Source organism: Heteronotia binoei, chromosome 3, assembly GCF_032191835.1.
Source record: "Heteronotia binoei isolate CCM8104 ecotype False Entrance Well chromosome 3, APGP_CSIRO_Hbin_v1, whole genome shotgun sequence".
In the NCBI taxonomy this organism is placed as follows: domain Eukaryota; kingdom Metazoa; phylum Chordata; class Lepidosauria; order Squamata; family Gekkonidae; genus Heteronotia; species Heteronotia binoei.
Genome location: NC_083225.1, coordinates 132,806,437 through 132,928,332, shown reverse-complemented (window position 1 = coordinate 132,928,332; position 121,896 = coordinate 132,806,437). Strand labels below are relative to the sequence as shown.

The window sequence follows — 121,896 nt, the reverse complement described above, 5'->3', positions numbered from 1 at the left end:
AAAACCACTAAAAACGTGGCTCTTCGCGGCTCTGCGGAGCAGTTGGTGCGAAATCCACGCAGACTCTGCGCGGTGAAGAGGGACGTCGCTCCGGGGTAAGCTCTGTGCGAAAACGCCCCAAGTGATTATTGGCTGGGATGGGGGGGGTAGGGAGGGGTGGCACTTCTCATACGAGAGGCTTACTCCTTTAGGGCTCTTCCGGCTCCAGAGATCCCAGGCATTGAATGTGTTGGCCTGATGTGGGATGTTGGGGAGGGGTTGGCGATCTGGCTGGTGTACCGACCACCTAACGCACCGGCCGGTGCCTTACCATCCCTGGTGGAGGCCGCAGCGGGCTGGGCGTTGGAGCACCCGAGGCTCTTGGTCTTGGGTGACTTCAATGTCCATGCCGACGACGCGACCTCCAGCCAGGCGATGGACCTGGTGTCATCCATGGCGACACTAGGACTCTCCCAGGTTGTTACAACACCCACTCATCAGGCGAGACACATGTTAGACCTGGTCTTTGTGGCCGGAATATCAGTGACTGATATTGCAATGGAAGCAGTGCCATGGTCAGATCACTTTGCCCTTAAGGCAAGTATGGAGGTGTCACCCAAAACCTGTTTAGGCGGAGAGCATATTTTAGCTCACCCGCGGAGCCTGATGGACCCGGAACGGTTCCTAACGGCTCTACGGGACACCTGGCCCACTGGCGATTCCCTGGATGATCTGGTAGAGTCCTGGAACAATGGGCTCTCCAGGACCATCGAGGAGATCGCACCCAGGCGCCCTCTGCGTCCCCGCTCGAAGCCGTCGCCTTGGTTTAACCGGGAGCTGCGGCAACAAAAGCGGGGACTCAGACGACTGGAGAGGCAAAGGCGACGTACTCGAGACGAAGTGACCCGAACATCTTATAGAGAGAGTTTGAAGGCCTATGAGATGGCAATCAAATCCGCAAAGAATGCTTGCGTCCGCAACTTCGTCCGCAACTTCACGCCTGGCACAACTGTTCGACATAATTAGAGGACTTACAACGCTGCCGCAAGGCAGACCAAATTCTACTGAATTGGAAATAGGCTGTGAGGCTTTTGCGTAATTTTTTGCGGATAAAATCGCGTCACTCCGCCCAGACCCCCCTGCCAGTTTTGAGACAGTTAGCGAAACCGAGGCCCCGAGCCTGTCTTCAGACTATACTCTGGATGGCTTTAGCCCTCTCAGCCTGGAGGAAGTTGACAGGATTCTCTTATCTGCTCGCCCAACAACTTGTAAATTGGACCCATTCCCTTCCTGGCTTATTAAATCTTGCCAGAGGGATCTTAGATATCCTGTATGGGATATCATAAATAATCCCTGACGGAAGGGCATTTTCCAACACCGCTCAAAGAGGCTGTGGTCCGTCCCCTCCTAAAAAAACCATCTTTAGATCCGGCCCAATTGGCACACTATCGGCCGGTCTCAAATATGCCCTTTTGGGGCAAACTTATTGAGAGGGCAGTGGTGATGCAGTTACAGACTTTCCTGGAGAACGCTTCCGTCCTTGATCCATTTCAGTCCGGCTTTCGCCCGGGACATGGGACGGAGACGGTGTTGGTTGCCCTAGTGAATGACCTTCAACGGCATCTGGACCGGGGTGGCTCGGTGGTGCTGATGTTGTTAGACCTGTCAGCTGCGTTCGACACCGTCGACCATCGGCTACTGACGTGCCGCCTCGCCGATGTGGGGATTCAGGGGTTGGCCTTACAGTGGCTTTCCTCTTTCCTGGAAGGTCGGGGACAAAGGGTCGCAATTGGGGGGGAGCTATCCTGGAGGTGCACACTCGATTGTGGTGTGCCCCAAGGGGCGGTTCTCTCCCCAATGTTATTCAACATCTACATGCGGCCTCTTGCCCAGATTGCCCGAAGGTATGGGCTAGGGTGTCACCAGTGCGCTGATGACACCCAGCTCTGTCTACTGATGGACGGCCAGCCGGTCTGCGCCCCGGAAAATCTTGATCGGACACTACAGGCCATGGCTGAGTGGCTCAGACTGAGTGGGCTGAAGCTAAATCCTGTGAAGACAGGTCCTTTGCTTGGTTTGCCACAGCTCGGGAGGGGGAATCTCCCTACCAGTTTTTGATGGTGCGCCGCTGACAGCGGCGGACAGGGTCAGGAGCTTGGGGGTGCTATTGGAGCCTTCCCTGAAGATGGAGGCTCAGATAGCAGCCGCTGCCAAGTCCGCGTTTTTTCATCTTAGGCGGGCAAGGCAGCTGGCCCCCTTCTTGGAGCGCGACGACCTAGCAACAGTGATCCATGCTACGGTCACCTCGAGGTTGGACTACTGCAATGCCCTCTACATGGGGCTGCCCCTGTCCCGAACTCGGAAATTGCAGCTGGTGCAGAATGCCGCGGCCCGGCTGTTACTGGGTCTCCCAAAGTGGGGACACATCTGGCCGGGTCTTCGGACCCTGCACTGGCTTCCAGTGATATACCGAGTCCGGTACAAGGTGCTGGTTATTACCTTTAAAGCCCTATATGGCCTGGGACCTGCCTACCTGAAGGACCGTCTCTCCCCACATGTTCCCCAGAGAGTACTGAGGTCGGGAACACAAAATCTCCTCACTATCCCTGGGCCGAAAGTAGCCCGCTTGAAATCCACCAGAGAAAGGGCTTTCTCCGTTATGGCCCCTACATGGTGGAATCAGCTGCCGGAGGAGGTGAGGGCCCTGCGGGACCTTGTTCAGTTCCGCAGGGCCTGTAAGACGACCCTCTTCTGGCTAGCTTACACCTAGCTAAGATGAGAACTCAAGGTAGCTTGCTAGACGTCTGTTTTATATGTATTGGAATGCCTACTGGTTTTTAAGGTTTTAGCTGTTTAAATGTTTAATTATTTATATATTTAAAATTGTTTAATTTTTATGTTTGACCAATTTTTGGAAGCCGCCCTGAGCCACTTGTGGGAAGGGCAGGATATAAATCCTAAATAAATAAATACATAAAATAAAAAAGAAGGCATTGTGGAAAGTCTTGAGAAGCTGTGGAAGATGTTTACAGTCACAAGAATGTTTCAAGATGAAATTCCAAATCACTTAAATTCTCAGAGGCTAAGTTGCTCCAATGGAGCTTCCATGTTCATAAGTTCCATTAAAATTAAATAGAAGTCCAATGGCACTTCAATGGAACAACATTTATTCCAGCATTAAAGTGGCATTTGATGTGACCTCTGAGTCATGGACACTTATCTATAAGATACCACTTGTTTAATTTTTCTGTCATTTTAGTTTTCATACCATGTTGAGGCAGTTACAAAAGCTGATTTTTTGCAAGAACAATGAATTGAGAACAGACTGCACTTCCCTCCGTTCTTCTTCCGTTCTGCTTTATTAGTATTTTAGTTCTCTCACACATTCATTGCCTAGGCTAAGTTTCTCCTCATAACTCCATCAATAAACATCCAAAAATCTGGTGTTTCTGTTGTGCATAAAACATGAGTCTGCTTAGCTCATGTTTCTAATTAAATAGAGAGCATTTATGTTACAATCACACAAAAAATATGCACATTTTTTTAAAAAATACACAGGCCCGTTTCACATTACTGTTCTAAACCTGATATTATCCATTGTTGGCCCAGGTTTTTTTTGTTGAAAACAATTTTTATTATTCTGCAACATATTGTAATAATACTCATCCATTATTTAAAGCTTAGTACCAGTACATTACATTTCCACCTCTCTCCCCCCCCTTTTTGCGACTTCCACCGGTGCAGTTTAATTAAAATTCTAAAAAGAAATAAAAGGTAATTTTAACATTTTAAGAATCTTCATAAAAATCTTATAATTATATTAAAATAAAAATAAAGAAAAAACCATTTACTATGATTATCATCCATCTTCATTGTAATTCTTTAGTCCTTATAAAAATAAGATTGAAGAGATATATATTCCCATAGTCTCATTTTAAACTACAATCCTTATCGAAATAAGTTGAGAAGAAAAAAGGAAACTAAAGTCCATTTACTCTTCCCCTAGCATTCAACTATTGTCAAAAATCACCAAATGTCCTTTAACCTTCCATTGTTTTTCAACACATTTCTGAAATTTTCTCCATTCATTTTTAAATTTCTCTACATCATATACTTTTAAGATTCTTGTAAACTTGTCCATTTCACTCCAATGCATAACTTTTATAATCCAGTCCCATTTTTCCGGTACTTTATCTTGCTTCCACATCTGCGCATATAATGTCCTTGAGGCTGAAAGCATATACCAGATTATCGTTCTATCTTGTTTCGGAACTTTTTCCATTTGTAATCCCAACAAAAAGATTTCTGGTGCCTTCTTAATGTTATAGCCCAACATTTTTGAAATCTCTTGCCGAATCATTTGCCAAAATTCCTTTGCCATTTCACAAGTCCACCACATATGGTAGAAAGATCCTTCATGTTTTTTACATTTCCAACATCTGTCTGACACCTGATTGTTCATTTTCGACAGTTTCTTAGGTGTCATGTACCACCTATAAAGCATTTTAAAACAGTTTTCTTTAATATTATTACATGTCGATATCTTCATAGAGTTCTTCTATAAGTACTCCCATTGCTCCATCTGTATTTCTTTATTTATATTAATCGCCCATTTTATCATTTGAGATTTAACTACTTCATCTTCTGTAGACCATTTCAATAATAATTTATAAATTCTTGAAATCAATTTTTCATTATTGCCAAACTGCATTCTCTCCAGTTCTGTTTGTTCTTGTCTTACTCCATCATTTTTAATATCCTGTTCAAGCAAACTCTTAATTTGTTGCAATTGAAACCAATTATACTTATATTCTAGTTCTTCCACCGATTCTAATTCCACCTTGCCTCCATGTATTTTTAACAATTGTTTATATAATAACCATTTCTTTTCACTAATAACTGAATATAACTTTATTACTTCTGTTGGCACAATCCAAAGTGGTTTCCTCTCGTCCCCATATTTTTTTTGTATTTCAACCAGGTATTCAGCAAATTACTTCTTATATAATGATGTGAGAAGAAGCCATCCATCTTACTTTTCCCATAACACAGATAAGCATGCCAACCAAAAACATTACCATGACCTTCTAATGCTAATAATTTTCTATTTAGTAACATCATCCATTCCTTGATCCACACCGAACAAACTGCATCATGATACAACTTTAAATCTGGCAATTGGAAGCCTTCCCTTTCTGTTGCATCCGTCAAAATTTTCGTTTTAATTCTTGGTTTCTTGCCTGCCCATACAAATTCTGAAAGTTTCCTTTGCCATTTCTTAAATTGTTTATTGTCCTTCACTATTGGAATTGTTTGAAACAAGAACATAATTCTTGGCAAAACATTCATTTTAATTGCAGGAATTCTCCCTGATATAGAAAGGTTTAACTTATTCCATTTTAATAAATCTCCATCGATTTTCCACCAAAGCTTCTCATAGTTATTTTTATACAAGTCAATGTTTTTTGTTATAATTTCTACACCTAGATATTTCACTTTGGAGATCACTTCACACTCTGTTAAACTCTGTAGTTCTTCCTGTTTATTCTTTGACATATTTTTGCACAGAATTTTTGACTTCTCTTTGTTTATATAAAAACCTGCTAATTCTCCATATTATTGTATCTTACGAAGCAACAACGGTGTAACTTGAGTGGGATTTTCATTTATAAACATTACATCATCTGCAAATGCTCTGTATTTATAGGAAAAACCTTTCAATTTCAGTCCCTCTATCTCTTTATCTTCTTGGATTTGCATAAGCAATACCTCTAAAGTCATTATAAATATCAATGGAGATAGAGGGCAACCTTGTCTTGTTCCTTTACTAATTACCATTTTTTCTGTCAAATCTGCATTTATACAATGTCTTGCGTGTTGTTCAGTATATATCACCTTCACCATTCTTACAAAATCTTCTCCCAATCTCAATTTCTCCATCACTGCAAACATGAAATCCCAACGCACATTATCAAATGCTTTCTCTGCATCTGCAAAAAATAATGCTACTTCTTTTTCAGGAAGTTTCTCATAATATTCAATAATGTCTATAACTGTTCTGATGTTATCTCTTATTTGCCTCCTGGGAAGAAATCCTGCTTGTTCTTCTTTAATAAAATTATTCAAATGCTGTTTAAGGCGTCCTGCTAATATTCTAGCAAATATTTTATAGTCATTATTAAGTAATGAAATTGGTCTGTAATTTTTTTACGTTCGTGGTGTCTCTATCTTCTTTCGGTATCAACAAAATTACTGCTTCTTTCCAAGTATTAGGTATTTTCCCATCTATTCTTATAGTATTCATCAACTTCTGAAGTAGGGCCTCCATGAGGACTTTATAAAATTTTGCTGTAAAACCATTTGGACTGGGTGCCTTTCCCAATTTCATTAAATTAATTACCGCCTCTATTTCTTCCTTTTCAATTGGTTCATTTAATACCTTCTCCATATTTTCAGTTAAGGGATTTACATTGATCCTCTGTAAATATGCGTCAATCTTTTTCTTGTCCACTTCTCTTTTGATTCCTTCCTGGTCGACAATTTCCTTGCCTCCTGATATAATTCTATTAATAACTTTATTCTCCCTTTTTTTTTCATTTGCCAGGCCAAGTATTTTCCAGGTTTATTCGCTCCTTCAAAAGATTTCTGTTGAAATTTTTTTAGATTCCATTCCACTTCTTTATTTAACAATGTCTCAATTGACTTTGTAGTATTGTAATCACCCTTATAATTTTCTTTTTCCCAGGCCTCTTTTTAAGCCCTTTCTCCTTCTTTCCAGTCTCTTTTTGTAAGTCCATCATTTGTTTGTTCTTGGCTTTTTTATCTTTATTATTCAATGTAATTAGGATGCCCCTCATTACTGCTTTATATGCATCCCACACCATTTGAAATTGAATGTCCTCATTTTCATTTATTTGAAAGAAAAATTTAGTCTTTTTTTCCAGAGACTCTACTACTTCCTTTTTCTGCAGCAAATCTTCATTTATCTGCCATCTTAAAGTCTTTTTAATAGGTTTTGCAAACCACATTAATGGATTATGGTCTGCCCCTATTTTCGGAAGAATCTCTATTTTTTTCCTTATAAATCCTAGATTTTTTGTAAAGAAAGAATTATGTCTTGCTGAAAGAAAGTGTAGTCATGTTCTTTGGGGTTAAATTCCCTCCATACATCTTCCAGATTTTCTTGTTTAACTAATTAAAAAAATGACTTTGGTAACTTTCCTTCATTATTTTTCCCCCCAGATCTGTCCAAATTATTTTTAACCGTTCCATTAAAATTTCCCATTAATATAATTTGCTCATATGTCACTTGATCTAATTGTTACATAATGTCCTTTAAAAAAGAGTATTTTGCTTCATTTGGGGCATACAATCCCAATAACAAAGTTCTTTTATGATTCAACATCACTTCCACCGCTATAAATCTACCATCATCGTCTTTAAAAATCAATGTTGGGTTTAATTCTTGCTTCACATAAAAAACCACACCCCTTTTTTCCCCTTGGCCAATGAGCAAAATTTCACACCAAGTTATTTATTGAATAAAATTTGTAATCCATATCTTTGATGTGTACTTCTTGTAGGGAAATTATATTACATTTTTGTTTCCCAATCCAATGAAAAGTTGCCCTTCTTTTTTGTGGCGACTTAAGTCCATTTACATTCCATGATATTAATTTGTAATCCATCATGGTTTTCTGTTTTTAATCTGTACCCCCAAATTTTTTATTTTCTTCCAAAAACTTCGTCATGTCCTGAGTGCTTATAATGGTAAATCTCTTTCCTTTATATTAGAAACTTAGACTCTCTGGAAGTATCCATCTGTATCACATTTCACTTTCTCTCAGCTTATCAGTCAGTTTTTTATACAATCTTCTGTCATTTATAACTTTCCTTGGCAATTCTTTCATGATTCTTACACTATTGCCATCCACCTCCAATGTATTTTCAAATTGTTTACTTAGAATCCTTCCCACAAATCTCACTACCACATCCCTTGGTAGTTTATTTTTCCTTGAGTAGTCTGAATTAACCCTGTAGATATAGTCATAAAAATAACTGGTCTCTTCAGAGTCATCTCCCAAAAATTCAGCAATGATTCTTATTATATATGTCCTTAAATCAGTCCCATCAGATTCAGGCATCCCTCTCAAACGTATCTGATTTTCCATTAATTTACAATCTCGGAGTACTGCTTTCTCCTGTATTTTTTCTAATAGTGGAATCCACTGTGTCTATTCCTACATCATGGTCTTTAACCTTTTCTTCAACCTCCCGCACTTTCTTTAACACTGCTTCGGAATCTCTTCTGAGAACTTCTATATCTTTTTTAAATTCTTTCTTACATTCAGTTATAGAGTCTTTTATCACTTTAGCCAATCTTGCCTCCATGGCTTCCATTTGTTCCTGCAGTTTAGACATTTTTGCTTCCTCAAGTGACCTAGCCCTAGTACGGATCTCTTTTGCTCCTGATTTGTGGATAGACATCACTGCCTATCCATCATAAAAATAAGCTTCAAGGTTGACCTCACCAAATCAGTTTTTAAATATACAGTCTTATAGATTGGGACATGCCCTTTCAGATGAGCCCAAAATCGCCATTCCCAGAAACTCCTAAGTTGAAATATTAATTTTAAAAAAATTTTATTCTCTTCAAAATGGCATCTGCGGCTTTTCTACCCCCCTTTTAAAAAGTTTTTCTTTTTCTTCTAGAGTGCTCCAAAATTAGTTCAAATCATATAATCCAATAAATTTATTCTTCTAATGATGATATTAGCCGGCTCTGCTAATTTTTAAAGTCCCGTTGTCTTTTTAAAATTTTTTAAACCTTTGACCTTCTTTCAATGGCTGCCGATGTTTCTCTATGATTATAGTCCTAGAGAGGGCTAAAAGGCTTGCAGTTTTCCCTTCTCTTAATGGCCACTTCCTTCCTTTCTTGCCACCAAGTCTTGTTTTCTATGTTGAGAAGTCTCGCGTTATTTCTATGATGCCACTTCCTTTGACATCTTCCTGATCAGCAGTTCTGTTTCGGAGGGGTTATCGCCCGACCACAGGTATGCATAACAATATTTGTTCTTCCTCTTTTAACCTTATTTCTCTAATTTTCTTAGTCCCAAATTTAACCCCTCCTTTGTCTTCTTTACTGTAAAATTATATAGATGGATCCAGACCTTTGTTTTTACTTCAAATAAGTCTTATTTTAGTCCCGAAGTGATTGATAAAGATCTTTACCTTTAAAAATCGTGATCCTTTCAAGCACCTTTCTCTTCCAGAATAGATGTTAATTAGTCCCAAAGAAGCTTTGGATCAGGATGAATTTAAGTCAATTTAACGACCCCAGAAGTCCTCTATAGACGTTGGAATGCAATTCTTCTCCAGGGACTCTTCAAAGCTGAAAAGGAACTCCACTGGGATACCTCGTCAGTCAAAGTAAATCCCCTCAGAATTAAATAAGCATGTCTTGGCCATCTCCCTACCTGGAAGATGTAGGCAGCAGGCATTGAAATCACCTTCTCTGCCCAGAACAGAAGCTCTGGTCTGCTCCTCTATTGAGAAGCACCTCAATCCTCCATGACTCAAAACCGGAAGTCCCATTGTTGGCCCAGTTTTGAGTAAAGCGATACAGGAATGGGGTTTTCATACAGTGAATTTCCTTCTGCTAATGAGCCATCTCAGAAACTCTATGGTAATTTAAAACAGTGCCACTTCTCCCCCTCCGCCCTTTTTCGTTGCATGATCTTACTTAGACTTTTTCTTTTTTTCTAGTGTGAGCGCTATAGCACTAAACTGCTATAGCACCTCAGTGCTTTAGCAGCACCATTGAGATATATTGACTTGATTGACTCACTACATCTCAATGGTGCCACTATAGCACTCACATTAGAATGCTTTTAAAATAAGAAAAGTCCAAGGAAGATTGTGCAGCAAAAAAAGGGGGGGGAAGCATTGTAGGAAGCGCTATGGACAGAGATCGGTGTTGCTGAGATCAGAGGATTTGATGAGGAACTTCCTCACCATCACCTCTTCCAAATCCTCCACCATCACACACCTGGCATCCCCAACACTGCCAGCCTCCCAGTTCTTGAAGGGATGGCTTGCCTCAGGCTAGCTGTGTGGGTGAAGAACACACCATAGTAATTCAGAAGCACAGCAAAAGGGTTGAAAAAGGGGGGGGGGGGAAGCAGTTTCACTTGAAAGTGACTCAACCATGTTTTGCTAACCCAATGCAAGCAGGTTTGTATGAACAGGTAAATAAATTCTGCTAGCAGCCGGTTACTAAAATGGGTCTATCTGAGATTACAGGGAAAAAATCCATTAGCAATCATTTACTAAAATGAAATACAAAGGCATTTTGAAAAGGACCATACAGTCTTTGCAGAGGGTACAGTAGTCTAAGGAGACAATAGAGTAAAGGAAATAAATGTTGGAGTTTCCTTGCACTTTTCTGTCATACATACTAACTCCAGGCTCTCTCTCCTAAATCCCCTAATATTCAACATACTGGATTATATTAGGGCTGGAGTTTATGAACCACAAGGATGCAGATCTTTCCCCACCTTCACCAAGAAGCCCAAATAACCTGTGAAAAAGCTTGGCCATGGCTCAGGGGACCCTTGAGAACCAGAAGCTTCAATGAGCAGGAGAGAGCTGGGTGAGATAGTCCTCCTCCTTTGCCAGCAAGACTAATACAAGAGGCTCAGCTGGTGAAAGCAGGAGAAGGGACCAGTTTTGCCTAATTCTCTACAGACACACAAACTGCAGCTCCCTGTGCTTCTGATCTGTGAGGATGGCCTTTTCTGTGTAGATAACAGAGAATGCTCATGGGGAGGGCTGACCAAATCCATTTTAACAGGATCCAGCCTATTTAATCTAGATGTCATTGAGTTGAAACCCATGGATTGGTTCTGCTGGTTGAAGTCTTTTCTCTGGTGGACAGAGCCTTCCTTTAATACAAAATGCCCTTCTCAGGATCTCTGTGTTGGGGGGAGGTCTCATTCCACCCGAGGAATGTGGAGTACAACCACAGCATCCAAGCCATTAGCTGTGATTGTTGTTTAGTGTGTAGATTTTTGAGAACACTGAGTCATCCCTGAAAGCAGTGATAAACTAAATGGAGCTTTCATTTTCAGAGGAAGTCTGTCTCTGAAAACCAAAAAATGGGGACAAACAATAAGGGGAGGCCCTCAGTGTCATGCCCTGCCTGCAAGTTTCCAGAGCCATCCAGCAACTTTGGAAGCCCAGTGCTGGACCAGCTGGGCCCCAGGCTTCTCAGTGCTCTCATGATTAAATCAGAACATAGACAGCAGATGCAAAATGAGTTTTCAAGGTGTGCTGTGTGTTGTTTTGCATGTTTCTGAGAAATGTTGTTCATTATGTCTTTCCGGTGCAATAAGGAAATTATAGGAAGTCATAGACAACTTCTCCACAGCTATTTAAAGAAAGTTTGCTGCTGCTACTGCTCAGTGAGAGATTGTTTTGTCTCTTTGCAGAGGAAGAAAGTGGGTTTCCGTTGTTAATGGGTTCCATTCGGGGTTTGACAGCTGTGCTCCTCCTCCTGCTTGGTGAGTTCTGATAAATGTGTTTAAGCCTTCTAAGACTGTATGACCTGTCCTGGTGTTGTTATTCTGCCATCAACTGTGGCCAAACTGATGCAAATTATGGCATGCAAAGTTATGGCTTTTCCATGTTAATTGCCCCCAGCATCTGATATTCAGAGGTACGGTGCTTCTGTCCATGAACGTTCAGTGGCTAGAAAGCATTGGTTAGGCCTTTTCATATCAGCTTCTAATTCCTTCAGCAACTTTGGGATGGTATTTGCATAACACCATCCAAACTGGCTTTCTGCATTACTTCTCCAGTCTATTATTAGCTGCTGAGTATATGGTGAATATCAAGATCAGAATGTTCTTGTCATCTTTGTGGATGGATTCTTTTCTGCCTCTACTCTGTCCTTAACTATTCTGGAGAGAATTCCAAGTATGTTTTTTCCCCTTTTCTGAAATGGCTTTGATTTTATTCTCTTGTACAAAAGAAGTGCATACATTGTACTAAGGACAAAGAATGGTGTATTTTCCATCCTGCTAAAGGGGCAATGATATTTAAAGAGAATTGTTCCCTCCCTGTCAGTTTAACTATGTAGAAGTCTGTGCACAAAATGGTGTGGAAAGCTTTTTTGTCTTTGTTTGGATTCAAAGGTGCTATTTGACTTCAATTGCTGGTTGATGACACACACATTCAGAAATATTGGAAACTTTATACCAGATCAGTACATAAATGAAGATGTGTGTGTCAGTGCAGCTATCATGTGAAGAGATCCATGGCCTGCTTTGAAGGTTTAGAACATACCACACAACATACAGTATGTGTAACAACACCTGGTCAGGATTGATATATAGTAATTTCTGGATGTGTGTGTGTTTTAAAAGTATGTATTATTGACCACTGAGGAAGGCCTTTGAGGCCAAAATGTGTAGAGTCCTGCGTTGGTCATTTGACATGTTCATCAACTTTATATGAGGAATTATTACAGTTTATGTACTTGTTCTGATTCTAATTCAGCCTGATATTCAGGCCCAATATTTTTAATTTTTACTATTGTGTCCACCATATAATAAATATTTATCTGCTGTAGTTTGATCCTTGAAGCATTATATTTCAGGTTGAATTGTTTCCTCCTTTCCTTTTGTTTGTGGATTTCTTTACTGTGTCATTTGATGTCTCTAGAAATTTGTTCTTCCTTGTGTGCAGACAAGAAATGTTGATATTAATAAAGAAATTCAGTCAACATTAATATTGGGAGGTTGCTGCTCTTGTTGCCCAGTGTTACATGGGCCCTCTGTGCCAAATGATATACCTCATTTTCATTCAAAGTTGACAATTCCTTTATAAATCCTGGCTGCACAAATCTATCAGTATACATGTGAGCTTGGCTAATTTTTTTGGTGGGGGACTTAGAATTCTTAGTGATGGTGGAAAGTGCCATGTAGCCACAGGCTGACTTATGGTGAACCTGTTTTCCATTGCTGGCCTCTGCATAACAACTCTAATATTCCTTGGTGGTCTCCCATCCAAATACTGACCTTGCTTAGCTTCCAAGATCTGACGAGATCAGCTAGCCTGGGTCACCCAGGTCTGATTCTCAGTATTTGTTTAGTTATGAGAAGTGTGGGGCCACCAATAAGTACCATCATGGATCCCCATCTCCTCTAGGCACTTCCTCTCAGCATCCAATGCATCACAGGAAAACAGATCACAGAACATGTTATTAATTTATTGAAAAAACCATTAACTCTCTTTTCTCCCAGATAACTGGAACCCAAAGCAGGTAACATCAACGCAAAATGATATAAAGCTTAGCTTGTGAAATGAAATGAAATTAAATTAAATTAAAGAGGCTGCAGTACAAAAACTTTGAAACTCACAGGGCATTCACCATTTTAGGGGGGGGGGGGGTTGTATCTCAATGTGTACCTTACTTTCTTCCCCTCCCCACTTTCCATTCCTTATATTTATATCTTCTGCCTCCAAGGAACTCATGAAAATATACATTTATTTTATCCTTACAACAGCTCTGTCAGGTTGGGCAAAAAATGGTGATTGGCCCAAGATCACACATTCCTTTCCCCAGAATTTTGTCCCTCTAATTTCTCCTGTCTCAACAGCCTTCCAGGAATCTCATGTATCCAGGGGGTTGTTAAAGACTCAAGTGATGGTTTTAAAATAAGCTGCTGCAGATAAAGAATTATATTTAGTAAAAATAAATGTGTTAGTCATTCTACTAGCAGCAGTACATTAAAATGCTGACCACACTTTATCAGCTTCATTTGCATGAACATGAAGGGAAGTCTGAAAACCTGAAACAGGGAATGAAGAATTAAAAGAATCAACTAGCTGAGCACAGATCTCCTGCTGTTTTTAAACTGCTAGTAGCTATGGAAGGTCCCCAATTCAGGACTGTGATGCTGAATGAAGGTCTTCAACCCTTTTTTCCTCCATGCTGTCCTTATAATCTGTATTATTCCTCCTCAGTGATCTGTGCAGTGATACACAGGTTACTAGGTAACCTTGGGTCAATCTGTCTCTGTCAGTATAACATAGTTACAAGGTGGTTGTAGTGAGGATAAAATGGAGGATAGGAGAATGAGGCTGTAAATTACATTGGGTCCTCAGTGTAAAAAAAAGTGGGGTACAAATATAAATATCTGGATAGATGTGATATGCATCAAGTAAGAATACAATAAAATATTGGAGCAAATAGCAAATGGAGGTTGAGATATGGAAGTAGTATGGGAAGGGGGGGGATTAATGGCACGGCAGTGATCCAATCTGAAAGGAACTGCAGATGCTATTTGTAACTTTTAAACAGTGCAAGATCTAGTCATGTATCATCATTAACTTGTCTAGTTAAGTCCTCTAAAGCCAAATAGCAAGGTTAAAAGACGATAAATTTAAAGCAATGAGAAGTGCATGTAAACAGGGATGTGCACCAGAAAAAAAAAATCACTATTTTTTGTATCTGGATATCAGGGCTGGTATAATTATCAGTATTCTTGATTATTCACATCTCCAGTATGGGATCAGTGTTAGGATTTAGGGTTTTTCCGGTATTTTGAAATTACTTGGGTCCATCTGGAGAGCTACCATTGGCCACCCCTGCTATAGGGGACAAAATTCTTTGTTTTCTCCAGGGGGGAAAATATGTGAACACACAAGAGCAAGCAACCGCTGGCCAAAAGCCTTCCAATACGAACAGAACCAATAATCAAACCAGACAATCCTACTAGAACCATAGGCCAGTGTGGCAAACCCACTATATGCCAAACCAGCCAATCCAAGGCAAATGAACTGAAGCAAGGGAAGGGACACTATTTCCAGCCCAACAGACCCAGTGTCAAACCACAGAAGCCAAGCAGAACCTAGGGCCAATGTGGCAGCAGAAGCCCAACAGAACCATAGTCAAACTTGGTAGTGGAGAAAATAAGGAGCAGTACAGATTATTGAAACAGTACACATTTAAAGTGACTGATTAAACACAGGGTACTATTAGAGAGTCATTTCTGGTGTAGGCATTAGATATTAATGTCAGCCAGAGTAATTTGGTTTACCTGACAACTCTTTAGACGCCTACAGAAGTGAACTAGGAGAAACACAAATGTTCATGAGTGGAAACAGAAAGGGTAGGAATCACACAAGCAAATTTATACACAAAGAGAACTGCAGACTTTCAGACACATACTCTGAATATACAGTAAATATGGCTGTTTCTACACTCAGGGTTGATTCTGATTTTATGAGCATTGAATCTGCCTGCAGAAAACTTTTGTTCAAAAGTACTCTTGTAAAATGAGGAGCAACACTGGGGTGAAACCACTTTCAGTGCCAATTCAAGAAAATGAGTGTAGATGACTTAAGATAATACAAAGCAAGACAGAAGTGACAGCAGTATGCAATGTAGATAAACATTTTAAATGTGCACTGAGAGAGGATCTTCTGCCAAGTGTAGAAACAGCCATAGTCTTTCAATTACAAAATTATGTTGCTGAATGTAAGAGGGTTAAATAACCCAATTAAATGAAAGAATTATGACCCAAATACTAAAATCTTGCCTAGATATTGGTTTAGGTTTAGGATTGGTTTAGGAATCTCTTCTTAGAACAATGGCATACCCAGTATTAAAAACTTCCTGGTACAATTTACAATACCAAGCTCCTGGGAAATCAAAAGCCAAATTTAGACAGGTCCAATTTTAAAAGGCCTATAGGTAAAGAAGCAAAACCTAAAAATTGCATGATATCTTTATTACCTACTTGGCGATATTTGGAGGCAAATGAATGAAATGGGGAAAGATTATACTTATTATTCCTCTAAAAGTTCAAACAAAAATAGATTTTACTTTACTTTCACATATGCTGGTGGATAATGTAATTAATGCTGACATAGGTACAACCTTGTGGACAGATCACTGTTCAGTACATTGTACACTGACTGAACAAAAATACAGGGCAACACAGTGGATTTTAAATAAATCAATTTTATTAACACAGGGAAGAAATTGCACAAGAGAGAAAAAATTATTGTGGAATTATGGAACCGATTGTGAGGGAGGCATTTAAAGTGCTTATGACAATGATGCTTATGACAGCTGATGACAATGGCATCCTACCTTAAAAATAAGAATAAACACAACAAAAAGAAATGTTACTAGCAAATATTAGGTTCCTATATAATTTAGCAAAAGGATAGGGCATAAAAAAGCATATAAGGAATTACTAAAAAATATAAGAAATTACAGGAAGATATTGAAACTGCTCACATTCAAAGGCAATTGATATCTCTGAAACAACAATTTTGGCAGAAAACTCCAAGAGCTTTGAAAATACTCTCATGGAGAGTAAATGATAAGAAGGTCAAAGGACAAATTCGCACCTTGAGGGACAGGGCAGGTAATTTATATCTCAAACCCACAGAAATAGTAAAAATAATGTCAGACTTTTATGAAAACCTGTATATATCTGACAATCCTAATAATGACCAAATCAAGAATTATCTAGAAATGAATAACAATTTTGAGATATTGACTAACTTCCATAAAGACATTTTAGAACAACCTACATAAACTCAGGCAATAAAAGACTCGATAAAAGACCAAAAGCCCAATAAAGCCACAGGGAATGATGGATTCCCTTCTGAGTTCTATAAAATGTTTAAGGAAGAAATTCTAGTACTATTTTCCAAAGTCTGTAACCATATTTTGAATTGTAGGGAAATGCCATCTTCATGGTCTGAGACCAACATCATTATCTTACCAAAGGAACTAAAGGACTTAACGGATCCTTCTGATTATAGGCCAATATCATTACTCAAAAGTGACATAAAAATATTTGCAAAAATCATTGTGAATAGGTTAAGAAAAATAATTCCTTACTACATAAATACAGACCAGACAAGTTTCATTCCTAGAAAGTTTCTAGCAGATAATATTTGCACAACTATGAATATTATTAATTCTGTAAGAAAGAAAAATTGAAAACTGTTTTATTATCACTGGATATACATAAAACCTTTGATAGTATTGAAATAACATTTCTTTAAAACTTTACTGGAATATATGGGATTTAGGAACAAATTTTTAAACACTATGTATGTCATTTATAAAAATCCATCAGCAAAACCCAGTGATATCACATAAAAAAAAATTAAGTTCAAAGGGGGCACTAGATAGGGGTGCCCACTCTCACCCCAATTATTTGCCCTGGCTGTTGAGACTTTGGCTGAGGCTATTCGAAAAAGAAAAAAAAAACAGATCACAGTGGTAACAGTAGGAACATTAGCTCATAAATTATTTCTTTATGCAGATGATATGGTTATATACTTGACCAACTCATCATCTATAATAGCTTTACACGACATGATTCATGAGTATAGTAAAGTTTCAGGACTAACAGTTAAAAGAAATCTGATCTCTTCTTTATTTATGTTTCCCCAGAGAGTGAAAAGAAAATGAAGGCTAAATACAAGTACAAATGGACAGAAACAATGTAGAGACACTTAGGAGTATATATTCAAGTTGAAATATCAAATATTTTAAAAAATTGAAAAATATATTTAGGGACTTCATCTTGACTAAAAAATGGAATTAACTAATATTAACGTGGGCAGATAGAATAAGTTTGGTGAAAAGTTTCATACCTTTGAAATATTTATTTTTGTTCAGCATGGTCCAATTGATATCCCAAAGAAAAATCTACAAAGGTGGCAACAATCAATTAGCAATTTTTTCTGGGCAAATAAACCTCCAAGGCTGAGCTTTGAAACAAATCGTAGACCAACAGTAAGAGTACGGCTAGGAATACCAGTTAACAAAATACTACTAAAATACTAGGAGAGCCAGTTTGGTGTAGTGGTTAAGTGTTTGGACTCTTATCTGGGAGAACCGGGTTTGATTCCCCACTCCTCCACTTGCACCTGCTAGCATGGCTTTGGGTCAGCCATAGCTCTGGCAGAGGTTGTCCTTGAAAGGGCAGCTGCTGTGAGAGCCCTCTCTAGCCCCACCCACCTCACAGGGGGTCTGTTGTGAGGGAGGAAGGTAAAGGAGATTGTGAGCCGCTCTGAGACTCTTCGGAGTGGAGGGCGGGATATAAATCCAATATCTTCTTCTTCTTCTTCCATTCTAGCAAATTTTATAAGATCATGCACAGGGAATGTAGAGGGAAACTGGCTGCAAATTAAAAGTTTATGCATTAAAGATCATAGAATCATAGAGTTGGAAGGGACTCCCAAGGAAATCCACAAATACCTCCCCCTAAATCCACAGGATCAGCATTGCTGTCAGATGGCAATCTAGCCTCTGATAATTATCCTTTAGATACAACCTGCAAAATCTGGGATAAATGGAGGCAGATCTTAGCTCCAGAGAACTCACAGCTGAAGCCTTTTTAAAATCAAGAGTGGCTCCCCCCGGGGAAAGAACAAAAAGCTTTCTTGAAATGGCATCAGGCAGGGATAACCAGATTAATAGATTTATATGATAAAGGCAAGATCTTAGAAAAGACCCAGTTGGAAGGTGGAACAAACAATCCCCTGGTATATATATTTTATTTTATTTACCTTAAATTTCTATACCGCCCTCTCCACAAGCAGACTCAGGGTGGCTAACAGTCAGATACTTGCAAATTACACACATGTTAATAAAAATACAAACAACATATCCTTAACAGATTTTGAAAAGCTATTGAAAGAAAATGATGGCTCTTCGAAAGGTGTTATGTCTAAAATATATCAGATACTACTTTCGATTGATGGCAGCAAGACTTTGAATAGTCAAAAACAGTGGAACGTACATTGCCAAAATAGATTAACTGATGATGACTGAAAGAAGGTATGGACTTCTCCTAGTTTAAAATCAAATATATTTAATGTCGGATTTTAAATGTTTAAAATGGCAACTAGAAGGTACATAACACCAACATGTTTAGATAGAATAAAAGCAACAAATGTTGGAAAGAAAGTGGCCAAACAGGGGACTTCATGCACTGTTGATGGGTGGGTGTGAAGACTTTTTGGATGCCTGTTTTGCAGGAAATACGTATTATAACAGGCTGTAACCTACTGTTGATACTGGAAACTGTTCTCTTAGGAATACGGGAGGATTCTCTTTAATAAAGTGAGAAAAGAACTGATAGCAATCTTATTAGCGGTGGCAGGGATCTTACTAGCAGCATACTGAAGATGCATACAAATCCCTTCCATATCAACATGGAGGGGAGAAATGTGGGAATATTTTATATTAGGAGAAATAACACAACACAATACCTTAAACACACAGGAATATACATCTTCAAAATTTATGGAGATCTGTTATCCAATGATTCAATATTTGACAGAAAATAGCATCTTGCCCAGTAATCCATACTATAGGGAGATTATGTATTTTTGAACATTAAACAAAGCTCAATTGATATTGCTCCTTAATGTTATATTATTGTAAATTTTACTTGTTAATTTTTTTTTTTAAAGTAAAACCAGAGAATATCAGCAGAACCAATGTGACAATCTCTCCCTAACATGTGATTCCATTTGCTTATGAGAACTGCTTCCCTCCCCTCCTGTTGCTTGGGAAATCTGCAGAAAAGACAAAAGAAGAAAAAGGAAGAAAATCGTTCAAAGCTTTAAAATGCCGGCTCTGGATATTCCCCATAATATTTAGAATTAGAATACTGGTATTGATGATATTGCCAAATATTGATTCTGAATATATCCAAAAGGTACCAATAATGTATTCTTCAGGTGTATATTTGGATTGCATATATCTGAGTCCACATCCCTACATTGTTTTATAAGACAGTTATAGCACTTGTGAAATTTAGCTCATGACTTTCAAACTCTGGGGATTTGCATATTTTGAATGTTTTGAGTGCTTTATAATTATTCTCTTGGGTTTAGGTCATAAACTTTTGCAAGGCTTTTTCTTCTTCTTCTCAGAACAAGATTTTTGGGGGGGGGGGCAAATCCTGTCCATATTTCAAAAATGGTTTTATGCTCATGTTTTATGGTTTGCATGCAGGTCTTTGTACTGGACAGAGGATTGTAACTGTTCAGAAGGGCCATCTTTATCGAGCAAAAGGCTACCATATCACCATCGGGTGCAATGTCAGTGGCTATAGGGGGCCATTGGAGCAGACATTCCAGTGGTCTGTGTATCGGCCATCTGCCCCAAAGACAGAAATGCAACTCATCAGCACTAGTGATTCCAGTTTCCCTTATGCTGTCTATGTCCAACGTGTCAAGGCAGGAGAAATCTATATAGAGAGGATCCAAGGAGATTCTGTCCTGCTGCACATCACCAAGCTTCAGACTGAGGATGCTGGCGAGTATGAATGTCATACACCCAACACTGATGGAAGGTACTTTGGGAATTACAGTGCCAAAACAAGGCTGTCAGGTAAGCTCAAGAACATGTTGCCTATGGAAATAATTGGCATAGAGCCTGAATACCTCAAGGGCTGCTAAAGTGAATGCAGCCCCAACTACCATGACTTCCAGTAGGGCTACCATTCTCTAGTTAGGGGGCAAGAATCCCCTGCTTTTGCAGGCTCTTGCCCACAAACTCCCCCACCCCAACAGGAACATAGCCAGAAAGAAATGTGGTGTGCCCACATCACCTAGAATTGACATGGGCATGTTGGTGGCACTGGAGGAACAATGCTCTGATTTTGGGGCAAAGCTCTATGGTTTGAGGCTGATTTTACCATGGAATTTTGTTCAAAAACTAGAACATCGCCCCCAACATGACCATCTTCTGAATGATGCAGACATATCAAATGACATCACTTCTAGTGATGCAGGGATGTTGTTGTGAGGATGTTTCTTGCTCCTGGAACATCCCCCCATTACCTCACCATCGTCTTCAAGGGACTTGGCAACCCTACTTCTGGGTGCTGGATTTGCTCACTTGTGAACTTTGAGGCAGGCAGCAAAACCAGAAAGTCAACTGAGCTCCTAGTGGAACAATATGCACAGTTGTTGAGTTGTGTTCAGCTTGATAGGTCACTGCTTGTCCAGGTGTGGACTAAATATGCATAAACCTGTACTGAACTCCTATTTGTTTCTCTGTCCCCCTTTGTTTCCTTTTGGCTCATGGCAGCTGCAAGATTGTACTTATTTTATTTACCTGCTCTGGTACTGTGTCAGTTTAATCCATGTGGGTTGTTTTATATGTAGGGGAAGTATGGCCAAATAAAATTGTTCTTTTGAACCACTAGATGATGCATCCTACAGCACTAGTTCCCTGTTGGAGACCCAACTAGTACAGTTGGCACTCTGTGAAAGAGGTGAATTCTTCTTTCTCAGCAGTGATAGTTCCTTCAGCTGTGCTTTCCTTTGTTTTCTTGTCCTTCTAGTGATCCCAGACACACTGTCTGCTACCATGAAACCACAGGATTCCACCCAAGATGAAGGAGATTCATTAGAACTCATCTGTGAAGTGTCAGCAGCAACAGTCCAGCACACCCACCTTTCTGTTGCCTGGTACCTTATTCAAGGAAATGGAGAAGGCCAGGAAATTCTTTCCCTGTCCAGAGATTTTGTCTTGATTGCAGGGTCTTCCTACGGTCAAAGGGTTTCCTCTGGAGACATAAGGCTAGACAAAATTGGGGACAAAAAGTATAAATTGTCCATCATTAAGATACTGCCCTCAGACCAGGGGAAAATGTATTGTGAAGCAGTTGAGTGGATTCAAGATCCTGACGGAACTTGGAAAGATATTGCCCGAAAATGGACAAACAAGACTTCTCTGACTGTCAGGAGCCTTGGTAAGATGCATGTGGTCCGTCAATCATATATACTGCCATTTTAAAAGACAGTAGCAGCTGCTTAATTATCCCCAGTCACCTTGATTTTTTGTTTCATTTAGAATGTTTTATACAATTTTGACAAGCTTAGTCAAAATGTGAGTAAATTAGTTTATAGTCCAAGGCCTTTTTAGACTTAGCTGCAGTGGTATAAACTACCTTCATGAGTAAATGAGCCATTTGCTAGGTCATTAACTTTCCCTCTACATGATCACCCATTCTCTGAAAAGACATTAAAACTAGTGAAGATTCCGATGTTTCCAAGGCCCTGTAATGAGAGATTTCACAAGAACAAAAACAGAACAGCCCATCTGTATGACCAAAGAGAAAGGAATCAGCTTCTCTGCCAAATGCAGATGTATTAAAACTCCATGCATGAAGGGCCTTCCTTCCATTATTGTCCATGACGGCTGGTTCTGTTTTGCTCAGGTGCTTGTTTGGATCATGAAAAGTGGACAGTATGTCATACGAGAGGGTAGGCAGAGACACCTCTCCCCCCAACTCAATTGTTGCCAATGCAGTATATGGGCTCTTCTATTGTACAGCTGTGCATTGCAGGCAGATGGAAGAGAAATACCAATACAGCAGTGACAATGCCTGGGTTGGAATCTAGATCTAGCATAATTATATGCCCCACTCCTTCTGCCAAATACTATCCACCGCTGCCTCAGTAAAGTGGCTAACATGTGAGAACAAGACATTCAGTCACTCCGACACTTAATTTTAGCTCTTTAGTGGATTAAATCCATGTTTCTTTCTATCTATCACTTATTAAAGGTCTCAGACAATGTATTTCATTTCTCTTCAGTGAGCCTCAGTTTGCTAAATTATCTATAGAACTCTGCTGCAGTGACTGGCATTGCAATAGCACTGAGGAAGGAGAAACGGTACTCCCTCAAGGGAGCTTCAGCCTAAATTAAGTAGCACCATTTAGAAAGCTTTATGCACATCTCTTCAAAAGGAGAGGAGGCTTTTAAACCCATTTCTAGATTGGAACTGCATGGTGTGAAATTTCCACATCCTTCATATAATGTGTTTAGCAAATATTTGTGAATGGCCAATGTCTGTTCAGGATGAATTATTAATGAACCAGCATTCAGTGCCTTAGTTAATTTATGCATAGTAAACCATGAGGTTAGCTGTAGCCATGATTACCCGCTGTAGCTTTGGATAGTGTACACAGAGATCTATGAAAAATTTTGAGTATCTGAGAGGCACGCTCTGGCCAACCAGAGGAACTGGCTGGCCACTGTGTGAAACAGAATGGTGGAGTAGATGGACCACTCGTCTGATCCAGCTGGGCTCTTCTTATGTTCCTTCTAAAACATTGGAGAGTCATCAAAGTGCAGAAAAGTTCAAAAATCTATTCTTACCTGCATTGATCTCTTTGTTCCTGATTAGGACTGGCAGACAGAGCAGTTGTAATTTACGTAAGTTATTTCAACAAGGATCAGACATAATGTTGAAGCTTGGTCTGGTGGTTGGTGGTTGAGCTTTATTCTCTTTCATTGCCTATATCCTTGTGCAAATCAAATAGCCAATTTCCACTTTAATGCAAAACATAATTTGCCCTGAATCTAAACTGGAAAACAAAGATCTTTGGCCTTCAGGATTGTAAATCAAAGCTTTTACGCAGTTTGTGATACCCGCTAGAAAGGAGAATACAATACATAATTTGGTTTTTAAAATGTAAGTGCAGACTATACTTGGTATTGAAGTGGGTGTTACTGAACTGGAGCGTGTGTAGGTAGGGATGAAGAAGGAATGAACTGAAAACAAGCTTTGTTCACTTAGCACAAAATCATACATCTGGACTAAGCCCAGTATAAGTTCTCCCTGTCATCCTCAGTTTTTATATGAGTTCATATGAGATTGATTCATTTTTCTGTTCATTTTTCTCAAGTTAATTAACAGAATCTTTCCCTTCTCTCACTTTATTGCCCTGCTTTAATATAAAAAAAGAATTTTTTCAACTGATACATGCTTAATTCTCAGAGTTCCTGTATTGCCCCCCCCAAGGTATCTTACCAGAAAAGGGGGGGAAAGTATTCTAGGAGTCCTTTAGACTCTAACCCCAAGCAAATACAGGATTGAGATTAGGGAAACTTTTCAGAATCAACCTAAAGATGCTTGATTGTGAAAGAGGTATTGAGAAAGTGATCAGTCAAGAGATCATGACACAAACTATGTTCCTATTGAGTGTGGCACCAAACAGGCTCCCAAGCTGCTTCCAAATGACCCCGTTGTGTTTTCTTTATGCCTCCTACCAGAACCAGCAACTGTTCTCCTTCCATCACTCCTCTGGGGGCTCAGTTGCCCCAGTTTCATGAACTGGCCTAGATTATGGATACACCCAAGTGGAGGATGTTTGTTTTCATTTCCTGTGAAAATCCATCCCACTGCAGATGTATACAAGTGATGGGAAAGGTGGAGTGTTATGAAAAATAAAATAAAATAAAATAAAGTGGGTTCAGTCAGCTGTTTGTAACAAGAATGTGCTTATTGAGAAACAGTCACAACACAAACTGGCAGTGAATGAACATATATAATGAATGAACATATAAACCACACACCTCAGGCAGGCACTCAACCAATCCCACTGCACCCTCTAGGATCCTTCATTTGCATTTCCCTCTGAAATGCCTTGCTTCCTGATTGGACGATTCTAGCAGAACAGCTAATCAGAATGTAGGCATCATGATCCTGGCCTGCAATGGACGTTTGCTTCAAGCTCAATCATAACTTAGTATATAAGGGGTGGGGATTGTTAACAGCACAAGTGCACCCTTTCTGTAGTCCCCTGGCATGTTCTAGCTTCCTTTCTTAGTACCTAGCCTTCAGGCAGCATTGCTACACCCATTCTGCAATTACTCTATTGGCTGCCTATTTACTAACAGGAAAACAAAATAGGAGTCAAGTTGCACCTTTAAGACCAACTTAGTTTTATTCAGAATCAATGTTCCCTCTAAGCTGTGGAGTCCTGTGAACAAAAATTCTGCTTTGTGAGTTACTGACATTAAAATTGTGAGCTACTGCATAAATTAGCTTGCTCTGGGGCCATTTTTCCTGAGATGAGAAAAAGAGAGTGTGAGCTGGAGGCTAAAAAACTGTGAGCTAGCTCACACTAACTCAGCTTAGAGGGAACACTGTTCAGAACGTAAGCTTTCGTGTGCTCTCTAAGCAAACTTCATCAGACGAAGAATCCGATACAGTGAGCAAAGCCACACTTAGCTGGTAGTCAGTGGCTCAGCATGCAAATTGGTACAAATTTAAGAACCAATGACAGTATAGTAAAATTATCTGGTATGGAGTGGTTTAGAATGCAAAATGCTAAAAAATTAAGATTCAATGACAGAATAGTAAAATTAATAAATTGAACAAACCTTTGATCTGAGTAGCATGAGCATGCAAAAGCAATAAAACAGTAATATGTCAAAATGTGAGAGTGTCTGTTAATGACTATATTGTATTAAACCTGCGTCAAAAGGAAGGTATTTATATCTCAGAAGATTTCCCATCGTGTGGCTTTGCTCACTGTACCGGATTTCTCGTCTGATGAAGTGTGCTTAGAGAGTACACGAAAGCTTACGTTCTGAATAAAACTAAGTTGGTCTTAAAGGTGAAACTTGACTCCTATTTTGTTCTACTACTTCAGACAAATATGGCTGACTACTTGGATCTATTGACTAATAGGTTCCGTTCAACATAGTGACTCTCACGTACAAAGCCATTCATGTCCTTGGGCCCTCCTATCTCCAGAGCTTTTCCTCCCATGCCACAATTTTGCCCGTATGAACAGGACCTTCTACAAGTGCCACCCTACAAATAGGCAAGATCAACAACTGTCTGTGCATGTACATTCTCTGGTAGTGCCCACAGAATGGACTGCCTGAGGAAGTCAGTAAGGCTCCCACACGTCTGTCATTTCACAAATTTGTAAAGCAAAACAGTTCAGAGGGAACGGTTTTATAAAGGAAATAGGGCTTCATTATAACAAAATGAATTGTGAAAATGCTTAAATAAAGGGAATGGGACAGTGGACTATACTGCTAATATGTATTATCTGTAGTTGTATGTTTTTATCCTTTTCTCACTGCATTACATTATATATATATAACACCTTTGCTTGTATTATTTAATAATAATAATAATAATAATAATAATAATAATAATAATAAATTTTATTTATATCCCGCCCTCCCCACCTCGGCAGGCTCAGGGCGGCTAATTTAGCATGTCATGCTTAATTCTTATTTTCAGATTTTTGCAATCCTATTAGTATTACATTGTTTGTTCGATCTCTCATCCTATGGATTACACTTATTGATATTATGTAATCCTTGTGACTCTTAGTGGGAAAGGTGGACTATAAATAACATTTTTTAAAAAACCAGTTGCCATTTTAGCCTCACTTGAACATTTACAAATCTGTCCATGTGAAGCTGCCTTATACTGAGTCAGATCCTGGGTTTGTTAAGATCATTATTGTCTACTCTGACTGGTGGAGCTCTCCAGAAACTCTTTCCATTGCCTGTGACCTGATCCTTTTAACTGGAGATGTCGGGGATTGAAACTGGAATCATCCAAGTGCAAAACAGATGCTTTGCCATTCAGCCACAGTCCAACCCCAATTTCTTTTTTCAAATCAGACTTCTCCCTAGAAATCATCTCATAGCCAACACATTTTCTTTATATAATAACATCACTGCAATCAGATTATTAATTCAGATATATGCTTGGAGATTTCATGTAGCCAAATCTGATTGGTCATGTGATGAAACAGGAAGAAGAGCAATTTGAAAAAAGACAACAAAGCAGCACTTGATTGGGACTGCAAGCAAACATTTCTGCCCAACTCCCAACTGTCTTTCACACACACACACACACACACACACAAGCAATGGCAAACATTGTTGAGAGGCCTACTCTCAATACTCATACAAGCTAAATGTGTGTCTTCATTTGTATTCTCACAGATGACAATATTTCTGTTAAGATTACTGTTGCTAAAAGTTCTGTTCTGGAAGGAGAAATCCTGCAAATCAATTGCTCTGTGCAAGCCCAGAATATCAAAAACAGATGGTTCCAATTGGTGTGGCTTCATCATGATAGGGTGATGGCTATCATTGATCGACACGGGGCTTTGGCTTTTCAAGAGGACAACGGAGACAGGTACACCATGGGGAATCTCCTAGTAATGAAGCAGAGCAATGAAAAGTATATCCTCAGAATAAACCAGGCGGAACTGAAAGACAAAGGCACATACCGCTGTGAGGTTTCTGAAATGGAGAGGTCTTCCACAGGTTCCTTTGCTGTTAAGAAAAAAAGGCCATCTTCTGATACTGACATAAATGTGTCACTTAGAGGTCAGTAATGCCAATGTTTTGTTCCTTTAAATGTAATATGGGGAAAGGCCAAAATCTTAGTTACTTAACTCTCCCAGATTCTAGTCTGACACTCCAACCACTACTGCAGAATGCTTTGCTAACCATTCTAATCTGGGCATGAAGTTTTTGTCCACTTCTTCAGGCCTTACAGCAGAAAAAATGGAATTTAAAAACATTAAGTATTAAAAACATTTAGTATTAGATTTCCATTTTGCCATCCTAATAAAGGCACCAAGGCATGCCTAATCTTGCTTTTATGACTTTATTATCTTTGTCATTTACCTTATAATGGAGTTTATTAATTTGTACTTTTATTCATCTCCATAGGGTCATCTGATAAATTCCTCAAAATAATGGTGTTTCTAGAGTATTTGTTAATCCTTGGCAATCAATAGTACTGTGATTCAGTTTTCCTGTGCATTGCATAACGATATTGCATTCTGTCTCATGCAATGCTCTTCTTACAAAGGTATATGCCAAGCACCAGGGCACATGTGTCACAAAATTGAAGAACATGGATAAATGGTGATAAAGTTGCATCAGAACTCAAAAGATTTCAAATCCATTTTTAGAACTCATCCCTTTACAGTTCTCTGTTTCAGACATCCTTCATAAAATGGGTAGAAAGTGACCAGTATCTCAAATATGTTGTGAACCCCCTTGAAGCCAAAAAGAGAGGTGCAGATTGTAGGGAACCATAGATTTCTTGATTAAAGCAGTTTAGTGATGCCAGTCTTAACAAAATACAATGAATGATCTCATTCTCTGCCAAAGGAAAATGATGTGTGAACATGCTGCTCAGGAAAATCTTATCACTCCTCACTGAGTATGCCAGTGAAAAAGAGAGGACCTCTTAGCTAATAGATAGTGCCAGAACGCAAGCCAGTTCTGTATCTTATTTCCCTTTAATTCAGATTTACTTGTCTGCTTAACCTGACATCTATTGTTCATAGAAAGTGTCTTGAAATTGGTTCTGTGGATAAATGAAGAACGAATAATGGAAGGAGAAGCTTTGATCTTCTACTGTAAAGCAAGTGTGGCTGAAAATTCTCTGTCTGTGAAATGGTGGTATATCTCAAGGAACAAAAGCCCTCCAGTGCTCATAGCCAGCATGGATCAAGATGGCATGTTAAAGATTGGAACTTCTTACTTGGAGCGCAGTGCTCGTGGTGACCTCAGATTAGAAAAGATGAACTCCTCTACATTTACCTTGACCATCTACAACACTTTAGCTACAGATGATTCAGGGCTTTATCACTGTGAAGTGACAGAGTGGTTCAGAGGCAGAAACTGGGTACACATTCAGGAAATCTCAGCCAACGTTGAATCACTGGGTATGTTAATTCTTCCATTTTGAATTCCATACTCTCCTGGCTAAGACATATAATGGCTGAATGTCTTTCCTTAGTCCTCGTGTCAAAATGTAGCTGCTCTGCTTTTGTCTGACTACAAGGCTGTCTCACTCTCAGCTAGGCCTCAGGAGAGCTCCAGAACCTCAAGATTTTATTGTGCCTTTTCTTTCTCTCCCCCCCCCCTCCCCCCAATACTTGCTTCTGGGTTCCATTGTTCAAATCCCCTGTGAGAATTTTGCTGAACTCTAAGATTTGACAAACTTTCTAATATCCCCCCTCCCAAAAAATGAGAAAATAACCAAAACATCTAAAGCAGATAGATGGAAATCTTCATCATGCCACTATGGCCACATAGGAAAAAGTAATTGAAAAAAGTATGATAGGAATAAGGTTTTATTATGACAATTGTAATTCAAAAAGCATTTTAAATGAGTTATGCTAATGAGCTCTGGCACCTCTTTTTATACAAAATGACCCCTGCTCTCAACTATTGTGAATTACTCAATACCAGTCACAACACAGACAATGGGTGGTTTCACACAGATTTGCCCCGACCTAGCCCTGCCTCCCATTTGGATTAAAAGTGCACCATCACACGAGCACATCTGCCCTCCGAGCTGCACCCATCTCCAGACGCCTCCTATCTGCATTAAAAAGCTACCTGGGTTTTCCCAGTAGCATCCCCCTGAATCGAATGTAGGTTGCATAATCGGCTGCTGTCTGAATGCCCTGGGGTGACTCATAAGCAGAAGAGCTGTGTGATCATGTCAAGCCGTTTCCAGCACAGTCGGAGGGTGGAGTTTCCCACTAACCCCTCTCTGAGGAGTGCTTGTGTGCTTCTCCAATTGAGCATGCACACGGGGGCCTTTTTAAAAGAGACAACCCTTTCCACAGTGGGTCCGTGGTTGAGCTGGGCTAGCAGTGTGAATGGGCAACCACAGACCGCTGCCGGGATCCTGCCACTTCAGCAGGAGCTGTCTGATAACCCAGAAATGGTTCAAATTTTAGTGTTTTTTTTCTGAATGGGATAAAATTGTGTCAATTTCATAGTGTGAAACCAGCCAATGTGTTCCAGAAGGTGGTGTAAAGTGCTATCAAATGGTGACTTGTAGGTTTTCAAGGCAAGAGGCGGCTTGCCATGGCCTGCCTATGTATACAATCCTGGACTTCCTTGGTAGTCTCCCCTCCAGGTTCCAACCAGGCCAACCTTGCTTAGCTTCTGAGCTCTGACAAGTTCAGAATAGCCTGGGCCGTCCAGGTCAGGGCTATATACCTTCCCTATCTGTAACTGCTGTTCTCCTGAATATGCTACTCCAGTTAACCTGAGTTATTTTGTGATTGATTTGAGACATTGCTTGTGACTCAGAAATAATCCTGCTGAGCAAGAGCAAAGTTCAAGAGGATGGAAGTGATTCAGTGGCGATTACTCTGATCTTGTTACCTCTTTTCCCTAACTCGTATAGAGACCTGTAATAAGTAGTAGCTAAGGATAGCTTACTAGGTAAGTAGAAGCCTAAGGTAGGAAACTGAGTATATCTCAAATTAAGAATGGGAACCAGTGTGCTGTAGGTTTAGGGGCAGAAGAATCCAGGTTTAAATCCCCACTTAGCCATGAGACTCACTGGGTAATCTTGGGCCAGCCTGTTTTTAGCCTAACCAGCTCTTATGAATGTAAAGTGGGGAAAGAGAGAACTTTGTTCAGCTCTTTGTAGGAGGACAGGATTAAAAAGTTAACTAAAAAATAAATGTGATGATGACAAACCATGGGGAAATTCAGTTAGCCTAGGGCTCATTTAAAAATAAAGGAAGAAAAATCCATGGGAACATATGCTTGGTGGCAGATTTCAAGAGCTACTGACAAGGACTATCTGATGTTAACAGTACAAATGAATTTTCTCCTCAATAACAGGGATGAATTTGAAAGCTGTACTGATCAGCAGAAGAGCAAATGTAATGCTGCATGAAGATTTTGAACTGTACTGTCGGGTGTCAGTTAACCACAGCACCAAAAGAGTGCCAGTATCCATCATTTGGCAATTCCATCCGAGTTCAACCCTGACTGGTTATCAGAAAGTGGTGAAAATCACAGCAGGAGGCACCATTGAATGGGGATCAGCACTTCCTCACTTTCAGAAGAAAATGAAGATTACTAAATCCTCCTCTTTATCCCAGCTCCTAATCCATGGTGCAACATGGCAAGATGCAGGGATATTTAAGTGTGAAGTAGAAGTCTGGAGAAATGTTCAGGAAGCCAGCAATTTGGGTATAGCAGCAGCTGCAGTGGTATCCTCTAATCCTGTTGAAATAAAAGTCACCCAACCAGGTAGGTGTGTGAAGCCAATAACTTGGTTGATACTTTCTTTTGCCAAAGGATATGCATCTGGCTTCTGAGAATCCTCTCTCACTCCTCCCTGAATTAAGATCACTGATAGTATGGCTGTAGCATTCCAAGCAAACAGGTAAGCTTCCCTAGCATCTTCAACATCTGACCAGTAATCTAAAGGCTGTGCTCAAAATTATTATATTCATTTACAGGCCTCAGATTCAGTGGGAGCTCACAGGAGCAAAGCTCCTGATCCTTTCTGAGAGTTCCACCTCTTTCTTCTGAGAGTTCCACCTCCTTGTCCATTGAATAGTAGGTGCAGCTGCATAACAATCCCTGGATGAGCTCCGCCACCTATTTTTATACAAAACAACTCCTGTTCATTTACAATTAAACCACCCTAATCCCAAATTGTACTGGATGGAATGATGGGCTGAAATATGGAAGACTGGTGTTCAAATCCCTGTTTGTTCATGAAGCTTACTGTGAGTCTTCAGGTTAGTCACATTGTCTTTATTTAGTTTGTCCAGAGCTGTGTTGAAATAATAAATTATAGATTTATACCATGGAAACAGGTTGTACAATCTAAATAAATAAAACAAATTCATGCAACACCAAAACCAAGATGTGTTAAATGAGCAAACACATGATGGCACAAAAATCAAATCCCATCAGTTTCACATTAAGCATTAAGCCCCCAACCCAAACAACAAAAGAGACTGATTCCTCACCAGCCTTTGCCCAGTCTCATGCTCTTTTTGCTCACAGCTCTTCTGCCCAGTTTTGCACACACTGCCCAGGAGCTGCAGCTTGCTCCGCCTCTTTCCCAAGTTCCCTTCGCTGTTTCAGGATCCTGGTTTTCAGAGCATCGTGAAACTGTGGAGGGAGCTTGGGAAAGACATGGGGCAAGTTGTGGCCCCATGGCAGCATGCACAAAATTGGGCAGAAGAGCCACGGGAAAAGAAGCACAGAATCAGGACAAAGGCTAGAGACTCCAGGAAAATGGCATTCCACAACTATAGGGCAGACACTGAACATGATTTTCTATGCATTCTCTAGATATTCAAACTGAATGAATAAATGATATAGGCTTACGTCAGCCATCATACAAAACTGTGGTTTAATTAAACTAAACTATGACTGTGACCTCTCCACTAACTATGATTAGTTATTGTACCAAAGACCCCAAAATATGCTTTAAACTGGTTTAACCACGGTTAGTCTTAACTATGGCTCTATATGATGTATTAAGAAAAACTTATTCTTGGAATGTTCCTAGTTCCTCTCATGTGCAGTAGAAACCAAGATACCAGCATGGGTCTCCATGGTGAGATGACAGAAATGGTGGGGTGGGGGGGGAGATGATGAAACCAGCATTTGTTGAGGCAAACCAGGATTTCAATCCAGAATCTGCAAGCTCAGCTGTGATTATACCTACCATAGTGAAAACAGACCATGATTTCTGTGTTATATGTGTGAACCAAGAGGCACAGTGTTGTGTCTGGCATTCGTCCTGGAAAGTACAGCACAGTGCACCTGTGGGCGGTGCCTGGAAGGGACGAATGCAGCCCACCTATAATGATCAGTGGTGGGCAGTTTAACTGGACCCGACCAGGAAGAAGGTTGTTCCAGGAAATGTATATAACAGGGGACCCGGCCCTGCCATGTGATCTTTGTGATGTACTCGCTAGTAAAGCATGTTGCCATCTGAACATCTCCAATATCACTACATTACACTGGTGACGAAGGTGGGATACCGGTGAGCAGAGAGCAGCCTCCAGCCGCCCACAAACCCTGCAATCCGAGCTCTAGTGCTCCCGCAGCTGAGGTCATGGCTACTGCTCCTGGGCAAACCCTACCGGCATTCAACGTCACCCGGCCCGACTTATGGGAATCATGGGTGGACCAGATCAACTACTACATAGAGCTGCACAAAATGGAGGCAGTGACAGAGAAGAAGGCGCTTCTCCTGAGTTCGTGCGGGGTGGAGACCATCCAGCTGATGAAGCGACTCATTGCGCCGACCACCCTCACAAGGGCAGCCTACAACCAGCTAGTCAAGGCGATGGCGAACCACATGGTGCCACAGCTGTCCTGTCTCACACGCAGGCATGCGTTCTACATGAGACAGCAGAGACAAGCTGCGTCTGCTGCTGAGTATCTTGCAGAGCTCCGTGGATTAACCCTGAGATGCGATTTCACTGGGCAGCTGGAAGAGATCCTGCTGGACCATTTCGCGGTTGGTATCCGGGAGGAGAAAATGCGCCAAAAATTGTTAGCATAGGAGGACAAAGACATCGACCTCGTGAAAGCGCTCCAACAGGCAACTGCCTTTGAACAGATGCACACCAGCCGAACTGGACCGCCTCATGGCCCAGGAGGTGCTAGAGCCCATCTCCCACGCCACTTGAGAAACCCCTATTGTCACCCCAGTCAAGCCGAACGGGGACATGCGCATCTGTGCAGACTACAAATGCACAATTAATAAAGCACTACAGGACCACCCATACCCCATCCCGGTGGTTAGCCATGTCCTCGCCTCCCTGGCTGGTTCCAGATTTTTGGGAAGCTGGATTTGGCCCAAGCATACCAACAACTTCCGGTGGATGAGCAAACAGCTGAGGCTCAGACCATCGTTACGCACCGGGGGGCTTTCAAGGTGCAGAGGCTACAATTTGGGGTCAGTGTGGCTCCGGGAATTTTCCAAAGCTTAATGGACTCTCTCTTTAAAAGAATTCCCGAAGTACAACCCTTTTTCGATGACGTTTTGATAGTGGTACCCAACGGCAACGAGTTCTGCTGCCGCCTTCGGGAGATGCTCCGCCGTTTCCAGAATGTGGGTCTCAAGGTGAAGTGGGAGAAGTGCTCGCTTGGGGTGCTAAGGGTGGAGTTCCTGAGGTTTGCAGTGGACGCCGCGGGAATTCACCCAACGGCCAAGACCAGGGCGATAGTACAGGCCCCGGCCCCCACTTGCAGGGCGGAGCTACAGAGTTTTTTGGGTCTCCTGAACTTTTACCACTCATTCTTGCCCCACAAAGCAGCCCTGGCCGAACCCCTACATGAACCCCATGGGCAACCCATGGGTCTGGGGGGAAAAGTAGGCCGCAGCCTTCCAGGCGGTCAAATGGTTTCAAATGGTTTCAAATGAGGTACTTCACCATTTTGATGAGTCCCTCCCCGTGATTTTAGCATGTGATGCTTCCCCTTACGGAGTGGGTGCTGTCCTGAGCCACCAACTCCCAGACAGCAGAGAGGTGCCCGTGGCCTATTACTCTCACACTTTGACCCAGGCTGAGCGTAACTACGCCCAAATAGACAAAAATGCATTGGCAATTGTGGTAGGTGTATACAAATTCAATGATTACCTGTATGGTAGGCGCTTCGCAATTGCCACAGACCACAAGCCATTGCTCGGCGTACTCACCCCAGACCGCCAGACACCACAGATCCTGTCGCAGTGGGTCCTGCGGTGGAATGAGTTCCTTAACTCATACACCTACAACATCGTCTACCGCCCTGGCAAGGCAATGGGCCATGCAGATGCCCTCAGCCGCCTTGAGGGGTGGGTTAGGAGGTGCCTGACCTGCCAAGAGTCCCGGCCAAATCTGCCCTGCGCCCCTGTTCACCTCTGGGAATCCAATCAGGTGCCGTGGTCCTGGCTACACTTAGACTTTGCGGAGCCATACCAGGGGCAAATATTCTTTATATGAACATATGAAGCTGCCTTATACTGAATCAGACTCTTGGTCCATCAAAGTCAGTATTGTCTCCTCAGACTGGCAGTGGCTCTCCAGGGTCTCCAGCTGAGGTTTTTCATGCCTACTTGCCTGGACCCTTTTTAGTTGGAGATGCCGGGGATTGAACCTGGGACCTTCTGTTTACCAAGCAGATGCTCTGCCACTGAGCCACCATCCCTCCCCCTAATCTTGGTGGATGCTTACACAAAGTGGCTGGAGGTCATCCCAATCACTTCCACCTCCACCGCGGCCGCAGTCAGAGCCTTATGGAGGGTTTTTTGCACCCACAGAATCCCTGACACCATAGTGACGGACAACAGCACCACGTTTACCTCCTGGGAGTTCCAGGAATTTCTGAATAGGTACCTCATCCACCACATACAGTCCGCTCCCTTTCACCCGGCCACGCGGAGCACATGGTTCACACAACCAAGGAGGCCCTGGGTCACATAGTCTAAGGAGATTGGGACCACCGACTGTCTGCCTTCCTGTTTGGGAACAGGATCAACCCCAATTTGGCTACCGAGTTACTCATGGGCATGTGGTTAACCACCTGGCTAAATAGGTTACACCCCAACTGGGCCCCAGACCTCCGCAGCTCCCCTGAGACCAGGGAGGCCACTAGGGATTCTTTCCAGGGGATCCGGTCTATGCCAAGAACTTTGCGAGTGGGCCAAAGTGGATACCAGCTTGGGTGCTGCGGTTCACCGGGTCCCGCTCGTATGAGGTCTCATCGGAAGGGAGGCAGCTCTTCCGCAGACACATAGACCAACTCCGCCGCCACACCCTGACGGAGAAACTGGCAGGGCCAGGGGGAGTGGGGAATGGGGAGAGCACAGGGCCACCGCAAGAAGCAACCCTGCTGAGCTCACCAGGGTCGCTGGTGGAGAAGTCATACAGGGCGGGGGATATACCTCTGCAGGATTGAGACAACGCTCTGCCAACCACAGCCCAAAGCGAGGAACCAGCAGTTACAGAACCCCAGGCAGCAGCCCCAGCTCCCCAGATTGAACCTCGGCAGTCGCTCAGAGAGCAGCGGCTGCCTGCTTATTTGAAAGACTATGTATCTTGAACTGGGGGGGGGGGGGAGGAGTGTTGTGTCTGGCGTTCGTTCCGGGAAGTACAGCACAGTGCATCTGTGGGTGGTTCCTGGAAGGGACGAACGCAGCCCGCCTATGGCGATCAGTGGTGGGAAGTTTAACTGGCCAGGATTGGACCTGACAGGAAGAAGGTTGTTCTGGGAAATGTATATAACAGGGGACCCAGCCCCACCATGTGGTCTTTGTGATGTTCTCACTAATAAAGCATGTTGCCATCTGAACGTCTCCAATATCAGTACATTACAACCAGTCAAGACTAGATTACCGACAGTTGGAGGAAAAGCTCAATTCAAGACAAATACTTCCAATTCCATCACTTCAAGATCTTGATCCCAAAATTCTGGTAATTGCTCTCAAACCTGCTATGTTTTTGAAGAGCAATTTACATGAATAAAGAGAATTTGTTCTCAGAGTATCTGCTGACATCTTTGGCTTTTTTTGTACCAAGAGAGCTCTGGAAATATTTTAAACTTTTGGTGGCAAACAATCTGTGTTCTTGTGACATTCCCTTCTGTGTAAAATCCCCTGCATCCTTGAGAGTGAAGCACATACACACAACAGTGAAACCAACTATTTATGCATCTGCAAAAAACCTATGGAGCCATATGACTGTCATAAAAATATAGAGCTGCCAAAACATGCAACCCCCAAGAAGTCTAGTGTATGAGGCCAGAAGATGGAAATGCAAAAGGAACGCAATTGAGAAGAGTTTTGCACATGCATTAAAATGTTTATCTTAGAAACTGTGATGGAACATAAGGGGGAAAACTCAGGTGGTGTGGAATTATTTTTTTATAAAAGTATTTATACTTCACTCTGGGTTCCCTAGGCCAGCAGTAAGACATACATGGTTGTAAACCATGTTTATTTTTTAAAAAACCCAGAAAGATTGCTTTATGAGATTCTTTGGCTGAAGGATTTTGATATTATATCTCTTTCTGAAGGATCTGAAGTGACAAATAAAGTAATGCAGTTGGAAAAAAAACAGGCTAGAAACTGAGTATACAACATTGCTTTAGATAATCAATAAATACTTTGACATCAAAATATCTGTTGGGTAAAACAACAGTTTCAGCAGCAGGGTACATCCCAGTTACATCTTAATGTTTTATTTTAAAAATTGCATTACCAAATTCCACTATTCCCCACCTTTCCATTAAAAAAAATAGTGAAAGAGTTTTAAGCATGTTTTGTATTTTAAGTTTTTTTTTTTAATTGTGTTTGTCTGTGTCCTTTACAAAGTTTATAACTCTGCTACCTGGCATTATATTTTACAACACGGATGGCTGAACCCCACAAAGTCCTGTTTATGTCAGATCATTTGGCCCTTGTAACAAATGAGTTCAATACTCCTCCTTTGGAGGGTAAACTCTGGCATTGTAGCCCAGTGAGGCACCTGCCCCTAGGCTCTATCCCCAAATCTCCAGGACTTTCCCATGCTGGATCTGACAACCCTACCACCCTAACTCCCCTGGTGGCTATGGGGGACCTGGCAATCTTATGGAATCATGGAGTTACTATAGGCTAACAACCAGGTATGGGACAGGATTCTCATGGGAGTTACTAGAGGAACTTTTATTGGAATTATCATGATCCTAGGCCCAGTAAGGTGTAATGTACTGAGTGACGAGACATGTTGAAGGCAACATGCTTTATTAGCGAGTACATCACAAAAGCAAACAAACGCGGGGCGGGGCCCGATTATATACATACCCCGGAACAACCCACAGTCTGGCCAGGTCCAATCCTGGACAGTTAAACTTCCTGCCACAGATCTTGATTGGTGGAGCGTATTTGTACGGGGTTTTTTTTGGAAGTCCCTCAGTATGAAATCAGCCGGTTGCAGCCTGGGCCGGCCATGGGGGCAAAGTTTTCTTAGAGACTCCTCCGAAATTATGGAGATGGAGGAGTCCGAGTCCAGCTCCATTAGACATGGAGTGTCCTCGATTAGGACCGGCACCCTGACCTTATCAGGGGTGGTGAGGGGCGAGTTCATCACCTGCAGGCTAGTCGATGCGGTCGAGTAGGCATAGGTCGAGTCGTGGTTGGTGGACTGGCGTCTGCGGGTGGCCTTGACCCAGCAAGCCCGCGCTATGTGGCCCACTCTTCCACAGTTCCTGCAGTCCAAATTGCGATAGGGGCAGTCCAGTCTCTCATGTGGATCCCCACAGCTGGCGCAGTTGGTGTTGGCTGGTCTCTTGGTCGCTCGTGGCCGAGTGGGAACTCTCAACCCCATTCCTGGTTGGCGACGGAGCTGGTTTGCCTCCTCCTCCTCTGGGTTGCCCGGTGCCATTTCCTCCTGCTGGACGGCTTCCGCTCGCGGGTTGTGGTAAGCTTTGGTTGCTCTTTTGAACACGGTGGCTTTGTTGAAGGCGAGTTGGAGGGTGAGCTCCTCCTTTGCAAAGAGTTTTTGCTGCAGTCTTTCGTCTCGGAGGCCCCAGACGAATCAATCCCTCAGGGCTTCATCCAGCTTGTCAAAGCTGCAGTTCCCCACAATTTGGCAGGGGGTGGCCAGGTAGACAGCGGCCATCTCTCCCGCCCCTTGATCCCTCTTGTGGAAGAGAAATTGGCGGGCGATGATGGATGGCTGGGGCAAGAAGTGCCCGGTCAGGAGTTTGACTATCTCCTCGTACGTTTTCTCCGTGATCTTTGCGGGGGCCAAGAGACTCTTTGTGATCTCGAATGTGGCTTCCCCGCAGACACTCAGGAGCACGTCTATCTTACGGCTGTCGTCTGTAATCATGTTCGCTCGTAGGTAGCAGTTGACCCGCTCCGTGTAGGTCTCCCACCTATCGGGATTGGCGGGGTCGAACTCTGCAAGGTGGCCCGTCGTCCCACAAGGTGGCCCGTCATCCCATGGCGATGGTGGCGGGCGCTTCAGTCTCCCTAGACTGCGTGCCTTCCTCGTCTCTGGCCAGGTCAGTGAAGTCCCGCTTGGGGAGTTACCTGGCTAGAATCCCATCCTCGTCGCCACTGTAATGTATTGAGCGACGAGTTGAAGGCAACATGCTTTATTAGCGAGTGCATCACAAAAGCAAACAAACGCGGGCCGGGTCCCGATTATATACATACCCCGGAACAACCCACAGTCTGGCCAGGTCCAATCCTGGCCAGTTAAACTTCCCGCCACAGATCTTGATTGGCGGAGCGTATTTGTGAGCTACGTCCGGGGACCAGTGGACTTCCACTGGTCACCTCTGTAGCGTTCGCTGTGTTGTAACTTCAGTACTGAAACGCAAGACACAACATAAGGCCTACAGGCTCCAGAGAAGCCTGTGTTAGAGTAGCTACAGAAACTACATTTCCCAAGGTCCCTTCTGTCCCTCTGATTGGGTAGGCAGCAGTTTTGGAGGAACAATGTCGACCAGAAGAGTGGGACCTGGAAGAAAGGAAATAAAAGGCCAAGCTAGAGAGCGGAAAGTGTTCTTTCTGGAGAGGCTGCAGTCGTCTTTTAAGGGGTGGTAAGTCTGTTGGCATTAGAGGAAGGGAATGTTTCGTTAGTCCCATCAGGGCTGTTATTTCTTTGTTTCACCTTTACTGTTTCTACCTTTCACTGTTGCACTAATAATCAAAATTCACTTGGTTATTCTTGAGCACTCCCTTGCCTGTCATGATGCTATTTTATTTTACCTTAATTTATTATTCTATCTCTGGGCCAACTGCTGTACTGATATATAGAATGCCCCCAATGGAAACCACCAACTGTGACATATGTGTTATTTGTTTTATTGTATTTTACGGTTTTAGCTTATAGTTTTAAATTGTTTTAACTTTTGTTATTATCCGCCCTGAGCCCACTTGAGGAAAAGGGTGAAATATAAATTAACAAAAATAAATAAATAAAATTATTATTGTTATAACTGCTTGTTAGTCCTCATGTCTCTTAGATCACAGAGAAGGAAGACACAGAGGTTGGGTGGGTGCTATGGGCCCCCCAGATTGACCCATACCAGAGCAGTGGCAGCCAGCAGAAGGCCCTGGTCTCCTGCTTGTGACAGGAGATTACCCCTTTTGCCATATTATCCACAACCCCCCTTGCTATTGCTCACTGTGAAAGAGATAAAAGACAGGGACCCTCTTTTGGCAGTCTCCCCCCCTCTGCCCCAGTCCATGGCTAAACAGTGTAGGTTGTGGGGGGGAAAGCTGTACAGTGCTTCAAATGCTGAAGGGTTATAACATCAATAAATACAAAAGCAAGTTGGGAGCTTTTTAAGATGCAAGTATAGTTAAGCCCTCAGATGTAAGTATAGTTAAGCCCTTGGAAATCAACAGCAAATGATATACTAAAAAGATTGTTCTTGCCCCAACCTTCCCTGAAAGTCTCCTTGCAAAATAGACAATAGCCTAACTCTATAGAGGAAGCTGACACAACCATACTTCCTTTAACGTGTGTTGTGAAGATGAAGAAGGGCTCTGGACATTTCTGACATGATTCATACTGGGAGGTTTTACAGCCCACCACAGGTAGACAGTGGTTTTTGCAAAACTCGGTGTCTGTCTGTCTGTGCATACCATTTGCAGCCACTGGGTTCTTTTGCATGCTTCAGATGCTGCCACAGAGAGAACAGAGTGTACTGTCAGCAGTTAGGGTTCAAAGAAAAAGAGGAAGCTTGGTGATTGTGCTCAGTTAATTAAATTGAAGTGGGTTCTGTTTTCTCATTTAGCATCATCTCTCCTTAGCAAAGCTACCATGGGTGACGGAAAACTTAAAAGCTACAGCTTTGGTTTCCTGAGCAAGACTGGCTTTGGGAAGACTGCAGCAGCTTTTCTAATAGATAGCTTCTGATGAAAAAAATGTGCATGCTGTTCTGTGGTCTAACAAGAATAATGGTGTCAGTTTCCCCAGCTTGCTGCGGGGAAAGTGTAGATGACTGGGAAAGGCAATGGCAAACCACCCCATTAAAAGTCTGCTGTGAAAACACTGTGAAAGCAACGTCACCCCAGAGTCGGAAACGACTGGTGCTTGCACAGGGGACCTTTCCTTTCTTTTCCTTTCCTTCCCAACTGGGCACTGTTGTAGCCTTTTCTCTAAGTCCCGTCTGTGTGCTTGCAAAACACCTCTTGGTAAAGGAAGGAGGCACTTGCTGTGCTAGGGTTGCCAGCCTCCAGGTGGGGCCTGGAGATCTCCCGCTTTTACAACTGATCTCCAGCTGGCAGAGATCAGATCCCTTGGAAAAAATGGCTGCTTTAAAGGGTGGGTTCTATGGCATTGTACCATGCTGAGTTCCCTCCCCAAACCCTACCCTCTCCCAGCTCCTCCCAAAGTCTCCACGTATTTTCCAACACAGATTTGGCAACTCTATGTGCAACTCAGGTTGAATTTTGCAGCAACAGCATCCTCAGACTTTCCAACAACTACCTGTAATTCTGGCTACAAAAAGAACCCTAGAATTTTTTTGTTGCTTAGCATTGATGTACCAACCCTGTAAAAAACCACACACACACCAAACATTTTTCATTTCTATTTCACTACCTATTTCCTGACTGCTTTTAACTTGGCAGTGATGTTTTCTAAGCCTTTTTAAAGTTAGAATTCAGGATAAATGGTGAAATTAAACCAAAGTGGAATAGTGAATGAGTATTAACATGAGGAGGAGGAGGAGGATGTATAAGGAAGGGGGAAATAGGCAGGCACATGCAGATATTGCATTCAGATGTCACAACGGCTCAAATCTCAGTTGTGACATCCTAAATACTGCTGGTCTAACAAACCAGGGTTTCTTGTTGGGTACCAAACCCAGTGTGAGTTGGTGGTTTATTAACCACACTTTGTAAAAACCATACAGACTAGAAAATTACTAGAGTGTTGCTGTAACTTCCAAAAAGTGATCTTGCAGTGCTGTGCAATGCCATTTTGAAGTCTGCACCCACAAAACGGTTCTGCTGCAACTTAGAGCTGGGCTGGCAACCCTAGATTATCGGATTGTACAAGATGTTTAATTGCTATTGATACTGAAGTTGTTTAAAGTTATTTCTTAGTCTTGTATATCTGTGGGCCTAGAAACATGATATTAGAACTGTAAGACAAGAGCTGTGAGAGCCACTACCAAAGAAAGCAAGAAAGCAATGTAAATACTGCTAAACTACAGGGTCTTGAGAAAATATGGACATCCAGCAACCGTTATGTCTGAAATTTACAGGAGATATTTCAGCTAATTGGAACTCAACTTGGTAGCTATAGAAGCAGGGAAGAAAACTGATAAAATAAAATTCTTCACTTTTCTGCATGCTACTAGTCAGGAAACTTTGGACATTTTGTTATAATTTTGGGTTTGCTAAAGGTGAAAATATAAAACTAAAAGCAGATAGATGATTTTGACATTTTATTATAATTCTGGGTTTGCTAAAGGTGAGAATATGAAACTAAAAGCAATAATAGATGATTTTGAAGAATATGTTTAGGACGAATGAAGCTTTTGAAAGACATGTTTTTGAAAGACATGTGTATGCAAAAGTCAGATCAGATTATGGATCAATGCATGAAAAAACTGAGGTTGCTCTGTAAAAATCATGGTTTTGTATACTTGAGAAAATCTCTGACCAAGTTGTCTGCGGTAACAGAGATAATGTGCTCAGAGACTGGCTGCAGCTTAAGTAAGATTTATCTCTAGGCAAAGCTCTTCAGATCAGTAGGGCCTCAGACTGCGAAGGCACAGGCAAAATATCAGAATTTGGCTGGAGGTGTTGTCTATGCCCTGAACTTAAAGTAAGTCTTCCAAAATAAAAATGCCTTCCTCACAAGTAACAAGGTTGTGGCAGCACAGTTGGCATCTGAGTTTATTGCTAGCTCTGCTACCAGTGTCCATGTTCAAATTAGATGTTGCATTATTGTGGGTGAGGAGTTGTTTGAGATTGGGCAGGGGCTGTCTAAGCACAAGAAAAATTCTTCTTCTAACATTGTGTATGACATTAAATGCCAACAATGTCCAAACATGTTAAACTCTATGCCAAAGGGTTGTATCTGAGGAAGTGTGAATGCACATGAAAGCTCATACCTTGAATAAAACTTTCTTGGTCTTAAAGTTCTGCTACTGAAAAGGTGTCACTGGACTTAAACTTTGTTCTAAATATGCAGTTGTCAGGAATGTGACTTTTAATAGGAGGATCCATTTAACATTCATAATAAACTAATATAGAAATATTAATAATAAATTAATATTCAAGCGTTTGACTGGAAAGACTAAAGATCCACAATGATTTCTAAATAGATGTTGGTGTGCAATGATTACAGTGTAATTTAGAATATTAATTACTGAAGGTAATTTTTACAGATATTTATTTTCAATATTCTGATTTACTTTATGCATTATTTTATTTTATTTTAAATAGTTAAGGGGGAGATGTAGTGATAGAAATCAGAGGCATTCCTCTATATTTAATAGTGTTAGGGAACTGCTGGTTTGTAGACTTGATCACACAACCTTAATTTTGGAACAAGACTTACTGACTGCTATGCCAGTGTTTGATTGCTGTTCATATTCGAGTTGTTGTGAGCTATTCCTTGTTTTTGTGGTCTAAGAACATTACTTACACAAACAAACCAGGATTTGTTAGCTATGCCTGGTAGACTAACCAGAATTAGTTGCTCAGCATGGTACAACGCCATAGAGTCCACCCTTCAAAGCAGCCATTTTCTCCAGGCGAGTTGATCTCTGCCAGCTGGAGATCAGTTGTAAAAGCAGGAGATCTCCAGGGCCCACCTGGAGGCTGGCAACCCTAGCTCAGAGAAGGCATATTTTTCAGCCAAGAGGGAGACAATAATGATAGCAATGACAACATCTTGGTTGCTTTATTTGCTTCGTAGTCCTCCTTTCTCACTCTCCCTGGGCCTCTTCCTGTTCTAGGGTTACCAGCCCAGTGTTGGCACCTGGCAGAAGATAGTGAGTAGGCGGGGGGAGGGGGGATGTACCTGATTGGAATCCTTGAAATGTCACTTCTAGCATAAACTGGATGTGATGTCATTATTTTGCCTTCTAGGGTTGCTAGCTTAAAGGTGGGGCCTGGAGATCTCCTGCTTTTACAGTTGATCTCCATCTGGCAAAGATCAGCTCCCCTGGAGAAAATGGCTGCTTTGAAGGGTGGAATCTGTGGCATTGTACCCTGCTGAGGCCCCTCCCTCCTCAACCCCCCCCCCCCCTCCTTGATCCATCCCCAAATCCTCCAGGTATTTTTCAACACAGACCTGGCAACGCTAGTCTAAGATTCACCCCCAAAAATCTCTGGTGTAATGTGGAAGCCCTATTCTTTTTATACAGTCAAGAATCTTTAGTTGCTTTACTACTGGTTTGGATACTTAACATGCCCAAAACTAAATAAAGGTGAGATTTCTGTTTCAGGCTTGTTAAGTGTGAAAGGAGCATGGGACAGTTGATGTGCTTTGAATGTGTAGAAGAGCCAACATCCTGGCTGTTAAAGGCTTCTGAGCTGAAAAGGAGGCATTCAATATTTTCCCCTTCTAGCCTTGAATAAAATGATGTTTCTAGAGCTGTTTTTGGCACTCATGTGAGAGTGTGATGACCTAGTTTATACCAATGAATGTAAGCAGCAAACAACAAATTAACATGTAGCAGAATTCACATTCCTTGGAATTCAGAAACCTAGGGTTGCCAAGTCTGACTCAGGAAATATCTGGGGACTTTGGGGGTGGAGCCAGGAGACTTTGGGGTGAAGCCAGGAGCAAAGTTGTGATAAGCATGATTGAACTCTGAAGGGAGTTCTGACTATCACATTTAAAGAGACTGTTCCTTTAAAATGCCTTCCTTCCATTGGAAATAATAGAGGATGAGGCACCTTCTTTTGCGGCTCAGAGAATCAGACCCCCTGGTCCATCCTTTTTGAAAATTGGAGGGTTTTTTTGAGGAGAGACACCAGATGCTTTGCTGAAAATTAGGTGCTTCTATCTCAAAAAAAAAGCTCCCAAAGCCCCAGATACCCATGGATTGATTCTCCATTATACCCTATGAGAACCAGTCTCCTTAGGGTATAGTGGAATGCTCAGTAGACATCCTTTGATCCACTTTCTGATAACTCTGAAGCTGGGGGAGAGCCTCCAAACCAGGGAAACCCCTGCACCAATTGGGGATTGGCAACCCTAAATCTTGGATCACTTTCAATTTAAAAAAATTGTCTAGTCTTAATGCTGTATAGTTATTGCATTAGTTTCTATTAAACTAAGAGCACAACGGTAACTTGTTTTCTCATTTCATTTCACCATCATGGTGTTTGCTTTGATTCCTAGTATTTTAATAGGAAAGCACATTTCTGGCAATAACTTTGTTGTTTTTCATCCTGGTAGCTGCTATTTTTTGGCCTTTTATCTCTGATCCAAAGAAATGCCAGATTTGGGGCAGAACAGAGAAAGGTCCCAGTTTTATAGGCTATTAAATGCAAACTTTGTTTCCCTCATCCAGCTGGAAAACCATCTCTAAGACTGTAACCCTCTTCCAAAATTTCAGGCCAAAAGAAATGCTTTAGCTTATTGGCAAAGTGGCAAAGGGAAATGTTTGACAACCCAATGAACCCTATAAAGTTAGGATGGCCTGGTAGGGACATTTCATATATTAAGAATGCATTTTTCTTCCGTGCCATTTTTCTGCCCTAAATTCCTTTTTCTAAACAGTTCACTAGGGAAAACTTCTGGACCCCATTTTCAGGATAAAAACATCTTTAGGGTGGTGGGTTTTGGCAAGGAAGTGGAACAGGAGCCCTTTACATACCTTAAAGGCCTTCTTATGCCCTGCATCTTTTCCTTGAAATTGCTGCCACAATGGCTGCATTCATCAAAAAAATGTTAATCTGTTGAAAAAAGAATGACAGAGCTACGTGCAGGGCTTTTTTTGTAGCAGGAACTCCTTTGCATATTAGGCCACACACCCCTGATGTAGCCAATCCTCCTGGAGCTTACAGGGCTCTTAGTATAGGGCCTACTGTAAGCTCCAGGAGGATTGGCTATATCAGGAGTGTGTGGCCTAATATGCCTGCTACAAAAAAAAGCCCTGTGAGCAGGAATGCACAGGAATACAGTTCCAGCTGGCTTGGCATCAGGGTGTGTGGCCTAATATGCAAATGAGTCCCTGCTGGGCTTTTTCTACCATAAAGCACTGTGTGAAACAATTGTGACATCAGGATGTGGCTTAATATACAAATGAGTTCCTGCTAGGCTTTTTCTGCAAAAAAAAAGCCCTGGCTATGTGTGATGAGTGGTCTGTGTGTGGTTGACTGACTTCAGAACATGTTGCTTAGAAAATGCTGCCCAGATATGGTATTTCAACCAACAAACATTATACCAACGAAGAACACCTATGGGCAGTGTGCAATAATTACCCAACAAAATAATTGGACTCACACCCCACTGATGAATGACGGTTAGCTCACTAATAGAACCTATTATTATTACTGTTAATTAATTATTTGATTACTTTATCAATCAATTAGTGACTGAATTAATATATTTATACATTTTTAGCTTATTAATTAGGATGGGGTGGGAGGGATTATTTATTAATAAGGCTGAGAATAAACGAACTTACAGAAATTTTTAACTAATTGATTGCAAAGAGGATTGGGAGGGCTAACTAAATTAATTAATTTAAGATAAGTAGTGGGTCTATCAGCCAGGAATCGGAGGGGTTGGTGAGAAGGGGTAATTGGAACGGCAGGTGGAGACAAATCGGGGGGAGCGACACCGGTGAATTTATCTTGGGCTGGTGCAGATGTTCGGCCAAGGGATCCAAGTGCTCCTGGGGAGGGGAAGATATGACTGTGGGAATAGACAGAAATATAATGGAAGGAGACAGAGACAAAATGGTGCTTGGCCACCTTCCAGTCTACTTCCCATCCCAACGGTGGCAGGTAGTGGGGCCAAGAGGAAATGCTCGCCTCTGTCATTGGTGTTATGTAACGCCAGGTCCATAAATAATAAGACCACGACCCTTAGGGAGTTTCTGCTACGGCAGAACGCGGACCTGGCTTGCGTGACCGAGACCTGGGTGAGGGACGGGGAGACAGTAGCTCTCTCCCAGATGTCCCCCCCGGGATACTCGGTCTTTCACCAATCACGGATTAGCGGGCGGGGGGGAGGGGTAGCGCTACTCATACGGGAGGATTACTCCTTTCGGGCTCTCCCGGACCCAAAGATTGATGGGGTTGAATGCGCCGGTCTGGCGTGGGATGTTGGAGAGGGGTTGGCAGTTTGGCTGGTGTACCGTTCGCCTAACGCACCAGCCAACACCTTACCATCACTATTGGAGGCAGTGGCGGGCTGGGCGTTGGAGTACCCGAGGCTTATGGTCCTGGGTGACTTCAACGTCCATGCTGACGACATGGCCTCCACTCAGGCGATGGACCTAGTGTCGTCCATGGCGACACTGGGACTCTCTCAATTTGTCATGACTCCCACGCATCAGGCCGGGATCTTTGGGCCTTTGCGTCCGGGATCTTGGTGAACGATATCGCCGTAGAAGCGGTTCCATGGTCGGATCACCTGGCCCTTAAGGCCCATATGGGGACGCCGCCCCAACCCTATATGGGCGGAGAGCCTATTTTGGCTCGCCCTCGGGGCCTGATGGACCCAGAACGGTTCCAAACGGCCCTGAGGGATCCCTGGCCCACTGGCAATTCCCTCAATGACCTGGTGGAAATCTGGCAAGGCCAGCTGTCCAGGGCTATCGACGAAATTGCACCCCGGCGTCCTCTGCGCCCTCGTATGAAGCTGGCCCCATGGTACACCTTGGAGTTGCACCAGCTGAAACAAGGGCTCAGACGACTAGAGAGGCAGTGGAGGCATACTCGGGACGAAGCGATGAGAACATCCTATAGAACGTTTATGAAGTCTTACGAGATGGCAGTCAAGGCTGCAAAGAAAGATTACTTTGCAACCAAGATTGCATCTGCAAACTCGCGCCCAGCACAATTATTTAGAATAATTGGGGACCTTGTAACACTGCCACAAGGCAAACCAAATGTTAGAGAATTAGAAATAGGCTGTGAGGCATTTGCGAGATATTTTGCAGATAAAATCTCGTTGCTCCGCCAAGACCTGCCTACCACATTGGATACAGTGAGTGAAATTGAGGCTCCGTGCCTGTCTTCGGGCTTGTGCTGGACCACTTCGACCCACTCAGCCTGGAAGAAGTCGACAGAATCCTCTCCGCTGCTCGCCCGACAACATGTGATCTGGACCCTTGCCCCTCTTGGCTGATTAAATCTTGCCAGAGGGAGCTTAGATGTCCTTTACGGGACATCATAAACAGATCCCTCCTAGAGGGGCATTTTCCAACACCTCTGAAAGAGGCCTTGGTCCGCCCTCTCCTGAAAAAAGCTACAGCAGACCCGGCCGAATTGGCGAACTATCATCCGGTGTCCAATTTACCGTTTTTAGGTAAAATTATTGAGAGGGCTGTGGCGTTGCAGCTACAGAGGTTTCTGGATGACGCTTCTGTCCTAGACCCATGCCAGCCTGGCTTCCGGCCGGGCCATGGGACGGAGACGGTGTTGGTCGCCTTAGTGGATGACCTCCAGCGGCAACTGGATCGAGGCAGCGTTGCAGTGCTGATGCTGTTAGACCTGTCGGCTGCATTTGATACAGTCGACCATCAGCTACTGACGCGCCGCCTCGCCGACATTGGGGTTGAGGGGCTGGCCTTGCAATGGCTTTCCTCCTTTCTCCTGGGTCGGGGACAGAGGGTGGCTATTGGGGGTGAGTGGTCCCGGAGGCGCACACTGGATTGTGGGGTGCCTCAGGGAGCAGTTCTCTCCCCGATGTTGTTCAACATCTATATGCGCCCCCTTGCCCAGATTACCTGGCGGTTTGGGCTGGGTTGCCATCAATATGCAGATGACACCCAGCTCTATCTACTAATGGACGGCCGGCCCGACTCCGCCCCAGGGAATCTCGACCGGGCTTTACAGGCTGTTGCGACGTGGCTTAGGCCGAGTGGGCTGAAGCTGAATCCAGCGAAGACAGAGGTTCTTTGTGTGGGTCGCGGCGCTCTGGGAGGGGAAATAGCTCTCCTGGCCTTCGATGGTGCGCCATTGAAAGCAGCATGCCAGGTAAAGAGCCTGGGTGTTTTACTGGAGCCTTCATTATTGATGGAGGCCCAGATAGCAGCCACTGCCAAGTCAGCATTCTTCCATCTGAGGCGGGCAAGGCAGTTGGCCCCTTTCCTTGAGCGCCGGGACTTCGCAACAGTGATCCACGCAACGGTCACCTCAAGATTGGACTACTGTAATGCCCTCTACTTGGGGCTACCTATGTGCCGGACCCGGAAGCTGCAGCTAGTGCAGAACGCGGCGGCCAGGCTGTTGTTGGGACTCCCGAAATGGGAACATATACGGCTAGGGCTACGGGAACTGCACTGGCTGCCGATTATACACCGGGTCCAGTACAAAGTGTTAGTCACTACCTTTAAAGCCTTATATGGCTGAGGACCCGTCTACCTGAGGGACCGTCTTTCCCCATATGAACCCCAGAGAGCACTGAGGTCAGCCGGGAAAAATCTAATGACTATCCCTGGGCCGAAAGAGATCAAACATCAGAACACTAGAGCACGAGCCTTTTCAATCGCGGCCCCTGCCCTTTGGAACCAACTTCCTGAGGAGGTGCGGGCCCTGCGGAACCTCGATCAGTTCCGCAGGGCCTGCAAGACCACCCTCTTTAAATTTGCATACTCGGACTGCTAAAGAAAGCTGTTAATTAAGGATCCGCCAATGCGGCCCTAAAGACCTATACCGCTGTGTATAAACTGGCAGAACTAGCGTCAAACACCATCAGCACTGTCAGACCAAGTTATTTAACTGTATTGGCTGGTTTTTAATGTTGTTAAATTTAATGTTTTTATAATGTTAAATTTAAAGGTTTTATCTATTATTGTATGTTTTTATGAAATGTTGTTAGCCGCCCTGAGCCTGCCGAGATGGGGAGGGCGGGATACAAATAAAAATTTATTATTATTATTATTATTATTATTATTATTATTATTATTATTATTATTATTATTATTATTATTATTATTATTATTATTATTATTATTTGTCTCTTGTCTCTCCCCACCACACATACACTGTCCTTCAGCACTGCAGTACTGGTGCAAGCAAAATGTTTGCTGGCATGGATACAAAGTACAGAATAGATCAAACAAGCAGGACCCACTGCTTTTGAAGTATCAAAGCACTCCACAAGCAAGTGATTAGTCAAAGCTAGCCATATGCAGTGAGGGAGCATGGGAACAGGTTTCTGTGGTTTCCCCACTGCCAATGTGTCTGTTAATGCATCACAATGTTAACAGGGCTTGGTTTCCACATGGCAAATTCCTCCTCAATTTCCCTTCCACAGTCCCCTGCAATGGCCCCTTCCCTCCCCCATGCCACAAGGAATTTTCAATTTAAAAAACAAACAAACAAACAGTGGTTTCATATTGTTGCATTGGTATGCCATTGTAAGCGTAACGTTTTGTGAGTTCCCAGTTTTCATTAAAACAAACAGACTGAAGTATCTAGACCCTTATTGTGGACATATGCCTTTCACCTCTTATCTCTGCAACGTTGTGATGAAGGGGGGGGGGACCCTTGCTTTCCAACAGCACTGAACATGGAGCAGATAACCCTTGTATATATGGGTTGGGGACAAAGGGTCATGATTGGGGGTGAACTGTCCCGGAGACACACACTTGATTGCAGAGTGCCTCAAGGGGCGGTCCTCTCCCCGATGTTATTTAACATCTTTATGCGCCCCCTTGCCCAGATTGCCTGAAGGTATGGGCTGGGTTGTCACCAGTATGCTGATGACACCCAGCTCTATCTGCTTATGGATGGCTGGCCTGCGCCCCAGAAAATTTGGACCGGGCGTTACAGGCCGTGGCTAGGTGGCTCAGGCTGAGCGGGCTGAGGCTAAATCCGGCGAAGACAGAGGTCCTTTGCTTGGGTCATCATGGTCCAGGAGGGGAAATCCCCCTGCCAGCTTTTGATGGTGCGCCACTGACAGCGGTGCACAAGGTCAAGAGTTTGGGGGTACTATTGGAGCCTTCCTTAATGATGGAGGCTCAGATAGTAGCCACTGCTAAGTCTGCATTTTTTCATCTTAGGTGGGAGAGGCAGTTGGCTCCTTTCCTGGAGCGTGACGATCTAGCAATGGTGATCCATGCAACGGTTACCTCGAGGTTGGACTACTGTAATGCCCTCTACATGGGGCTGCCCTTGTGCCGAACCCGGAAGTTGCAGTTAGTGCAGAATGCCGCTGCCCAGTTGTTATTGGGGCTCCCAAGATGGGAGCACATTCGGCCAAGGCTCCGGATTCTGCACTGGCTGCCAATAATATACCGAGTACGGTACAAGGTGCTGGTTATTACCTTTAAAGCCCTATATGGCCTAGGACCTGCCTACCTTAGGGACCGTCTCTCCCCACATGTTCCCCAGAGAGTGCTGAGATCGGGATCTCAAAATCTGCTTGTTATCCCTGGGCCAAAGGAGGCCCGCCTGAAATCTACCAGGGACAGGGCCTTCTCTGTAACTGCTCCTTTCTGGTGGAACCAGCTGCCGGAAGAGGTGAGGGCCCTGCGGGACCTTGGCCAGTTCCGCAGGGCCTGTAAGACAGCCCTCTTCCGGCTGGCTTATAACTAACTGGCATTGGAAACGGAGTGTAGTTTTTGATAGACCGCTGTTATATGTTTTATTATTTTACTGTTTTAACTGTGTAAGATGTTTTAAATTCAAAATTTATGTTAGATTTTATATGCTGTGAGCCGCCCTGAGCCACTTCGGTGGGAAGGGTGGGATATAAATTGAAATAAACTTGAAACTATGGTCTGAGATGGATATAAGCAACATGGGCCCATATTTTCAGTCTGTCTGGTCTTTTTTAGTGATGAGATATGAATAATTCTGTTGACTGGAAAACATCATTGACAGTTACATTATCAACTGACTTCTCTCCCTTTCCTTTCTTTATGACTTCCTTGAATTCTAACCCAGTCATTAAAAGAAACATAGATCCAAACTGTAAGAAAAAGCCCCCTATTTTTCATACACATGAACATTGTGATCACCAGTATGGTTGCCAGGGTGCCTGGAGTTTTGACTTGCACACATCTGCTCTAAGAAGTGGACTTTGCCCACGGTTTCTAAGGCTTATGTGGATACTATAAGCCTCAGCTTTGCAGCAGCATTCTACATCTCTGGATGGGTGTTACCCAGAACTACAGTCAAGCTTCCAGCTGCTCCTTGTGTGCCCAGTCTTGGCCGCTGCAGTGGAAGAAGCCACGCCACCATGAACTGTACAGGCAAACAATTTCCAGCCTGTTTCCATGAACCAAAGGCTAACACCATGAGAATCCATCTTGTTTTCCTGACTCCATATCCAACAGCTGCTTCAACTTCTGCATAAGGCAATCAAGCTTATCTTAGGCATGGATCCTGCCAGACTGCCTAAGCCTTTGTCTAATGGAACTCAAGACAAAGACTGGTGCCAAGAAGAAGACTGAACAAGAGGAAGACCATCTTCAGCCAGAGCCAAGTTCCTTTGTGTAAACTGGGTGTTACCTAGGCCATGATTTGACCCTCTATTGTCACCCTTCTAGATAAGTCTAATAGTCCTAAGCATCTCCCCACCCAAGTAATCTCTCTATTCTTCTCATCAACTGTCATTTTGGAGCCTCCCCCTGGTCCATTTCAACCTGAAAGTTCACTCAGGTATCCAGTATCCAGGCAAGTCCATTGGTCAAGAGCAAGCATCCAATTAGGTGCCACCAATGAACATTCTATTGGTTGTTGCAGTAGTCCAGCCCTTATGGTCACTGCGAAACCTCCCCTTTTCGTGAGGTCATGCACCAGCTGACCACCTTTCTCCTCCCTCGTACCTCCCATCCCCTAAGGGCTCAAGAGAGTCCTTATAATCTGTGGACTAGCTACCCACAGGTGTGCTTCTATCAGTATCCCAATTTCTGCTGCATAGATACAGCCCCGATTCTAAGGCCAAGTTTCGGGTCCCTTCTCCCACTTCCTTGCTCGTCGCCATTGGGGCCTTCCTTGAAGACTACGATAGGTAAATATCATCCTGTTTGTCTACCCATGTGTTCCCCTATCTCTCTATCTATGTTTCCTAGGACTAAATGTGTGTTTTGATGAGTATTTTATCTTGTATGGAAGCCTATATTTTATTTAATAGATTATAATTGTTTTACTTAATTAGAGTCCCTAATATTTTAAGCATTACTTTTCTGGACGTGGAATCCTGTATACACATGTAAAAAGATCCTGAGTGAGCCAGGTGCCCACCTGACAATTCCCCAACCTCATTTTGAGGGCATTTTGGCTTACAAAACATTGTTTATAAATTTAATTTTCAATATAATTCAAGCATTTATTGTCTACAAATATATATTTGAACATATTTTAAAAGCCCAAATAGCAGAAACATTTTCATAATAAATACCTATCAGCATTCCAAAACTATTATGATGATATCAGCCAAATGACAGTCTGAAAAGGAAGGTCTTAAATTTCCTGGCAAAACTAAATAGGGACTGTGCCTTCCTCACTCACAAAAGGTAAATGAAAAAGTCAGTCTAAGCAAATGTTCCAACTTGTTTTGCAAGCACCAGACTTGAATACAGGAGTACATTAATGAAACTGGCTTTTTCTTTTGTTGTTCAATTAAGATATTGGCTAATGTGCATTCCATCTTGAATGTTTTCTTTCTGAGATGGCTGTGATGAACACATGGACCTGCTTAGCCTGATCCTTTGCTGAGCTTGCAGTCTAGGAGGGCTAACAAAATGATGGAGGAAATTATTATGCAGTATTCATGTAGCTCAGTGTAAGCAATCCTAGACTGACATTAGCACTCAAGGGCCTTGGACAGTTGTCATTTCTTGCATTGTTACCATGCCAGCAATCATTTAGCCAGAGATGCTAAGAATGTGTGTGTGCTTCTAATAAGCTACATTCCATCTAACAATTATGTGCAATTTAATTAAAGGGGAAAGCAGGCGTCTTAACACAAACAATATTATACATTTACTTTTGTATTTATTAGGTTCACCTAAAGATCAAAAAGTAGTGAGCTTAGCTTTCTTGTTTCACAGACCCCATGAGGTCCCAATGGGGGATGCTGGTTTTGCAGGCTCCTTCCCATCCCCAGTCAGCTGGCTGGCAGGGGGAAGCCCCACCTCAACAGCCACCATGTGGCTTTCCATCTTGGAAGGCCAGTAGAAGTTTGGAAACTTCTTGCTTTTTGGAAGGTGTGTGTCACTTAACTTAACTTAACTTAACTGGGGTCACTTAACTTAAACTTAAAGTATAGTTGGCAATGTTATACCCTGGGGTAAGTGTTTGCAGTGGCCTAGCCTTCAGCTGGAGTTCCTGAGGGTGGCAGGCCACCTGTAAGCTGTTAAGAATCATTTGAAGTCCCCTTACAATCCCTGTCAAACTGGATCGTTTCCATCTAGCCTAGTTGATGCGTCAAACTTTAGATTAGCTAGCGGAATCAGGTGTAGCTAATTATGCTTTATGGTTGCCTCTAGAGCAGTGTTTCCCAAAGTGGGCAATATCCAGAAAAAAATAAGTGCGCTCACTCAATGGCCACGTCCTCGGCATTATAAAGATCTGAAGTGTGCTATCACTGAGAAATTCCAAGACTACTTATATGGGGCTAAATTTCAGGTCTGGACTGACAATAACCCACCTACCTATGTGCTCACAAGTGCCTAGTTAGATGCTACTGGTCACAGATGGGTGGCTACCCTGTCCAACTATGACTTCAGCATTCACTATCGAATTGGAAAGGCTAACAGGGATGCAGCTTATCCCGACGGCAGCAAGATGACAGGCTGGTAGTAATTCCTGCTGAAGGCATAAAGACTTTGTGTGAAGAAGATGGGCTGAAATCAGCAGGAGCCCTAGAAGGTGGTATTGCAGAGAATCTGGGTTTGCCACCTGAAACTATACCTTCTGTGTCTGTCAACTACGTTGCAAAACAACAGTCACCATTACCACACTTAAATGCTACAGATTGGAGTGAGGCTGAGCAGAGAGATCCTGATATTAGAGACATTTTCTTTCTTGTGAAAAGAAATGAACAGAATCTATCACACAATGTGACCCTGTCAGCTGGGGCCACCCTCTTGTGCAGAGAAAGAAAGAAATTAAAGATCATTAATGGGGTATTATATTGAGTCATATCTGAACCAGTAAGAGGGCAGTGCAAGTAACTGATCTTGCCCAGACAGTATCGATGGACTGCAATGCGTGTTTTACATGATGATTTAGGACATTTGGGAATTGAAAGGACACTAGAGCTACTTAGGGACAGGTTCTATTGGCCTCAGATGGCAAAAGATGTAGCCAAGAAGTGCCAGACCTGTGCACGCTGTGTTCAATGGAAAACCCTGCCCATTAAGCCAGCTTCTCTAGAGACCATTAGCACCTCTGGCCCAATGGAATTGGTGTGCATTGACTTTTTACCTGTAGAATCTGATAGGCAGAATTATGGAAATATTCTGGTTGTGACAGATCATTTTACATGCTATGCCCAAGCTTATCCAACGAGAGACCAGAAAGCAAGCACTGTTGCAAAAGTACTTTGGGAGAAATTTTTTTCTGTCTACTGATTGCCATCAAGGATTCATTCTGATCAAGGGCCAGATTTTGAGAGCCATCTGTTGAAAGAAGTACTGAGCCTGGAAAGAGCCAAGAAGTCAAGGACTACCCCATATCATCCTCAGGGTGATCCCCCATCAGAAAGATTCAACCGCACTTTGCTAAATATGTTGGGCACCCTCTGGGCTGACCAGAAAACCAAATGGAGCCAGTATATAGCCTTCTAGGTGCATGACTACAATGCCACCTGCAATGATTCCACGGGATTTACACCATACTTCCTGATGTTTGGGAGAGAGCCTAGACTTCCAATAGATCTGTGTTTTGGTGTGTCTGGGGACGGAGATGATACTTGGACTCATCTTCAGTATGTGGAAAGGATGAAGCAACAATTGCAGGAGACCTATCGGCTAGCCACAGCAGCTGCCCGGAAAAGCACCCATCGCAACAAACATCACTATGATGCCCGAGTGCAGGCACATGAACTTCTACAAGGGGATCGAGTACTGATCAGAAACCTAGGTCTCTCTGGAAAGCACAAAGTGGCTGATAGATGGAAGGCACTGCCATACGTTGTAGTCAATAAGCTGGGAACTTTGCCAGTTTATAGGGTCAAGCCTGAAGACAGCAATGGGCCTGTGAAAACCCTTCACAGAAATCACTTGCTTCCAGTTGGACAGCTGCAAGGTATACCTGAAGCAGAACTATCTAGAGTCCAGCTTCAGGCTGAAAGGACAGTGAAAGGAAACTGAGAAGACAGCATTTACAGTTTGGAGAGAACGGTGATACTTCTGAATCGAAGGATGATGGGTTACAGGGACCTTCCTTGGGGGATGAGATGTGACCTAAGCAAGTAGATCTGCTGGACAGGATGCCTCCATGTGATGCAACCCAAGGGAGCAGTGTGCCCTGCCCTCTAAATGCAGAAGCTGAGCCCTTTTTGCCACAAGTAGTACTGCAGTGCAGAATTCAACAGCCACTGAAAATGTAAATGGCTGTTTCAATCACCCTCCAGTCATGGTAAATGTTGAAGAAGCGAATGTAGATACGCAGAACAGACCTATATTTGGCAGTGAGACATCTGATGAAGGCCCTCCTCTGCACTGACCCAAAGTCCAGTCAATGAGGAAATAACAGCCTCACCACTATTAGGAGATCCGGCAGAGAAATACGGCCTGTAAGGATATTAATTTATGATAAACCTGCTGTTTCAAGTTATGTACCTGTTAACCCTCTGAAAACATTTGTTACTAGAGTTTGGGCATGAGTTGATGCAATTTAGACATGCAACATTGTGTTCCTATAATATAGTTTTGCTGGGATGGCCAGATTATGGTTGGGAGAAATGTAGAGCTTTGGAGACATATGCTGTTGGGGAGAGAAGTGAAAGCACTTCATTTGCATATTGGGAGGAGTGTATGTGGGAGTGACTAGAAGAAAAGACAACTGGGTAGTGGGAGGAGCGGAGGCCTAGTCGTTTGGCTCTCCAAGGACTGAAGTGCTGAGGCCTCAGCTGAAGAGATTTTTGTCTGGTGTGGGCCCTCTCTTTTTTAGAACTGACTGTTTTTCTGGAGGTTAGCCCCCAGACCATCTGCCTATGAACTGAAGCTGACTTTTGTTGGATGGTAAGGAGAGAGGCCCTGAGGACTTACCTTCCCACTGGAGGCCTACTGCTTCTGAGGGACTGCGACTGGGCCAGCTTCATCAAGAAGGCAGCACTTCTGGGACACTGACTGCTGGATCTCTGGTTTGGGAAGGGAAAGTAATTTGGGGGTGGGGAGCACCATACCCTGTGTACAAAACTGTCTTTACTCTTATAATAAATAGTTACTTTGCTTAAGTCAAGGTGTGTGAGTGGGAGGGGGGGATTTAAGAAAGGAGACCTTAAGCTTGTATTTGCCCTGACTTCCAGTGGCTGGGTTGCACTAGGTTGCACCAAAAGCTATTAAAACAAAGATGCAATGGCCATGCTCCTTATTAAAATATAGAATCCATCAGTGATTTGAATTTCTAGTACTAACTGGAACTCAAAGGTCAGAGAGTAGAAATCAAAGAGTGGTGCTTTTATTAACAATATCGGGGATTAATTTTGTATGATTTACTATGGATAGAATAAAGATCTTATATAAAGGTATTATGACCCAATTCCTGTATGAACGATTCACTTCTCAAAAGAACGGGTTTGAATACTTAAATGGTCCATCAACAATGAATTATATTTGACAAATCTACTCCGTACTTTAATACTTCAGAGCTGGCCTTTTCAGATGTTGGCTGATGATAGAGAATTTAGTCATGTTTTTAGTAAATGACTCAGGACAATGATTACTGTTTTCTCTTTCCCTCATTTGTAGAAAGCAAACTAAGAGTCAGCCTGGACACTAAGACCCTAGAAATCTCTATGAATGATGATACAGAAATTAAATGTGAAATCATCTCATTGAGCAAAGAGGAGCCTCAATTAGGAGTATCTTGGTACTTTCAGCAAATGTTTCCAGAAGATGCAGGCCGACTGCTCATTTTAGCAACCAATTACAGTAACATAGTGAAATATGGGGAAGCTTTCAGTTCTCCTCAGAAGAAATCCAGATTTCATAGCGAGAAGGTTTCCAGTCACCTGTATCAGCTATCTATTTCATCAGTAGATAATGATGTCAGTGGCACATATTACTGTGTAGTAGAGGAGTGGATCTGGTCAGTGGATGGTGGCTGGCACAACCTTGGAAAGGCAGAATCAGGAAGAACTACTGTGAATTTCAAGGCTTCAGGTAAAGTAACTAAAATGTGACTGAGTGGCATTCCTTATAACTGGTTTTTTTCATGCATTATTCTCAAGGAATGGAGATAGTGGAAGAACGTCACATGTGGTTTGCTACCTAGCTTTAACTGACACTTACAATATTAATTAGAAAAGTATGCTTCCCTTCTGGTCATGGGTTGGATGCTCTTCCACTAATGGTGGTATCTTCCTTCAAAGAAGGAGCCAATAGAAAAGATCCATGAGCTAGCAGAAGATTTCATCTTTTGTCGGAGTAAAATGTCACTGTTGGTGGAAAAGTTTGGAGGATCCAATCAATTTAATTCCCAAACTTTTTGTTTCAACAGGAGATCCATGACTGGATCTTTGGATTAAAAAAAAAAATGTCATGCAGCTGCAAGGATTTACCAAACTGATCAGAGCAATTGATGGAGGAGTGTTATTCTCCCATGCTAAAGTCCACAAATACATTCATTAGCACCTCAACACTAAGTGCATCTTTTGTTCTGACAAGATCACCCCACCCTTCTCCAGGGATCTCCTAAATCCCATGCTGACATCACAAAGAACACGAAAGCAGAACATTTTTGTTGGAAGAGTAATTAACACAGCAACCTGATTAAAGAATAGATAAAAGTTTATTTAGGAACTAGCATACCGGATAGGAAAGAGGAGAGACAGAGAAAGGTTCATAACTACATCTCTAGCTGAGAGAGAGGGTGAGTGTGGCACTTCCAAGAAGGAGAAAATTGCCCTAAGAGTAGCAATCTGCAGATAAAGAATGGCAATTAAAGAACAGAAGGTCCTATCTAACCATCTTCTTGCTGCCCCATTCAAGGTCTTCTCCTCTTCATATGCCAGACATTGCCTTTTCCAACACATTTCACTACAAAGTCAATGATACATTAGGATATTCTTCAGTGTTTTTTCCAGCCTGGGCATTTGAAGTAGAAACTTGCAGGCACAGCTTCCTCATAATGTTGTCTTGACATAGTACAACCACACACCATGAGAAAACCAAATAACTGTATAATGTCAAAAATACTTATATTCATACTGTGATACAACTCTGAAATGTAAACATATAGAATTAGAGAATGTTATACAATATGCTTTCAACTACAAGCTTCAATTAAAGATTTTTTTCTTGTTTATTACCAGAAAACAAACTACAAATTGAAAGTACAAACCACAGTATCACCATCACTGAAAATGAGGATGTGACCTTGAAATGTCTCCTCCAGAGCCAAATACACCCTACCTCTCACTTCTCCATCAGTTGGTTCAAAGTATCAGTCCATTCCAGTACAGAAACCCTGCTGATAATAAAAGACAATGGCATAATTGAGTATGGCAATGTGAAGATGGCAAGGAGGTTGCGCCCCAGCTGCCCTTCTACTGGTGACTTTCATTTGACAATACAGGAAGTGGAGATGGGTGATTCTGGGCTATTCTACTGCCAAGTGGAAGAATGGGCACTCAACTGTAGCACTGCTCAAGTTCAACAAGCATCAACTCGGTCAGGATACAGCAAACTTACAGTGCTTCCTCCAGGTAATTTTCATTCTGCATCTATATGAACAACTCTCTTCATCTTGGATATTCAGGGCTACAAGCAGATGGGATGGAGAGCTGTCATCAGTTCTCTCAATATTTTCAAAATCTCAGTGCAGCTGAAATGTTGAGGTAGAGAGCCTGAGCACACGGAAACAGTGAGGTTGGGGAGGAGGCTTCAACCCACCCTCCAGTTTTCCAGGACAAACTGCCCTCCATGCCCACATTGCTAGTAGAGTTGCCACAGGAAAATGGAAGTGACCTGTATCTTGCTGATACATTTCCCACTACCACTTCTCTGCCCTGACCTGAATGGTCCAGGCAAGCCCAGTCTTGTCAGATCTCAGAAGCTAAGCAGGGTCGACTGTGGTTAGCACTTGGATGGGAGACTCCCTTGAAATACCCTGTTGGGAGGCAGGGGCAGCAGGCTCTATTCAGCCACCTTTCTGAATATCCTCCAGGTTCCCAGTAGGATTCAGTTACCAGAAGTCAACATGACTTCCATGTGCAAACACACTCACAGACACAATAATATACAAAAAAAAAAAAAGCTCTGCAGTATTTGGCTAGCATTTGGATGGGAGACCACCAAGGAAACCCAAGGTCACAATGCAGAGGCAGGCAATGGCAAACTATACCTGAATGTCTTTTGCCTTGGAAACCCTATTGGGTTTCCATAAGTTGGCTGTGACTTGACAGCGCTTTCTGCCGCTGCCGCCACCACCACCTCCTTAAGGCCAGTCAAGACTCTAAAACTGATTTATGGGGGACTGTGGCTGTGGGGGGGGGGGGGGGGTGGGAGAAAGTCAGGAAAACTTATGAGGGGAATCCCATGTTACATCTGTTTTATCTCTCATTCTTAGACCCAATTTAAAAGATGCTAGGTGTGCAAAAAAACCTCATCCCCAAAGAAGCAAATGCACATAGAACCATTGATCCATGTGGAGGTCTATGTGGCTGGTATAAATGGTAAAATAGGGTACTTTTAGGGTTGCCAGCTCCAAATTGGGAAATATTGGGAGATTTGGGGGTAGAGCCTGAGGAGGGCAGGATTTGGGAAGGACTTCAAGGGGGTATAATACCGTAGAATCCACCTTTTCTCCAGGAGAACTGAACTCTATCAGTTCGGTTGGAGATCAGTTGCAATTCCAGAAGATCTTCAGCTACAACCTGGAGGTTAGCAACCCTAGGTACCCTGTATATGTATCCAGGGCTTTTTTCGTGGAAAAAGCCCAGCAGGCGCTCATTTGCATATTAGGCCACACCCCCTGGCATCACCATTGTTTCACACAGGGCTTTTTGTAGAAAAGGCCCAGCAGGAGCTCATTTGCATATTAGGCCTCCACCCTGATTCCAAGCCAGCCGGAACTGCGTTCCTGTGTGTTCCTGCTTAAAAAAAAAAAAAAGCCCTATATGTATCAGATCGGGGGGGGGGGGGTGCAGAGCTGCTTTTGCCACTTCTCCACAAGTGCTGCTGTCTTGCTCCCCCAACCCAGTTCCTGGGGAACACCCAATTCGGTGGCTCCCCAGGTGGCACCTGGGGCAACGGCCCCTCTGCCCCTCAGGTCTGGCCCTGACAGCAGATGACAAAGATTATTTTGTGCTGCTCAGTTAGTTGCACTGAAGTCAAAGAATGAGCAGGGACACTTGATTTATATGGATCCAAGAGAGAGGCAGACAACAGGAAGAGGCTTACAGCAGTAGTAGGGGAAGGTTAGTACTGAGAATGCATATAAAAAAGAAAACAGCATTGGAAATCTCTGTTCAGAGAAGATGCCACTGCTGCTTTTCTGCATACTCTTCCTGCAATTCATACTGCTTGCATGACCTAGTATTCACCCAAACTGGAGCAGATTAACAACATATACATTGGTTCTGTTAGGAACATAAGGCAATGTGAGATAAGGCAGTAAATGTGTTGTGTTACTATTCAGAGTAGATAGGGGTGGTCTTAGCCAATTGGCCCTGTGCTGGGGGGGGGGGTGGGCTGACTGTTTACAGCCCCTCCCTCAAAAGAGGGAGAAAAATAAGAGCAGACTCCTGCCTCTGCTCGCACTTGCCCCATCTAACAGTGGCAGTGGCTCCTGCTAGGCTACGAGTCCCTAGGTCTGGGTGGGGGACCCCTGATTTTGCAGCCATGATGTACCTTTAAATCTTGGTAGGACATTTTACACCGGTGTCAAGCATGCAGCTCAGGGCCAAATCAGGCCCCCGGAGGGCTCCAATCAGACCCATGAGCAACTGACTGTCATTTGCTTTCTTCTCTCTTGCTTTCTTCTGCATCACAGCTTGCTTTGCCAGACTTGCTCAATTGCACAGGAGTTACAGAGCAAAGCCTCTATTTTCTCTGTTGGCTGAGGCTCCTCCCTTGGGGAGGGATGGGGGGAGAAATAGCTTGGTTTTTTCCAGGTTCTCTCAATTGGACAGCAGAGCTCCTGAGCCAAGCCTCTCTTTCTTCTATTGGCTGAGGCTCCTCCCCTTCCTGGTCCCTGCAGAAGGAAGGAAAGAGCCAGAGCTTCCTTTGCCCAGCTCCCTGGATTGCACAGGAGAGATGTAAAGAAAGCACTTTGAAGACCAATGAGTGCTGATGTTTTAAGCAAGTTTTATTTGAAGCTTTTAAAAAATCTTTGGGTTTGTCTGTGTCCTTTATAAAGTTTATATCTCTGCTAGCTGGCATTACATTTTATGACACACATGGACTGTCCCGATAAGGTCTCTTTTATGTCAGAACTGGCCCTCATAACCAATGAGTTCGACACCCCTGTAAGAAGTTTGCAACTGTTTGGGAATGTGTGTGTGCTTTTAAATTTCAGCAGGATGCCAGCTGCATGGGACAGGGCAAGCAAGCAAGTGGCTCTTCCCAGTGAGTGTATGAAGTGTGTGAGAGAGGAAGAGAGTACTATCCCTCTGTTTGTTTTGCATTTGTTTCAGAAGTTGTGTGTATAATAAAATGGATAGTAAGGAGTTATTAGAACCTGATTATGGGACAGAGGAAAACTCCACCCCCTTGACTGCTCTCTTATTTTTGTTTTTTCTGAGTTAGTCTGAAGACATTGGTTTATTACATTCAGCAACTCCTGTGAGTAAAGTGGTGTATATGTTGCCCCAGTAACATCACAGAAGTGTGGGCTTGCAAGCTGTTGTTGTTTGGAAAATGATTCATTGCAAGTGTGTGTGTGTGTGTGTGTGTGTGTGTTCCTTAATAAAGCCATGCTTGAAAATGCTACCAAAGCCTGACAAGGGACTTGTGGGGGAATGACAGATTGCACTTTCATTTAGTGGAAGTGCAGCTGCTGGGGAACTCTTCAAAGGCAAAAAAAGAGGACAAGGAAATGAAAACTGTATTCCAGGGAACTGAACTGCACTGTTGTATTTTTATTTGTTTATTTTGAATGGGAAAGTCCACCCCAAAGTCCTCAGGTATTTCTTGAGCTGGACCTGGCAACCCTAGTTCCTGCCCATCTTACAAAGGGTGAGGACCACTCCTTGTTCGACTCCAAGTTGGGAGCAGTGGCAAGGGGCAGTGATTCTGTGGGCCAGTTATAGAATTTAGCTTAGGGCCCCAGAATCTTAAGACTGCTCCTGAGAGCAAAGCATGAAGGAATAAAAAATCCAGTTAATGTGGGTATAATCCTCCCACAGTTCGAGTACATTAAGAACATAAGAGAAGCCATGTTAGATCAGGCCAATGGCCCATCCAGTCCAACATTCTGTGTCACACAGCGGCCAAATATATATATATATATATATATATATATATATATATACACACACATACACACTGTGGCTAATAGCCACTGATGGACCTCTGCTCCATATTTTTATCTAACCCCCTCTTGAAGGTGGCCATGCTTGTGGCCGCCACCACCTCCTGTGGCAGTGAATTCCACATGTTAATCACCCTTTGGGTGAAGAAGTACTTCCTTTTATCGGTTTTAACCTGTCTGCTCAGCAATTTCATCGAATGCCCACGAGTTCTCGTATTGTGAGAAAGGGAGAAAAGTACTTCTTTCTCTACTTTCTCCATCCCATGCATTATCTTGCATTATCATTGGTCATGAATAGGCGTAGCAATGTGGATAGTGTAAATAGATACTGAATGAAACCTCCTCAGGGCCGCCACCTGATTAAGCAGTCCCCTCTGAGATGTCCAGATGTGGGACTACTGTTTTTCATGGTGATTCTCATGTTTTGGAATGCCCTCCCCAAGGCAATGTGCACAGCCCACATTTTATCTACGTTCCATCAGATAGGCATTTGGCTATTAAGCTGTAAGGAGCCTCTTATTTTAAAGGAAAACTGTGCAGGTATTATTTCTTATTATCTCCAACTTGTTATTTATTTGCCTCCAGATCAGTTTTCTTGTACACCACTTTGAGCCTCTGAGGTTGGCAGGAAAAGAGGCATGAACATATTTTAATAAAATAAACATTACTTTCTGTATTGAGCCAGCTAGTTGCAGTTCCCACTAAAGTGACTTTAAGATGTGCTACAGAATGCCCTGAAAGAAAAACATGCTTCTGAGTGTTGTTGCTGTTATTTTAATTTTAGTGTCTAATTTGTATTAATTGATTTTCTTGCAAAATCAGTTTGGCCTATATGGAATGTCACAAGAGCATTGTTTTCAAATGACAGCATTGTTACAAAATGATGACAGAACTTAGCAATGCAGAAGCTTCCTCAGAATGAAAAAGTCACACTGTGCATGCCCACTATTGTGCAGGTGATCTAAACAGTAAATGACTCAGATTCTGCAGCTGACAGTTTGCCCAACTTGTACTGTGGTTGATTTGGAAAACTATGAACATCCATTTTGCAAACAATGTTCACCCTTCTTGCAAACGATATAGACAAGAGCTGAGAAGAATGAATTGCTGTTTGGTTTTGTGTTTTACAGTGTCAACCAATTCTACAGAGATCTGTTCTTCTCCAACACTTTTCCGTTTCCTTTTGTTCTACCCTTTGGTAATGTTCCTTATTTTGATGGCTGCTATTCTCTTCTTGGGCTTCAAAATCAAATTCATCCACCAGAAGCAATGGAATCTGAAGACAAAACAAGAATTCTGGGGGGGGACTGGGCTAGTGCAAGTCAGTGGCAAAAGGAATAACAGCATAGGAAACGAAGAAGAGACTAATAGCCTTAAAGTCAGTGGGGTGGACTGAACTGAACATGAGCAGATGGTGCCATCCATTGAAGTTAGTTTTTCAAATGCCAGTTTTTACTTGCCTCCAACAGGAAGTGGAAGTAGCCTTGATTCTGGGCAGCTCTGTGTCCCCTGTGGAAGCCAAGTAATCATTTTAGAACTCCACTCCATGTTTTGTTTGTTCTATCAAACCTGAGTCCGGATCTTTTCCAATATGCTTTTTACTTAAGGGTCAGGGCTGTTTCTACAATATGAAGCTGGTCACTCAAATAAAGCATCCAACACAGTTGATTTTATTATTTTCTAATAAAATAAAATCTTGGCCTGTGAAGATCTTCTATAGCCCTTCATCCATAAACTCTGCCACTCTCCACCAAACAATCTCAGCGACACTTGAATTCTGTTTTCTCCCACAAATACTCATTCAGCTATCTAAATAGCTTTTAGTTGCCAGGCAGGGGGGGTGGGGAGAAGAATACCTTAAGGTTTTATTTGCTTCTATGTGATTTTAAATGGGACATTAATACTGTAAGAAGGTATGAGTTCAAACAGCAGACCAAATTTTGTAACAACCTCTGGCCTCTGTGAAATGCATAGCTGGAAGTATATTGATCATCCTGATTTACCAGGCTAAAGTTTCAAAACAGGGTCAAACAGGGGGCAGAAAGGAAATTCCTCACATTGATTTGACTTCAGGATATCCATCACAGGACTTTGTGTCAACATTTATCAGCATCAACATCAGCAGCCGTGAAATCATTATATAGCCAAATCTGGCTAGTTATGTGATCATACTGCTTACACATCCTTAGGAGAAAAATATCCTGTCCCTTTAACAGAGGTTTAATCTATGGAAATAGGCAGCTGAAGATTTTCATGGCATGGAGGTAAATAACATTACCTGTGATTAAGCCTCTATTAAAGAGGCAGGACATTCTTTCTCCAGGCATTTGATATCCCTATATGAACCTTTCATATTTCTATTCTCTGCAGTTACATGCCTGGGTAAAATTATTCCTATTTTTACAAGTATGTAAAAAAAATTCCCTTACAGAGTAGTTCCCATGTTTACTATGTTTTAGACTTCTGCATGAAAGTTTATTTCATTTTTCATTTTTATTATTAATTCCAAAATGGACTGTTTCATTATTGAATAGTTTCATATGGTTTAGTTTCATTACTGTTTGATATTGTTGTGTCATTTTTATAATTCTATTTCATTATTATTTCTCATTGGGTTTGGGATGCCATAGCACCTTCATGATCATAGTGCCTCATCAGGTGCCATAGTGCCTTCATGGTCTTCCATCGAAACTGGACAAAACTCATAAGTACTGTATTGCACTACTCCCCTAGGATATCCATATTACCAAATTTCAGACAGATAACCCCCCCCCCCCCCCTTTTTGTTCAATAAAGGACAACAATGTTTAATATTAAAGTCTATAGGACAATTGATAAGAAATATTCCAGCAGCATGTAGGACAGGAATCTGGCACTACAGCCAGTTGGTTTGAAGAATAGTAGCATATGTGGTTGCAACTCTAGGTTGGAAAATTCCTGTAGATTTGGTGGGTAGGGGGTGCAGCATAGGGAGGATGGGGTTTAGGGAGGGGAGGGACCTCAGTGGGGTGTATTGTCAGAGTTCACCCTTGAAAGCAGCCATTTTCTCCAGGGCAACTATCTTTGTATTTTAGAGAGCAGCTGTAATTCCAAGAGCTCTCCAGACTCCACCTGGAGGTTGGCATTCATTAGATCCAGACTGACAAGAAGGATAAGCCAGGGATGTCATACATGTGGCCTGCAGGCTGGATCAGTCCCCAGTTGAGTTGTCAGGCCCATGAGCAATTCACTGTCATCTGCTTCCTTCTCCGTCTCCTTTGTTTTCTTCTGCATTATAGCTCGCTTTGCTAGGCTTGCTTAGTCACACAGGAGCTACAGAGCAAAGCCTCTATTTTCTCCATTGGCTGAGGCGCCTTCCTTGGGGAGGAAGGTGGGAGGGGACATTGTAGACTTGGAGTTTTTAACCTAGGCTTTTCATATAAGTAGGCTGATTCTGACCACTGTACATTGCTGTCTCTATATTCTTGCACTACCTCATAGGAGTTGTAGGTATTTCTCTAGGGAAGACTTTAGTTATGTCGACAAACATGTGGTAGCCCTTAGTCTGTGCCATAGTGCCTTCACATGTTCTTCACCAGCACAGGAAGCAAACATGTTCTTCACAGCACAAAAGCTTGCAATGCCCAGCCATTTCATGTTTTTTTCTGAGTCTTAGGCTCAAAGCACTGACCATGAGATTTCTGTAATGAAGGTCAATAAATAAAAAGTAGGTTTGCAACTTAAAGAAGATGATGAAGAAGAAGTTATTGGATTTATATCCCGCCCTCCACTCCGAAGAGTCTCAGAGCGGCTCACAATCTCCTTTACCTTCCTCCCCCACAACAAACACCCTGTGAGGTGGGTGGGGATGGAGAGGGCTCTCACAGCAGCTGCCCTTTTAAGGACAACCTCTGCCGGAGCTATGGCTGACCCAAGGCCATGCTAGCAGGTGCAAGTGGAGGAGTGGGGAATCAAACCCGGTTCTCCCAGATAAGAGTCCGCACACTTAACCACTACACCAAACTGGCTCTTAACTACTACACCAAACTGATTGGAGACAAACATCTGAACATCACCTGAACAGTATAAGATTGCTACAGCACAGAAACTGTCTCCAAATTTTGATGCAATAATTCAGCACAAGAAGTGTCAGTTCAGAGACTGTTAAATAAACGAAATATTGCAAGAGTGCTAATGTTTAAGCATGTTTTAAGGTTTTTTTAAAAAAATCCTTTAATTGTGTGTCCTTTATAAAGTTTAATTGTGTGTCCTTCACAAAGTTTATCTCTCTGCTACCTGGCATTACATTTTATGACACACATGGCTCAGCTCGACATGGTCTCATTTATGTCAGATCCATCCCTCATGAGTTTGACACCCTCGGGATAAGCCATCTGGGTAAGCAGGTAGTAGCAGGAGGACCCTGAGGTAGCTTTGCTTTGACAAAAGATAAGGTTTGGTGAACAGCAGCTACACAAGGCAGCACATACTGAAAGGGGAAATTATTAAGCACTGGAGGTAAGAGGAAGGCAACATCCCATCCCATATACTTCAGGATTGGAATACTTCATACAAGTATGTAGTGCTAGTGGCTATAGTTTGCAATCAGTCAAGAAAGTTCAGAACCCTTCTCTCCCCCCCCCTCCCCCTAAGGAACACGCAGGAGAATGGTGCCTGTCTTTAAGTGAAACCAGTTCAATCTGGGAGGGGCAAGACTGCAATAAGGAAAGAAACAACAAAATAAAATAATGGAGGAGTTTGTTTTATTACATTTGTATCCCGCCCTCCCCTGATGGGCTCAGGGCAGCTAACAACAATTACAACAACATAGTGCTAAAATAAAATCACAATAAAATCATTAAAAACATTTCATACAATTTTGTACAACTTAAAAACAATCCTTTCAGTTTCATTCCCTAGAGTCCAGGATGGCGTTGTTAGTTCTTATAGAGCACTACATGTAATGATGATGTAGGTGTTGTTTAGCACTCTACATTTATATTGGGTTGGGTTCAAATACCAATGCTGTGGGATGGTGGAATAGCGATCGCCTCGCCATTAGATGTTAAGTGCCAGCCTAAACAATTCTGTCTTGCAGGCCCTGTTAGGCTTCCCAATCCCCAGGTCCCAGCGGGGGATCCCCTGGTTTTACAGGCTTCCCCCCTCCCCCAGCCAGCTGGCTGGCGGGGGAAGCTCCACCCCACAGCCATTATGCACCTCCAAGAACGATTCCCATAGGGAATGATGGGGAATTGATCTGCGGATGTCAGGGGCTCTGGGGGGGCTGTTTTTTGAGGTAGAGGTGCCAAATTTTCTGTATAGCATCTAGTGCCTCTCCCCAAAATACCTCCCAAGTTTCAAAAGGATTGGACCAGGGGGTCCAATTTTATGAGCCCCAAAAGAAGGTGCCCCTATCCTTCATTATTTTCTATGGAAGGAAGGCATTCTAAAAGGTGTGCTGACCCTTTAAATGTGATGGCCAGAACTCCCTTGGAGTTTAATTATGCTTGTCACACCCTTGCTCCTGGCTCCGCCCCCAATGTCTCCTGGCTCCACCCCCAAAGTCCCCAGATATTTCTTGAGTTGGACTTGGCAACCCTAGGCCCTGTGGAATTGTGGCAAGTCCTGCAGGGCCCTGATGTTTTCAGGGAGGGCATTCCACAGGGCAGGGGCTGCCACTGAAAAGACTCTAGCTCTAGTGGTGGTCAGCTGAGCTGCTTTTGGCCCAGGGATCATGAGGAGATTTTGTGAACTTGATTGGACTGCTCTCTGAGGCTCATATGGGGAAAGGCAGTCCCGGAGGTAGGCAGGTCCCAGGCCATATAGGGTTTTAAAGGTTTATTATAGGCTGCTTAGATGAAGAAGTGTTTCAGTTCCATATTCATTGCCAGGACTTTTTTTCTTCTGGAGCCCACAGGAGAGGAGCTCCACCTGGGCTGGCCAGGGCTCCAGCTGGCCTGACCCACCATGCAGCAGCCACATGCTTCCAGGCCAGGTGGTGTGGCCTAATATGCCAATGAGCTCCTGCTGGGCTATTTCTACAAAAAAAAAAAAAGCACTGTTCTCTGCTATAATTACAAAACAAGCCATTTTGTAATTATTGTGATTAATAAGAAAAAATGCACAAGCCTACTACATTTCTTCCCATGTTTTCTGCAGGTTTTTTTTTAAAAAATGTTTCTCAAAAGTAATTTTCTGTAGCAATCTACTGTTCTAGTCTTGCTTGTCTGTGACTTTCCCATTGTGCCTTAACCTCAGGCACACACACCTTGGGTTTTGCTCTGCAGGACCTTTATTTGTATGCAGAACATCTTAATGGCTCTGGCTGTTTTTATTGCTTCCTCTGGGTCAAGTCTCCTGCAGAAATTTCACCCTGGATCTCTCTTGAATTGAAACCTATTAATATCCTGTCCTTTACCATGTCATCAGTGCTGTGGAAAGCACAGCCTTTAGCTATTAGGAATAGCTGTAGTCCTGTGCGTATAAAATGTACTGAATGCACAGCAGAAGAGAGTGGGCTCTTGGGGTAGGCTGTACTCTCAGCCTTCATGCAATTGATTGGTGGTTTTAAGCACAGCCTGTGTATGTGTGTTGTTCACACACAGGCTCCGGACACTCACCATGGGGATACAGCATGCATAGTGCTTAGAGTATTGCACTAGAATCTGGAAAATCCAAGTTCAGTTCCCCACTAAGTTTATTTGATGCCCTTGGGTAGGGTTGCCAAGTCCAATTTAAGAAATATCTGGGGACTTTGGGGGTGGAGCCAGGAGTCTTTGGGGGTGGAGCCAGGAGACATTGGGGCGGAGCCAAGTGCAAGGGTGTGACAAGCATAATTGAACTTCAAGGGAGTTCTGGCCATCACATTTAAAGGGACTGCACAAATTTTTAAATTCCTTCCTTCCATAGGAAATAATGAAGGATAGGGGCACCTTCTTTTGGGGCTCATAGAATTGGACCCCCTGGTGCAATCTTTTTGAAACTTGGGAGGTATTTTGGGGAGAGGCACTAGATGCTATACTGAAAATTTGGTGTTTCTATCTCAAAAAACAGGCCCCCCAGAGCCCCCAATACCCGCGGATCAATTCCCCTTCATTCCCTATGGGAATCGTTCATAGAGGTGCATGATGGCTCTGGGGGCAGGGCTTCCCCCGCCGGCCAGCTGGCTGGGGGAGGGGGGAAGCCTGTAAAACCGGGGGATCCCCCTCTGGGACCTGGGGATTGGGAAGCCTACCCTTGGGTCATAACTCTCTGTCAGCTGGTTGTGTCTTACAGAGAAGAACTGAGAGGAAAGTGGAGGAAGGGAGGAGTAGGTATGCCACCCTGAGCTGCTTGGAGTAACAGCAGGCCAAAAATGTACTGAATAAATAAGCTTTTCTTCCAGCCTGGTGAGCTTAGTGTTAATGGCGGGCAGCTGCAATAAATGCTGGTTTCACTTATTTCCTCCCACCTTATCTGCAATGTTGCCTGTGATCAGTAGTGGCAGCAGCATTAGGGCCTGAGGCCAAGCTGAGAGACCTGTGCTTGCCTTCTCTTTCTCATGGTGAGGAAGAAAGGCTTGAAGAGATGGCAGGCACCAATAGAGGAAAGCAGGACTTTTTTTTCTTTTTCTTTTTTTAGCAGGAACACAGTTCCGGCTGGCTTGGCATCAGGCCTAAAATGCAAATAAATTCCTGCTGGGCTTTTTCAACAAAAAAACCCTGTGTAAAACAATGGTGATGTTGGGGATGTGGCCTAATATGCAAATGAATTCCTGTTGGTCTTTTTCTACCAAGAACACCCTGGAGGAAAGGATTGGAGGCACTGAACAGTGGAGCAGCCAGGTCAAAATGGATAGCTTTTCCTAAATGAGTATATATGTGTGTGTTAAAAAGAATGACTCTGCGCGTACAAAAAGGAGAGAGGGTGTTTTTATGAGTGCATATAGCAATTACATGTTGTTTCACATGCAGAGCACACCCGCTATCCAGGATGTATTATTCTACTATGGACAGATAGATGCAGAGCACACCCACTAACTGGGGTTTATTATCAACAGTGCAGAGCGCGCACACAAATGGCCCTGTTCACACAGCGTGTTGAGTCCGTGTTAAACTGACCCGGTTCTGTTCCGAATATCTTTGTTCCAGATATTATCCATCAGACTGCCATACTGCAATTCGAATTGCTCCACGGTGAAACCATCTTCTGCCATCCACACGATGGCACCATGCAGTTATTATGTGCATGTGCACATTATGCGCATGCGCACTTTATGCACATTATGTGCATAGGTTAAAACATTATGTGGTTATGCGGTTATGCGCATATCACTAAGTAGTAAAAAAAAAAATGGTGACCACAAACCGGATGTCTGAGGCTCCTTTTGCTCTGGGGATGCCTTCAGACATCTGGAAGTTGGTTAATATAGCAGCAGAACTATCCAAACGGAGAAAACTACGAGGTGAAACTGGAGAACTTGAAAAATGGAAACACGTGTGAAACTGGCAGGGACACCCCTCAAGTCTAAAAATACAGGTTAAGAAGAACAGAAAGGCAGACCAAGGATCCCCAGAGTTTTGAAAGTGGGTCCCCAAAATAATCCCACAGCTGCTTGACACCCCCCCCCCCCAGGCAGACACCACAATGAAGGGACGCATGTCAACAATGCTCACAGGTCCTCTCAGTCCCAAAGACATGGATCTTTTGGTCACAGCCCATCCTTGGTTAAATATTTGGTTCCTCACCATTCTTGCAACATGTTGTACAGATAAGAGATCACCTGTTGTGACTATGAATTGTACAAATGCAATTAAAAGGGATAATCAAACAGGGGCTTGCTTCTACAGGCAGATGTTTGTTGAGGTATATGTTTGCTGAGGTGGATGTTGCTCCATGAGATAGGTGTTGTGCTATGAGGTAGATATTGGCTCATGAGATAGATGTTTTGGTATGAGGTAAATGTTGAGATTAAACAGAGGCAGCCATCCTCCCACCCAAGCCCCAAGGGCACAACCCACAGGCTGGATCACCCAGAAATAAGGAGGAATGAGGGACCTGTTGGGGGACAACAGGAGAACTGGATCTTATTCCACCAGGTCCCAGCAGGGAGAGGTGTATACATTCAGCATTACAAGTAGAAAAACTTTTCACTAGACATAGGGTTGCCAGGTCCTACCTGGCTCCAGGCAGGGGACTCTTCTCACACATGCTTTGCAGTGTCACCCATTAATTATACTATCATAGAATTGAAAGAGACCTCCAGGGTTATCTAGTCCAACCCTCTGCACAATGCAGGAAACTAACAAATATCTCCCCCTAAATTCGCAGGATCTTCATTGCTATCAGATGGCCATCCAGCCTCTGTTTAAAAACCTCCAAGGAAGGAGAGCCCACCACCTCCGGAGGTAGCCTGTTCCACTGAAGAACCGTTCTCATGGACAGGAAGTTCCTAATGTTGAGCCAGAAACTCTTTTGATTTAATTTCAACCCATTGGTTCTGGTCCTACCTTCTATGGCCACAGAAAACAATTCTGCACCATCCTCTCTATGACAGCCCTTTAAATACTTGAAGATCATGATCATATCACCTCTCAGACATCTCCTCTCCAGGCTAAACATGCTCAGCTCCTTCAACCTTTCTTAATAGGACATGGTCTTCAGACCCCTCACCATCTTCATTGCCCTCCTTTGGACCCATTCCAGCTTGTCTATATCCTTCTTAAAATATGGTGCCCAAAACTGAACACAATACTCCAGGTGAGGTCTTACCAGAGCAGAGTAAAGCAATACCATCACATCACGTGATCTGGATACTATGCTTCTGTTGATACAGCCCAAAATTATCAAACCAGTCAGTTACAGGGAAAATTTTTATAAAATGTTCCATAGGTGGTACATCACACCAGTACTAGTGTCCAAAATGAACAATAGTCTTTCACCTAAGTGTTGGAAGTGTGGAATTAAGCCAGGCACATTTTATCATGCATGGTGGACCTGTGATATTGTCAAAAAAAAATGGGTGAAAGTTTATATATTTTTAAAAGAAATGTTAGGTATGAATTTTCATTTTGAACCAGAGACAATGTTACTATCTATGATAGGTAAGGAGATACCAAAAGAAGATGAACATTTGGTGATTTATACTATCACTGCTGCTAGAATTTTAATAGCCAAATATTGGAAGAAAGGGAATTGCCCAAATTTGGAGGAATTGGTGGAAAAAGTGCTTTTTGCCACTGAGGCAGATATACTTTCAGCACTTCTGAAAGGGCAGGCGAAACCAGTAGCAAGTAATAAATGGAAGAAATTGTACAGATGGATTGAAAGGAAGACGAAGGGAAAGAAGGGGGAAAAAATTAGGTTGAAGAGGAATTTATGTTATGATAATAATCTACTTTATTTAAAAGTGACAATTAACGTGTTGTTTGAATCCACTTTCACTGTTTTTTGTTTTATGTTTCATGTATATGTTTCATTGTTTTATGTTTCATGTTTTATGTTTCATGTATATGATTACTTAGAATTACCCGGATGAATGTTTAACTCTTTTGTTAAGATCGTTTGTTTATTCTCAATAAAGGTATAAATTTTTTTTAAAAAAATTGCCTTTGCCTTTTTAGCCACCACATCACACTGTTGACTCATGTTCAGCGTATGGTCCACTAAGACCCCTAGATCCTTTTCACACATACTAACGCTAAGACAAGTCTCTCCCATCCTATAACCATGCATTGGATTTTTTCTACCTAAATGCAGAACTTTACATTTATCCCTGTTAAAATTCATTTTATTGGTTTTCCAGCCTGCCAAGGTCATCCTGTTTCTGTCTTCTACTGTATTTGCAACCCCTCCCAATTTAGTATCATCAGCAAATTTAATAAGCATTCCCTCTATTCCTTCATCCAAATCATTTATAAAGATGTTGAAAAAACAGGCCCCAGGACAGATCCTTGAGGCACTCCACTTGTCACGCCTCTCCAAGAGGATGAGGAACCATTCACAAGCACTCTTTGGGTGCGATCTGTCAGCCAGTTACAGACCCATCTAATTGTAACAGGATCCAAACCACATTTTACCAACTTGTCAACAAGGGTAGTATGTGGAACCTTATCAAAAGCCTTACTGAAATAAAGATAAACGATGTCTACCTCATTCCCCTGATCCAGCAAGGTAGTCTCTCAAAAAAAGAGATCAAGTTAGTCTGACATGACTTGTTATTGAGAAACCCATGCTGGCTCTTAGAAATCACAGCCATTCTTTCTAAATATTCCAGGACTGACTGATGATTTGTTCTAAAACTTTTCCAGGTATAGATGTCAAGCTGATGGGTTGGTAGTTACCTGGATCCTCCTTTTTCCCCTTCTTGAAGATGGGGTCAACATTCGCCCGCCTCCAATCTTCCAGCACCTCTCCTGTTCTCCAAGAATGCTCAAAAATGATAGCCAGAGGCTTAGAAATTACATCCACAAGCTCTTTTAGAACCCTTGGATGCAGTTCATCTGGCCCTGAGGACTTAATTTCATTTAAAGAAACTAGGTGTTTATGTATTACCTCTATGCTGATCCTAGGTTGGAACGTCATATTATATGTTCTGTTTTTGCCATGTTGAGCACTGTTTCCCTCAGAAGTGAAGGCCGAGGAAAAGTAGGAATTGAGCACTTCCACCCTCTCTTCATTACCTGTTGCAATTTCACCTTCCTACCCTCACAATGGGCCTACCATGTCCTTGTTCTTTTCTTACTCTGAACATAAGAAAAGAACCCTTTTATGTTGTAATGCTGGGTACACCACCAGGGAGATATTCTGTCACTTAGAAAAAAATCTATGATTATCATAGAGATTTTCCTAAGATAGAGCATCCCCCTGACAATGTGCCCAGTGCAATAGTGTCACTTCTGGGTGACATCATCGTGCCAGGCATGTTGTGGTGCACCAGTGCTCTTTGAGGGCAGGGCTCCCCCAGCAGCTAGCCCTGTGATGATGGGTTGGGGCCCCTGAAATTGGGGGAAACCCGGTCCCTGTCAGGAGGCTGGTGCCTGTGGAATTTCTGGAATTTTGAGAAGTTGCTGCAAAATGTCTGCCATGGGATAGAACCAGTCACAGAATGGCTGCCAAGTGTAGAGGGGGACTGAGGTCAACTTAAACGTTGGGAGGATCCAAACTAACCATCTGACTTTTATGGGAGCTGTTTCCAAAAGAGTGCTCCTTTAGTTGACAGAAATGGTCTGTCGCATTGTCATAAGACTGAGCAAAGTACTCCCAAACCCAGTGGATACCCTGCTCTAGTGAGGGAGTCACAATATTTCCCCCAAGAAAGATGGCTGTCTTGCTTATCTGCACTGAATCATTTGGAAGACTGTGGGCTGGACCAATTGTCAAGAGACTGGATGACCTTTCATCAAAGGAAATTCCTGCAGGTCAGTGGCTAAACAAAGCTGCTAAGAGTGCTGATAGCATGTTTTCTGCCTTTGAGGAGATAAAAAGAATAACGAGGGGGAAAGACAGAATGCATTGCAATCTCTGGGGCTGCCAATCCAGCATAAAAATTTGTCAGAAGGGAAAGCATTCTGCTATTTTGCAAAAAGCATATGGAAATGAACTGGTAGTAACAAGCAGGATAGAAAGGCACCCAAGAGGGTTGGGGGGCAGAGGCAATGCAGCTTTGTGTTCCTCTGATGGGGCCTTAATACTAGCGTATGGTGTGCTGTCCAATTTGGAAGAGAGGGGCCATGACCAATCGGTGTTAAATGTGGCAATAATGTGTCATATGGAGGCCATGGGATAAAAGGCTGCAACAGCCTGAATTGTAAGAGATTTCATTCTCTTGGTAATGACTGAGACACACAGTGGCAGTGAAATCGAAGAGAAATGCCATGAGATTCTAATTTCTTTTCCCGCTGTTGCTGCCACTGCTTTGATCTAAAGCAAGTGCCTATTTTAAATTGCAAACGGATACAAGTAAGATACCATCCAGTCACTGGCTTACAGGCTTAATGAAGCGGGGCATACGTTTGACTCAGATAATACTTGGAGAGCTGGGAATTCAAAGACAATTACTGAAGGTCTAATATAATAGGGAAGCATTTTGATGCATGGGCAAAGATGGGAAATGTGCCAAGTAGTTATCATTAGGGTCCATGTGAGCAGAGATGGCAAGCATCCCAAGCCTGTAAAATACAGTTTACCAGGAGCACTCATGAGAATGATGCAAGAGCACAACTGGATAGGATAAGTCGTATGGAGCTTACCCACTGATTTTTCTTTTGCGGTGACTCAAGGAATTAAATCAGCTTAGGGTCTGACTAGTTGCCTTAAGAGGTGGGTAGTGACATGGTGCCCCCTAACTGGTGCCCCTTGCATTTTCTTGCCCTAGGGTTGTCAGATATTGCCTGACAACCAGTGGGAGTCGAAGGAGCAGGGGCACCATTAGCAACAGTGTGATATCCATTCAAGGGAAAACTCAAACTAGATATCAGTCCACCCTAGGAATTACCAGAAACTCGATGGTAAATTCCGGCAGGCATGGGAGGAGTTAAGTGCTCTTCCAGCTATGCATTCTTTCCTTGAATGTTTTCTCACTACCACCACCTTCATTCACCTTACTGGCAAATGTGGGTTTAGGAACATGCATTTACTGAGATGACAGGTTATTCTATGCTGAATGACTGGTTCACAAATGATGAGTCAGAACCATTCATGAGAATGCTGTACAGTCAGTCATTGTAATATCAGTGCTGGGAATTTTTATTCTTGATGTAGCTCAAGATTTTCAAGAGAAGCCATGATGAAGTTTGAGTGTACCATTCTGCTCAAACTCTAAACATTTAAATCCTGCTCATACATGAGTGTACCATTCTGCTCAAACTCTAAACATTTAAATCCTGCTCATACATTTGATTGTGCACACAATAAATGTATGTAGATGAAGTGGGTTTATACTCATAGACCCAGTCACTCCTGGATTCCATTTTTAGGAAAACAGCCGTTCTCAGCTTCTGAGTGAGGAAATTAAGAACATAAGAAGAGCCCTGCTGGATCAGACTAGTGGTCCATCTAGTCCATCATCCTGTCTCATACAGTAACAGTTCCTCTGTTCTGACAACTACAGGGCATAGAGTCTGAAACCTTCTCCTGATGTTGCTTCCTGGCTCTGAGATTCAGCGGTTTAGTGCCTCTGAATGTGGAGGTTCACCTCAGTCATGATGGCTAGTAGCCATTGATAGATTTATCTTCTAGTTTTCAAAAGTTTTATTGGTTTCAAAAAGAGTGAGGGTAGGAAATAGGGGGAATAGAAAGCACAATACATTTTGACCTTGTTCTGCATAAAAATACTTTCAAAAAGTACAAGCTTAGTTCTACAATACTTTCTTTACATAAATTGTCCCATATTATTATGTCTAAACTAAACATCATCCACATTTTAAAATTTTATAGCATAAATCTTTTGTTAAAGTTATCTATTAGTTTTGACAATTCCAGTAAAGGCAATTTTATAACATAAAATACAGGGGTGGGGGGAAAGGAGAAATAAGTTCACACCAGAGAATCTTGAGTGTCTAACCAGGCATAAAATTTCATCCAGTATTTTTTTGCTGCTTCTTTAGATTTCCCAGCCAATAGCTAGGATAGAAAGTCTAGCTCTGCTCTTTCCATAATTTTTCCCACCAAGTCCATTTTCATGGGAATTTCCTGAGATTTCCATCTCTGCACCAAGAAAATCCTAATTGCTGTGTTAAAGTGTATCAACAAATGTCTCATTTCTTTGGAATAGTCCTCAGGAAATATGTTCAATAAAAATAGTTCTGGTTTGAAATGAATCTGTGTCTTCATAATCTTCTGTAATATTTCATGCACCATTTTCCAATAGCCCTTCACCATCTCACTTGTCCACCACATATGGTAAAAAGAACCAACCTGTTTAGAGCATTTCCAACATTTGTTAGACATATTAGTATAAATATTACACAATTTCTGTGTAAGTCAAGTACCATCTATAAAACATCTTATACAAATTTTATTTAAAAGTTGCTGACCTAGTTAATTTAACGTTAAGCTTCCACAGTCTCTCCCATTCTTCTAATGTAATATTATGACCAATTTTTTTTGCCCTTTGGACCATACAATCTTTTACAACTTCGTCTTGTGTCTTCATTTGAAATAGATATGCATATAATTTGAAGATTAGCTTTTCCTGTGGACCCAAAAGAATTTTGTCAAATAGATATTGTTCTGTATTGAAACCTGTCGCCTTGTCTTTGGCATATCTGGATTCAACTTGCATTCTCAACCACCAGTTCATTTTGATGTCCATATTTTCCGGTTCTTCTCTGGTTTTCAATTGATTATCTTTTCCCATCATACCTATAATTCTGATTTGGTTTTAGAAGATTTGGATGAGTAAATGCTTCTACAGGAGAAACCCATCTTGGAATTGTTTGATAAATTCTAGTCTTTAGCCATGACCACGTATGGTACAAGGATTTTTGAAACCAATGATTCTTAAAATAGGAATGGCCTTCAAGTCTTTGATACCATAAATATGCATGCCATAGTAAGATCATGTTCTTCTAACAACAATTGTCTCTTGTGCTCCAAAGAGTGACGAGAAGAGCACAAAAGATTTGTGGATGTTCTCTCCCCTCATTGGTGGATCTGTATAATATGGCATGTAAAAGGAAGATACAAATGATCCTAAGGGACCATACACATCTGGGCCATTTGCTTTTTGAGATCTTACCGTCAGGTAGACGATATAGAGTGTTGAAGGCTAGGACAAACAGATTTAAGGACAGTTTCTATCCAAGTGCTGTGGTTAGGTTAAATGCAGGGTTATGAAGGATTATCTGTTTTAGATGTATTTAATGGTTTAAATGGTTTTAATGGTTTTATGAATGTTTAATGGTTTTATGAATGCTTATTTAATGGTTTAAATGGTTTTAATGGTTTTATGAATGTTTATCCGTTTTAGATGTATTTAAATGGTTTTAATGGTTTAAATGGTTTAATGGTTTCAGATGTATTTAAATGGTTTATGAATATGTGTGTTTGATGTGTTGGTATGTTTGTGGAAGAGCACCTCATTTCGTTGCTCTCTTTTTGTTGAGAACAATGACAATAAATTCATCTATCATCTGTCTATCTAACAGTATCCAGTCTCTTACCCATAGAAGCACAGAAGCTTTATAATACACTTGCCAGTCTGGAAGGCTCATGCTCCTAATTTAGAATCTTGCAATGTCTTTAATTTAATTCTAGGTTTTTTGCCTTGCCAAATATATTTAGCGGCCATCTTGTTCAGTTCTTGAAAAAATCCACTATTTAAAAATACTGGAATAGTTTGAAACAGGAATAGTAACCTTGGGAGGATATTCATCTTTATTAAGGCTATTCTTCCCATTAAAGATAGGTTCAAGTCGTGCCATTTTTCCAAATCTTTTTAAAAATTTTTAAGTAGTTTGTCATAATTATCTGTTTTTAAGTTGTTACACTTATTTGAGATAACAACACCTAGATATTTGATTCTTTTTTCATACAAACCCCCTGATTTTTGCTGGAAGGATTGAATTTGTTCCATTGTCATATTCTTTGTCAGAAATTTTGTTTTATGAAAATTAATCTTTAATCTAGCCCAGTAGCCAAATTGTTTAATCTTATTTATAAAACAGTCTACTGAGTCCATCGGTTGTTCTAGTATAAAGACTAAGTCATCTGCGAAGGCTCTGAGTTTATATTGTTCATCTTTTATCACAGCTCCCTTTATACTTGTATCTTCCCTTATTTGATTATTCAATACCTCTAGAGATAAGATAAAAAGTAGAAATGACAATGGACAGCCTTGTCTTGTACCTTTTTGAATATTAATTACATCTGTTAGTTCACTGTTCACTGTCACCCTTGCATTTTGTGAAGAATATATTGCTTCTGCTGCTCTCAAGACGTTTTCACCACATTCCAAGCCTTTCAGTTGCTGTAGCATAAATGGCCAACGAACATTATTGAAGGCCTTCTCAGCATCTAAACAAATTAAAGCCAGTTGTTTCTCTGGATGAATCTCATAATATTCCAAGATATTACAAACTGTTCTGACATTATCTTTCAAATATCTTCTAGGAAGGAATCCTACTTGATCATAATGTATTATAGACTGTAGAACTTTCTTCAAATGTTGTGCCAATATTGCAGCAAAAATGTTATAATCCACATTTAAGAGGGAAATTGGACGATAGTTTTTAATATCTTTCAAATCATGCTTCTGAAGACAGAATAATTCTATTAGTGGAAATTACAGTGGATAATAAAAAAAAATTACTTGCAAATATCTATGCCTCAAATGATCATCAAGAGAAATTTTTTCAAGATTTGCATCTTAAATTATCAAATTTGGAATATGTAGAATATTATCTAATAGGAGATTTCAATGCAGTTTCTGACAGACAACTGGACAAAAAAATGCACAAACAGATGAAAAGTAAAGGTCTTCAGTTGCCAACAAGTTTTTGGAAATTAGCAGAAGAAATGGATTTGGTTGATGTATGGAGAACAAGATATCCCAACTCCAAAGATTTTACTTACTATTCCTTTAGCCACCAAACTTGTTCAAGAATCGATGTGTGTTGGCTCTCTGCAAGTATGATTAAAGACTTAGTTGACACAGAAATTCAAACAAGAGTTATTTCAGACCATAGCCCTGTAATGATAAAGCTCAAAGGTCCACAGATGAGAAGATCATGGAGGCTAAATATTTCAATTTTGAAAGATAAAGACTTTCTCAAAGAATCTAAGGTGGAAATGGAATCTTTAATTAAACAGAACATAACACAAGAGGTAAAGATGCAAGTAGTTTGGGACACTGCTAAAGCTTATTATAGGGGCCTTGCAATTAGATATAGTATCAAGAAAAAGAAAAAAAACTGAAAATTTTCAAAACTTAATGTTACAAGCTGGAGAAGCTGAAAAGAATCTTAAAAAACAGCCAACAAAACATGATTTTCAAAAAAAAAGGTGAAAGAAATGCAACACAAATTGAATTTAATTCTTATGGGAGAGATGGAGATTAAATTGAGGTATGCTAGACAAAAAAATTTTGAACATGCCAATAAGCCTGGAAGGTGGTTGGCTTATAGGATGAGAAAAGAAAAGGCCAACAGAATAATTATGACATTGAAAGGTGAGAACAACAAAGAGAAAACTCAAAAGCAAGAAATATGTCAAATTGTGGAACAGTTCTATAAAAAATTATATGAAGATAAGTAAGTTCATAAAATAGATTTAGAAGAATATATCAACCAAAATAATCTAAATAAATTTACAGAAGAACAACAAAAAAGTTTAAATGAGCCAATAACAATAAGGGAACTTGGAGATAGGCTTCCCAACCCTCCCGCCCTGGCGGGGGACCCCAGGATTTCCACCCTCTTCCCCCGCCCCCCAAAAAACCGGAAGCGGGGGGGGGAGGGGGGAAATGGCACCAAGGAGCTCGCTCGGCTTCTGCAGGCGGCGGCGAAGGGGCCATGGTGGCCACCGAGATTGCACGCCAGGTGGTGAGTGCCAGGCGGACGGGCGGGAGGGCGCACATGGGACCGGGGTGGGCCTCCCTTGGGTGGCTGAGTTCGGCCATCTCACCTCCTCCGTCGTCTACCTCGCCAAGGCTGCCGGAGCCAGGGCAGCCTGGCGTGCATCCGCCTGGCGAGCAAGGGGAGGCGACGGCAGATGATGCGGCTCTCCAGCGGGTGAGCGAGAAGGAGGCGGCTGGGATGTGCGGGGATGAGGCTGGGTGGGCACCCGCATGGCTGCTCTGAGGGCGCGGGGCTTTGCCTTTCAGAGCCGGGAGGAGGAGGGGGGTGGGGCAGCCTCCGGGTACCCAGCGAGGACCCCGCGAGGACCTAGCTGTCCAGGATGAACTCCCATGTCCTCAACCCACACTTCCTAGGTCACACTGTGACAGTTCCCCCCTCCCCGTTCTTAGGACATGGCTGAGAAGAGTTTCAATAACACTTTGAAAAATAATCCATCCCACTCTGTTTTTTTGGAAGACTGGGCTGTGGACAGAACAGGAAGAAGTTAATTACTGTCCAGGGGGGTGTGGGTGTGAGTTTCCAGAAGTTTGAAAAAAATGTTTAATTTTTCATGAAATAGAAAAGGGCTCTGATCTCCGTTGGAATCCCACCATGTTTACACAGAGGGTTTCTATTAGCAGAGTCGACGCGAAACTCCTGATAGCTCCCAGTCTCTGGGGGAGCTGTTTTTTGAGGTAGAGGCACTAAATTTTTAATATAGTATCTAGTGCCTCTCCTCAAAGTACCCCCCAAGTTTCAAAACGATTGGAGAAGGGGGTCCAATTCTATGAGCCCCAAAAGAAGGTGCCCCTATCCTTCATTATTTTCTTTGGAAGGAAGACATTTAAAAAGATGTGCTGTCCCTTTAAATGTGATGGCCAGAACTGTTTGGAGTTCAATTATGCTTGTCACATCCTTGTTCCTGGCTCCGCCCCCAATGTCTCCTGGCTCCACCCCCAAAGTCCCCAGATATTTCTTGAATTGGACTTGGCAACCCTACTTGGAGATGCAATGGCATCTCAAAAGAATGGTAAAACTCCAGGTCCAGATGGATTACCTGCAGAATTCTACAAAGTTTATGAAGAGTCTTTACTCTTACCATTTAAGTGTCTTATTGAAAAGATTAAAGAGGAAGGCCAAATAACCAGTTTCATGGCAAGAAGCTACAATATCTTTGATTCCAAAATAAGATAGATTTATCTTCCATTAATCTATCTAATCCCCTTTTAAAGCTGTTTATTCCTGTGGCCATTACTTAGGGTGGCCAGACCGTCCCGGGCGCCCGGGAATGTCCCGGTTCTGGCCCCCTATTCCCGCCTCCCGGGCTGGCTATACCGGGACCATTTAGAGGTCCCGGTTTAGCCAGCCCCGGAGGCGGTGGGCCGCGGGCACTGGCGGGGAAGGCGGCGAGTGAGGGAGGGAGCATCCCTGCGCGTGCGCAGGGCCCCTGCACACGCGCAGGGACGCTCCCTCCCTCACTCGCCGCCTTCCCCGCCCGTGCGCGGGGCCTGGCGGAGGTGGCGGAGGCCTCTCCGCGGCCTCCGCTGGTCGCTGGAAGCCCTCCAGAGACTCTGGAGGGCCTCCAGCGACCAGCGGAGGCCGCGGAGAGGCCGCGGAGCAGCCGGCGCTGGTCCCGGAAGGCCTTCCAGAGACTCTGGAGGGCCTTCCGGGACCAGCGCCGACCAGCGAAGGCCTCTCCGTGGCCTCCGCTGGTCGCTGGAGGCCCTCCAGAGACTCTGGAGGGCCTCCAGCGACCAGCGGAGGACGCGGAGAGGCCGCGGAGCAGCCGGCGCCCCGGAAGGCCTTCCAGAGACGCTGGAGGCCCTCCAGAGACTCTGGAGGCCCTCCAGAGACTCTGGAGGGCCTCCAGTGATCAGCGGAGGCCGCGGAGAGGCTGCGGAGCAGCCGGCGCTGGTCCCGGAAGGCCTTCCAGAGACTCTGGAGGGCCTTCCGGGATCAGCGCCGACCAGCGAAGGCCTCTCCGCGGCCTCCTCTGGTCGCTGGAGGCCCTCCAGAGACTCTGGAGGGCCTCCAGCGACCAGCGGAGGCCGCGGAGAGGCCGCGGAGCAGCCGGCGCTGGTCCCGGAAGGCCTTCCAGAGACTCTGGAGGGCCTTCCGGGACCAGCGCCGACCAGCGAAGGCCTCTCCGTGGCCTCCGCTGGTCGCTGGAGGCCCTCCAGAGACTCTGGAGGGCCTCCAGCGACCAGCGGAGGACGCGGAGAGGCCGCGGAGCAGCCGGCGCCCCGGAAGGCCTTCCAGAGACGCTGGAGGCCCTCCAGAGACTCTGGAGGGCCTCCAGTGATCAGCGGAGGCCGCGGAGAGGCCGCGGAGCAGCCGGCGCTGGTCCCGGAAGGCCTTCCAGAGACTCTGGAGGGCCTTCCGGGATCAGCGCCGACCAGCGAAGGCCTCTCCGCGGCCTCCTCTGGTCGCTGGAGGCCCTCCAGAGACTCTGGAGGGCCTCCAGCGACCAGCGGAGGCCGCGGAGAGGCCGCGCAGCAGCCGGTGCTGCTCCCGGAAGGCCTTCCAGAGACTCTGGAGGGCCTCCAGCGACCAGCGCCGACCCGCGGAGGCCGCGGAGAGGCCGGCGCTGGTCGCTGGAGGTCCTCCAGAGACCAGCAGAGGCCCTCCCTGGCCTCCGCAGCCGCCGCCAGCCTCGCCAGCAGCACCAGCCACCGGGAGGAGAGGCCGTCACCCGCCCTGGAAGAAGGTAAGCAGGGAGGGTGGGGGCCGAAAGCGGGGGGGGGGGCTGGCGGGAGGGGGCGGTCTTCCTTCCTTCCCTCCCCCCTCCCTTCCTTTCTTCCTTCCTTTCTTCCTTCCTTTCTTCCTTCCTTCCCTCCCTTCCTTCCTTCCCTCCCTCCTCCCTTCCTTCCTTTCTTCCTTCCTTCCTTCCTTCCTTCCTTCCTTCCCTCCCTTCCTTCCCTCCCTCCCTCCTCCCTTCCTTCCCTCCCTCCCTCCCTCCCTCCCTCCCTCCCTTCCTTCCTTCCTTCTTCCCTTCCCTCCCTCCCTCCCTCCCTCCCTCCCTCCCTCCCTCCCTTCCTTCCTTCCTTCCTTCCTTCCTTCCTTCCTTCCTTCCTTCCTTCCTTCCTTCCTTCCTTCCCTCCCTCCCTCCCTCCCTCCCTCCCTCCCTCCTTCCTTCCTTCCTTCCTTCCTTCCTTCCTTCCTTCCTTCCTTCCTTCCTTCCTTCCTTCCTTCCTTCCTTCCTTCCTTCCTTCCTCCCTCCCTCGCTCCCTCCCTCCTTATGTTCTTATGTGACACAGAGTGTTGGACTGAATGGGCCACTGGCCTGATCCAACAGGGCTTCTCTTATGTTCTTATGTGACACAGAGTGTTGGACTGGATGGGCCACTGGCCTGATCCAACAGGGCTTCTCTTATGTTCTTATGTGATGCAGAGTGTTGGACTGGATGGGCCACTGGCCTGATCCAACAGGGCTTCTGTTATGTTCTTATGTGACGCAGAGTGTTGGACTGGATGGGCCACTGGCCTGATCCAACAGGGCTTCTCTTATGTTCTTATGTGACGCAGAGTGTTGGACTGGATGGGCCACTTGCCTGATCCAATAGGGCTTCTGTTATGTTCTTATGTGACGCAGAGTGTTGGACTGGATGGGCCACTGGCCTGATCCAACAGGGCTTCTCTTATGTTCTTATGTGATGCAGAGTGTTGGACTGGATGGGCCACTGGCCTGATCCAACAGGGCTTCTCTTATGTTCTTATGTGACGCAGAGTGTTGGACTGGATGGGCCACTGGCCTGATCCAACAGGGCTTCTCTTATGTTCTTATGTGACGCAGAGTGTTGGACTGGATGGGTCACTGGCCTGATCCAACAGGGCTTCTGTTATGTTCTTATGTGACGCAGAGTGTTGGACTGGATGGGCCACTGGCCTGATCCAACAGGGCTTCTGTTATGTTCTTATGTGACGCAGAGTGTTGGACTGGATGGGCCATTGGCCTGATCCAACATGGCTTCTCTTATGTTCTTATGTGACAATACTGACTTTGGTGGACCCAAGCACTGATTCAGTGTAAGGGAGCTTTGTGTTTGTGACTGGAGTGGACAATTCTGACTTTGGTGGACCCAAGCACTGATTCAGTGTAAGGGAGCTTTGTGTTTGTGTCTTCTGGTGCAATTTTGTTCTCAGATCCTCTATTTACTTCATCAGTATATGGGATAAGGCACTTTCTCAACTGTGCTGCATAATGCAGCCTATTTATTTTGTCCTGTTTGCTCCGTTGGCTCTATCTGCGCCACCTTCATCACTTTCGGGGTGTGGATCCCCCAGTGGGGTGGTCTCCCGACTCCCTCCGCCGGCTGTTTCTGATAGCCCTGCACCCCCTCTTTCATTTGATATGTGTCCCGTGCGGGTGCCACCCTCCCGCCGGGAGATGCCGCAAAATGAGCCCCCTTGAGGCTTATGGCGGCAGGGCTCGGGGGAAGCGAGCTGGACTGCTGTTCTTTTGAGGGGTTATAGAGTGTTTCGAGCCGTCCCTGTGGCATCGGTCCCATCATTGTGGGACCCAGGGGGCCGGCGCAGCGGCCCGCCGAAGCAGCCTGTCACTAATAACACAGGTCGAGATGCAGGACAGGAACCCGGAAGTGACCGACAGGCTGCTTCAGCGGGCCGCTGCGCTGGCCCCCTGGGCCCTACAACGATGGGACCGATGCCACAGGGACGGGCTCGAAACACTCTATAACCCCTCAAAAGAACAGCAGTCTAGCTCGCTTCCCCCGAGCCCTGCCGCCATAAGCCTCAAGGGGGCTCATTTTGCGGCATCTCCCGGCGGGAGGGTGGCACCCGCACGGGACACATATCAAATGAAAGAGGGGGCGCAGGGCTATCAGAAACAGCCGGCGGAGGGAGTCGGGAGACCACCCCACTGGGGGATCCACACCCCGAAAGTGATGAAGGTGGAGCAGATAGAGCCAACAGAGCAAACAGGACAAAATAAATAGGCTGCATTATGCAGCACAGTTGAGAAAGTGCCTTATCCCATATACTGATGAAGTATATACAGGATTTGAGAACAAAATTGTTTCCGGGGGTGATATTTGGGGGATTTTTGGGGACGTCACAGGAAGTGCTGTGAAGTCACTTCCTGTTTCTGGCAGTGGCATTTGGGGGAAATGATGTCATTTGGGGGAAGTGATGTCACAGGAAGTGATGTCACTTCCCGTTTCCGGCAGGTGACGCAGGGAAATGATGTCACAGGAAGTGGTGTCACTTCCTGTTTCTGGCGGTGGCATGACATCACCGGAAGTGACGTCACTTCCTGTTTCCGGCGGCGCGCGCGCTTCGCGCGCGCACCCCTGCCTCCCGCCTTCCCCCCCAAGGTGTCCCTGGCTGGCCTTCAGACATTATGGTCACCCTACCATTACTACATCCTCTGGCAACAAATTCCACATTTAAATCACTCTCAGTGTAAAGTCCTTTTGTGCATCCTGAACCTATTGCCCATCAACTTCATTGGAAACCCTCAAGTTCTTGTATTTTGAGAGAGTGAGAAAAGTTTTTGTTCTCCACCTTGTGCATAACTTTATAGACCTCTATCATGCCCCTCTTAGTCATCTCTTTTCTAAAATAAAAAGCCTTTTCTAATATGGAAGATGCTCCAACTCCCTAATAATCTTCGTTGCAGTCCTATGTACTTTTTCCAACTCTGCAGTGTCCTTTTAGAGATACAGTGACCAGAATGGTACAGAGCATTCCATATGAGGTTGCACCATAGATCTATACAGCGGCAGTACAATACTGGCTGTCATATTCTCAGTCCCTTTCCCAATAATCCCTATAATAGAGTTTGCCTTTTTCATTTCTGCAGCACACTGGGTTGACTCTCTCATTGAGTTATCCACTATGACCCCGAGGTCTTTTGCCCTCTCAGTCTCAGTTCAGACCCCATTAGCCTATATTTGAAGTTTGGAATTTTTTTTGTCCCATCACCTTACACTTCGCAACACTGAACTTCATTTGCCACATTAACACTTGAAGTGTGTGTGTGGCGGGGGGGGGGGGGGGGCAACCAAACAAGCCCTCAAAGCTTTACTAAGGCAAGCTCCCAGAGGAAGTTTCCCTGAGCATTGGTTAATTTTGAAAATGTACTTATATCTAAATTTACTTCTTTTAAAATTAAATGCTTGTACATAATTGTTGTCTGACAAGACAAAATGTGCACGTGTGGTTTTCCCCTTTCCCTGGGACTTCCTATAGCATATTCTAGCTAGGGAAGTATATAATACAGGCCAGCAACTACACTGCACGATCACTTTGAAAAGGAGACAGAAGGTAGTATTTTGTCCTCTAGTTCCTGTGAACAAGTCCCACTGCATCAGCCACTATTTTTTCTGCACCTGTCTTGCCTTTGAGTTTGGAACATGTGTGTGGGAGGGGGAGGTAAAGTGCTCCTCTGGGCAACCTCTACTGTGGTGCCAAGTGGCTGATCTCTAAGTTAGATCTTGGTACTATAAAGATCATTCTTCAGAATTCTTGTATAAAGACACACAAGGGGGGGTGGAATGACTCCCCTTTTGCCTTACCATGGAGAATGATAGCAAAAACATTTAAAGATATCTTTAAAACTCATCAAAGTCAATGCAGGCATAACCACAGGTTGAAAATTAACCAAGTGTTTAAGTGCTTAGGTGGATAAGGCTGCGCTCACTCTTCATTAAGGAAGGACCTATATTTGCTCAAGGAAAGTGATCATTGACCGACTTGCTTCTTGAATCATGGTGGTGATAATTCCTCCTTTGCTGCAAATGCAACAGAGATGGATATTTCAATCAGAGCAGCACCAGGCACTAATAGACTCTTCTCATGAATGAGGAGAATAGTCGCCAAAATACTCAGATGGCTGGGTACTTTATTGTTGTGTTAATTAACTCTTACTCTATTTACATGCAGATTTAAATTTACATGGGGTATTTGTTTTGCAAAGGAATGCAGTGGTGATTATCAGATAATTAACTGGAGAATTGATAGCATAAGAAGGTGCAAAGTTCGCTCCTAAAGATTTCCTTGTGCTTCAGTCTATTTATGGCCCACCAACGTTTTAAAGATGGAGTCAGTTCTTAATATCTTTCCTGTTAATTGCTTTTATTATGGCTGTGCATCTGTAAATAATTGCTTTTGTTGAATCCATTTATGGCTGTTTTATGTACTTTTGAAATGATTCTCTGTTGGATTGGTTATGCTCAGCTGAAATGTGTAGACGGATTAGTAAATCTCTCTGAGTCAAAGTTTTATTCCTACCTTTTCTAACTTGCATTAGAATGTCATGAAGAAGTTTTGTTTCTCTAAACTGCTGCTTATCTGTCATAAAATATCTGTCATAGATGTTGGATAGGAAGTAATGGGCCACTCTTTCATGGCAGAAGAAGTATCCCCTTATCTGAGCACCTTACAGATTACATCTGGTTTATGTGTGGGACATTCATGGTCCACACTGGCGGAATTTAGCAAATGATAGTGCACTGCAAAAGCATACAACTATACTGTGAGAGCTTTCATTGTAACACACATTCATATGATAAGGTCTATTTCCACACAATAGCAGGTGAGGTGGTAAAATGTTTTCCAGCATCATTTCATTCTTCCTAGGGTTGCCAATCCCCTGGTGGGGCAGGGGATCCCCCGGTTTGGAGACTTCAAGGTCATCAAAAAGTGGGGGAGGGAAATGTCTGCTGGGCACTCCATTATTCCCTATGGAGACTGATTCCTATAGGGTATAATGGTAAATTGATCTGTAGGTATTTGGGGCTCTGGAGGGGCTGTTACTTGAGATAGAGGCACCACATTTTCAGCATAGCATCCAGTGACTCTCTTCAAAACACCCTCCAAGAGTCAAAAATATTGAACCAAGGGGTCCAATTCTATGAGCCCCAAAAGAAGGTGCCCCTATCCTTCATTATTTCCTATGGAGGGAAGGCATTTAAAAGGAGTGAAGTCCCTTTAAATTTGATGGCCAGAACTCCCTTTGGAGTTCATTTATGCTTGTCACAACCTTGTTCCTTGCTCCACACCCAATGTCTCCTGGCACCACCCCTAAAGTCTCCTGGCTTCACCCCCAGAGTCCTCAGATATTTCTTGAATTGGATTTGGCAACCCTAATTCTTCCAGGGAGGAATAATATGAATACTTCTGGGGTGGTGATGGTGAGATTTTTTTTTACACATCCCCAACTAGTGCATTGGAAAGAAGCAGCAGCAGGTAAAAGCTGGCAGAATCAGGGATGATACAGCAAAGTCACCACAGCCTTCTCCCTATACACACACACAACCCTCTTCAGTATGGAACACAGGAACAGTCCTATCATTTCACTTCTTCAGTGAATTATGCTATGTATGACCTCATTTTCTGGACTGCTGCTGAGGTGCAGACGTATGGCATAATTCTCATTGCCACATAGACAGACGTTACAGGAACTTTTCAGTTAGTGTATCCACCACAATAAACCACCACTTTGGAAATGATCATCTACTCGTTTATAATCTCAACATCAGAAGTGCACTACTGACTTTATGGAGAAAGTAATGTATGAACTGGTATGACCACAGTGACAGATGCTGATTTCCACTGATGATTCGTATGAGCCAAGAGAGTCATATGTTATTTTCCTTACATGGCTTCTATTTGTGAAGAATTTTAGAGTGAATTGGCCTTCAATATATTGCTCTCTAGCCAGTACCATACCATACCAAACCTCTAATGGCATAACAATCGCAGATGAGAATACACAGAACGTAAAAAGATAAAAGAAAAAAAGAAACGGTTACATATGCATTCATACATGATCAGATTGAAATTTAAGAATGTCTGCCAAAATTTTTGCCACAGCCTCAATAATCTCTCATTCAATAAATAATGACAGGGTGATCTCTAGCCAGTAATTTGTTTCCCACATGCAAATTTTTACATGCATCAGTTTTTACTGATGATGCTTAGAGGGCTGAATCACATATACATGTCTATCCCATAGTGATTTGCAGCTGTGTGTGTGAACTGTTGCTTCTGTCAAAAACTCTTGTATACTTGAGAAGATGTGATATGAAAGCTGTGGTAATGATCTATGATAGCTTGTGTATACGCCATCATTACTGAATGTTGCTGGTACTGAGTGATGTGCATATATAACCTTCTTCTTTCTTTTCACATGTACTTTACATAAAACTTTATAGAAACTGTGACACCATTTACTAGTGGCCAGGGTGAGCCACTCCAAGTGTAGCTTGCAAGGAGCCTCTCAAATAATGCGCTTCATTCAAATGGATATTACCTGATTGGCTGGCTCAGCATGGGCGGCCTATCTGAATGCAGCTGCAAGGAGTCTCTCCAACAAAGGGTCTTCGTTTGTTCCCAGTATACTACAAAGGCTGTCCTGCAGAGCATTTTTTTTAATGGCAAGGAGAGGCATTGGTAACAAGCACCTCCCTGCTCCAATAGCAGTATTACAGTTACAACTATGACAACCATCTGGGTCCTTGCCAGCCCTGCATGCATAGAGGGAAGGAGTGGCCATGAGGAGCTTCTTGCTTTGCAAGTGTGCATGAAGGTGAGGTATGGCCACTCTCTGCCATGCTGAATTTTCAATATTGGTATGGCTTGCGCAAGAAGAGGGAGAGGGAGACAAACCAGAAGGGGTGCCTTGTGCAACTATGGAGGCTTTTTTGGAGGGAGGAGGAGCTACCCCCTTCCCTTCCTGCTACTGAGTGAGACAGTGCCTGCCTCTCTTCAGCCATTTTTTATTCTTGATTTGCATAGGCTGGGATAGCTATGTTACTCTGAGGCAGAACAATTAAATAGAAGTCCAATGGCACTTTAAAGACTAACACAATTTATTCCAGAAAATGCTTTCATGAATCAGAGTTGGCACCTGATGGAGTGAGGTCTGATGCACAAAAGCATACAGGACTCCTTTTTGTTAGTCTTTCAGCTGCTGCTGTGCATTTGTTCCTTTAGCCGTAGTCCAGGGCAGTCTTAGGCAATAGAAAACAGGGGCAACTGCCTTGGGTGGCCTAACTTGGAAGGGACCAAACACGCATGGCCCCACCCATGCAAAAGAGGAAGAGAAAGAAGAGCATACTCCTGCTGCTACTAATTAGGGTTGCCAACCTCCAGGTGGTAGCTGGAGATCTCCCACTATTGCAGCTGATATCTAGGCAACAGAGCTCAGTTCACCCAGGGCTGGCACGTGGGAGTAGGCCAAGTAGGTACCTCCTCTCCCTGCACCCACTGCCCTCTGTCTCCCCGCACCCGCTGCCATCTGCCTCTCAGCGCCCACTGCCTTTCGTCTCCCCGCGCCCACTGCCGTCTGCCTCCCTGTGCCTGAAACGCACGTGACTGATGACACTTCCCACAAGTGCTCAGGCTGGCCCACCCCTACTTCAAATGGAGCTTGCTGGCACCCTTTTGAAGCAGGGGAGGGCTGGGCTGAGCACTCATGCAAAGCGTGTGCAGCCTGATGATATCACTTCCGCAAAGCGTGTGCGAGAAGAGACTGGGAGGGGGGGCAGGGGAACAGACCTCAGCCTAGGGGCGCCAGAACCCCTAGTGCCAGGCCTGAGTTCACCTAGGAAAAAATGGCTGCTTTGGAAGTTGGCTCCTGTGTGGCATTATGCCCCAAACACTGCCCTCCTCAGGCTCCACTCCCCAAATCTCCAGGTATTTCCCAACCTGGAGCTGGCAACTTTACGCTGCTTACACCTGCCACATCTTGGGTTCAGGCAGCTGGTTTCCACTGGCAGTGGTGGCTCCTCACACTGGGTGAGGGCCACCCTTGATTGGCACTGGTGAGGGGGCAGGGGCACTGATTCTGGATTCCCATCCTGGACTTTTGCTCAGGGCCCAGATCATTAAGACCAGCCCTGCAGTAGTTACTAAGCCCTGAAGATGCGAAGTTACTAAGCAGGTAAAACTTTTTAGGCATGGATTATGAAGAGGAAGAACTGGCTGTTCAAGGCCTTCATTAACTGCTCTTTGCTTCTTCCCTCCTTGTCACCCTCCCAATCCTTATGTTGATGTTTCTGTTGCTCTGTGACTAACACCTCACCATACTGTTGCCAGCATCTTTCAAAGCCTCCATGATTTAAAACTTCCCAAGGACACATGCAACAGTAGCAAAAGATTCTTGCAAAAAATTATCCAGATTCATTCTCTAAGGAGTCCCGTAGTCAGTGTAATCTTGTTTAAATATGCTTTCAAATTTCTGAATGTTATCTATGTTCTTCTGAGTATCTACTTCTTCACAAGACAAGCTGATGGCTGCTATCTGTATGTGGTATTTGTAACTAATACAAAGTAACCACGAGACCAGAGAAGGTTTCTTAACTTCTCTAAACCACAGCTCACTTCTCTAAACCATACCAAGCTTGTGTTGTCTAGCATACAGAAGTAAATAGATATGATTATCTATGAGCCACATCATAGAGCTTTGCAATTACAGCAAAAGGCTTCTGTCTGAAATCTTAAAACAAAAAGAAGTGGACAAAGCAACATGTTCTAAAAGGAACATTTCAGGACATGTGGTTAGACTCCCATAGAAACAGGATCACCAGCTCCAGGTTAGGAATTATCTAGAGATTTTGGAGATGGAACCCGAGGAAAGCAGGGTTTGAGGAGGGGAAGGAGTTCAGTGGGGTATAATGCCATAGAGTCCACCTTCCAAAGAATTCCATTGGGTTTTGATCTTAAAAGCTGTATTTTAGTTTCCATACTGTAAAAGGAAGGAAATCCAAAGTCCTGGCCTGGGCACATTTGAATAGAGAGCCCTTCATTTGCATGCTTTATTCAAAATGGAAAGTAGTGGGGGGAGGGTTTGAATGAGGAAAATGGCTGTTACGAGAAGGGTTAAGCGCCACTCACCCATCCATATTTTCTGGGGCCACAAGGAACAATCTGCTCTTTTGATTTTTTTTCACATTTACAATATTGTAAATTACAGAGGAACAAACAGAGTATAAGAATTTGTGCTACTTTGTAAATGAATGGGATAATTAGATATAAATGAATTTTTGTTTAACTTTATTTTAATATACTTTCAAACAAAATTGCCATGCAGAATGTCTTCCATTGCTTTCCTACAACATGTTAACTTTAGGGCTATCATATTTTGAAAAGCAAAAAAGATGATGTAGTTCCCAACTTACTTCAAACAAAGTGATCACTATGACAAATCTAATTTTAAATACCCCTAACTATTTAAGCTAATTGCTACTAACTAGGAATATTCCTAACTTTCCAATCCCAAAAGAGGACATTTTCATCTTTTAAAAAAAAGCCCAAAAGAGGACGGACACCATAAAAAGAGGACATGTCCTCTAAAAAAGAGGATATCTGGTAACCTTAATTAACTTAGTTCACAGAGCAACTGTCTGAACGGGTTTGTGTCAGTTTAAAAATGGACTGTTTCCAATAAAAAGTAACTGTTCTTAGTTAAAACCAATAAGCAAATTTTTAGTCTGGAATCATCATCTGGGGTTTAAATAACTTTTAAAATGCACTTTGGGGGCTGAATGATGTCATGCAACCAATGTTCCCTGTAAGTTATGGAGTCTTCTGAGCAAAAACTCTACTTCGTGAGCTACAGGCATTAAAGTTGAGAGCTACTGCATAAATTATTTGGCTCTGGGGCCATCCTTCCTGAGCTAAGACAAAAAATGTGTGAGCCAGATACTAAAAAACTGTGAGCTAGCTCACACTAACTCAGCTTAGAGGGAACATTGCATGCAACTACATCACAAAAATCAGCTTCCAATATTTTTCATGCAGTGGACAAGACCAGAAGATGTATAGAAGGACTACATTTGTAAATGCCACTTTATTTATTTATTTATTTATTTATTTATTTATTTATTTATTTATTTATTTATTGTACTTATATTGCGCCCTCCCCGCCAAGGCAGGCTCAGGGCGGCTAACAACATTTTAATGTCAAACAATAAAACAGTAAACAAGCAATTACAATAATCAATTAAGCAGTTAAACAATTTAAAATAGTTTAAAATATTACGTAATGCAATTTTAAAACAATTTTTGGTGCTAAAATAATACAGTACATTCAGTGGTGTTGGGCATCTATGTAGTTTGGCTGAAGGCCAGTCGAAATAATGTTGTTTTGCAGGACTTGCAGAACTGGGCAAGGTCCCGCAAGGCCCTGACATCTTCTGGGAGTTGGTTCCACCAGTGGGGGCTGCAACTGAGAAGGCTCTTTCTCTGGTAGCCTCAATCTCACCTCCCTCGGCCCGGGGATTGACAATAGGTTTTGCGATCCAGATCTAAATACCCTCTGGGGAACATGTGGGGAGATGCGGTCCCTAAGGTAGGCAGATCCCCCAGAGGGTTAACACTGGTTAGTATTTGGATGGGGTCACTACACAGAGGCAGGCAATGACAAACCACTTCTGAATTATTCTTGCCTTGAGAACCCTACATGGTCAGTCGCCATAAGTTGGCTGTCACTTGGCAGTGCTTTTCACATTTCTACAAATCCAGGACAATTCTTCTGTAGAAGTGATTTCTCCAGTATCAGCTAGGAGAGAAGGAGAGAGGAGGGGATGGGAAAAGATTACACAATGGATAGATGAGGCATTCTGAGCTCCTTGGAATAGGGCTTACATTAAACCTATGCGCTAAATGTGGGGGCATTATTCCATCTTAGTTACATCTAATTAATATGAACACCATTTTGTTAGTTTCATTTGTTTTCATTGCTAAAAAAAATAAATCAATTGCCCCTTTATGGGTTCATTACCTCCTTCATTGGGAAAAGAATCCACATCCCTAAAGGACATCCATGACTCACAATGAAATCCTAAACAGAGTTACACCAATCTGTTATGTATTGAACGAAAGCATGTAGTTCCTACCTGGCTCATTGGAGTCAGGAGAGCAGAGCTTGGGGACTGGAGAACAATTGGCAGTAGGATCCAAACACCTACCACCCTAAACCAACCACGGCCCCCCTGCCTGTTTGAATGACCCAATGGCATGCTAGCATGGGAACCAGAGTTGTATATAGGTTGGGCCTGCAGACCCTTTCGCCAGTCTTGTTGTGGTAGCCAGTTACCATGCTGCCTCTAATAAAGAGCTGTTATCACTGTTGCTACATCTCTTCAATGTGTTGAACCCACTATATTATAAATCTAAGACCATTGCCCTAAACAGTGTTACTCTGTTTAGGATTGTCTTCTCTGTGAGGCTTATTTATTATTTAAGAGGCACAGGATCAGGGTATATAAATACCACCCATTTCCTTTGAGAAGGATGGAAGCTTTGGAAACGACCTATCATTTAGTAGAGAATCAGACTTTTCCAAAGCAATCAGGAATCATAGAGCTGAAAGGGACCTCTAGGGCCATCTAGTCCAACCCCCTGCACAATGCAGGAAACTCACAAACACTTCCCCCTAAATTCGCAGGATCTTCATTGCTGTCAGATGGCCATCTTCCCTCTGTTTAAAAACCTCCAAGGAAGGAGAGCCCACCACCTCCTGAGGAAGCCTGTTCCACTGAGGAATTGCTCTAACGATCAGGAAGTTCTTCTTAATGTTGAGCCGGAAACTCTTTTGATTTAATTTCAACCCACTGGTTCTGGTCCTACCTTCCGGGGCCACAGAAAACAACTCCACACCATCCTCTATATGACAGCCCTTCAAGTACTTGAAGATGGTGATCATATCACCTCTCAGCCACCTCCTCTCCAGGCTAAACATCCCCAGCTTCTTCAACCTTTCCTCATAGGACGTTGTCTCCAGATCCCCCACCATCTTCGTCACCCTCGTCTGAACCCATTCCAGGAAGGAATTAGATTTTCTACCATCCCCACACATATATACACTGTAATATTCAGACATTTTCTCCTTAATCTTCTGTGCTAAACGCAAGCAACCTGGTATTTGCATAAAAATGTACACCTCTCGAGTGAACTGGACTGTATTAAACAGTCAGATCTCTTATTTTTAGATATATTCTCTCTCTAATTGGGTTTCTCTCCTTCAGTAGCTAAGTATGACATTTATTTCTGCTCAAATGTGGTGCTATGAAAATAAGTGCTATAGAATAAGATTATAATGGGGCATTAAATGTTGGAGGCTATCTGGGAGGAAATGTAGGCTGAGATAGAATGCCTTGTCCTGAGGGAAAAAAATGGGACGGATTGTCTAGGAATCCCAGTTTAAATGGAATGAAATGCTCAGAGAAGGAGAGCCCTGGTTAAAGGGTATTTAAAAAGGAAGTGGCAAGCTGTTACTGCCTGATAGTAAATATGCTAAGGAGTGTAGAATATCCACTTGGGGATTCCTCTGACATGGAAGGAAATAATTCCCCCCCACACACACACACAAGTGGATACAACAGGAGAAAAAAGCTTTCATTCCGATTACCAAGCTATATTTTGTTTGTGTTTTGGAAGTCATGGAGCTCACACCCTCTCCCCCATCATGTCATGTATAGCAGATAGACTGAAGACTTCCTGGTCTGTAACAAATCACTGTTTGTTCTAATGTCCAAACTTGAGTATGTTTTAAAATGTGGTTTGCTGCTTTAGTACACTTTTATTCTTCTTTTCTTTCAAGGAGTTCAGGGCAGTATATACAATTCACCCCTCTGTTTTATTTTCACAACAACCCTGTGTATTAAGTCAGAAAGATGCTCAGAGAGTCTGTGACTGGCCCAAAGTCAACCAGCAAGTTTAATGGCAGGGTGGAGAGCTGAAGCTGAATCTCTCAAATCCTAGTCTGACACCCTAATCACTACTCCACAGTTTCATCCCAGTTTAGAATCTAAGCAAGTAATAAATCACAGTTTGTGGGGGGGGAACTGGATGCCACAGAAAAACTGTGGTTTGTTAGAAACTAGACTGTCTTCAATCCAGATGCCACAGGCAAGAGGAAGAAGAAGAAGAAGATATTGGATTTATATCCCAGCCTCCACTCCGAAGAGTCTCAGAGCGGCTCACAACCTCCTTTACCTTCCTCCCCCATAACAGTCACCCTGTGAGGTGGGTGGGGCTGGAGAGGGCTCTCACAGCAGCTGCCCTTTCAAGGACAACCTCTGCCAGAGCTATGGCTGACCCAAGGCCATGCTAGCAGGTGCAAGTGGGGAATCAAACCCGGTTCTCCCAGATAAGAGTCCGCACACTTAACCAAACCGTGTGTGTGTATGTGCATCCCCCCCCCCCCAAAAAGGACTTCAAACATTTGTATATGTTCATCAGGTGATGACTGAAGCCACCATTTTTTAAAGAGAACTAGAAATTGTTTAGCAAAATATATGTTTCAGATCCATCCTTTTCATCATTAAAGAGTAGCACTTCACACATTACTTTTTTGTTGGTAGTTCAGATGTTTTAAGTGCAACTGTGGTGATATAACATACCATTCCTGGCACTGGTATAAAATTTAACCGCTTTGAAAGATGAATGTAGCCCTCCACATACAGTCTCTTCACACGTTAACTGAACATACAGAGAGGAAACATAGGCATGAGCACATTGGTCCCACTCCCCCACACCCATGTAGTCATTGGCTTGTGAGTATGGTACTTACACACTGAGGCTGCAGACACACTCTGTGGGGATTTGCTTGGACATACACTGGGCAGGGGACAGGGACTGAAGAAATCAGCATCACATGGCCAAATTGCGATGGTTAAAAGTCAGAGAAATCTGGGGAATTCTTACAGCATTGTGCCATGTTGTTGTTCCAGGTTCATAATTGGACATGCCCTCACAGCATCATGCAACACCATTCTCTCCCCCTTAGTTTTGCTCCTGCTGCTTTCCTAACATCGCCAATCATGGGAAGCAAAAGTACTGAGGCTGTAGCCTCCATACATGGGTGCCACTATGCTCATGAGCTTGCAACGGCATGGAGATGAGGGCAGGACCAGTGTGTTCATGCTTACCACCCAGTCTTGATATTGACACAGTCATTGCATGGAGGGGTTGTATGCAACCTCTGGGAAACTGCATTCTATGAATTCTGAGGTTAGCATCAAACTGCCTTTAAAGGCAGACCACTCAAAAGGCTGCAGTAAGCTTTCCCCTTTCCTTCTAAGTTAGGCAACAGGGTGTTCTTTTTTCTGGTTTATAGATGCAGCAGGAAGACAAGAGGTGCTGAGTCCCATTAATTTCCCAGTGCTATACAGGATATGGGGCTCAGTTGAAAGATGCCCAGTGCCAAAGAAGCACCTGCCCCATGCCTCTCTAGCCACACAGTCAATAAGCAGCTGGCTTCAGCAAACTCCTTTTGTCACTAGACACCTCAAGATACTTCCCAACTTCCCTGCCCATCTCATTGTTTAAAATTTATTTATTAAAAATAATCAGATAAAAACTATATTTATATTCAGATTAATAACCCTAACTCTGTTGCCCCTTTGCTGCCAGCAAGTGGCCTACAAGAACTTGGGGTGATTCAACTCTGTCTCTGAACCTGGCCTCTGCAGTCACCAGCTTCATACCTTCATACCTATTAGAACCTTATCAGTCTGTTTTAACCAGGTCTATTGAAATAAGATTAAACTCCCTGATACAGTATGAAGCAGGTGAAAAAAGGACTCTCTCACAGCCTGAGACAGTCCTGAACATAAGAACATAAGAGAAGCCATGTTGGATCAGGCCAATGGCCCAACCAGTCCAACACTCTGTGTCACACAGTGGCCAAAAAAACCACCAGTGGGGCTAGAAGCTAGGGGTGTGCATTCGGTAAAGATAAAATGTGGAAAAAAACTGGAAAATGTCCTTTTCGGTAATTTTAGGCTTTCGTAAAGCCGAGTCAGATTCTCTGATCTGACCTGGTAGCCAAATTAAGCATACCAGAGAAAAAGCAAAAAAAAAAAAAAATGGCTTTTTTTTTCTTCGGGAATCAGGAGAATGGCAGAGGGAAGAGGAGAAGAATACTGCTTCCTTGCATACTTCAGGAGAATCTTTCATCTTCTTTTGTCTCTACAATTAGAATCCATTAAGAGGTTAAGATTCTCAGTGTGTTCCTCAATCACTCAGCCATCAAGTTAACAACTGTTTTATCAGTGTGACCTCAATCAGGGCAATGGGGGGAAGGGAGGGATTTGTTGCAGCAAATTTATTATTTTACCGCAAATAAGAATACATGCTCTAGAATGGTTAATATTTATAATTTCACACATACTCAGGAATGGATTAGCAAAGGAATGAACTTCTAAAATAAACCAAAAGCTAAAAACAAAGCTAGTATGTAATTTATCTAATTTATCAGACAGAAGCCTTGGGTGTGTGCTCGATGCAAGGAGCTCCTGGTACTCAGGGAACAAGTTCGTACCCTTGAGGCTGAGGTGACTGACCTGGAAAAGCAGAGACAGTCAGTTAGGCACTCGGAGAAGACTCTTGGGGATGTATTAGATGAGCCCCACTCTGAATGTGGCAGCCCCGTTGCTGCCAGGGAGCTTGAGGGTCGAGAGGGAACAGGGCACCGTGCTGAGGATAAGAGGAATGCACCCTCAGAAGGGACCTCTTCTTCAGTTGGTGAGCAGGTATCCTTTCACGCCAAGGAACCATCCCTGGGCAGGGACAGAGGGGGGTGGGGTCTTGGTAGTTGGTGATTCGAACCTTATGCAAGTAGACAGCTGGGTGGCAAAACCACGTACTGACCGTATGGTGACTTGCCTGCCTGGTGCGAAGGTAGCGGTCATCATGTGTGTTGTAGATAGGCTGATAGACAGTGCTGAGGAGGAGCCAGTGGTCGTGGTGCATGTTGGCACCAACGATGTAGGGAAATGCAGTCGTGAGGTCCTGGAGGAAAAATTTAGACTGCTAGGCGGGAGACTTAAGGCCAGGACCTCCAAGGTAACATTCTCAGAAGTGCTACCTGTTCCACGTGCAGAGCTGAAGAGACAGGCACAAATTAGAAGTCTCAATGTGTGGATGAGATGATGGTGTAAGGAGGAAGGGTTTAAGTTTGTTAGACACTGGGATGCTTTCTGGAACAAGCGGGAGCTGTACAAAAGAGACAGTCTTCATTTGTCCCCAGAACAAAGAACCAAGCTGCTGGTGCTTAAAATCAAAAAGGTGGCAGAGCAATTTTTAAACTAAATCTTGGGGGAAAGCCAACAGGAGATGAAATGTCTCTGGTTCGGGAGGACTCATCTCAAAGAGATGAAGGGTTATCTTTTACTTTTCTACCAGGTAATGGATCAGAGTTGTTCACTGAGATGGTGACAAACAGTATGGAGTGTCTGCCAAAGTCTCGAGGCAGCAGGATGAAGGTTGCGGGCCTAACTTGCCTGGGAAATTATAGATGTTTGTATACAAAGTGTTCGAAGTAAAATTGGTGAGTTGGAATGTTTAGTGTTGGGGGAAAACACAGACATTGTGGGAATTTCAGAAATTTGGTGGAATGAGCAGAATCAGTGGGACATGGTGATTCCTGGATATAAATTATATCAGAAGGAATGGGAGGGAAGGGTTGAAGGTGTGATGGCTCTGTATGTCAGAGAGGGTATACAGTCCAGTAAAACTGAGGTCAAAGAATTCGTTTCCCCTCTAGAAATGCTTTGGGTTGAAATAGAGGGTCCAAAAGGAAAATTAACTATGGGAGTTGGTTATCGCCCACCAAATCAAAAGATAGAGGATGATTATAATATGATGGAAGGATTAAAGAAAGTGGCTAAACGTAAAAACTGTGTCGTAATAGGCGATTTTAACTATCTGCAGATTGATTGGGTCAATATGTGTTCAGGTCGAGAGAAAGAGAATGAGTTTCTAGATGCTCTCAATGACTGTGCTATGGAGCAGATGATCACAGAATCTACCAGGGGTGAAGTGATCCTGGATTTGGTCCTAAGTAATCCCCAAGACTTGGTGAGAGATGTAAAAGTGATTGCATCGCTTGGGAGCAGTGACCATAACGTTATTGATTTCACCATTTGTATAAATAGGGAGTTGCCCCAAAAGACCAGCACAACCACGTTTAACTTTAAAAGGGGTAAATTCTCTGAGATGAGGAGGCATGTGAAGAGGAAACTGAAAGGAAAGGTAAATACAGTCAAAACCTTTGGGGAAGCTTGGAGGCTATTTAAAACTACAATCCTAGAAGCTCAGATAAAATATATACCACAAGTTAGGAAAGGCACAAACAGGTATAAGAAAAGGCCTGCATGGTTAACAAACAAAGTAATGGAAGCTGTAAAAGGTAAGAAGGACTCCTTTAAGCGGTGGAAAGCTAGTCAAGTGAGATTAATAAAAGGGAACACAGGCTGTGGCAAATCAAATGCAAGACTGTGATCAGGCAGGCAAAAAGGGACTATGAGGAGCATATTGCAGGAAACATAAAGTTCAACAATAAAAATTTCTTCAAATATATTAGAAGCAAGAAACCAGCCAGGGAGGCAGTGGGGCCCTTGGATGACCAACGGGTAAAAGGATTACTGAAGGAGGATAGGGAAATGGCTGAAAAGCTGAATGCATCTTTTGCCTCCGTCTTCACGGTTGAAGATGAGAAGTGTTTGCCCGCTCCAGAACCACTAATTTTGGAAGGGGTGTTTAAAGACCTGAGTCAAATTGAGGTGACAAGAGAGGAGGTCCTACAACTGATTGACAAATTAAAAACTAATAAGTTACCAGGTCCGTATGGCATACATCCAAGAGTTCTGAAAGAACTCAAAGTTGAACTTGTGGATCTCCTGACAAAAATATGTAATCTTTCATTGAAATCTGCCTCCGTTCCTGAGGACTGGAAGGTAGCAAATGTCACCCCCATTTTTAAAAAGGGTTCCAGAGGAGATCCGGGAAATTACAGGCCATTCAGTCTGACAGGAAAGTCTGTAGAAAGCATTATCAAGGACAGAATGAGTAGGCACATTGATCAACAGAAGTTATTGAGGAATACTCAGCATGGGTTCTGTAAGGGGAGATCTTGCCTCACTAACCTGTTACAGTTCTTTGAGGTGGTGAACAAACATGTGGACAAAGGGGACCCAATAGATGTTGTTTACCTTGACTTCCAGAAAGCTTTTGATAAAGTTCCTCATCAAAGGCTCCTTAGTAAGCTCGAGAGTCATGGAGTAAAAGGACAGCTCCTCTTGTGGATCAAAAACTGGCTAATTAATAGGAAACAGTGAGTGAGTATAAATGGGTAGTCTTCACAGTGGAGGACGGTAAGCAGTGGGATGCCGCAGGGCTCAGTACTGGGTCCCATGCTCTTTAACTTGTTCATTAATGATCTGGAGTTGGGAGTAAGCAGTGAAGTGGTCAAGTTTGCAGATGACACTAAATTGTTCAGGGTGATGAGAACCAGAGAGGATTGTGAGGCACTCCAAAGGGATCTGTTGAGGCTGGGTGAGTGGGCGTCAACGTGGCAGTTGAAGTTCAATGTGGCCAAGTGCAAAGTAATGCACATTGGGGCCAAGAATCCCAGCTACAAATACAAGTTGATGGGTTGTGAACTGGCAGAGATTGACCAAGAGAGAGATCTTGGGGTAGATAACTCACTGAAAATGTCAAGACAGTGTGCGATTGCAATAAAAAAGGCCAATGCCATGATGGGAATTATTAGGAAGGGAACTGAAAACAAATCAGCCAGTATCATAATGCCCCTGTATAAATCAATGGTGCGGTCTCATTTGGAATACTGTGTACAATTCTGGTCACCGCATCTCAAAAAGGATATTATTGCACTGGAAAAAGTGCAGAAAAGGGCAACTAGAATGATTAAAGGTTTGGAAAACATTCCCTATGAAGAAAGGTTTAAATGCTTGGGGCTCTTTAGCTTGGGGAAACGTCGACTGCAGAGTGACATGATAGAGGTTTACAAGTTTATTCATGGGATGGAGAAAGCAGAGAAAGAAGTACTTTTCTCCCTTTCTCACAATACAAGAACTCATGGGCATTCAATGAAATTGCTGAGCAGTCAGGTTAAAACGGATAAAAAGAAGTACTTCTTCACCCAAAGGGTGATTAACATGTGGAATTCACTGCCACATGAGGTGGTGGCAGCTACAAGCATAGCCAGCTTTAAGAGGGGATTTGATAAAAATATGGAGCAGAGATCCATCAGTGGCTATTAGCCACAGTATATATATGTGTATGTGTGTATGTATATATGTGTTTGTGTGTGTGTGTATATGTATGTATGTATGTGTATATATATATATATATATATATATATACACAGATGGACAAGAGAGAGATGGACAAGAGAGAGAGAGATGGACAATCTGGCCAATTAGAGCCAAAGAGAGATGGACAATCTGGCCAATTAGAGCCAAAGTAGTACATGCCGGTTACAGGGAATTTTTCACATTTTGAAAATCTTCAGTGCATGGCCAGAGATCATTACCCTGCTGCTGAATTCCTTGAACATTTCTGAAGGAATACCCCTGACTCCTGTCATGTCCCTGGCTGCAGGAAGAAGACATCTCCTGGTTTGCCTGGCAAGCTTAAAAATGTTTTCCTGTTACATCTTTTTAAATTTGCCTAGTGGGTTAACGGGAGGGCTGTTAAGGGGGTGCTACTTTGGGTTGGGGGAAGGCTGCCCTTGCCTAGGTATTTTTTAAAAAGTTTAATTGCTTTGTTAGGGAGCATAGTTTTGACTTCCAGAAGGTTGTTTTTCAGGGGCAAGCTGGTTGGTCTGAGAGTTGTTCAGTGGGTGCTTCTGAGTTTTACAACTTAGTTAGGGCTATTAGTAGGCTGTTTAAAATAATTAGGGTCTGAGACAGGAAATTCATTGAGTAACATTGTTGGCATAGAGCTTTAGCACTTCCCCTGTAAGTAGGCCAGATAAGATCTTAAAAGCAGGAGATCTCCAGGCCCCACCTGGAGGCTGGCAATCCTAATTTAAGCAGCTGTTTTCACCAGGGGAGCTGATCTCTGCCACCTGGAGATAACCAGCCCTCACCTGGAGATTGGCAATAATGGTTCCCCATGAAATCCCTCCTACCCAATTTGATCTTTGTCCTATTGGGGTGTTTTTTGTTGTTTGTTTGTTTTTGGCAATGCCATAGTAGCATTGCCTCTGCTGAGCACATGCACTAGTTCTGCTGCTGACTGAAAAAAACGAGTTTTTTAGGTAAGAGATTCTCTTATATGACCTTAGTCATTTCCCCCCCACACACAATTGAAACCAATGGCGTTTTTTCAGCCATTGATTTCAATTGGGATAGGGACACCATCTTTGGGTGCCCATAGAATTGGACCCCCTGGTCCAATCTATTTGAAACTTGGGGGTTCTTTTGGAGAGAGGCTCCAGCAGGTACCCAGCAAATTTGGTTCTTCTCACTCAAACCCCCTCCTCCCCCAGTCCATGGAATGTATTGTTGGTAGAACCAACCAAAAGCACATTAGTGCAATGCCTGGTGGAATAAATCTACCTTACATGCCATTTGGAATGCAGACAAGTTCCACAGGGCATGAGTCTTTTCAGAGAAAGCCAGCTTAGGGTCATGATGGAAAAGGCCCTTGCCTTTGACACACTCAAATGGACAAAGTGAGGGCAAGGAAGCACCAAAAGCCCACCTGTTGCTGAATGAAGACACTGGGCTCATAATGGGAGAGGTATGATTGTCCCAAAATGTTTAGGGCTTTAAAGGTTACCATGGCTCATAAGAGCCAGAATTTTTGTCCTTTTAAGAGGTTCTGGGAAGATGGAATGTAACCTAATGTTGCAGTAAGTGAATTAAGATCCAGAGAACATTTTAGAAAAAAGCTAATTTGTCTATTCATTTCTAACCAAAATGGCATAATAATCAGACATAACTTGGATGCTGTATTTACTCAAATACAAGATTAGCCCCCCCCCCCCCGATATGCCATAAAAGGAGTGTGTGTCTTAAACGTGCATACAATTTACAGTAATGTTCAATGATAAAAAGCTTTTGGGAAAAACATATGAGGAGGCGATTGTTTTCCATTCATGGCCATCTTCCATTTGAGTACATGTCAAATTTGCTCTTAGCTGCTTACATGTCCAACACCTGCCTAGTCTGAAAACCTCAGTTTGAGGAATCAACTAGATGCCCAATAATCTCTCTCTATTTTTGTATTAATTGGAATCTAAGGTCAAAAGAAGCTTGTTTCACATTATATAGTATTTATTGCTATATTGTTTTCTGGATTTGGATTTTGAGTTGGATATTTCCAAGGTTTTTATGATCAGGAATGCACAGGAATGCAATTCCATCTGGCTTGGTGTAAGGGGTGTGGCCTAATATGCAAATGAGTTCCTGCTGGGGGTTTTCCTACAAAAAACCCTGTGCGAAACATTGATGACACCAGGGGGTGTGACCTGATATGCAAATGATTTCCTGCTGGGCTTTTTCTATGAAAAAGTCTATATGTTCCTCATTTGGTATAGGTTTGTGATGAGGTTTTCATTAGTTATATAAAGCTCTGTGTATTTTTGTGAAGCTTCTGTAGCTGTCAAAAAAGATAATATGGAAGGGAGGTCCAAAGCTGCAAGTACATCTGGGCCATATTTGGCATGAAGGCAGTGGATTCATTGCAGATACCGACAGGGGAAGATTGTCCCAGTTGTAAGTCTCTATACAGTTGAATAACCTCATTATTGTTTAATAGCTTTGTTAATTCAACAGAACCAGATTTGGCCCATGTCAGACATATGAAAGATTTGCCTGCCATTTTAATACAAGGGCTGGCCAGTGTCAATTGGACATCTGTGAATGGGCAACCTATTCTTTTTTATTTACCATGCTGAGGGTTTTTGTCTTCCCAATCTGAAATTATCCCCTGATTTAATTCATTAAAAAAGGTGATTCTAGTTTGGCCTTGAGAAAAGGTAATAAGCATCAGCTAGCTGCTCCATTTGCTCATGGCAAAATAAATATTTCGGTCATGCATCCTATCTGATTTTGTGTACTGTTCTGCAGTGTATATAGATTATTTTTTCATAGGGTAAAATGACATATATGAAGCAGTCACCAAAAAAAAAAGAATCAGAAATTTATTGCTCCTGTTCCTGGAGTAGCCTGGAGAACTAAGCAAGCTGAGAATGAATTCTTCCACTACTACTGATTACTATAAATCCTCTGGTGGCCTGAAATGTAGCTGGGGAAGAAAAAGCCCACTTGAATGTCTGCATCTCACCTTCATTATGGCAGGAGCTGCATGAGTTTGCATTGGATTCTGTCCCCACTGTAGACCAGCCAGACTCTTGGCATTACCTGTGAACATTCGAGTGCAATCTTTTGCTCAGGATTTGGAATGATGATGGGATTTTGAAAGTCCAGCTTGTTATACCCCTTCATGTACAGAAGCATAACCCTTGTTAAAGTTACTGAGTTGTCTGATCATGCCAGGATCTGGTGGTGGAAACTACCATCAGGTCACAGCTGACTGTGGCAACCCTGCAGGGTTTTTAAGGCAGGAGATGTTCAGAGGTGGTTTGGCATTGCCTGCCTTTGTATAGCAATCTTGAACTTTTTTGGTGGTCCTTCTCCAAGTACCAACTGCAACAGAAGCTGCTTAGCTTTGAGATCTGATGAGATCAGACTAGTATAGTATCTAGCCAGAATCAAAAGGGCTTTGCCTTCTAAGGTTGCCAGCCATAGACCAGTTAACTGGTGGTGATGGGTTGTAAAGGTTCCACATTGCTCCATACAATTGACTGAACATTGTGTTTTGCTGACTCATAATAAACATATGTTATTTTGCTGCAGGACTGTTTTGTGCAAATTGATAAGATTCACATGGTCTGTGATTTGTCAGGTTGGGAGGGCAGTTTGTATTAGCTTTTGTGTGTGATAAAAATGGTGGAGAAAGGAGGGCTGTTCCTGCCAGAACCATTGAAATCTTCCCTGTCCCACCATGCCAGCCCAAAACATTCTCTTGGCATCAGACTACATGTTGTAAGAAACTGACATGACATGTACATGAATTATTGTATTTGATATGTATGAGAGCACAGATGGGATGAAGTGTATTTATTTAAAACATTTATAATCTTGCCTTTCTCCCAGAAAGTGTGGACCCAAGAGTGACAGCAGCAATAAAATCAATACACCATCAAAGCATCTAACTGCCCCTCCTAAAATAGGCCAGCAATAGGAAGATTTTAAAAGTCAAAGTGAGAGTGTTAAACCACTCATCCTATGAGCCAGAAGCTCTTCTAAAAAGTTCAGTCTTGCATCTCTTTCAAAACTACAGAAGGGATCCTGATCTTCTAATGTCCTCTGGAAGACTGATCCACAACATCAGAGTGCCAATGAAGAAGCTTGCAAATGAGCAATCATTATAGGTACTCTTGCAGGGGTTGGAACCATTAGAAGACATGATGGTTCCACAGTGACCTCTTATCATAGAGCCAGACCATAGCTTCTTTGTTGAATAACATGAAGTGCATCTGCAGGGACATCCATTGGCCATTCTGGCTGATAAAAACTATTTCAGTCACAATGTGGTAACTTTGGTTTGCTCTCTTCCAAGCCAATGATGCCCGGCCTAAACCATAATGGGATCTATCTGGGACTTCCTGGTTAACTTCACAACAGAAGCCTGCATACCTGAATTTGGTTGTGGGCTAGTTATGATTCAGGATAGCAGCATTTCACATTCTCTAGTAAGATGTACTTCCATCTTTTCCAAGTTTGAGCATTCAGTCTAAAGTGAGATGTGTTACCCTTTAAGTACATTCAAACGTTACTCTCAGGCATGGAGGACATGACATGTCACATTTTAACTGGGGAACATTTTTGTAAAGCTTTTAGTGTCTGTTCAGGCAGACAAACCTTCATAACCACTGAGCTGTATGTGATCATTTATTAAGCTGTAGTTTGGTGTGACAAGCTGTGGAGAACTGCTAGCCCTCTAACAGCTTGGCTTTAACATACCACAGAGCTGAGTGACAATAGGTGTGGTTTCCAAATGTCACTTGCATGTTGTTTTAATAGCTTTTCCTTCCCTTCAGGAATTCACAATCTGATATAAAAGTTGTTGTTTGGTGCTAAACTGTTGTCATTTGCCTTCACTGTTGATCTTTTTTTCCATTTATTGATTTATATTGAGGTTTACATTTGCTTAAAATGAAGAGATTGGGGACAGATTATATTATCTGATCACCTGCTGTGATTATTAACTCATTCATAAGATGACTGCATTAAAAACAGAGTTCTAGTTAAGATACATGAGCCTTCTGTCTCTGCTATTGCCAGTGGAAGATTCTCCATTGCTTATGTCCAGTTATTGCAAACAGGGCTTTTTTCTGGAAAAAGAGGTGTCAGAACTCTCAAGAGCAAAATGAAGGAGAAACACACTTTTTAAAATATAATTTTGTTTCCACAAAGAGGTTCCAGAACTCTGTTCCACTGTGTTCCCCCAGAAAAAAAGCCCTGGCTGTCACCCCCAGAGTCAAGGAAAAGACAAGTAGAATTCAAGATTTTAATTCCAGCTTCATGGGTATGCGTTGTCGGAACTGACCTCTCTGTCAGTCCTTCTGACTTATAAACCTTTGCCCTGACCATTATAATTCAAGCCAAAGTGCGCCAAGTAAAAGCGGGGGGGGGGGGGTGTTTGTGCGGAGTTTCTACTAAGCTCTCATCACCACAGCTGCCTACTATCAGTTCATGGTTCGCATCTCCTCCAGCTCTTTGACCTTGGTTGCATAGCAACTAGCCAGTTCCCAGACATGCCATCCTCCCTCCAGATAAGCAGCAAGTAACATATCAAAGGCATGGCAAGCACAAGCATAGCATTGTATAATTGAATACATGTGACAAGAGGAACAAAATGGAGGGACTCTTGACACTGGCAATACCGACCCATTTTCATTGCTACCATAGGTCTTCCACAGGAAGAAAATGAAGGTTCTCCTGAAATGTTAATAGATTATAGATTTTTTTATTGCTCTCAGTGGGAAGAGAAATCCATGAAATCCAGATTTCATGGCAAAAGATCTCCAGGACAGTTGATAGTTAGTCACCCTTGTAAAATCTATTTCAGATTCCCCACCTGAATCTGCCATTGGGTCAGACCAATGGCTTATTCAGTCCAACACACTGTTACCCAGAGGCCAAAACCCAGGTGGTATCAGGAGGTCCATGAGAAGGGCCAGAACTCCAGAAGCCATCTATACCTTGTGGCTAATAGCCACTGATGGACCTCTGTTCCATATGTTTACCCAATCCCCTCTTAAAGATGTCTATGCTTGTAGCTGCCACATCCCATCCATGACACAAATTTTCACTTTACTAAAGGTATCACATCAAGTATATTTCTCATTACACCTCCAAGCCAGGGTCAGACTACAGTAAAGCTTCCAGAGAGTCAGTACTCCAGGCCAGGGGAGCCAAACTCATTTGTTATGAGGGCTGGATCTTACATAAATGGGATTTTGTAAGGCTGGGCCATGCATGTCATAAAATGTAATGCCAGGTAGAGGAGATATAAACTTTATAAAGGACACAGACAAACACAATTTAAGATATTGTTTCTTAACTTGAAATATAAACATTCTTTAAACTCTTGCAATATTTTGTTTAAAATGGAAAGGTGGGGGAATAGTGGGATTTGGCAATACATTTTTTTAAAAATAAAACATCAAGAAAAAGCACAAGGATCACAGCAGAAACTAAAAATATAAAATGTTCTGAGCCTAGGAAGACATCAAAGGTGAGCATCTACTCCATGTTCCAACTGCTACATCCAGAAATGAGGCAAAAAGGAAAACATGAAATGGCTGGGCATTGCAAGCTTCTCCCCCCCCCCCCCAATGGCTCTCCTGTGTAATATGCCTCTTTGGCTGTGGATTCCCAGATTAGAGTCCTCATTAGGCACCAGTTCTCAGGTCCATTCAGAAAAGACAAGCTGGCTCAAAGCATCAACCCTTTATTTGCAAGGACACAACTCCAGGAAGCTACAGCTGGCCATAGAAACACTGCAGAAACAGACAAAGTTGCAAGGAAAATGTGGAATGGATTTTCCATTAAGGTCTCTGTGTCCTGATAGACTTTCTGGACTCAGAGACCTTAATGGAAAATCCACTCCACATTTTCTTTGCAACTTTGTCTCCTGCTGCAGCCGGCAAAGACAAGGTAGAAGGAACTGGGAACTTCAGTAGCCTCAGAGCTTCAAAGGGTGAGGACAGGAGGGGAAGGAAGGAAGAGAAAAGAGCCCTGTGGGCCTGATTAAAGCCCTGCACAGGCTGGTTCTGGCTTGTAGGCCAGACATATGACACCTCTGTTGCAGAGAATGCATTTTTTTCAGGGGAACTGATCTCTGTTGTCTGGAAATGAGGTGTAATTCTGGGGGATCCTCAGATCCCACCTGGAGTCTAGCATCTTTACAGTTCCTTTATCCTCCATGTAGAATGGGGGGGGGGCAGTCACTGGGATGTAATGTGCTGTACCCTGCTGCTGAAACTGTTGTTTTACCCAACAGATATTTTGACATCAAAGTATTTCTTGATTGTCTAAAGTGATGTTGTATACTCAGTTTCGCTCCTGTTTTTCCCAACTGCATTACTTCTATTTGTCACTTCAAATCCTTCGGAAAGGGATATAATATCAAAATCCTTCACCAAAGAAACTCACAAAGCAATCTTTCTAGGTTTTTGAGATATAAATATTTTTATAAAATAAATAGTTCCACATCACCTGAGTTTCCCCCCTTATGTTCCATCACAGTTTCTAAGATAAACATTTTTACACATGTGCAAAACTCTTCTCAATTGTGTTCCTTTGTATTTTCAGGTTCTGCTCAGCTTCCACTGGAATCATGATGGCAAGAAGTGTAGGCTCATCCTTTTCATATGCTTATTGATGTATATACTGAATACCCGTGGGATAAAGCAAGATCATGCCCACCACTACACCTAACCTCCATATTATTCAGTCAAAAGTCTAAATCATTGACACCTACATAGAACCCACTCACTCCTTGAGTCTTGTAGTCTTGACTGGAACAGAAAAATGGGAACCTTTGGGTGACTCCCCACCGGTTGACTGACTAGCAGATCTTCTTGGGTATGTATGTTATAGCCATGTTCCTACAGCTTGGGTAAAGTCACACAGACTTTCCCAGATCTAGCTTTCCTCTACTGCCTCAGTGAAGGAGTTAAAGTCCACAGATATCATATTTTTGTCTGGAGGGTCTGGCCACTCAAAAACAGCTGCCTTTGATTTAGACAAGTTTGGTTTGAAACCATTTTGAGTTCCCTCTTAAATATTTTGTGCTTCCATCTTTTCCTGTACAATTTTGCAATGACTACCATTTCCAAGTTTAAACATCCAGTCTAAAATGAGATTCATTCCCCTTGTAAGTACATTGTAACATCACCCTCATACATAGAGACCATGACACCTCACATTGGAACTGGGGAACATTTTATAGTGCAGTTTGATATCACAGAAGTAGGAAGAATTTCCTTGGACACTCCTGCACACGAATAGTCAATCTGCTTAGGGTTGCCAAGTCTAATTCAAGAAATATCTGGGGACTTTTGGGGTGGAGCCAGGAGACATTAAAGCAGAGCTAGGAGCAAGGTTGTGACAAGCATAATTGAACTCCAAAGGGAGTTCTGGCCATCACATTTAAAGTGACCACACACCTTTTAAATGTCTTCCCTTCACTGGAAATAATGGATAGGGCACCTTCTTTTGGGGCTCATAGAATTGGACCTCTCAGTCCAATCTTTTTGAAGCTTGGACGGCTTTTTGAGGAGAGACGTTGGATGCTATGATGTGAATTTGTTGCCTCTACCTAAAAAAACACACATACACACACCAAGCTCCAAATACCCGTGGATCAATTTTCCATTATACCCTATGGGAATCGGTCTCCATAGGGAATAATGGAGTGCCCAGCAGACATTTCCCTACCCCCCCTCCCACTTTCTGATGACCCTGAAGCGGGGAGAAGGCTTCCAAACTGGGGGATCCCCTGCCCCCACCTGGGGATTAGGCAAACCGGGATTAGGCAAACCACAATGTACAGATTGATTAAAACAACAACAAAACACTGTGTAAATTACACACTTTAAATAAATGCTTTACATTCTTTACTCATGCATCACTTATTATGGCTAGCGTCAAATGCTCTTATCCCAATACTGAAACTTAAAGAGTCCACAGTCCTCAAACAAAGACTCTATTGCAAATAGGATCCAAACTGGATGCTGCAAACAATACGTACCAAATCCTGCTGTATTTATATCCCTCTTGCTGGTAGACGCAGATGGTACTGTATATCCTTGAATCAATCCTGAGGTAGCAGTTTTCTATTCAACAGGTACGGCTACACGAGTCCCAGGTTTAATTCGTGTTTCATTTGCCACTTCCACTGGCTGTGTATTCTTGAATCAGGAACCCGTGCTAAGGCAACTGCTCACATCAACTTGCTTAGTATTTCTTAGTTTGCACAAATGGTTCTCTCATTCATGAAAACTAAGAGAACCATTGTGAGCTCTTGCCTGCAGAATGCTTAATATGCTTAGCTTTTTGCTGTGACTCTGAAGTGGAAAAGCTTAAAATAAGATTGGAGAAGGGAGGACACAAAGACAGGAGGCCAGCAGAACTCACAATGGACAGAAAATAAAAAGAATATTAAATTAGGCTGAAGGAGAAGGTAGGGGGCAGTTAGAGTGTGGAGCACAGGCAAAGATTTACTTGAGACTAATTACAGACTATTCACACAGCCCTCAGCTTTTTGAAAAGCTGCTGCCTGCTCCTTCCCAATTTGTAGAAAACCAGTTGTGTGCATCCACTGCAAAATGCAAAATTCACCTCCTCGCACATTGAAGATTGTTCTTTTGCAGTTGAGTGCCATAAATTCTGTATGAAGCAAGCATCCCCACTTACTGGGAGCCATATGAGTAGGCTTATCAACTGGATCTGCAGATAACGCATGTTATCTTTGAGAGAGAAAAATGCAGCATTTTTGAGTACGTGAAAGTATCAAGTCATTCAGCCATACATGTAGCAATGAGCAGGAAAGCAAGATTGAGGAAAGAGCAAAATAGAGAACTGCCAGGCCTTTGAACTGTTCAAGATTTAATTCCTCTAGCTGCAGAGGAGGTGCCCAGAGAAAGAACTGTCAAAATTCTGGAGTGGGGAAGGGCCCTTTAAAGGCAATTATTATGTTTATAAATTTCAAAAGCTGGCTGTGGAGAAATGTTCAATGAGCTGCCAAAGCACACAAGATCAATAACCCAAAGTCCCGACTCACACATTAACACACTCGATAATCAGTGCAGCTCTCCCTGTTCCTTTGATTATTACTTCAGTGTGTAACAGCTGTCTGACGACTATTATGGCCCTTAACAGACTAAAGGGACTTGGTTAAATGCAAGTATTGACCTGTGAGAACACACAAATGTGCCTGAATACACTACAGTTTCCTTGCAAATCCATATCCAAGGACATTTTTTGACCCAAGGGAATTGTCTGTATCATTTTTGTCAGCTTTGAAAGCCCCATTCTGCTGAACTTTCTGCTTTTACAAAGCTGTTTTCTGATACATCCGTTTTCACATTTTTATATAAATGAGTCAGGTGCTTCTGAGGTCAGATTTTTCTTTTTAAAAATATTTGCCTTTATTCCCAGGTTCTGCATAATATTGTGCATGGGCAGAATAACCTATACTTGTGGTTGGATTCTGTTTAAAATAAAAGTGTAGTTAGTGATAGCTCACAAGTTAGAAAGCCTTCAAGAAGAATAAATGAAATAACAGGTTATGCCACATAAAAATGTCATAATGGAATCAACTACTCTAATATTGCCACATTCAGATGTCATGACAACCATGCTCAGGAGGGGACAGGAACATGGCTTATTTGACATGGTCAAATTCTCCTGACTTCATCAATGAACACATCACATACAGTTTCCTTATTTGGAAAACCCTTAGTCACACTCCAGTTTGCTAATTTAGAATCCTGGCATGTGGGGGAGAAAACAAACTCTCTTTTGCCCAAGTCCTTTCTTAGGACACTACTGGAGTCTGAGGGTTTCCTAAATCAAGCAGCTTTCCATTGTGCTCCATGCAGAGCTGCCAAGCCCTCAGAATTATAGCTCATCTACAGACTACAGAGATTTGTTCCCCTGGAGAATATGGAATAGGGGAGCCAGTCCCAGATGGGGGCAGGGGATCCTCCAATTTCTCCGGCTTCAGCCCACTGATGGCCATGTGGCTAAAAGGGGAGGCCCCACCCCCAAGAGCAGCCACCAGGTGGCCACCTCTCTCCTTCCCCTCTTGTGAGGAAAAAAGAAGAGAGCGGGTGCTGTGCTCACATGCCCAGCAAGCAGTGAATTGCAGAGCAGGCATGTGCAGTTTCTGCTCTTTCCAAGCTCACCTCTTGTAGGGCAGGCAAATGCGGCCATCGCTTTCCACCCCCTCCCAACCATTTAAAGTAAAAGTTCCCTTTAATGGTTGGGGAAAGTGAGGGTGTGTGTGTGCACTGTGTCTGGGATGCGATGATGTCACTCTGTATGATGTCATCACATCAGGGATTGCCACATCCCTCCTGGAATGCCCCCTAAATCCCTCCACCATGGAGAAGTTTGGATCTGGCAACCGTAAACTGGAAGCTTCAGAGGGTGGACTTCAGAGGACACTACATCCTCACTGAGCAATCTTCCCAAACCCCTCTTGCCCTAGGAAATGTACAAATGTACAGGGATTTCCCAATACAGAGAAAGCAACCCTAGCTCCATGTGTGTGGGGAGCATGTGGGAGCATACCAAACAAGGTATCTTCTTAACAGAACAGCAATTTACAGCCTTTGTTCCTAGTTATGCTGTTCAGTTAGGGAAGACAATAGTATCATGGGGTGAATTCCTTTAGGCTTCAGTAGGCCTTGTTATTAATCAGTGACTTTGAGGACTGATGTGATATTTGGGATCCAACTGTCAGGCAATAAGGTTTCAAAGCAACCAGACCTTGAATTGATACAAAGTTAGGCTTTATTTGATACTCCATATGCACTAGGACGAAGAAATTGGGACTGATACAGTATAACAGTGCAACACATACTTAAGAGGGCTACATCAAAGATTTCTAAACAAAAGCCACAATTCTAAACATTGCTGAGCTGAGGTGCGAAGGTTCACACAGTCCCTCTCTTTTATCTTATTCCTACGGTTTGTCTTCCGGGGATGGCCAAGAGGCTCGTCCCTGGAGGCACTTTATCTTCAAAGGGGAATTCATGCTTTTGTTAGTATTAGGGAGAAAGAGGTTCACATCAAGCACTGGCAACAATCTTCAACATTCTACTTTGATATGCATGGTCTTTCTCATGGTTAGTAACAGCGGTTCAATATGGCAGCTCTTAAGCTAAGCATTTTATTTCAAGAATAATGAGATTGCCTGACACCAACACTTTTTTGTTATTATAGGAGAGACAGCGGTATTTGGTTTGACTAGCAGAATGTTGATTACATTTGAAGGGATAGGGCTGATGTTATATCGAACCTAGCATGGTCTGCTTGCTTCCGGCCCTGAAATACTACTTAGTCTACATAGGTACAGAAGGGTTGAAGGGGAGTAGGAATAGGACCAAACACTGCTGGTTGACGAGCTGGTTTCCACCAGTAGGAAATGGCTGGCCCGGGGATTCCAGTGCTCCTGGGGAGGGGAAGGTATGATGGTGGGAACAGGCAGACTTATAGGGGAAGGAGGCCGAGACATGTTAGTGCTCAGCCCCCTTCCTGCCTGTGTCCCATCCCAATGGTGACAGGTAGTGGGGCCAGGCGAACGTACCCACCTCCGGCACTGGTGTTATGCAATGCCAGGTCCATTAATAATAAGACCGCTGTCCTCCGGGATTTCCTATTGGAACAGGAGGCGAACCTGGCATGCGTGACCGAGGCCTGGGTGCATGATGGGGAGACCGTAGCTCTCTCCCAAATGGCCCCCCCGGGATACTCGGTCTTCCACCAGTCCCGGACTAGCGGGCGGGGGGGGGGAGTGGCACTATTCATACGGGAGGTTTACTCCTTTAGGGCTCTCCCGGCCCTGGAGATCAGGGGTATTGAATGTGTCGGCTTGATGTGGGATGTTGGGGAGGGGTTGGCAATCTGGCTGGTGTACCGTCCGCCTAATGCACCGGCTGGCGCCTTATCATCCCTGATGGAGGCCGCGGCGGGCTGGGCATTGGAGTACCCAAGGCTACTAGTCTTGGGTGACTTCAATGTTCATGCCGACGACGCGGCCTCCAGTCAGGCGATGGACCTGGTGTCATCCATGGTGACACTGGGACTCTCCCAAGTTGTCACAACGCCCACTCATCAGGCGAGGCACATGTTAGACCTGGTCTTCGCGGCGGGAGTTTTAGTGAACAATATTACTGCTAGAGCAGTGCCATGGTCGGATCACTATGCCCTTAAGGCTCGGGTGGATGTGCCACCCCAGACCTGTTTAGGCGGAGAGCGTATTTTAGCTCGCCCGCAGAGCCTGATGGACCCGGAACGGTTCCTGACGGCGCTGTGGGATCCCGGGCCCCCTGGCAATTCCTTGGATGATCTGGTGGAGTCCTGGAATGATAGACTCTCCAGAGCCATTGAAGAGATCGCACCTAGGCACCCTCTGCGCCCTCGTTCGAAGTCAACACCCTGGTATAACTAGGGGTTGCGACAACTAAAATGGGGACTCAGACGACTAGAGAGGCAATGGTGGCATACTCGAGACGAAGCGACTCGAACATCTTATAGAGAGATTTTGAAGTCCTATGAGGTGGCAGTCAAAGCCGCAAAGAAAATATACTTTGCGGCTGAGATTGCGTCCGCGACATCGCGCCTGGCACAACTATTTAATATAATTCGGAGTTTAACAACGCTGCCTCAGGGCAGACCAAATTCTAAAGAATTGGAGATTGGCTGCGAGGCTTTTGTGAACTTCTTTGCGGACAAGATCGCATTGCTCCACCTTGACCTCCCCGCCACATTAGAGACAGTCAGTGAAACCGAGGCTCCGTGCCTGTCTTCGGATTGTGTTCTGGATGGTTTCAGCCCTCTCAGCCTGGAAGAAGTTGACAGGATTCTCTTATCTGCACGCCCAACAACTTGTAAATTGGACCCGTGCCCCTCCTGGCTTATTAAATCTTGCCAGAGGGAGCTTAGATATCCTGTACGGGATATCATAAATAGATCCCTGATGGAAGGGCAATTTCCAACACCACTTAAAGAGGGGGTGGTCCGTCCCCTCTTGAAAAAAACATCATTAGATCCGGCCCAATTGGCACACTATCAGCCGGTTTCAAATTTGCCCTTTTTGGGCAAACTTATCGAGAGGGCAGTGGCAAGGCAGCTACAGACCTTCCTGGATGATGCTTCCGTCCTTGATCCCTTTCAGTCCGGCTTCCGCCCGGGCCATGGGACGGAGACGGTGCTGGTTGCCCTAGTAGATGACTTGCAACGGCATCTGGATCGGGGCGGCCCGGCGGTGCTGATGCTGTTGGACCTATCGGCAGCGTTCGATACAGTCGACCATCGGCTACTGGCTCGCCGCCTCGCCAACGCGGGGATTCAGGGGTTGGCGTTGCAGTGGCTTTCCTCTTTCCTTGAAGATCAGGGACAGAGGGTCGCTATCAGGGACAAGCTGTCCCAGAGGCACACGCTTGATTGCGGAGTGCCCCAGGGTGCGGTTCTTTCCCCAATGTTATTTAACATCTATATGTGTCCCCTCGCCCAGATTGCCTGAAGGTACGGGCTGGGTTGTCACCAGTATGCTGATGACACCCAGCTTTATCTGCTCATGGACGACCGGCCGGTCTGCGTTCCACAAAACCTGGACCGGGCGTTACAGGCTGTGGCTAGGTGGCTCAGGCTGAGCGGGCTGAGGCTAAATCCGGCAAAGACAGAGGTCCTTTGCTTGGGCCGCCGGGGTCCGGGACGGGAAATACCCCTACCAGTTTTTGACGGTGTGCCGCTGATTGCGGCGCATAGGGTCAGGAGCTTGGGGGTACTACTGGAGCCTTCATTAACGATGGAGGCCCAGATAGCAGCCACTGCCAAGTCCGCATTTTTCCATCTTAGGCGGGCAAGGCAGTTGGCTCCCTTCCTGGAGCGCGGTGACCTAGCAACGGTGATCCATGCAACGGTCACCTCGAGGTTGGACTACTGCAATGCCCTCTACATGGGGCTGCCCCTGTGCTGAACCCGGAAATTGCAGCTGGTGCAGAATGCCGCTGCCCGGTTGTTATTGGGGCTCCCAAGATGGGAGCACATTCAGCCGGGGCTCCGGGCTCTGCACTGGCTGCCAGTATCTCACCGAGTTCGGTACAAGGTGCTGTTCATCACCTTTAAAGCCCTATATTGCCTAGGACCTGCCTACCTGAAGGACCGTCTCTCCCCACACGTGCCCCAGAGAGTACTGAGATTGGGAACTCAAAATCTCCTGGTTGTCCCCGGGCCAAAGGAAGCCCGGTTGAAAACCACAAGGGACAGGGCTTTCTCTGTAATGGCCCCGTCCTGGTGGAACCAGCTGCCAGAAGAGGTAAGGGCCCTGCGGGACCTTGTTCAATTCCGCAGGGCCTGTAAGACAGTCCTCTTCCGGCTGGCCTACAACTAACCAGCACTGAAACTGAGTGGAGCTGTAAGACCGCCGTATGTCTTGAATGTTTTAAGTATAACTACGTGATTGTTTAGATTTTTAGTAGGTAAATTGTGAATGATTAATTTTTATCCATAATTTTATATTTTTATGTTAGATTTTACATGTTGTAAGCCGCCCTGAGCCACCTGGTGGGAAGGGCGGGATATAAATCACAAATAAATAAATAAATAAAAATAAGTATCAGTCCCCTCTCTGCTTCAGAGTAAACATGATCCTTGATATCTCTAATGTTCCAATCTGAGTTTTGGATTACTCTGCTTCTCCTGGCATTTTGCTCTTGGACGTTGAGATATTATTAATACAATTGAAATCCTGGTTTTTGTTTTGTTTTTTGTAGAAGCAGGTCCCATAAATTTCAAATCAATATGTTTCAGTGAACCTAACCACACTTGCTCAGCTTGATTTCTGTTGATGCTGATGTTGACTCAGCTTAACTTCTGTTGATGTTGCCTATGTTGCTGGTGTTCTCAGGCTTTAGTGAGTCAAACCACAATTTCAATGTCTATCTTTGTATAGAAACACAGTCTTGTCATCTGTGTAATATACAGATGCACATACCTTCTAACAATTCTCAGGGCTTGGGGGATATTGATGAAGCTTTCTGCTGTGTCAAGTAGCCAATATGATAACACCAAGAGAAGTAAAGCCATTTGTGGTCAGATATGCATTTGGGATTTTTCATCCATTCTTAGGAAAAGAAGATATGATGTTGTCGAAAAGAGAAAAGCCAGGTTATTATTTTCAGATGAAGCAAAAACAACATGGAAAATTATGTATCACACTCAAGATCTGTTTAAAAGAACATCAGTTTCATTTTAAATGAAAAGCAGCATCAGAAAGCTAAAAGTATGACCAAAGTGGAACAGAATGTACAACCCTTTTCTGGCTCACTACTTTCCTACTCAAAATTGCCCATTCTTAAGGTGGGGGGGCTTGAATGGGGCAACCATTTTGAGTGGAAGAACAGCTGGAAGGGAAAATTTCTGTTGAACAGCTTTGTGCCTGTGCTGTAGCAAGGCCAAGCTATTGCAGCTTCAGTTGCTATTAAGGAAGTGCGCTTCCATCATTGTCAGTAAACACAAGGGCAAGCAGATTATGTTCATAATGAGCATACTTTGAAGGCACATAAGGACACCTAAATAGTAAGTAAATTCAATACGTTTTTTTCCCTTTCCACTACATGCCTTTTAAACTTGAAAGTGGTGGCAGATCTGTGGCTTGTGTGTGTGTGTGTGGGGGGGGGGGCTACTGCAAAAAAGCATAGTAGGTATGCGAGATAGCAGTAAATCATACAAAACAGACACATCTGAATTAATGTAGACAATCCAAATAGCTTACCAAACAATCAGCTCCCTTCTTCAAGCAGAGGAAATTCTTAATATTAAATATCTGAATTGGTCCTTCGTCTATATCCTATCTTAGTATTTTTCCATATGCTGCTAAAATATCTCTTTGTTTGTCATGCAGCACTTCTGAATGTGGCTAATATGAGAGTACTAATTTTCCACTTGAATGTACATTCTGATCAATATAGCTTTCATTTCATTTTCATTTTTTGATTTGATTTATATACACAGGAAATTCAAAACCCAATTTTAGAATAGCATATGAAAATGCTCACGCACATTGTTCATTGTGCCCAGAATTCTAACAGGGACTGACTAGCTTGTTACCCAAAATAGGCAGTCTCCACTTTGTTGAGGGGAATAGCTTAGAGATGGAATGAAAGGTGGGTAACTGGCATCTCCACCTTTGTATATGAGGATTTGTCCCTATGGGAACTGTTGAAAATAACTAGGCTGTTATTTCCAGGAAAGGTTTTTATTGGAGCAAACAAAACAGAAAAATACCAGATTACACAAGAATGCAGAAAGCAAACAAATACAAGAGATAACTAGGAAGATCAGGGAGGAAAGGGGAAAATGTTGTAGTAATGGGTGATAATTACTGGGCTTGAAGAGCTCTGCAGAAGGTACAATTCAGACATGAAACAGCCACTGTTTTGGGAAGTGAGGGGATCCAAAAACACACACATTGCTGGAGCAGCAAAGTGACATATTTATAGGGCAAAATGTATCCTGAGGCAGGTTGACTCACTCCCAGAGGATAATGAGCCAATCATTCTACTAGAGGTAGACAAAGAAGTGGGCGGGGTTTGATGTCTCTACATGCACCAAGCACAGAAGGGTAATGGAGAAGGTGAATAGACTTAAGCAATGCTTGAGCTGTGCTTAATCAGGAATAATGGGTGAAGGGGTAGCCGGACTTGGGTGTTGATGAGATTATTCCGCATTGTATCAATAGATCATGGGTGACCTATTGTTCTGAGCAATGCATGACTCCAGGGAGAAGAGGGGAAAATAGCCAGCTAGCTTCTTTTATTCACACTTCCCAGGCCGCTTCCTGACTGGCATCCATTTTGGCCTAAGTACTGACCTACACTTATAGTTTTAGGGCAATGT

The 121,896-nt window shown here is 43.4% G+C and overlaps 1 protein-coding gene across 1 annotated transcript; it reads left to right on the top strand.

Annotated features, from left to right (window-relative positions):
• The first annotated feature begins 9,606 nt into the window (after positions 1 to 9,606).
• Positions 9,607 to 64,791, top strand: LOC132569102 (immunoglobulin superfamily member 2-like). The gene is given in 10 exon segments (XM_060235283.1): positions 9,607 to 9,664; positions 11,469 to 11,540; positions 20,042 to 20,419; positions 21,378 to 21,788; positions 22,129 to 22,140; positions 28,129 to 28,548; positions 30,476 to 30,889; positions 57,671 to 58,084; positions 59,236 to 59,628; positions 64,526 to 64,791. Coding segments are annotated over 10 exon segments (2,838 nt in total).
• Positions 64,792 to 121,896: the final 57,105 nt, after the last annotated feature.